Genomic DNA, 127,141 nt, shown 5'->3' on the forward strand with positions numbered 1-127,141 from the left:
ATAAAATGTCTAGGGCGCCTGAGTGGCTCAGTGGGTTAAGCCTCTGCCTTTGACTCAGGTCCGGATCTTAGGGTTCTCAAGGCCTGCATCAGGCTCTCTGCTCAGTGGGGAGCCTGCTTCCACCCCCGCCCTTTGCCTGTCTCTATGCCTACTTGTGATTTCTCTCTGTCAAATAAATAAATAAAATCTTCTTAAAAATTTTAATGCAATCCCTAACAAAATTCCATCAGCAGTTTTCATAGAATTGGCAGAAACAATCCTAAAATTTCTATGGAACACAAAGACCCCAACGGACGACGGCGGGACCACAGCAGTAGCCCGTCCTCCCTACGCTGCTGGAAGTGCGGGAGTGTCCACACCCGCTGGGGGCATCAGAGGGCCACGGCCGGAAGTGCCTTAAGTATCCCAGGCCGGCCGGCAGCATGGGATGGGCGCAGCCGGAAGTGCGGGCAGTACGCCGGAAGTGCGGGAATGACGCCGGCAACGTCCGTAGGCGTTCACAGGGAGCGTGGCAAGCTGCGGAGCAGGATGTCCATGAGGCGCCCGGCCTGCGCCCAGCCACCTGCTCCCCCAGGCCGGCTGCCAAGGCACTGAGAGAGCTCGGCTAAGAACACCCGACGCCTTACAGCTCAGCCCGTTGAATCACCCCGTGACTCTTTTTCGAGCCCCGCGTTGGTGGGTGCCACGGGCGGCTGCGCACTTCGCCTGCATTGGCGTGGCTTAGGCGGCAGAGCTGGGCTTAGATCCTGCGGCGTGGGGGACGGACGTGCTCCAGAGTCTCCAGAGCCCACGCCCCCGAGGCCGCGAGAGACGGGAAATGCGTGCGCCCGGTATGCTGACGGCTCTGCGCGGTGCTCCCTGATTCTGAGGAACTGCCGTCCAAGGTGGGTGTGCGGCGGACCTTCCACTGCTCTCACTGGTATCCAGCTGCATCTCCAGCCCCCATTCAGCCAGGTATCCCGTGGGGTGCGACAGCTGCGTGGGCAACAGGGGCCAAGGACGCCCCCTCTCCACCACTGGGGGAGCTGAGGGAGGGCAGCCCCCGGGGGCTGGGGCTCGGGGTGGGCTGCGTCCAAGCTGGTCCTCTCTCTCTCGGACGCTTCGGGGATTCTCGGGGACTCTGGTGGCAGCACCCTGGCATGGGTGGGTGGTCCTTCCTTCCCAGGTGCCCCTCAGCCCTGGGTTCTTGCTGAGCACTCTGCAGACTCTGATGGGATCCACCGCCACCCATCCCAGAGCTGGCCTCTGTCCAGCAGACGTTCCTGCTTACCCTTTGGTGGTCCCGGGAGACTTGTGTGCTGTCAGTGGGGTGCACGTGCTGCAGCTCACGTGGTCAAGGCCCGCTCAGTCCATGTCGGTCTGGAAGGCTGCCTTGGGCTTATGACCAGGGAGGAAACCTCTTTCCCTGGGGGGAGGAGAGGGAAGGCACCACAGAGCTCCGGACAGCCCCATGGGACCTCGTCTCACCGTCCCAAGTCTCCCTGGGCAGACCTCCGGAGTGTGTGACTTTGGGGTCAACCCTGTGTAGAGCCTCCTGAGATGAGCCAAGGCATCTCTGTAGTGTGTGGATACTGAGCACCCTGTTCTCAGCCTGTGATGGGATGCAGCATCCCAGCATGGATCCCAGGGAGTCCTGCTCCACAAAGGCACACGCTGTTCCTCCTGCCCGACCGAGGACAGATCTCATCCCCTCCTGTAGCACTTGACTGCCCTGCGGTCTTTTTGGATGTGAAGAATGTGCCAGAAGTGACACTGTGTTGTTCAGGTCTGACCCCTGAGGGTCCATCTCATGCTCCCACTTCCCTGCAATCCTGCCCCCATGCTGCTGGGGGGAGGGGCCACCTGCAAAGAGAGCCCTCGGGGAGGACAGACAGCAGGCGGTGACTGCTGGATGTCTGCCCAGCGTGTAGGAGAGCTCCCGACCCCCGCCGGCCAGCAGAGGGCCACTGTGCATGTGTCCCCGCCCCGTCAACCCACACTCACGGGAGATGACCTGAGCCTGTGGTTCCTAGCCCCCAGATGCTGGAGCCGCATTGGGCGACTGGAACTGGGAGCCACAGCAGGTTTTACAGGGAAGGTGTGCTGCCATTGACATGGGTTTGTGATAAGTCTCTGTACGTGACCTGGCAGGTTGACTGTGTGTCCTGAGGTGAGAGGCAGGGGAAGGGGTGCTGTGAGGGGAGACTGAAGGGGTCGTTGGGGAGCCCCCCTCTGCTGGGGACACGGGCATCACCTAGATCCCGGTCTTCCACTCCCAGGCTGCAGTCTACTGGGGGGTGAGCGGTATTTCCCAGCCTCGCCGCAGGCCTGCTGTCCCGCCTCTCTGCACACATTTCTGTGCCCGTTGCTGGTGTAGGGTTCAGGCAATGCCCTGCACCCCATTCTCCTGTGGTGGAAGTCCAGGTCACCCAGACGGTGGAGACAGAGCCCTGTGGACACAGGTGGAGGCCAGCACGCTGCCTGGGGACCCTGCAGTCACAGCCTAGGGATCCCAGGAAACCCGGGCGGACATTTGCTGGCTGCAGCGGGCCAGCAGTCCCACCCACCTTCAGCGGGGCCGTTAACCCCCTCTTGTGGAGGGAGGGGCATCAGACACTTGGGGACCAGCTATGGAACCATCCCGGAGGCACTGAGTTTTTCCACCCCTGGCTTGGCTTCTGTTTCTGCCGTGAAAACGCTGTGTCCCAGACGGGACTTCCCCTCCCTGAATGCTGGGCCCTGTGGTGGGAGAGTGGCCGTGCTGTGGTTGCCTCGGGTGACAGTGATGGTACCACAGGCTCTGGAATGGGGTTTGCTTGTTAGTGCAGCAGAGGCGGGTGGGGCCCCCTGGCCGGAGGGCCAGGACGCAGGGCAGGATGCAGGGCCGGCGGAGACGGAGGGAGCTAGCTGTAAGGTAGAAGGAGGATGGAAGGTGGAATGAGGAGGGCTTGGTGGCCAAAAGGCTGCGGGGCTGGGAGGGAGCCGTCCGGGGAACCCCGGGAGCCCCTGCATTGGGTTGGGTCCCACCTCGTGGCCAGCCGGCCATCAGTCAGGGCTGAGTAAAGGAGTCCCAGAGAAGCCAGAGGAGTCTGCATAGAGGGCAGCTGGTTGGGGGAGGTCCTCGAGGCTGCCTGGCTTGGGTGATCCCCCAGCAGAGTGCACTGGAGTCCCGAGGGCTCAGCTCTGAGCTGGTTCAGCGCCCTGTGCTTAGGAACTCACTCATTCATCGTTCCTTCAGCCAGCTATCATGTTGTGAGGACCTGCTCTCTGCTGGGCACGTTCCTCTGCATGGGGCACAGAGGCATGGACAAGACAGATTGTAGCCAGCCCTCAGGAGTTGGAAGTCCAATAAACAGGTGACCCTGGCCTCCTGCCCACACCCTGCGTCCCCAGGGGAGGTGGTCTCTCCAATCCTCTCTGCCATAACGTCTGCCGGCACCTTCCTGGCACCACTCGCCGGCTTACCTGGTGGCTGCATGCTACGTTTGGCCGGCGGCTTGAACCTCTGTCCCCACTCCCACGTGCTCCTCTCTGTGTCAGCCTTTCTCATCTGTCCTGTGTGGACATGGACCCTCATGTGAGGATGGAGGTGTTCTCAGAGGAAATCCTCCATGTGAGGGATGGGGAGGTCCTGGCCCTTGGAAGCTCTGCTTCTGACACTGGGGCCCATGGTGTCCTAGCGCAGGTGTGACCTTTACAGCCCCAGCAGTGACGGTTCTATCTGCTGCCCCAAATCCAGTTCCAAAAATAACATCTGTTAGACTCTCACGGACTCCGTCTCTAACTTCTGTCCCCACAGCTCCTTCACGCTCACATTGACAGCATCTCCGTTCCCCAGCGTGGTTGGAAAAATGAGTCAGAGTCCACCATGTCTCCTTCTCAGGGCTGGTAAGTGCTGCAAAGCAGACATCCTGTTTTCCTTTTTGTTGTTGAAGAATGTGTGCCAAATTTCCACAACAGGGGATTCTTGTTATTAGTGAGGAGCTTTTATTAGGAGGGCTTTTTCCTCACTAGCAGAGTGGGAACCAGTAAGAGTGTTTCTGGGGTTGGGTGAAGGCTGGTCAGACGGAGGTCAGGAGGTCTAGTGGACACTTGTCGTTGGAGGTTGTTGCTGGCCGAGCAGCATGAGGGGTTTGCCTTCAGAGCCATGCTGAGGGGCACAGGCATCTTGGAGCCAAGAACACTGAGCCTCGGACCCGTGGCCGGCTTGGTCACCCTCCCTACACCGCGTCCTCTGCTTCGGGACGTCCAGGTGGGAGGGTGACATCTTCTGGCCTGTCGTAGATCCTTCCTCACACGCTTCCCGCCAGCCCTTCCCAGGCTCCGGCTAACAGCCCCAGCCAGGTGGCCCTTTCCTGAACCCCCCCCGAGGGCATCTTTCCTCCGGGAGGCCCCGTAGAGCAGCACTGGTGGATGTTTTTAGGGGTCATGTTCTTACGTCACGCCCGAGTTAAATCTGTATGATTCAGTTAGAACTCGCAAGCTGAGGGACTTCTTCACGTTCCATGACTGGGTCCTGGGTGAGCGGCTTCTCTCTGGACACAGGTGTCCTCACTGCCGGGCTGCGAGCGAACGGCCGGGCCCTCCCTGCTCAGCCTGTGTGCCGAGCGGTCTTGCGGCAGGATGGCAGAACTGGAACCCATGGCCCTGCACACACGGGAAACTGAGGGCCGGGCGGCGGGGGTGGCTCACTGCTCGGAGCCACACAGATAGGCTTCTGTCTGGGGTTTCGGGGGGGGGGGATCAGCCCAAGGCCCGAGGGGCTTTAGAAGCTGCACCTGAGGAGCTGGCCGGGGCTTGGGCCAGATGGGGTCCCGGCCTCCAGAAGATGCCACGTCCTGCTGCCCCCAAGCTGGGAATGTGTGACGTCCCCTTGCAGGAGGGGCTTCGCCGATGTGACTGATTCAAGGTTCTCACTGGGGGTGGGGTGATCCTGGATTGTTGGGCCACACACCAGCTCCGTGCGAGGAGCCTCCTACGTGGGGGCAGGTGGGTCTGCATCAGATGAGGTGAGACAAGGGAAGCAGAGACATGTGTGTGCACTCGTGTATATGTTGCTGTGTGTGGGCTTGTGTGTGGAAGAGACAGACCGGGAGCGAGGGAAGCAGGTGGAGGATCGCCGCCGCTGCTGGAGGTGGAGGAGGGCCCCGGGGGCAAGGGCACAGTTGTGTGTGGACTCCTCGGAGACAAGGGAACACACTTGCCTGGGGAGCACGGCCCTGAATTTAGACCTCGTGACTCCAGAGCTGCAAGAGAGCATGTGGTGACTTTTCCCGGTGGCCGCGGGAAACCCGTTAGAGGCATGACAGCCTGCCTCTAGTTCAAGAGGGAGACGGGCTGTGAGCAGTGCGTCTCGGTGCTGACCGTGACCTCAGGGTGACGGGGATGGCAGTGGCCTGGAAGCCACCATCCACCCTGAGTCAGAAATACCTTTCCACCGTGCGGTCCCAGTTTTCAGTCTCCTGGAATGAAGAACAGACAACAGACTTAAACTGATGCCTGCCTTCCTTCGCTGGTGGACCATCACGGGCTGGCCTCATGGGGTTCTCCACCGTGTGGACAGTTTCCATGAGCCCGGGGGAATGGTACTTGGGGGCTGCCCACTCCTGGACCCCCGCAGAGCCCTTCTGTGTTGGTCACCCACTGGCCTCCAGCGCTGGAGGCTCGCCCCAGCCCGTACATGTCCTACACTCCAGGGTGCCTGGTGGAGGTGGGGGTGCATCAGCCGTGCTCAGGGAGGGGTTGCTCCATGGTTTGACCAGGGGATGTGACTGGCCGCCAAGGACCTACTTCCCTGAGAAAGGATGGTCCTCCATTGGGGCAAAGACTGTCAGTGATCTCTGCTCATCCAGGTGCTGAGGTCCTGCATCTCAGAGAGCAGCATGGAAGGATCTAGGGCGGATGAGAACTCTGTCTTTTGCTCTTTCTTGCCCCTTGGTCCTGAGGGGATGACCAGCAGGCCGGCAGGACCAGCACCAAGAACGTAGTCTTCCTCTCCTTCCTGCTTCCCCAGGGCTGGGCCCAGGTCCTCATGTCCAGGGAAGGAGCTTGCCCTGGCCTGGGGCTCCCCGGATGGTCCTGGGGTTGGTGTGCATGGTGCTGGGGGAGAGGCCTGGCAGCATCTGATTCCTTCCTCCCTCCCTCCGTATTGAGGGCTGCATCCTGACCACAAGCCTGGGAAGCTGTTCAGATGGTTTGGATGTGGAGACCGAGGCTTCCTTGGAAGGAAGGGCCGCATGCTCGACCCAGTGAGGCCATGTTCTCTCTGACCTCTGCGCCATCTCGCCCGGACCTGAGCATGCTCCCAGGATCCAGGAGGTGTCCATGGCCCTGTCACTCTGTCTGTTCCTTGATGAGCTCCTGCTTTGAGGGCTGCAGGAGGATCCGGCCAAGAAGAGGACATCCCCGTTAGAAGGACCACTGCCCCCGGTCTCCCGCCTCCTGGGCCTTCCTGGTTGTCTGTCCTTTCTGCTGCCGGAGGAGCTCAGAGCCAGCAAGTCATCAGCTGCTGGGGCGCTGGCTCAGGTCCCAAGAAGGTGGTGTCTCTATGAAGCGCGGGACTGTCCTGGCCCCTGTCGCATGCAGGGCAAATTCTAGGTCCCTTGTCCTGGCGGTGAAGATGCCTTTCTTCCAGGGCTGGGCTCTTCTGGATATCCCTCATCCGTGCATCCTGGGTGCCGCATGGAGGGCTGGTCAGGCGCTCTAGTGCTGTGCAGTTTGGAACCAACCTCGTGTGCGCTGCTTGGAACAGCCTACCTGTTCTCGGCCAGAGCCAACCCCTTCTCCTCCAGGTAGGGCCAGCCCGTCTCAGCACCGCGTCGCACAGCGCTTTGCTCGACCCAAGTGTGAACACGTCGCGTTCCAGTGGTTTGCCTTGCGGCCCATTCCTCACTGGTCAGACCCTTCTCTGAGGATGGGGAGCGTGTCACGTCAGATTCTCGCATGCTCCGTCCTGGCACAGGAACGCTCACGGTATCCCTGGGAAGAATGGCTAGCACTCGGCGCCTGCTGGAGGGTTTGAGAGCACGTCTGTGAGGAGCTGCCCTGTCCCAGATAAGCTCAGGACCAGAAGGGCCAGAAGTGCGGGGGATGGGGAGCCTCGGACATTGCTGGCGATGGCCTGGTGAGGAGCTCCCGACTTAGCAGAGTCACAAGGACTTGTGAGTCCCTGGCTCTGGTCCACACCAAACCTTGAGACCACCCCACCCAAGAAGAAAGCTTTTCTCAGTTGGTCAAGTCCCTGCTGACAGAGTCCACAGCATGCAGAGGATCAAAGTCTGGTGGAGAATGTGAGCACCAAGAGTGGTACACGTCATGACAGAGGGGAGTGCAGGCCCCTGTGGGCACAGGCAACGGAGCTGAGGACTGTCATTTGACATAGAGAGGGTGAGAATCTTCAGGGCGACTCCTGAGTAATCAGGGAAGGCTTCCTGGTGGAGGTGTCCCTAGCACAGTCTCAAGGACTTCATCATCAGTGGCAGTCATGCAAAGGGAAGAGTGGGTCGTGCACAGTACTGACAGAGGCCGCTGGCATGAAGTCCCCGTCCCGTGTGGTACAGCATGGTGTGTGGAGAACTCGCACATTGTGCTGCAGCTGGAGCCCGACACGCTTGCTGGACGGCGGAACCGAGGGTTGCTGAAGCACCAGAGGAGCATGTTGGGCAGGAGTCAGGGAACATTTAGGGAAACATCCACCTACAGGAATCTCGGGGCCTGGTGAGAGCTGACGCCCCTCCCGTGCTCCTCACTGAGCAAACAGGTGGGACCCACCCGGACCCTGAAGGACAGGCCTCATGTGAGGCTCCCTTCTGTCTTCGGGCCGTCCTGAGATCCTGGGGCGCAGAAGGGCAGGTTGGAAAAGGCAGGAAACAGGTCAGGCCAGGGAGGCTAGCCCTGTGACGCCTGGGTCCAGCCAGCAAGGTTGCCTTGGGATGTCTACCCTCCAGACTGCTAGAGAGCAGCGTTTGTGGTCCTGGTCCTTGGGCAGGGTCCTGCTTGGTGCCCCACGTCCACCTGCTGTTCCCTTGGGCTCCCAGTCTCATGGACACCAGCGTGCACCTGCTCCATCCCCCAGCCAGGCAGCCAGAGCCGACTCAGGGTCTGCTCCGCAGCAGGTGTCAGGCCAAGAGGGAGCGTGAGCTCCTGTGCTCCTGCATGGGGATCCGGGCATGGGCGTCTGGTGGGTCATGAAGGAAATCGTTCTCGGACATGCCCAGTGGGGCGCTGGGAGCCCTGTGCCCACTTCATGCTGTCTTGGACGTCAGCATTCATCGGCAGTGTAACTGTCGCCCCAGGTGGAGCTCCTTTGTACAGTACACAACCGGAACAACCACACAGGGTGGCCCTGATGAGGTGCTTGGTCTTGGCAAACTGTCTGACCTCTCGAAGCCTCTCTCTCTTTTGTAAGATGGGAGTAGTGAGAACACGCCCTCAGAGTGCTATCGTGACTCCTGTGGGCTCTGGAATAAGCCACTAGTAAGCAGGCGTGGTATCATCGTGGCCGTCCTTGTCCTGTTCAGAAAGGTGGTCCAGGCACGCCTGGCCTGAAGTCACACAGCAGCAAAGGGCAGAGTCGCCTGGGCTCAGACCTCCAGAGTCTGAGGGACTTCGTGCTTCTTCCCCTCAGTTTCTAGGCAGAGGACAGGTGAGGGGGAAAGGGCCACCCTGGAGCTCCGCAGGGAGGGGCTGGCACTGCCGTGGATTGGACCGCAGTCACAGGAAAGGAAAATGAAGTGACAGTCCCCAAGCGTGGTCTCTCTTTTTCCGATTCAGCTTTGTCTGTCAACAGCCATTATCGTCATCACAGGCCGGGGGGACCCGGGTCTTTAGGAACCTCTATCACCACGACAGAAATCTCAGCCCTGGCAGAGACACTCCTCCAAATCACACTGCACACTCCCACCCCCATCTTGGGCGTGTGCCTCTTATTTGAAGAGTTGATTGGGAGGCTTTGCAGCCCCGTGAAGAGATGTTTTGTCCCGCATCCCATTAAGGGTTCACTCAGCTGGCTGGAGCAGCAGGAACAGCCACGGGGCAGCCAACCCCGTGACGGGCAGATGGCTCACGTCACATCGCGGCTTCACGAAGCACCTGCAGTCACCTTGCAGCTGGTGCCACTGTCCAGGGCGATCCGGGGCCCTGTCTGTGTACCGCCTGCATGGCCTGCCCACCCCTGGGCCTTTGCTAACCATCTGCCAGCTCCAGTGCTCCACCCAGCACCCCTGCGTGCATCCCAAGCCCGCTGCAAGTGGGAGCCCCAGGTTCTGAAGTCCTGGCCCCTCCACCTAGTAGGCTGTTCTCCACCAGGGCAGAGATCACAAGTAGGCAGAGAGGCAGGCAGGGAGAGGGGGAAGCAGGCTCCCTGCTGAGCAGAGAGCCTGATGCGGGGCTCGATCCCAGGACCCTGGGATCATGACCTGAGCTGAAGGCAGAGGCTTTAACCTATGCGCCCCAATAGGTGCATATCAAGGAAGGCTGGCCGTGGGTGGAGATGGAGAGAGACGAGCTGCCGGTGGTCAGGCTGGGTCATGTGCAGTGACGCAGGTGAGGCCCTGTTGATCAGGAGGAGGCTGCCGCTGCCTGTAGGACATCCTTTCAGTAGCCATCTGCCCAGCATGTGCGGGGGACAGAGACCCAAACTGCGTGGAGGGGCTGCCAGGGCAGCTGGCTGAGCGGAGAAGAGGATTGGAGGGTGGAGCCCGGGCAGCTCCCACACTCCCCAGCACGGAGGAAGAGGAAGAGGTGGAGGAGGAGTGTGGGAGAGGTGGGGGAGGAGCAGGGAGGAGGAGGGGGAGATTGGGGAAGAGGTGGAGCTGGGAGGAGGGGGAAGAGCAGGGAGGAGGAGGAGAGGGGGAGAAGGGAAGAGGAGGAGGCGGTGGCATTTGCTCATAGCCAGTGTAGGCAGTAATGGTACAACCACCACTGCGGAGCTCATCCCGGCTATTGGTGGCTCCTAACGTCTTGGGGCCGGGAGATTGATTCTTATGTCATTTTCTGGGTGATGTTTGAGCACCTTGGATTCTGGGTATGTGTGCCAATGGGCCGGAAGGGAGGGCAGGATGTGCAGGACAGGCAGCCCACCTGTGCACAGGTGCGGGGTCTCCACTGCAGCAGAGCCTTGGTGGGGAGGGCAGAGCTGGAGGTCGGCAGGCCCTCCCTCCTGGGGACATGGTGCAGGGATGCACATGAATGTGGTGGTTGGGGCGGGGGCGCTTTGTGCTTGGTGCAGGGGTGTGTGTACAGGAGTGTGGTGGTGGGGGCGGTGGTGCTGTTTGCTCAGTGTAGGGGTGCGTGAGCATGGTGGTCGGGGCGGGGGCACTATGTATGTGCTCAGTGCAGGGGGGCATGTGCATGAGTGTGGTGGTGGGGCCGGGGGTGGGCGCTGTGTGCTCCGTACAGGCATGTGTGTGTTCGTCAGCGTGGTGGCGGGGGCGCTGGGTGCTGGGTGCAGGGGCGCGTATGTGTGAGTGCGGTGGTGGGGGCGGGGCCTCCTCTCAGCTCCTAGGTGCTGGGTGCTGTACGCTCCACCCTTTGGCAGCCCTGGCTTTCAGTCCTTCAAAGACTCAGTCCTCATGGGCTTTCAGTAAGTCTTCATTGAGCGACCCCTCTGTCACCCACACCCCGTGACCAGTGCTGTCACCTCTGAATCAGCAAGTCACTTGACCTCTCCAGGCTTTGGTTTCTTCATGGGCAGTTGGGGTGGTGGGCTGTTCCTCTGCACTTCTTGGGGGCAGAGGGGGCACATGGAGGAGGCAGGTCAGGGGACAGAAGCTTTATAAACACAAGACACAGCGGGATGACTGTTGGCCCGGAAGGAGAGCTCTCTCCTCGGGGCCTGGGGTGTGTCAGGACACGGCATGGAAACACCCTCCGCGTGTGGGGCCTGACCCTGGGAGAGCTCAGGCGGGGTGGGGGGTGCTCCTGCTTGGGCCCTGCCATGGGTGGACTGGGGGAGGAGTCCTGTCTGCGGATGGAGAAGGTCCTCGAGCCCGCAGGAGGGACGCACCTGCAGTCGTCCCTGGGCTCAGGGCCATTTTCATGCTCGCACAAGCCTGGGGGAGGGGAATTTGCACACATGTGGGGGCAGTGATTTACTATAGTGCTCAGAGTCTGCAGCAGGGGAGGGCTTTCCTCCACATGCCCCCTCTGTCTCCCTTTATCCCAGGCACCACCTCAGCTGCTAGAGGCACTGGGCCAGTGGGACACCGTAGGCAGGGGGTTGTGTTTGGATCCAGGAGTCACCAAGGGCTTTGTCCATGTCCAGTGCCAGTCTGTGGTTGCTGCACATCACGTCTTCACTTACAACGCCGGGATCCCACTGACTCTTTACCCGACTGCACTCTGTGTGATCTAGAATCTTTGTAACGGTTTCTCCTGAGCACTGTTGTGCACAACGGTTTCTCCTGAGCAGTGTTGTGCACTGGGACCAAGGGCAGCCCTGGCATTGGGCCTCTGCAGGGAATGTTAGGTTCCTTTTCCAGGGTGGGCTCCGGGCTGGCTCTCCTGAGCTCTGGAAGCACAGAGGGACTGACTGAGTCTGTTCTGGCCTCCTGGCTGGTCGGCGGGTCAGTAGGCTCCTTAGTGGTTTGGCAGCCAAGATCTGCGACCATGGGATTAAGAGATACTGTTGAATTGAGAATTTTTTACTTCTGACTCTTCCTTCCCTTTGGCTTTGGATGCCTGTGTCACTGGCAAGAAGGACATTGGTTTGGTCTTCAACCCTGTCCTGCCCTCGGCCAATGCAGCCCTGAAGGGCCCGAGATTTTCCTCACTGTAGCCTGCCGGATTCAAGCAGGGCTTTGAGCTGCTGTGGGCGAGGAACTGAGGTGGTCTTGCCAAGCTCTGCCTGCCTCCCGTTGCATGGTTACTCCTAACCAAAGGAACTTAGTAAGTGCTTACTGTGTGTAAGTCCTGCTTTAGGAGCTCAGATGAGACATGGGGGTGAGGACTGGCGTCAGGTGTGGGCAGTCCACAGACCTGTGGCTTAAACGACAGCGCTTCATGTTCTTGCAGTTCTGGAGGCTGGACATCAGAGGTCAGGGGCCAGCGAGGTCCATGCAGATGGCCGCCTTCTTGCTGGGGCCCCAAGTGGCCATTCCTGCCGTGTGTGGTGGGTAGAGGGAGTGGGGAGAGGGAGCTCCCCGGAGTCCCTTCTCAGGAGGACACCAGCCATAGTGGCTCAGGGCTCCACCCTCAGGACCTCTGTTAAGCTCAGTCACCTCCTCCAGTCGCTCAGGGGGATTTGGGCTTCAACATATGAGTCTGGGGGTAAGGGGGGACAGAAGTCAGCCCTTGGCAGGTACCTGAGGCAGACCAGTGTGAATTTTGATGAAGGGGTACTGTGAGGCCTCAGAGCTCAGGGGAGAGCAGAGAAGGCTTCCAGGAGGAGGTGATCCCAGAGCTGAGCTCTGAAGGAAGAGTGGCATGTGTGCAAATGTGCGTGTGTGTGTGTGTGTATGTGAGAGAGAGAGAGAGAGAGAGAGAAGGGGGGTGTTAACAATCTGCTGTTTTCCAATTCGTGTGTTTTCTTAAGTCATTCCCTGAACGTTCCCCGCGGTTTGCTCTACACAGAACTTAGAGACACTGATGTGGGGCCCGGGGATGATCCGGAAGCTCACATGTGCAGTTTCCCAAATTACAGGTCGTAATGTTTGCTCTAACCTAATCAGCCAACTGCTAGACACTCCCAGTATTTGATTACAGCTGCTGGCCCCTAAAAAAATCAATTGCAAGTGGGTCCCCAGGCCACCAAGTGGGCCACGTCTGGCTTAGGTCAGGTAAACATTGAATTACTGCCGGAGTGGGCCTGCGGAGAAGTGATGGGTTAATACCTACAGTAATAGGAGGTTAGCTCTGATTGCATTTTAAGTCGCTTTGAATTTATCTTTCACGGGGCAGTTTCTCCTCTCCCAGGCAGACGCTTCCTTTGTTCCTCCCCCTCCTCCTTCCAACATTCTGAGTTGAAACGCACAGGGCTTCTGACCGACCTGTGGGTCCGTGTGTGGTGGCGGTGCCTGAGCTCTTCAGGGGCCTCCTCCAGGCCGATGGGGTGGGCGGTGGCCAGGCCAGCTGAGGTCGGGCTCCCCACAGTCACCCCGTCTACTCACTGCCTCCTGGGAGCCCTCTGTCTCCACCCGCATTCTAGCTTCCAGACGTGGGTGACCCCACTCCGCCGCATGGGTGTTGCAGACTGGCGTGAGGAGCCTCACATGCATTCGTTACCCGAAAAGAGTCCAGAACATCCCAGGCTCAGGGCCAACTGCTCAGGGCCCTTGCTCAGGCAAGGGAGGACACGGTGGCCAGGGGCTTGGGAAATTGTTTCTCATACTTAGGGTTTCCTTGTTTTTGAAGTTTTGGACTTAAACGCCTGGGCTGGGGACCAGAATGTGCTGGGGACCTTTGGGTGGAGAGGCCGGGCTCACCGGGATGGGCAGGTGCCTTTGGAGTCGCCCCGCGGTTAAACCCCTCGCTCCCCTGGCTGTGGCACGCGCCGCAATTTAGAAAGACTGCTGTCCAGCCGTTTCACTCTAAATAGTAAAACAATAAGTAAGCCTCGAAGAGGCAGCGATCATTTGCTGAGCAAGAATATTCTGAGTCGTTCTGATGTGCGAGGCTCTGGGCCAGCCAGGGTGGGAGTCAGAGATGAACAACAGGCAGGACCCAAGGCCTGCGTTGTCTGGAAAGTCACATGTGGGAAATAGTCATCTTTATTTCTCCCCCCGTGAAAATGGGGGTAGAGTGAGAAATATTCCAATAAATGGCAAAAATGATGCTTCTGTCTTAGTTATCTCTGTAATTCAGCACGTCGTTACGACATATTGAAGTATTATGGGCTTTCTAAGTGTGATTATCTGCTATTGTTATAAACGGATAGCTTCGTGGCATAGGAGAAACCGTGTTTTTGTTTTTGTTTTCCATGATGGCTATTAGAAACATAGTAAATGTCTTGGTCGTTCAGACCCGTGGCCTACCCGGCGTGGGCCTTGGACACGCACCCATGCTGCAGGGACCTCGGAGGGGGATTAATCACCGCTGAGCAGGTGGACTGGGGGTCTCCCAGCAGGCTGGCAGTGGAGCCAGGATGGGGACCCTGATTTCCTCTCCCTGAGGGCTTCCCTGTGATGTCACTTGCCTTCCTGCAGATAGGTGGGGGCTGTAACGGTGGCCACCTCCCAGGGGTTCTCTGGCTTAGACGAGGTCACATGTGGAAAAGCACTTACAGCGGTGTCTGGACCAGCATGCGAGCTCCACGGCTGCGAGCCATCCGTACCTCCTGTGTATCTCATTCTCCACAAATCCTCTTCAGCCTGCCTTGGGCAGGTGCTTTCCCTCACATCTTGGGTAATAGACTTTGTGCATTCACGAGCAACTCTGTCCTCCCTTAAACTTCCCTTGGACACATTCATGGTTGGGGGGTACTCGGATAAGCTGGTACTTTCTTGCAGACTTTACTATGCAGCTGTTCTTCACCCCGTGGAGGATCCGTCTGCCCCATGTGTCCTCATCTGTCCCTGTGCCAGGTCTGTCCCCTGGGGCCTGAGGGTCCAGCCCCCGGAGGCTGGGTTGTGGGGCACTGGCAGTCAGCTGCCCACAGCTGGCGTGGCAGGTCCCTTTCTGAGGGTGTGGGGAATGTGGTTGGTGGCGCTACCAGGGTTTCCCAACACACGGGGTGATGGGTCCCGAGGCCTGAGTGAAGAAATGACAGCTCCCAGTGAACACGGTTCCCGAGCCAGACCTGTTCACGCTGAGACCGGGGAGCAGGTGTCGTGGGGAACCCGTCATGTTGGGAAAGTCACGCTCCCGAGCACAGTCCATGGGGTTTCACTCTCCTGACCATGGATAAGTCATCAAAGCCAATACCAAGGCTGAACTGTGATGAAGCGATTCCTGATTTCTGGGAGAAAATGAATGAACTCTGCACACACTACACCAGCAGAGCCGTGGTCTTGCCATGCTTCTGACCGTGCACATAAGAACCGAGAGTTTGAAACCTGTCCTCACCCTGTACTTTTAGGAGAATACATTAGCACAAGTGTCCAGCTCTGCCTTGGGATACCCGTCTACGAAGAGTTATCACAGTATTGGGAAGAGCATTCCCATCAGAATCACCAAAGACTCACTGTGCACCAGGCACCGTCACCGGCTCTGCCTGGGACCTCGAGCTGGGATTCCATCCCCCGGGGGTTGGGACGCAGTTTGACGGGAGGTAATTCTGTCTCCTGCCACAGTGATGGGGAAGGTCTGTGTTGAGTGCAGGCAGCACCGTGGGGTCCAGGAGTAGAAACACAGGTGGAGGGCAGGGGACAAAGGCAGCGCTGTCCCTGGGCAAGTGTGAGGCTTGGTGCTGCTTGGGGGGCCTCACTCTGGCCTGAACTGCGAGTGTGTTTTGGAGACATGTAGGTAAGAGACACGAAGCATTGCCAGGATGGTGAGCGTGACGATGGTGACATGGTGGCCATAGGCCAGCGTTTAGTGGTTGGCTGCTTTATGCATGGTTTACGTGCTTTCCACATATTAATTCGTTTAACCCTGTGACTCAGGTACTGTGTTCATCTCCATTTTCAGACCCTCAAACTGCAGTACTGGGAGACAGGCGGGCTAGGGTGGTGGGGCTGGGGTCCCATCCTGGCCCGTGGCCCCACGGCCTCCCTGCTGGGGCACTCAGCCCCAGAGCCTTTGAGGGACTTGCCAGCCTGAGGGCGGTTAAGCCCAAAACCCCAGAGGAAGGAAATGACGAACCAGAAGCATAATACCCTGAACACTGTCTCCTTCCCAAGAACTCCTCGGGAAGCCCTCGGCGAGCCCTTGCGGGGCCCTGAAAGGAGCAGCATGTTTGAGCCATGCTTTACAGCATATCTGTCCTCAGGTGTTGGACGCTGTCTGAGACACAGCGGTTGTCGTGACTGGGATTGGCGTCCAGAGGGCAGACACTAGGGGTGCCGCTGACCCCGGCCCATGCACCGGGCGGAACCACACGGAGGCGCGCAGCCCAGCTCAGCCCTGGGCCCGAGGCTGGGAAGTGCTGCTCTGGAAAATGGTCTGGCTGTGTTGGACACAGTGGCTGGGGCGGAGGGGACAGGAAGCCAAAAAGATGCCATGAAGCAAGGGAGGAGCGGCAGTCGGAGTTCTCGTGAGGAGCGTCCGTATGTGGAATGGAAAGTCAGGGAGAAGAGTTCGTTTTAGGAAGATGGTGAATTTGGTCCCAAGACATCTGGGTTCTGACAGGTAGAACAGCCCAGCAGGTGTATGAGAATGAGGACGGAGGGACAGGTCGGGGGACACGTTGGCGCTGTGAAGGCAGATTTCTAGTCCTCTTCTGGGAAGCAGTAATTGTGATCAGTGTTTGTGGCCCAGAGAGAAGACTAAAGACCGGGAATTCACCAATGGCTCCCTGGGCCGAGGCTGGGACTCAGGGAGAGCCTGGAGCCCATCTCCGAGTCCCAGCTGCACAGCTCATGACCTATGAACTCATTGCTCAGGGGACCCTGGCATCCTTGGGGGGCTTGACGGGAGCCCCGCTCACTGCCCAGGGTTCCCTGGAGTTTGGGGGGGATTGATGGGAACCCCGCTCATTGCTCTGGGGGGCTGGGGAGGGTGGGCTTGGCTGGGGGCTGGCAGCCCCCCGCTGGTGGATGCAGCTGCGGCTCTGCTATTTTTAAGCGTCTGCTCCGCTCCGGTGGAGGCTGCCAGCGCCTGATGCTGAATCACGATCCAGCTTGCTAATTGCGGCGGAGCCCATGGCCTGCCAAGTACCCGACAGGCATCTGGCTCTGCGTGGCAGGTTCCGGAGGTAGCCGGGGATGGGGAGGGTGACACGACCCTGTGACGGGGGCCAGGCAGGCCCAGTGCGGCTGTGGTTCTTGTAGGTACCCCTGGGTGTATAGACTGACAGCAGCATCTCTGCGAGTTACTGGATTGTGGCTGGCTGTGAGATGAGGACTGTGTGCATCAAACCTGGGTATCTTTGCCATCAGTGCTGCTTTCATTCCTTCTCCTAGAGCAGAAGGCACCGACGCGCAGCCATCAGAAGGCTGCCTTGCGCACGGGAGTCAGATGGAGGAGGTTGCGCGTCTTTGTCTGGGGTCCTTCCGCATTTCTGAGACAGGAAATTTAAGCAAGTCTCCTGCAGGGGAGTCTCTCCCAAGGTAGGCCTGCCTCACTTGTGCTCTCCCTCCCCGAGCACCTGCAGGTCACAGCTGGCCTTGTGTACCTCCTGTGGGGAGGTCTTCCTGCTAGAGCCCCTGGAGGGCTCACCTCCTGGGAGAGCAGGGCCATCGTTAGGCCTGCGGGTGAGTGAGGGTTTGAAGGAGTAAGCTTCCCAGTCCCTCGCTCACCTCCAGAAGGCCTTCTCTGCACCCGTGTGCCTTCCTGCCTCTTCCCCAATGCAAGGGTGATGCAGATCATGGAGCCAGCCAGCACCCTGGCTGGCTCCACACCATGAGGGGTGGCTTTCCCCCGTCGGCTGAAGTGGCCCCTTGGAGGCTCCCAGAAGTTTCTAGAGCCTGAGCTGTCCATTGCAGAGGCAGGGTGGAGTTCCTAGAGCTGGGCTGTCATGGGAAGGGGAGCGATGGACAGCACAGGCTGCCTGGCTTCTTGTACCTTCTTCCTTGTGGGATGCATGATATTGTGGTGCAGACAAGCATGTCACAGCCCCGGTTGAGACCATGGAGTCCTCCTGAGGGAGCATGATTAGTGCAGGAGGCTTGTGGGCCATCGCCGGGGGCAGGTGTGCCCTGGGTGGGGGTCATGGCGGCGGGCCTTAGGGGCTGTGAGGTTTGGCCCACACATTTCTTGGCCCACGGATGTGCCGCTCTCAGGCTTATGAAGCTCCTGGCGTCCCAGAACGGCAAGAGTCACGGGGTGTGAGGACAGGTTCCTCCACAGCGGTCCTCCACGGCCAGCCCGGGACAGAACCGAGTCTCTTTCCTCACTTCCAGCTCCCTCTTTGACCCGCCGCAGTGTGGTTCCAGCCCCCACGGCTCCGAAATTCTCCTGGGAGGTGTTGCCGTGGGAGGATGTGGGAGTGCCAACCCACGGACACTGTGGAGTCATCTGTTCTCAGTGCCCTTGAGCTCTTTGTGGGCCTTGATGGCTCTTTCTAGAGACTCCCCTCCTGTGGGCACCAGGCATCACTCACCAGTTGTTCCTCCTTCTGGTCCGTCTGTCTGCCCGCACCAGCCAATGCAGCCAGGTGTCAGCTTCCACCCAGACCTGGGGGGTCCTCCTTCCCCGTGGAGTTCTCCCTGCACCTGCTCATGGTCTGTGCCGCCGCCTCCCCAACCTGCCTGAACTGAAGTATATTCTTCTCTCAAAGTGCTTCTGTCCCCAAGCTCCCCATGTCCGTCGGTGGCATCGTCGTCTGCCCAGCTCTCCTGGTCTGGGGCCTGGGTTCCCTGCATCCAGCATGCCCTTCCCACCCACCCTCCCCACCGTCAGTGGACTGCTCATTCCAAATGTTCAGTGTTTCTGAGTTGTCTGCTGGCTCCCACATTTCCTGATGCATCAACCCTACCTATGGGGTTTTTGGTGTTCCTTTTTTTTAACACGGATGGCACGATGGTTTCCCTGGTTCTTGTTCTTCCTTCTCTCGGGAAGCTGCCTCCTGTGTTTTGTTCAAACCGTAGTCACTTCGCAGACTTTGTAAGTGTGGTTCACTACCGAGCCCATGTATGTGGGTGACATTTCCTTTCCTTTCCTTTCCAACAATTTGTGTTTTTCCCAGGAGTTAACCATCACCTTGTTGTTGTTGTTTTTTTAAATTTTCTCTTTGGCAATATTTTCTGTGTTTCTATAATAATTCTTCCCTGAGTCTCTAGAAGAGCCCTCAGTCTGTCTTGATGCCCCACTCTCTGTGGCTGAATGTAGTCAGTTGGGTGAGCGATCACTCCCAGTTTCCCTGGGGACGTTACCCCTGGAGCCCACCAACCATTGCCCAGGCCTGGAAGGGCTGTTCTCCAGGTTTGCTGCGATCTCTCTGCCCCGCTGTGTTGGGCTCCCCATTTTCTGAGTCTGTCTTCCCATTTCTCAGATGAACCCTGAGTTTGGTGGGGACAGATGTTTTAGGAGCTCCCTGAATCAGGGGGTTTGAGGGGTAACTATTTTGGGATTTGACTGTTGAATGTCTTCCCTCCTCACCTCAAATGTGACTGATAGAGTTTTGGAGGAATCGCCCCGGAGGTTCTGCCTCCTGGAACTGTTGCTGAGGAATCTGGGGTCATTCTGGTTCTCAGTCTTCCTGTGTACCTGCCCTCCTGCCACCAGAAGCCTCATGTTTCTCTTTATATCTGGTTTCCTGAGATTTCCCAGTACCGTGCGTGGTCTGGGGGTCTGTTTGGTTACCTGTCTCTTGCTCAGCAGGCGTGGGGGCTGTGCCCCTCACTTCTGCCCCTCCCTTTCTGTGTTGCGGTTGTGACAACTCCCCTCTTCGTCCCCTCTTCTTCCTGAATTTCACGTCAGCAGGGCACTGAAACTCCCAGACTGACCCTGTAATGTTCTTATCTTTTCTCCCCAACGTTCCATCTCTTGGACTTTTTGTTCCCTTTTCTGAGAGATTGCCATAACTTTTTTCCATTTTTTTTTTTGTCGAGTTTTTTTCTATCTGCCGTAATTTAATTACTAGGAACGCTTCTTTTTTATCTAATCATTTTTTTTCTAGCATAGTGTTCTGCTCTTGTTGCATGGATATGTTCTCTTGTTGTGTGGATTTGCTATCTCCTCCTCTCTCTGGGGCTATGACTGGTCATAGTTCTCTTCCTGTGGTGTGTCCTAGTTCTTCACATGCTGCTTCTCAGCTTGGAGACTGCCTGACCATCTGTGATTATCGCTGAGACCCACAAGGGCTGTGTGTATGCAGGTGCAGCGGTCTGGGCCACGGCAGGACTCAGGAACCATTGTGCAGGCACGAGCACGGCACCCAAGCACCACCAGCCCCTGACACGCTTCCTTCTGCCCTTCGTGTGGACAAGAGTGTTTTCTCTTTAACACTTTCTCTAGGAGTTTGATTTTGTCCTTAAAACCTGTATGTGGAATTCCACAGGAGTCAAGTCCAGCTCCTTTCTCTGCCCCCGCCTTGTGGGGTCCCGTGGCACAGAGGAGAGTGGGGCCACTGGTCCCTTTCTTAGAGGCGGGAGGGGGACAGGGTGTGGCCTCCAGACCAATGAGCACCCTCACTCTGCCTCACCTCTCCAGACTCGAGTCAGCAGCTGCCCTCCCCACCAAAGAGCAGGGACCCTCCAGCTGCCTACCAGCCACGGGCACCCACTCAGGCCCCAGCCTGAGACTGCCCCCTGCATCTTGGGGGCAGAGCACGCACGGCCGAGAGAAGCCAAACACCAGAGCGTACAACCTGCCTTCAACCCTGAGATCAGCCCATTTTGGCTGTGCGAGTTGGGGCCAGTCAGTGAGCCCCTCAGGGCTGCAGTTTCCTACTCTGTCAGAGGAATGATAAGGTGCTTGCTTTCCAGGGCTGATAGGAGGGTTCAGAGATATGATACATGAGGTACTCAGAACCCTGCCTGGGTATATGGCTATACGCACTGACTTCGTCCTGTCACAGCTCCCTTGTCTCTTCTGGGAAGACCTCCGACTTCCCTGTGCAGGGCGGAGACTTGCACTCGGTGCCTCCGAACGCCACGCTCACGTCCCCTGCCTCGCCTGCTGAGCTGCTGTAATTATTTAGTGTGTGTCTGTCGATCCAACCAGACCAGGCATTCTAAATCCTTCTGTGCTGTGGGTCCTTCCCTGTGGCGTTCTGCTGAAGGTGGTGGACCCATTGATAGAAATTTTTTTTTTTTAAGATTTCTTTTATTTATTTGAGAGAGAGAGAGAGAGCATGAGAAGGGGGAGGGTCAAAGGGAGAAGCAGACTCCCTGCTGAACAGGGAGCCTGATGCAGGACTCAATTCTGGGACTGCAGGATCATGACCCGAGCTGAAGGCAGTCACCCAATGAGCTAGCCAGGTGCCCCCAGAACATTCTTATGTATAACATAAAACGCAGAGACATAGGGTTATTAAAATATTTTTAAGAACAGATCTGTGACGTGGCGTGTGTGCGTCTTTATTAACACATCAAGAAATGAGATTTACCACTGGGTCTAATGAGTGCCCTAATTTCAAAGGAAAGATGCGCATAGACGATATTTTGAGAACAACAAATGGTATGAAAACACCCATGACTTCTGCTGCCGACAAAGTCGCAGGGACTTCTAGCATCACTTCTGCCTTCCCGAGGAGAGGGAACGCTGCTCTTCACCAGGAGACGAGCGGAAATAAAAGATATTTCTTTCTAATCTAAGACCTCTTGGATTCTGCAGAGAACATTATCTGGACTGGGAGCTTCTAAGAATTCACTGTTCCATTTATCTTTATAACTTCGGTCTCCCGTACAGAGCTTGGGACACAGGAAGGACTTAGCATGTTTCTTTTAAATTAATAAACCTAGGACATGCCACAAAACAGGTGAGGCTCCTTCCTTATTAGAAGCTAAAATCTGTAGGCAAATAACTGATGCAAGATAGAAGCTGGGAGATGCTGTAAGGCAGGCAGTTAGGAAGGTAGATGGCCAGGGATGCGTGCGTGTATGTGTGGGTGCATGTGGTCAGGAGTGCCAGGACTGGGTGTGTGTGCATGTGCGGTCTGGAGTGCAGGACCTGGGTGTGTGTGCATGTGTGTGCGTGAGGTCAGGAGTGCGGGGCCTGAGTGTGTGTGTGTGTGTGTGTGTGTGCGCGCGCGGTCAGGAGCATGGGACCTGGACGTGTGTGTGTGTGTGTGTGTTCTGGAGTGCAGGGTCTAGGTGTGTGTGTGTGTGTGTCCGTGTGCTGTCCGGAGTGTAGGGCCTATGCGTGCATGTGCATGTGTTTGTGGTCAGGAATGTGGGACCTGTTGTGTGTGTGTGTGCGTGTGTGTGTGTGCGTGCCTCCGTGTGTGCGGTTACGAGTATGGGGCCTTGGTGTGTGTGCATGTGTGTGTGCAGTCAAGAGTGCATGGCCTGGGTATGTGTGTGCATGTTGTGTGCATGCATGGTCAGGAGTGTGGGGCTTGGGTGTGTGTGTGTGCACATGTGTGGTCATGAGTCCAGGGTGTCTGTGTGTGTTTGTGTATGTGCAGTCAAGAGTGCAGGCCCTGGGTATGTATGTGCGTGTGTGTGCACATGGTTGGGAGTGTGGGGCTTGGGTGTGTCTGTGCACGTGTGCAGTCAGGAGTGTGGGGCCTGGTTTGTGTGTGCACGTGTGTGGTCAGGAGTGTGAGGCCTGGATGTACATGTGCGTGTGTATGTGCACACGTGTGGGAGGAATGCAGGGCCATGATGGAGCTGTATGTGTCTCACATGTTGTGACTCTCTGGCTGTGAATCTCTCTCCTTGACTGGAGCAGGATTTCCATGGACACAGACCATGTTTTATTTATGTTTGTGCAATGGGACTGATATTTTGAAAATATTAAGAGGATGTATTTTCATTCCCTAATAATCATGCTCCCTGCAGTCTGGCCTGTCCCCAGGGCCAAGGAACGCAGCCCCAGGAAGGCCAAGAGAGGGACGAGATGAAGGCACCACCTGCCACGACAGCCAGGGGAGTGGACAGGTCTCCTTGCTGGGGAAGGGCCCTGAGGAGACACGGCTGAGGGCACTACCACCTTGCATCTGTCGGAGACCCTGGTCCCTTGGCATTGCCAGCTCACGTCTGCCACGGAAGGGAAATGCTGCAGTGATGGTAGGGCTCTCGGCTGCCATGCGGCGTAAAGGGAGCCAACGCGGCCACGTAAGGCAGCTGAGGACGGCGGGCCAGGGTGTCCAGGGTGTGCAGGGAGAGGAGACAGGCTGGAGATGGGCAGGAGCACAAGGCTGAGACTCCGGGTAGGGCAGTAGCAGGCAGCTTTGACGGGGGACCTCACACACACTCCGAAGCGTTCACCAGTGACAGACTCACGCCCTGGATGCCAGCAGGACGCCTGGTGGCCACGGGGCAGAGCCTCTGGGAAGAGGAGCTCCAACCCAGCTTACTGTGCCTGCCACCCTGAGGACATCTGGGTTTCCCTCCTCAGACGACTCACCAGCACTTGGAGTGCAGGGTTGGAACGCCACCTCCACGTGACGAAGCGAAGAGGCAGTGATGGGCCGCAGCAGAGCCCTGTGGCACAGTGGGACTGCACACGCTGTTCTCATCACGGCGCACCTGCCCCCAGGTCAGCACAGTCCCCGGCATCAGTCCTCCCTCTACCCAGTTGAGATGGGCCTGTGAAGTCCTCTGCCTTCATTCTATCGCGGGGGAAGGAGCCTGAGTGCCTGCTTCCGTTGGTTGTCCCCGACCAGGACGGGGCTGAAAGCTGCTGTTATAAGTTCCCTCTCTCCTATCTTCCCCACCCTCCCACATGCCAGATTTTATTAAAAAAAAAAAAATCAATAAACAAATTCCCAAAATAGGAGGATTCCTAAATAATACTATCAATGGATCAAATGGAGCCATGAAAGAAAATTCAGAGAAGACATGACTCTAATAGAAACATGTTCACAAGAAACATGTTCACAGTGACGATGAGATAAATTTTGCAGGTTACAAAGGTTCTACAGATTTCTAGAGAAAACAACTCCAAATGTACATGAAGCTTTGTCGACATGTGCATTTTCCTGTGAACTACAGGTTGAGCTTGTCCCAATTTCACCAGGGAAAGAAGAGCAAGCGTCCTTCCTCACTGTGTGACCCGGCCGCACTCTGGCCACTCTGTGGGGGGCACAGGGTCCTTGATGGCAGGGGGCAGCCCCCATGCATGCAGGAAGAGGCAGATGGGGGTTCCAGGCCAGCGTCAGGACACGAGGAGTGTGCCTTCTCCTGGCCTGGTACCCAGGCTGGGACCCCTGTGTGACTGTCCCAGGGAGCTGGCTATACACATAAAGACTCCGTGAGATCCTATGTTAACACGCCTGCTACTCATTTGGAATCTCCTGTTTGCCGGAACTGTGTCTTCTTGAGGGGTGAGTTGTGGTCTGGCTCTGAGGAAGCACCAGACAGAGGCTGGTTCCCAGCCGCTGCCACCCTCTCTTTGGCCACAGAGGCAACCTTTCCCCCCAAGATGGATTGGAGTTGGGGTGGGATTGGGATGGGGATAGGGTTGGGAAGGGTCGGGATGGGGTCAAAAATGGGTCAGGATGGGGTCAGGAAAGGTTCGGGATGGGGACAGGACGGGGTTGGGACGGGGTCAGGATGGGATGGGGTCACAATGGGGTCGGGACACAGTAGGTGTAGTGTCATCTGTCATAAGTAATGAGAGTTCTTCTAAAAATTTTAAGGAGCTCTGCCGTTTTCTTCTGCTCCTGGATGTGACAACGGCAGCCCAATGACTCTTACAAGACCTCCCCACCGCCGCGCCCCGGTTGTTGGACTTTGGATGTATGAGGGCTCTTGGGCCCAGCATTGCACTTGGTCCTTCGTTTGTGCCTGCATGTCCTGTGCTGTAGGAATGAGGCACGGCGATCTTGATGTCCCGTGACTTGTGTGTGGTCACAGGGATGTGGCACAGTCAGGACCACAACCACCACCAGCCCTCCTGAGCTAGCCTCTCAGTGCTCAGGGCGCAGCTGGGAGTCCTTCTGAGAGAATTCACCCATTCTGTTCCTAAATAGTCCGTGAGCCTCGGGGGGACACGCCAGGGACTCCTCTGCTTGGCGTGGACCTGTGTGTTTTCGCTTTGGCTACCCACCGCCGTCAGAGGCAGGGCGCGAGTCAGAGAAGGGCTCGGCGCTGCTGCTGCCCACCACTCGGCACCTGTGAGCCAAGTCCCCACCCTTTCCTCGTGCCCTGGTTCCTGGTGCGAGCCCGACTTAGTCTGTGCCACTGAGCTTGCGCCAGCAGCTACCCCTCTGGTGCCCGCCCCATTGCCCTGGCTTTGTCGACCCGCTGGCTCCTGCGACTGCACCACCATTCCGCCATTCGGTCAGAACGCGGCATGTCCTGGCCATAGAGGGGTCTGCTGTTGCAGTCCTCCGTGGATTTTGGCTTTGGTCTCATGAGCATGAGTACACGCTCCAAGCTCGGGGTCTCCAAATCCCTGTGTACCTGGGTTGTGCCAAGAAAGCAGGAGCTGGGTGCTGAGTTCAGCTGTGACCTCTGGCTCGTGCCCTGGCTCTCGGGTCTCCCTCTGTGGATGCCTCCTATGTATGTTCAGCCCACCATCTTGTCTGGGGCGAATTTCACTTCCATTTGGAGCCTTATCCATGGGTATGGGGGCAGAAGGGGGTTAGGCCCAGCTTTCTCTTTTGATCGGGGGCAGGCTGGAACACATGGAAACAGAATTTGGGGTTATCAGCAAACTCCACCCCCCTCTCCTAGTCTCATAGGAAAAACCATGGGTTATCTGTTCTGACTTGGTGATTTATAGTCTCATTCCAAGAAACCAGAAACACCTTTGCGAGAAATCACCTTTTCCTGGGGCAGCATCTCTCCCCTTTTTGCTTTCTGTGCCGTGCAGCCTTATGTTCCATACATGCCCCTGCCCCACGCCCCTCAGGCTCCCCTGGGTTCACTCCTCAGGCCTTTTATGCCAGAAGGGCCCAGCAGAAGCAGACTTAGTGATGGATGGATGGATGTCGTGGATGGACAGATGGATGGACAGACTGGTATGGATGGATGGATGGATGCACAGCTGATGGGACAGATGGATGGTCGGTGCATGGATTATGGACGGATGGTCAGTGGGTGAATGGATGGTGGATGGATGGTCGGGCATAGATGGATGATGGTCAGTGGATGGATTATGGATGGATGGTGGATGGACAGATGCATGGATGATCGGTGGACGGATGATTGATGGACAGGCAGAAAGATGGATGGCATAGACAGAGGGATGGTCAGTGAAGAGATGATGGACAGATGGTTGAAGGATGGTCGGTAGGCAGATGGACGGATGGATAGATGGATGGTCGATGGAATGATGGAAAGAAGGGCATAGATGGAAAGATGGGCATAGACAAATGGACAGACGGATGGATGGTCAGGGGTGGACTATGGATGGGTTGTCGATGGAAAATGGAAAGATGGGCATAGATGGATAGACAGATGGACAAAAGGCAGAGAAGAGGGACTCCTCCTCTCTGCAGCCACTACAACTCTCTTTCTGTCTTTCTTTGGAAAAGCTACCCACACCTGCCTTGTCGACTCAAGCACACTCCCAGCCGGGAGGTTGTGTGGATTCTCTATGACCACCAGATTAGAAGTGTACCCGCAGTGGGAAAGCCACGGGCATTCCAAAACTTGAGTGGCTAGATCTCCGCCTGAAGCACCGGCCACAGATCACTGTTCTCCCTTCATGTTTCGGAGCTGAAAGTTTTCCGACTGGAAACTCTGCAGGCCTGCCCTCTCACACCTGCTTACCGTGCCTTCCAAGTGCTCCCAGGTGTCTTCATTCTTTCCATAGGTGCTGCCAGTTCTCATCAAATTTTAATTTTAAACAAAGACAGTCAAAAAGCACAACCAGGGAGAAAATACGGTAGGTTCTCTGACAGCAAAGGGAGCATCACGGAGGACGCCATGTGTTGGAGTATCTGCCTTTCACTCCCTCCCAGACTAGGCACCATGAGAAACAAAGGCGCATGCATCCCATGCAGCAGGTCCCCTGAGACAGCCCCTCCCTCAGGCCACCTGTTCCAATACCAACACCGTGGTCATGCTTGTCTTGGATCCCAGCCACTCAGAGGAGCCTGTACTACCCACCCCTGACGGGAAACAGTAGCAAGCACTCAGATCTAGCTCTGGACCCTAGAGGGGGCTTCCCAGTGCCACGAGGAGACCTGCTCCTGCCTGTGTAATCGTCACCTGGGCCCCAAACACAAGTTTTCAGTTTTTTCTTTATTCTTTGCATTCCAAGGCAACCTTGTGTACCAGCCACGCTCTGTCCTTTGCTGTAAAACCACAGGTGAACCTGCGTACTCCATGGCTGGGGCCGAGCAAGAGCAACATGGCCTGGGGATGGCAGTCGTCCACACTGGCTGCCCCGAAGCCCTTGCTGACTTCCGAGGCCCTGTTGGTTGGCGCGAGGCAGAGATGAGGTTCTCAGGGCTGAGCTAACACAGCTTGCCTGGCTGGCTCAAGCTGCACGGGGCCACCACTCACAGGACTGTGTGCGCCTCCCCCAGCAGTGCTGGGAAGATGCCATCTGCTTCCGCAACAGGCTCTGGCAAGGATCCTGAGATGCCCTGTCCCAGCTGGGAGCGTGTGTGCCCTCCTCATCTTCCCAGAGAGATCACCGCCCACACACACTGAAGGACACCCGTCCAGGGTGTACTGAAGACAGTGGTAAAGTCTCGGATGAGGCAGCCAGAGCACGCTTCATGAGCCCCCAAGGGGCTGTCCACCTCCTGTACCCTACCGGCTGTTGCCCGCTTGCATCTTGCTTCATGAAATCCCAGCCTGGTCGCTGCAGAGGAATGAGTCTTGGTGTTGGAGGGACAGGTTCCCCTGTCTCTGAGCATGGCTCCTCCTGGTCAGGTGCCGGTTACGATGGGAGGCAGCTGTGGGGGGCAGGGGCTTGTTGGGGACGCTACAAGCAGCCATAAAATACATCGGATGTGGCTCGTGAAATCCTGGGCTCCCTCAGCACAGCCTGTTGTATTCCTGATGACAGACACATGTTCCTGCAGGAAATGGTACAGTATGTATGTAAATGACACATCTATATTCACACATACTACCTGGATTCCAGCAAGCGCCACCGGGATTAAATGACCTTGGTGAGGTCTTGCAAAAATCACATGTCACCTGCTGCTGGCCCCTATAACAACTTCCAGGCATCTGCGTTCTTGAACATCAGCCTTCCCGGCCCATTGAACCCACATGGTTTCTTAGCATCTGTCCATCAACCAGAGGTCCGGAGTTGTTTTTAAGGCTGTAGTTTGGATCCGAGACTTCAGCATTAGCTTCCTGGGCACTGGTGTGAGTTATTCTGCAATGCTCCGTGACGGGAAGTCGCTGTGGGAGGACCCAGACCTGCCGCTCATCACCAGCTGTGGCAGTTTGTGTCTGCAGAACTGTTGGCCACAGAGCCAGCACCTCCTGCCAGGGTGAGTGTGAGGATTCAGCGGGATTGCACACATAAACCACTCAGAACATGTCTTGTACTATCACCCATGCAAGAAAAAAATGACTCTGCAAGAAGATAAAATGAAATTAGGGCTTTTTGCTAAACCCGACAGATTTAACACATGTGGAGAGTTTTGTTTTTTTTTTTCCTTTCAGAAAACTCTACTAAAATGAGAATTAAGGAATAAGAAAACACACAAACCCCCAGCAACACTTGAAAACAAGAGAAGTGACAATGCAGAAACAGTCTCTAATTTTTTTAAAAGCAGAGGGTGGACTGAGGAGTTGGCAGAGCCACGAAGAGCAGCGTGAGGGCTTGCAGGAGCTGCGGCAGGCGAGGGGCAGGAACACCTGCAGGAGCAATCAGACCAAGGTGCTACAGGCCTGGGCCTTGCGGTGAGCCATCCCCCATGGCATGTGCTTTGCTCACACCTTCTTCACTCTACAGCCCAACGTAAATTCGAGGGTACCAGGTGCTGCAGAGAACAGGAAAGAGGAAGCAGGCCCAAAGTTGGGGTTTTGGGGAAAGCATAAATCCAGACCAACACCCCTCCCACAGCTTGCCCACCTCTGCAAAAACAGCCCCCTCCAGGCCACTGTCTTCATCCCTCCCCTCAGGGAGACAGTGGAGGCCCTCCTCCTCCTCCAGAAAGATGAACAGCTTCAGGGTGAAGAGGGAACCACCTGTCCTGACAAAGCGGCTGAATTGCCCTCTGAGCCCAGCCCTGTGCCAGGGTTCAAGGCCTGGGGGGGTTGTGTGGGGAGGGGCCCCAGGCTGCACAGCCCTGCATTCAGACCCAGAACTGACTTCTGGTGAGCAGCCTATCCCTCTCCAGGCTTGGACCTCCCACCCGAACTCTTGGGTCCATAGGAGCTGGGGAGCTGGCACACACATCTGTTTTCTAAGACACACCTACATACAGCATCAGACACTCACTTTTCCCAAATGAGTCTTACCTGTCACCCCCAACACAGAAGACATGAGATGAGTGGTGGTCCCATAGCCCCCTGCCTGGGCCTTGCTGTCCGTCTGAGGGGGATCTTGATAACCCCCTGGGGAAAGACTTGCTGTAAGGTTCTGTAGCACCTCCCCACGTGTAGATGTCTGCCCGCCAGTTTCTATCCAGCGTGGAGCGGCTGTCTGCTGAATACCCACCCAGGTTCCAGGGGGACACTCCGCTCCTCCCTCGTGGCTCCGTGTGGTCCTCCATGTGGAGACTGAGCTTTGGGCAGAGGAAGGTTAGTGACCTCATTGTCACAGGGTGCAGCGATGGAGCAACAGCTCGGCCCCAGGGTTTGCCGTCCAGTTCGCCTATCCGTCCTCCTACCCCAAACCTGGGCCACCCGCGATGGGGGGCCGCCGGGTCCGTGCCCTGACGGGCTGGCTGTGGGTTTGGGAGTCCCCCACTCCTCAGGTTCCGTAACGACCGCGGCTCCCGGGGCCCAGGGCAGTGAGGTACTGGGATTACAGCTGATGGTAAGTACAGGCCAGTTAGAAACCACACAGGCAGGGTGATGGCAGGGAGAGTCCCAAATGCGGAGCGCATGTCCTCGGGAGCCTCAGCCTCCCGGGTGTCCGCTTGCATCCCGGCAGGGAAGCGCCCTCGAGTGTGCGCACGCGCCTGTGAGGTCGGCGGGGGCTTCTCCTCCGCACGGCTGATTGCGTCACGGACCACATGGGTGAGCTGCAGCTGTAACACCCCCTCCTCCACCGAGGGCCGGCTTGGTTCACTGAAGCCCCGACCCCTGGTCACGTGACTGGTGTTTCTGACGTGGCCCATCTCCAACCTGGGTCATCCGGCTTGTGGGCGCTGTTTGAGGGCCACCATGGGTAAGAAAGAGACGTGCTACTCAGGGGATCCGGAGGAATAGTGGCGAGGGGAAGGTGCGGGGTGGGGCGGGGCAGGCAGATTCTTACTTGCCCCCACCCACTGTCACTGTCGCCTGGGCTTTCCTCCTTCCTGACCTCAGCTTGCCCCCCATCTCAGCTAGATCCTCCCGTCCCCCGCCGGCCAGCCCCGCGGTCCTCGACCTCGTCAGCATGCTACCACCGCCTGCCTCTGGGTAATATACCGTGCTTCTGAGTTGCAGTGATCCTGGAAACACTGTCATCCCGCCTCTCTCCAGCCCCCTGCGGACACGGGGACCGGGGACATGGGGAGCAGACCCGGGATGATGGAGGGGCCCAGGCTTCTAGCCGCACCTCTGTGCTTCCAGGCAAATCCACTGCTCTGGGGCCTCAGTTTACCAGTCCAGGTCCTTCTCAAATTACATTTGGATAGCCTTTCAGAGTTTTCAGAGAAGTTAGGGGTCTTTGCTTCCCTGGGCCCCCCCCCAGAGGTTCAAGACAGACAAGGTAATTCCAGATCTCTCTTTTTTACATATAGTAACAAGGCTCTGGAAGCTGATGCAATTTGCTGAAGGAGACGTGTCCCTGAGGTGCTAGAACAGGTAGCTGCCACTGGGTACACCAGCCCCTAAGCCCCATGAGTGATTCCATGTGCATTGGTTTTCCTCATGCAGACTTGAGGCCAGAGTTTCTCGTGCCCAGCCCGTCCTATTTGCCAGCTAATGAGACCAATTGTAGGCTCCATAAAAAAATTAAACAGCAGCTGCTTCATTTTCTTCCTCTCCAACTTTGAAATCATGATGACCTCGTTTGCAGGCAGCTCCAGCTAGGGCTTTTGGGGCCTGTAGCGCCCAGGAACCCTGAAATGTAAGCATAGTCCTGCTGTGTTTTCGGGTTGGCCAGAGTGAAATATTCTGAGCACTGGCATTCCCAACCCGAACCAGTCACCATGTTCATGAAGCACGGGATGCCTGCTCAGCCTGGTAGCTCTAATTAATAATGCCGTTCAGGTAGGGGAAGCACCTGCAGCTTTTCTTTGGAATACTAGTAAGGAGGTGGAAGGAGCAGGTGATGTGAGCCGGGGGAAGATTAGCCAGATGCCGAATCCCAGACCCCAGATGCTGCTGTTTTAGCAACGGTCCCAGAGGAACAGTGCAAGCCTTAGGTTCACCCCCGTCCTCAGTGCAGTTCCTCCCACTTTGTTCTGGGGTCTGGCCTATGACAACAGTATGGACTGCATCTTGGCACTAGGAAGGAAAGCCTAGTTCGCTTCTGTATCGTAGAGGTTTGGGTAGCTTATAAAATTTTGCAAGAAAAATAATAACAAACCCTGAGCTCTTTCTGAGTCAACAAACACCTGCTTGCATTTTTTCCCCCTTTGCGTTCATCTGAAATCACTGTGTTCCCACCCGGACTGTTCACAAACCCCCACCATCCCTGCGGTAATACAGTAAGGCAGCATTTCACGCTGTGGGTGAGGGTGGAAATCTGTGATGAACGGGGTGTCTTTCGATGCCCTTTAGTGAGTGTGATGTTTTTGAAAGCAAGGCTGCTCATTAGCAAGCCCAGGCTGAGCGGAACAGCCTGCATCATGTGCAGCACTTCCCTTCCTCCTCCCAGGTAGTGTTGTGCTGAGATCAGAGAGACTGATGTTTGTTTTGGGAAGGGGTGGTGTTCCATTAGCCCGGATTCTTCTCCGTCTCCTTTCTTCCCCAGCTAACTCCACTGACAGCATATTTATAACACAGTTTCAGAAATTTAGTAATTCGGATAGGATGTAACGGTTCATTCTCGATGTCGGCCAGACAGCACTTTTATCCCCGGCATCCATCTGTTTCGCTCTCGCGATCTCCCAGTGCCTGCCCCGCCTGCGGCTATCGATTTTCAGCGTGCAGGACCCCATCCCGGAATGAGACCTGTCAACCAGGCCCATGGCATCTCAGTGCCCGTGGCCAGGGGACGCTCCCTATAAACCTGCGGAGGCCCGGGGAGCTGAGTCAGCACCACTCCCCCAGTGGGGAGATGATTTAGGGATACCACTAGAGGGAGGTATGTGGTCTGCAGGCACCTGGGTAGATTTACTACCCGCCAACACAGAGCCTGTCCTCGTATGTGCTGCCTCGGGAGAGCCCATTTCACTCTGTCCATCTCTGAGACAGTGACTTTGCCAAGATCCCCTTGGGCCAGCTCTTACCCACCCCAGTCCGATACTCCCTTCCCACCAGGGTTCGTTAAAACATAACGTGGGCTTCTTGATTATAAGCGTTCATCATAGAGAATTTGGAAAACACAGAAATGCATAAAGAAGACTATAAAAGTTGCTCATCAGTCCTGAATCCCAAATAACACAGGTCCTATTGGGGCATCTGTCTTTCTCTTCTACACACACGTGTGCTTTTTGTATGTTAAAAACAAGGATCATGGTGTGTATGCTATTTTGTGGTTTTTTAAATTAACTATGCAGGGAATTGTCTCATAATCACCCACATTTAATGATCAGAAGATCTTGAGAGCCTTGCGTGGTGTGAACGGATCACTAGCGACGATGGAGGTTTGGGGGCCTGCTGTGTGGGGGCTCCTGGGGAAGTGCTGTGGGGCCGACAGGCATGTGAGGGTTCCTGGGAGGAGGGTGATAGGGAGCACACTGGCTTGCTGTAGCGAGGCGGGAGCATCACAGCTGGCCAGCCGTGCTGAAGGAACAGTTGCGGGGTGCCGCGGAGGTCGGATCTGAATTGCTGCCCTCCCCATTTGCAGAACGGCACCAACCCAGGGCCTGCCTGCCCCCGGAGATGGGGGAGCCTTGCAGGACCCCAGGACTCCCTGAAGTAGAACACAGCCTTTTCCTGCCTGTACCCGAGAATGTTCCCCTCCATCTCTCCACCACCGGGCCCCGAGGGAGGCCCTCCCCTCCCTTTCAGGCACTCCTGGTGCTGGAGCTCTTGTGTGGATGGGTTTAGAACTTGGCGGTCAGACGTTGGGGGTGTGATGAGAAAGATCACATGGGGAACCCCAATTTCCTGTGTTTCATGAAGGACAAATAAGATCAGAAAAGCCTGCCTGTCAAAGATCTGTTGGGCTCAGACGCAAACACCAGTTATTGGTTGGGTACCTCTTGTGCTCGGGGATGCCTTTCACCTGAGTCTGGTGTATCTTGGAGTAGCTGCCATGGGGGTCGACTCCTTCTCACTTGCGCCAGACGTCTGTACTGGGGATGAGGCTCTGCGGGGAGACAGAGGGCCCAGATGTGGCAGATTCCTGCATTTATCTAGATTAAATGTGACATCCTCAGAGCCAGTCACTGCCTGGCTGGGGTGCTCCTTCCACAGTCCTTCCATGGTCCTTGGGCCAGGCAGCCACCTGGGGTTCCCGTGGTGCTGGCAGGGAGAACCCTGGGTTGTCCATCCTTAGCGGCTGCCACGTTGCCTTCTGGGGTTGCCCAGGCCCGTGTCGTAGGCCTGGCTCCTCCTGGAGGGCTCAGGCTGCGTCCCCCAAAGCTGATCATGATGCCAGGCCTGCTTCCCTGGCCCCTACATGCCCCTGTTCCCCTGTCTGTCCCTGGGACAGAGGCAGCTGGTGAAGGGTAGGCAGAGGCAGCATAGGGCAAGGTGCAAAAGGAAGGAGTGGTCCACACGCGGGTGTGGGGACCTGTGGGACGGTGAGGGCGTGTGTACCCTGCCACCTCCTTGTTTTCGTTTTACCTCTCAGCCCTGTTGACCTGTGGCAGGAGGCTGTTTAAGGCCGGCCTTGCCCTCCATGCTTGGAGGTGGCTGATGGAGGGACAGAGCATCAGAAGGGTCATGTGCCTGCATCTTACAGTCAGAAAAGAATGACAGAGTGGCAGACTATGCGAGTTTGTTGGAATGAATCATGTTGTCACCCTAACCCAGAGGACAGCCTTCTATTCAACGCCCTGACCCCTGTGTGTGTTGTTGGAGGTCAGTTTTGGCAGTGGCCGGAGGTACAGATTCATTGGTCAGGGTGCCCATTGTTGGGGGTGCCGCACCGTGGCCTCCCCGATCAGATGCAGACCTGGGCCCCCTCATTCAGAGCTGCGTGAGTCTGCACACTCCGTTAAACTTTTTGGTCTCCGATTTCTCAGCTATAAAATGAGGGAAATTATTTTGGGTGAATTTTAAGATTCCTTCCAGCAAGAACATTCTGTAAATTGTGTGTAGTTAAAAAGCTTCAGCTGATACATACATACATATTATTTTGTAGTTTTCAAAATATTTTTTAAAGATTTTATTTATCAGAGAGAGAGCACGCACACGCAGGAGCACAGGGAAGGGCAGGCAGAGGGAGAGCCAGGCTCCCCGTGGAGCAGGGAGCCTGACGTGGGACTCAATCCCAGGACCCTAGGATCATGACCTGAGCCCAAGGCAGACATTTATCCGACTGACCCACCCAGGCGCCCCCCCCCACCCCCTGCCATTTTCAACTTACTAATCAGCTTTGTAATTTATCCACGTGTTTGTGGGATGCCGTCAGCTAATAACCCCGAGGTTTATGTCAATGATGAGGTGTGAGTGCCCCATCTCCGGTAGATAGACGAGGCCCTCGGGTTATTCTGATGGGTGGTTTTCTATAGGAAGGCTTGTTCTGTTTCTCCATGTTGGGATGCAGTCTGGAGTAATTCTGTCGTGTTGGTCGCACATTTATGGAGCAGTATTGAAACTGGAGTGGAAAGCGTGTTAGGCATTAGCACTGTTATCGGTTTTATAGGAGCTGAAACCGAGTGAGAGGGTTTTGGAATAATTGGGTAATCCACGCGAATTAAATCAAGAGGGGGAAAATATCAGTTTTGGCATCAGATGGAGAGAGCGACGACTTCCACATCTGTGGTCTTTATGCATTTTAATCAAGTCTAAATTATGCTATTAAGATTTACTTTTGCTGCATTTACTTAGATGCTGTGACACAGCTGACTTTGTATTCATCTCTGGATACTTCTCGAAACGGGGAAGCATTCTCACGGTTTCCAGGGGAAGAGTTGCTTCCCTGCGGAGTGCCGGGTGTGGGCTGGGGCCTGGCAGGCGCCATGTCCCCAGGCCACAGGGGCTTCGGGCGGTGGGTGTGCACACCATGTGGCGGGTGTGACTCTTCTGTGATCAGCAGCGCACCATGCTGGGACACAGAAGCAGCTCCATGGTCACGCGCCTGGTCTGGCTTTTTGGCCTTGTGGCTGTGTTCCCCAGGGGGATCCTGCTTTTTCAGTGAAGTCTCTTTAGCTTAATAAATAGTAGCAGTGATCAGTGTTCCTTTATTCCATATGTTTGTTAAATATGTAAAGGGAGGCCGTGTTGAACTGTGGCACGATGATATGCCATATTCACAGACAAAATTAACTTAGACGGCTTTGATTGCCTTTGTTGCATTTTTTATCTTGTATCAGAAAATCTGTCCCAAACCCATTCTTGACTCAAGTGCTTTCTGTTTGTTCTGTTTGGTTTCCATCTGACTCGCTGGTCCCCAGGAGCATGCCCATCGTTGTGCCCAGGCCGGGGAGCCTGACTGCCATCTCGTGCTGCCCACCGCCCTCTGCTCCAAGTCTGGCTCATGAGATACAGAAGGCCAACTGCAGGGCTTTGTGTGACTCTCTTGACTTTCCTGAGGATGGCATTCTGGGAGTATTTGTTGTCCTTCTGACGCTCGACAGCCAAAATTTGCAGACATCTCTAGGGCATGTTCAGAAAAGAGCCCGAATATTTTTGGAAATGAAGGTGGTTCTAGGAAATCTGGCGATTGCCCTTTGTGAAGTGAGATGTTTTTGTTCTTGAGGGAACTGGTTGAATATTAATGACGTTAACATATTAGTGACGTTATCTATGCTTGTTGTGAACTTACCGTGTGCTGGTTGTCATGCTACTTATATCTGTCAGTAGCTCTAGAAGCAGAGCTGTGACGCAGAGAGGTGAAGTAACTTACCCGAGAGCACACAGCTAGAAGAATGGCTGGGTCAGGCTACAGAGCGCACAGCCTCCCTCCACAACCTGGAGTGTCTATGTTATTTAAGGAAATTTATGTGTGCATATAGAATGACAGGGTAGGGTATGTTTAAAGCAGGGTCTTTCAAACCTTTTTTGCCTGTGAACTGTGGAAACAAATCTAGTTTCCACTGCAGATTAACAACTAATAAAACCATACGAAAGAGTTCTCCCCCTTACTGTGTGGAATGTACTCTGATTTTTTTCTCTTTACTTTGTTTCCCAGAAGTGCCTGTTGTGACCCTTAAAATCTATTTTGTGACTTTCTGTGAGTCTATGACCTGCAGATCAGAAACTCTAGTCAGTCCTTGATGTAAGTTCACTTTCCAGGGTCGGTGGGGGGTGGCGGGCTCACATGGTTTGTTGAGTGAATGCCTGTCGGCAGCTTTCCCCCAGTGCCTGGCACTGGATGTTGACCCAGTGAGTGTGTATATAGGTTATAATAACCCCTCCTCTCCTCCTTCCCTTTTCCTTTTAAAAACAAAGAGCTGAAATTTCGGCCAAACATGGGTATCATCTGGACTGGAAGACAGAAGGTCAAGAACCACTTAATAATGATTTTGTTGCGGAAATATGGGTTATAAGTGAATTTTTATAAAGCAAATTCCATTTTCACATTGATTTTAATTATAATTTTAACAGTGTTAAATTATTAATTTGCTGTTTTTCCTGCATTCCAACTCCTGTGAGGGTCTTCTGTGGCCCACCTGACTTCTCCTGGCAAGGTGGTAGGCCCAGGGTGGGCTCAGCTCCCCAGACCACAGTAGCCCGGGGCCACCTAGCTCGGTCCTTCCAACACTCCGTGGAAGATGTCTGTCATCAGCGGCCGGGGGGGGGGGGGGATCCCTCCAAGTGTCCGAGGCTGACCCTGCCGAGGATGGGCCTCCCAAATGTGTAGATGGTGTTTGGTTGGCTCTGTACAGCTTGTGTGCACAACAAGTAGGTGGCTGGAAACTTCTGGCAAGTGCGTGGTTCCGGGTTCCCTGACCACCATCTGTGTAGGGCATTGCGCTTGAGAAGTTTGGTGTTGAGGGTTGATTTATTTGCTGGTTAGGTTTTGCCTGACGTCATTTCCTCAGCATTGTCTCTGTGGCTCTTGTCATTGGTAATGCCTTGTTTTAGACACACCCCCAGCTCTGGTGGCTTCTGGAGTAAGGCAGGCTCTCCATACCCACCTGCATTGGAATAATCAGTAAAGGCCACGTGGAGATGGGATTTCTGTGGCAGAGGGAAGCCCAAGGGGGCGTCTGTGGTGGTACGGAGGTGGTTGGAGGCATCCCTTGCCCGCAGGCCCTGAGGACCTGCCTAGTGGCTTCATGTTGGTGCTTATAGCTCCACAAGCCAGGTGCCTAAGTTTCCAGGGTCTTTAAACTTAAAAAGGGCGTTCCTAGGGTCTTCCCCTGACATGACGGGAGGAAGGGCTCCTCCCTGGCTGAGACACAGCCATGTCGCACTCATTAGCATCTCAGAGACTTTGTCCCCCTCCCTGGTGAGGAGAAGAAGCAGAAACTGTGCAGGAGGAGCCAGGTGTGTTCGGATCCGCCAGACGGAAGCCGTCGTGTTGCTTGGAGGGACTCTCTGGTTTACGCATGGTCACTGGGCTGCCCTGCCTTTACTCCGGGCCACCGAGGGCGGGAGTCCGGCGCTTTGCCTGGCTGCTTCTGGGTCAGGAGCTGCTCCCTGGGCCCCAAGCCACGACCTCTCCTGAGGCTCTCACTGCCCAGGTCGTCCATACTGTACTGTTGTCAGTGGGGGCTCCATGGCCGGCTTCCCCAAGTTGGCATGTGTCAGGTCACGCAAAAGGTTCCCCAGCCCCATCTCCCTGAGACGGTGCACCAGGAGGTGTCAGGGTGGGGGAACCACGAGGATTCTTTTCTGTGTGGTGATGAACCCTTCCCCACAGCTGTTTGTTCAGTCCTTTCTGAACAGGTATGGAGACACCAAAGCGTTGACAAATTGTCCTTTCCCTTGAAGCGCTTGCAAAGTCGTGACGATGTGAGCCCCCGCTGCATGAAAGGCCTGCTGGGGCAGCAGTGGGAGTGGCTGTGAGCCCCAGGCCAGATGGCCCCAGTGACCGGACTGGCCCCCCCACCCCAGCGTCCTCTCCAGGGTGCGGCAGGGCTCAGACCCCGGCCTGTCGGTGGTCCCATGCCCACCAGGGGGGCAGACTGTGAGTGTGGGGGCCTCCGGAATCTGGCTCAGATGTGCCGACATGTGAGCTTCACCTTGGCAGGAATGCCCTTTTCTTACCCGCCCCAGGACCCTCTCCCCAAGTCAGTGCATACAAAATCAATTTCTCTGTCTCTATTCTGTTCCTTCCTCCAAAGACTCACCCAGCAGTTTACAGAGAAATGGAAACCACCCCGACTTCTAAATTGATTTGGCTGCATTTGATACAGTCTTCCTTCCTCGAATATGACTTTTCAGTTATAATAAGCCCAAAGATTTCTTTTCACACCGCTTTTATTTTTATGGTTCTTTCCAGCGACTCTTATGTTGCTCACAGTAAAACGGTCTGGTGGGTTTCAACAGACTCCGAAGTCCCCAGACCTGAGGGCTCAAACCCTCATAATGAGCCTCAGGTTGGGACGCCATTCTCTGGGGTGAAGAACCCACATTCCTGTCACTGCCCCTGCTTTTAGTCGGAAGGAAAGGGAAAGAGGAGATCTCGCCTTCTGCCCCGAAGCCAAACCCAAATTACATTCCTAACTCTGACCTCTCGGACGGTCACAGATGCCAGGGTCTAGGAGGGTGTCCCAGGCTCGGATTCTGGGATGGGCTTGCAGACCCAGGCACCCAGCGCTGCCCCACCCTGCAGGCTGCTTCCCGGGACTTGGGTCCAGAGAGAAATAGTGTCTCCTGGGGTGTGGGGACGGCTGGCATTCATGTCTTTGCCTCTTTAAAGTGCCTGTGTATCTTTAGGAAGACTGCATGTGTCTGGGCTCTCCAGAGAACACAGGGCCAAGGAGGAGCACTAGCTCCTTCTCTCGCACACATGCACACATGCACACACGCACACGCACACACCCAGGGACCGGCTGACCCAGGGATGCAGGATGGGAAGTCCAAGTTCCGCTTGGTGAGCCGGAGGCCCAGGAGGGCTGCTGATGTGCGCTCCAGCCTGTGTCTGAGTCTGAAGGCAGGAGGACTGATGTGTCAGCCCGAGTATGCAGACAGAGAGAAAGAAGTCTTTCTTACTCAATCTTCTATTCAGGTCACAAGATTAGATGAGGCCCACCCGCGTCAGGGAGGGCAGTCTGCTTTACTCAGTCTACTGACTCCAGTGGTGATCTCATCCGGAAGCACCCCGCAGACACACCGAGAATACTGTGGGACCAAATGTCTGGGTACCCCAGGCCCAGTTAAGTTGACATATGTGAAATGTCTCTTGTACATACGTGTTGTGTTCTGGATTGAATTTAGGAGGAACTGTTAGGGGATACTCTCTCCGGGACTTACTAAAATGGGATCTTCCCTTTTCCTTCCATGTCCCCCAAAAGAAACATTAGAAATCATCCTGTGAACTCTGTTTCCTTCCTAAGATGTGGCTGCTGGATTGTAAAGCAGAATTTGGAGCCCAGGTGGGCAGGTTCCCAGAGCCAGACCCTCTGAGCAGGCCAACTACCCCCGCATGGGTGTGCGTCTGGTGGATGGATCCCCATGTTACAGGAAATGCCAGAGAAGCCTGTGGAGACGTGGCTGAGGTTGGGGACTGACACTGACCCTCCAGGGTACTTTGAAGAGTGGCATATGGAGCTCTGGCAAGACATGGAAGATGGTGGTCTTGCTAGATGGGATGAGGTGTCCAGAGTGAACTGAGGGCTCTTCTTACACCATCCCTCTTTCTTTCTTTCTTTCTTTGACAGACAGAGATCACAAGTAGGCAGAGAGGCAGGCAGAGAGAGAGGGGGAAGCAGGCTCTCTGCGGAGCAGAGAGCCCGATTTGGGGCTCAGTCCCAGGACTCTGGGATCATGACCCGAGCTGAAGGCAGAGGCTTTAATCCACTGAGCCACAAAGGTGCCGCACCACCCTACTTTCTGACAGCTGTCTCTTCACTCCTGTCTGTGGCTGGGCCTGGCCAGTGGCATCTTGAGTCTCGGACTGTCTGGATGCAGAGATACAGAAGCTAACTGTGGTCCCTCGTAGGCAGGGGAGGGGGGCAGGGAAGGAATAAGTAAGGAGAGCACAGAGCTGGGTCCCTGAGGAAATTCTTCTGTCCTCACAGCATAGTTGTTCCTATTTATAGTGAGAACAGGAGTCATTCTGATGGATCCAGGGCTAGCACCCACAGAGGCTCAGCACTCACCTGAGAGGGTTATCTCTCCTCTCTTGGAGAATGGCTCTCTGCCTGGGGCAGGGGGTGTGACAAGCTGAGGGTTTGTGCCTGTGATTGATGATCACTGTGGCTCATTTGTTAGTGGGTGTGACTGCCCAAAGAGTGTGTGTTTGAGAGAGAAACACATGACTCAGTCCAGTCCCAACCCAGACCCACCTCTGGCCCTATGTTGCAGAGGGCGGAGGAGGGGGCGTTCTGTGCAGGTATGGATGGGAAGAAGGTTGTAAAAAAATTAAGGAATTCAGTCCACTCAGGGTGGAAGAAGGGAGGGGGTAAGAAGGTGTAGGAGAAAGCCTGTCTGTGCTAGGGGAGAGCACTTAGTGCCTCCCTCATCTGTGAAATCCATCCGTCCACCATCCATCCATCCATCCATCCACCCACCATCCATCTATCCCCCAGCCGTCCATCTACCCACCTACCCATCCATTCACCCTCCATCATCCCCCATCCACCCATCCGTCATTGATCCGTCCATCCATCCATTCACCCACCCACCAACCCGCCCGTCCATCATCCCCCCATCCACCATCTGTCTGTCTTCTCACCCACCCTACTCATCCGTCTACCATCCTCCATCCATCCATCCATCCCCTCATCCCCCCCACCCATCCATCCACCTACCCGTCCATCCATCCTCCACCGTCCCCTCATCCAACATCCTCCATCCATTCATCCACCCATCCATCTATCCATGCATCCACCCTCCTCCCACCCGCCCACCCACCCATCCATCCTCCAGCCATGCTCCACCCATCCATCCACCCATCCATCCTCCCTCCCTCCCGCTATCCTTCCCTCCTTCCCTCTCACCCTCCCTCTCTCTGTCCTGCATTAGCAGCGCCTGTGGCACGCTGGAAGTGAAGGATAAGACATGGTTCTCCAACCCCAGGAGTTCACAGCCCAGTGGCAGAGGCTGTGAGGCAGAGCACAACACTGCCAGTGTGAAGGGTGCTCTAGGAGAGCTGGGCACAGGTGCCTTGATGGGAAGAGAGGCTCCTGGTCATACTTTGCAGAGGGAGGGATGGCTCCCGGGGAGGTACCCATGAGCTAGTCCCAGAGGGTGCATACACCATGGGGACCACCCTTTCCTCAGTGGGGGTTCTGAAAAACCCTTTCTTGTCTTAGTGGAAGTCAAGGCCCTCCTATAGGGCTGGGTCCTCTCTCCACCACACACCTGCTTCCCCATCTGCTACTCATTTGCAGTCTTTCTTTCTCCCTGCTGTGTGGACATGGGTTCAGATCTCTTTCACTCTCAATTTTTAATATGGTAACAGGAAAGTCCCTCCCTTGGCCCTAATGTAGGGATGGCTTGTGCCCTGTGATCTTCTGTCCCCATGCATCACTATGAATGGGCAGTGCACATTTGCTGCAGCCTCCCCCTGACACATGGGGAGGCAGGCTCCCCCAGGCCAGTCCAGCCCTGTAGCTGTCCCGGATCCTTCCTCTGCAGCCAGCGGCTGCATATTGCACCTTTGCCCAGCCGCCTGCCCTGGTGGCTGAGACGCCTCCCCTTGCCTCTGGAGCCTTGCTCAGGCCATCTTGTGTTCTCATGCCCCTAGTGCCCGCTTCTGTCTGAGGCATGTGTCATCCTCTCTGTGTTTGTTCCCAGGAGGCTGTCCAGCTGTGCCTTCAGCTGCCACCTTTGTGCATTCATGCAGCTCAGGACATCATGGCTTCAACTTGGCTCTCCAGCTGGTCTCCCCCACCTGGCCTCGGTGTCCTGAGGTCTTAGACTCATCGTATCCACCTGCTACACTGGGACTGGTCCCCAGGCCGGTCTTCACCACGTCCCCTCTCTCTGTGTGCAGGCTCAGCGCCCACACCTGGCAGCTTTCCTCGACGCCTCTCTTAACCCCTTCCCCTCCCCTCAGCCGCTGTCCCTTTGGTATCTGAATTCATGCATCTGGGTCCTTAGTATCTCCTGCAGCCTTGAGACTCCACATACCTCAACTACTGGCCCTCTCAGGAGCCAGACTGGCTGCTCAGAGCTGTTTGGAGAGCTTTCCAGGAGGACAGCCCTTCCCGCACCCACCCAGAGAGTGCCTAGTCTGTGGGTCTGCCTTTCACAAACCATCTTGCAGATCCTGGTGCAGCTGGGGTCCGGGAGGCATTTCTGATGGTCTTTCTGCCTCCTGAGGGCTCAGTGCAAGTCCGTCCACTGCCTGGGTGTGAAGGGGCTGAGATACCGATCTGCTCTCAGTCATGCCTTTGTTCAAGTCTCAGTCTCTGGGGTTAATATCCAAAGTATACGAAGAACTCACACAACACCCAAAGAATAAATAATACAGTCAAGATATGGGCAGAAAACATGAACAGACATTTCTCCAAGGAAGACGTCCAAATGGTCAACACACACATGAAAAAATTTTCAACATCGCTCAGCATCAGGGAAGTACAAATCAAAACCACAGAGAGAGAGTACCTCACACCAGACAGAATGCCTAAAATTAACAAGTCAGGAAACGACAGATGTTGGCAAGGATGCAGAGAAAGGGGATCCCTCCTGCATTGTTGGTGGGAATGCAAGCTGGTGTAGGCATTCTGGAAAACAGTATGGAGGTTCCTTAAGATGTTAAAAATAGAGCTATCTGATGATCCAGCAATTGTGCTACTAGGTATTTACCTAAAGCAAATGACAACGCTAATTCAAAAAGATAACTTGCACCCCGATGTTCATGGCAGCATTATCTACAGTAGCCAGGGTATGGAAGCAAGGCAAGTGTCCACTGATGGGTGAATGGATAATGAAGGTGTGGTATATACAGAGCAGAATATTACTCAGCCATCAATTCTGGAATGAAATCTTGTCATTTGCAAGGACATGGATGGAGCTAAGGGGGTATTATGTTAAGTGACATAGTCAATCCGAGAAGAAATACTTTATGATTTTGTGGTATCTCAAACGCAAAACAAGAGGAGAAGCAGAGCCCTGAGTACAGAGAACAGACTGGTGGTCGTGGAGGGGAGGGAAGAGCGGGATGGACAATGGGGAGAGGGACGTCCGGTTTCCAGGAATGGGATGAATAAGTCCCAGGAGGGAACGGCACAGCACGGGAACACAGTCAGTGCTGTTGCCACAGTGAAGTGAGGTGGTGATAAGATGGCAGCCATGCTCATGTGACCGCAGTGTAACGCACACACTTGTTGCACCACTGTGTTGTGTGCCTGACACTAACATCACAGCTTGTGTCCCCTGCACCTAAAACAACCAAAACAGCACAATAGTCTCCACTCCTTCAAATCTCTGCTGCCTGCATCAAGTCCCAGCCCTGGGCCCACATGCGGCGGTCAGGGTCCGTCTCCAGCTCCCCCTTCGTTGTCCCTGGGGCTCCTGCTAGAAGGGTTCTGCCCGGCCTGGCAGAGCCGTCCCTTATCCTGGGATTGAGCTCCACCGTCCGCACTCCACTGGTCCCCGCAGGACCGTCCTCCCTCTGGCTGGCTCCCTGGGGGCCTCAGCCCTCCCCTGCTCCCTGCATGTATCCCAGCCCCCTGGGGCTACCCTAAGGGTGTCAGACTCTGGGGGCTGACGTTGACCAGGCCCCGCGGAGGGGGCACCTACACTCTGCTGCAAACTGAAGACATGAAGCCAGCCATATTCCTGCTCTCCACCCCCAGCAGTGCTGATCCCGGCCCCTCCTTGGGTCATCTGTGGACCTCAGGACGCCCAGCCTGCTCTGTGGATCCACGTTGCTTCCACATAGCCCAGCTTTCGAGGGTCACCCCTTCCCATGTGGGGTGACTGTGGAGTCTGTGGGAGTCTGTGGGCCTTTGCTCCTCCCTGGGACATGCGTGGGGGTGACGTGGGGCAGTGGCGGATTCTGAGGGTCACAAAGATGAACAGGTGACTCGTCCTTGGAGGGCTCCCAGCTCAGCACCCGTGGCGGTTGAGCTCTAGTTGGAGCACAGAATGGGTGGCTGGGAGGTTAGGAAGGTACCCAGATCCTCGGGAAGTCCGGATGAGGCCTGGCGGGTGGGGCCAGGGTGAGGGCCGGGGAGGAGACGAGTGTTGGTGGCTCAGGCCTGTCCTGTGAGAATGCCAGCCCTGCCAGTCCTACATCCTTGGTTCTGTCCCTGAAATGTCGTCTGGCCTGCTGGGTGGCTCAGAGTCCATGCCTCCTCCCCGACCCTCCCGCCTCACCCCCCTGCAGCGTCTTGCACAGCGTCGTTCCCTGTGTGGCTTCCTTCTCCCCTGCTCCTCCCCGAGCCTCCATGAAGGGCTGTGGTCGGCCGGGGGCTGGAGGACGCTCCGGGCGCTGTTCTAAGCAAGAAGCCAGTGTGGCACACAGCAGAATGCGGACATTCTGGGCTGACTGGACTGGCTAAGTGTTCACGGTGTGTGACAGTGTCCGTCACGGATGCAGGAAGGCTCCCAGCCTCGGAAGCACATATTTAGAGGCTCCTTTTCTTCTCTCTGTCAATGTAGGGTTCGATGACCTTCCGGTGTGTGCTGACCCAGGAGTTCCTGAGAACGGCTTCAGGACACCCGGTGGAGGGCTTTTCCTTGAAAGGTCTGTCACCCAGTTTCACTGCCAAGATGGGTTCACGCTCCAGGGCCCTACAAAGAGGCTGTGTGTGAGACATCTCAATGGAACCCTCGGCTGGATCCCCAGTGATAAGCCCTTCTGTGCACAAGAAGGTAAAGTGCCCCCCTCGTCCGTGGAGGCTGCTCGTGGTGCTGTGGGGACCAGCCGCGCCAGCCCAGGGGCCCACCCCACATGCTGGCGGGAGAGCATTGTGGCCAGGCCGGGGGCAAAGGAGGCTCGGTGTCACAAGTCACCGTGTCCCTCCTCTACCGCAATGACGACCCAGGTCCTGGTTTCTGTCGAGGCAGGAGAGCAGCTCAGGTCACACCAGGGGTGCTCACTGCTGCGTCCCTAGCCAGCTGCGCACTCCCAGCCCCGGTGCCTGAGAAAGCAGAGTACGTGCTGCTCAGACTTGCCCGTGGAGGCAGGGACGTGTGGTACTCGGGAGATCCACTCAGTCACTGTCGCGTCTGTTCCAGGCGGGGTTTGATAGGGAGACAGGGCGGCACAGTGGGCATTTGTTTCCAGCAGTTACCCTATGGTCTCTCGTCATGGCGAGGTATCTGCCTACCTCTGGCAAGCGTGGCGGTGTCTGCTCTGTGTGGTTCATGCTGCGTGGGTGTGTGTGAGTCTAGAACACTGCTCAGAGGTTACCTGGCGGCGGGCAGGGGGCTGACTGTCTCCTCGGCAGGTTGGGCTGACGCAGGAGAGGCAGTGCCGGTGCGGGCAAGGGCTCCGTCTCTCTGCCCACCACCCCTGACCGTGGGTGTGGACGGAGCTTTCCTGACCTTGACAGCTCACTGTTTCTCGGACTTAGCAAAGACCATGTTTATGGAAGTCTTCGAAGCACCGAACTCGACTGTCACAGCATAGGCAAAGGCTTCCCCAAGCTGAGAGCATGCGTGGTCTCTGCTTTTATTTTCAAGGTCTTTTTTAAAAGAGTCAAAATGAAAACAAAGAACTAAAGTGAACTAAATCACACAGAGAAGGACAGGTGTGTGTGTGACAGGTGGAATCTCAACAACAAAACAAATGAACAAGTCAGAGAAGCGTTGGAACGAACATGGGAGTGGTGGCTGAGCAGGGCTGAGAGAGCTCCAGCTGTGAGGTGGGTCGCAGGAAGGAACATGAGCCCGGGAGTACTGTCTGAGGTACTGTGACCACGGTGTGTGGGGACAGACGGGGACACCCCTGGCGGCACTGTCGGAAGTTCTGAAATATGGAATCACCGTGGTTATGCCTAAAAGCAAGAGGACATGGTTGGTCAAGTATACTTTAATTAACAGTGGTCAGCGTCACCATTCAGAACGGGTGCTGTGGGCCTCGGATGGATGCTGTGTAGGGAAGGTGGCTCTCTGTGTTGCAGGTAGGAGTCTGTGTCACGTGATACAGACGCTTCTCTATATTTATTGAGACAGGCGTGTGGTTTTTCCTCTTTAACTTTGCAGCCTTGCAGGTTACACAAGCTTTCTCTTGAAAATCAAAACAAATTTGGAAAAGGATTTTAGAAATAAATGAATATTTTCTGCTATGCGCAGCCCATGCAGGCTGTGGTTTCCATAAGGTTTCAGTAATGGAAAGTTTATTTGGTTTTGTAGATCGACTTCCCTGATAAATCCTTTGGCCCAAGATACTCAGCATTTAAAACCCAGACAGGCTCAGGAACATATCAGGAATAGTAGAACACGCAGGCTCCCGAGAATATTGCCTAGAGACAAAGGCCTTCTATTGTTTTATCATCCTGGGAAACAGAGAGCTTATCTAAAAGACAACCTCTTGCCAGTCCTGTCCTAACTACCTAATGAAGTATGCCCCAACTTATAAGGCCTTCATCTCCCCTTGCTCACTGTGTCTCAGACACATGGACCCTCCTGTGTCTGTGTGTTTAAAAGATTTTATTTATTATTTATATGTCAGAGAGAGAGCGTGCAGGAGCAGAGGGAGAATTAGACACTGTACTGAGCCAGGAGCCCGATGCGGGACTTGATCCCAGGACCCTGGGACTGAGCCAGCCAGGTGTCCCCCTCCTGTGTGTTTTTCAGGACACTCGTGTTCTCCTGGCTTTTGCACTTACTCTCCCTCTGCCTGAAGCTGCCTTCTCCCAGACCTGCTCGATAAGGCCACCTTGCCATGTGGCCCTGCATCATAAACATTATCTCCTCAGGGTGCCTATCCCATGCACCCAGATGCCAGGGGCCCCTGGTAGGTCCCTGTGACCTCAGCACCTGTTCCTCCTCATGCGAGCGGCAATCACTGCATGTTAGTCTCTACCTCGCAGATTTACTAACTTGTTAGCGGCCTTCTCCATGCAGCGAGGGTATGATTCCTAACTCTCCGTGCCCAGCGCTTGCGGCTGGGTGCTCAGCGAGTCACCAGTGGACGGATGGATGGTTGGATGGATGAATACCGGGCGTTATAAATGCAGGGGTAAACAAAATCCAACAGCATCCTTTACAGCGAGGCTTCCAGCACCTTTCCTGTGTGGATATGAATGCTGTGTCTCCAGGGTGGATTACGTGGTTACGTTCCTGGAAACACTTTTTAGGGAGAATGGGTGTCAGAGTTGGCACTAGAAGGAATCAGATTCATGTTCACATATAACTGGCATTTAAAAAGGCCAGTAAATATTGGTCGTGGTATGTATTCTTAGAACTTTGCCTTTTCTGCTCCTTAGGACTCTGCTCTGTGCTAACTAATGTCATTGAATAATTTGTTCTTAGGTATAACTGTGTAATATCACCTTAATATCCCCTCTTTGACTTGTTTCTATTAAATCCCCTATTACACGAGCAGGACTCAGATGCAGCGATGCAGTGGTCTGGGGAGAAAGGATGTCTCAAAGTGGAAGCTTTGCACCCTCTCAGTTGTATCCCCAAAGTGCCCGTTTGTGTCTGCCTGTGTCGGGTTTGATCACATCCCCACTCCTGCCAGAGTCAGTTACCGATGGAGCTTTATCTGTCATCCTTGGTAACGGCATTTTTGGAGTGGCTTTTAAACATTCTTGCGGCTGACGGGATGCACTCATACTGTAGGAAATTTCTCTTATTTCTGTTTGAAACGTCAGAACTGATGAAGATTATATGTATTCGTTTTTGGGCACTAAAGATCCTGGCTTATCTGTTTCCATAGACATGAAGTGCATAGTCACGTCCGGCTAAGGATGGCCTGGCTGGGCCAGGCTCGTCTTCCAATCTCCCCTCCTCTGGTTGGGGGGTCAGGCGCCAGACGCCAAGGGTAGGATCGTAGCTCAGCTTTGGGGGGCCGACTTCTGTGAAGCTACAGCTGGTCTGTTTTGTTCTGTCCTTTATCTGGGCCACAGCCCTCCTGGCCTCCTGGCCATAGCTCCGGTGCCTGCTCCCAGCTCCCTGGTCAGTGCGAGTCTCTGTTCCATAGCAGCCAGTCCCCATGGTGACTCCATCATGAGCAGAACTTGGGAGGCCGTAGTGCCCTGGGATCCTTGGGCCATGTGCCCCGTGGCGGCCCCCAGCTCCTGGCTGTGGACAGAGGCATCTGGTCAGGAGTTCAGGGCACTCTGTGTGAGTGACTGCTGCTTCTGCTCAGCCAGCGACCACACACTCACGGGCCGCAGTGTCCCTTCTGTCCACTGGCTTACTCACTGATGCTGGCTGCCTGCTAAGGACCTGGGTCAGCTCCCGGAGAAGTCGGAAGCCAGTCAGGGGAACGGTGGCTTTGTCGCGTAAATCAGCACCATGGGGTCAGTTGGCAGCTGGGGTTTTACAGAGGGACGCCTGGATAAAGGTGTTTTTATTTGCTCTGAGTAATGCCTGCGTTAGCACTACTGAGAAACGTGATTCCCCGTTTCCATTAAGAAGGCAGCAGTGGTGCCAAGTTGTCACTTGCCTTGTGACTCCAGTCAGGATCCTTCTGGCATTGACTTTGGGGGAATTTGTCTATTCTGGTAGAAGAATTATTGGTTAAACGTGAGAGGTTGGAAACCCCTTTCCACAGTTTGAAGCTCAAAAATGAGAGGTCGAACTAGAACCACAACAGTTTTCCATCAAGGACGCTTCCTGCTGAAATTTGCAGACAGAGGGTTGATGGGGTTGTCCCGGGGCTCCATGGCCGCACTTCCTCGACATTTCTTTGCCAGCCACGTGCGGAGTCCCGGAGTGCCAAGGGCATGTGGGAGAATGCAGGGGTGCAGTCCCTGTTCTCCAGCTAATCTGGAGATGAAGGCAGATGCCACACCCAAGCTTTGACTTTGAATGACCCCGGGAAGAGGTCATTCTGTTTTCTAGAGTCTGTTGTCAGATTCTTCATTGGTCCCTGTAAACCCAGCCCCAACCCTACATCAGAACTCCTGGGATGTGCTTTTTAAACCCACCTGTATTCCCGGCCATGGGCTGCTTGGGTCCCTTCCCTCCGCAGCCTCAGGACTCCTGGGCTCAGGCCTCAGAGCCAACAGTTCATGGTCAAGTCTCCCACCATTCCAACCGTATGGTTGATTCAGAAGGCTTTCGGGAGTGGCTGAGAAACCCAGTCTTACAGCATTGAGATACTCTTGGAGAAAGTTTCTGTGATTGTCGAAATGCTGTTCTTGGATTTTGCTTCATTTTTAAAACTTGCGAAGCTTGGAGCGCAACCCCTCTGTACGCCTCCGGGGATGGCTGCACGAGGATATGCGGGGACACACGCGGAATTGGGAGGAGACCGTGTTCGAAGTGGAGGGTTATAATTTATCCACTGTATTTTATCTCTTAATCACCTTCTGTGTGGACTTCCTGTTCCTGCGCCCCTGATGCTGGGCTACAGACCCTTTCCGAGTCTGTATTCTGCTCCCACCTGCTTCCAGGAAGCAGGTCACCTACCTGTGGGGGCCTGTGTGGTGTTGGCGGTTGCATGTTCTTCCATGTATTACCCGCGTGGAGCAGATCCGGTAGAAGGGAGGTGCCGGCAGGTGTGGCCCCAGCTTGTCCCCCACTGTTCTGCAAGGCCTTTTTTTCCTTCTGCCAAGGCTTTTCTTCTGCCCCAAGGCAGAGGCGGTGGGCTGGGTGGGACCACCTAGCGGGTCATTGTGAGCCCCCAGCTCTGTCCTTCCTCTCTTATTTCCAAAATCGCCTGAGGCTCCACTGCGAGGTGTGAAGGGTTCCAGGCTGGAGGTGAAGCTCCTTTCATGGCTGGATTGGGACATCTTGTCCTCAGTCCCCTCCAGACCAGGGGCTAGCAGTCCGTGTGCGAGGGCCTTTTATCACAGGGAAGCCTGAGGCCAGGTCCGAAAAGAAGAGCTTTGTGCCAAGCTGGGAAGCACAACAGGCTGAAATTTAAAAAAATAACGTGTCCTTTTTACACCTTTGCAGATTGCCGTATCCCTCAAATCGACGATGCTGAGATTCATAACAGGACATACAGACACGGAGACAAGCTGATCGTCACCTGTCACGAGGGATTCAAGATCCGCTACCCTGATCTGTACAACATGGTTTCTCTGTGCCGTGATGACGGGACGTGGGACAACCTGCCGCTCTGTCAAGGTAGGGGCGCGGGCTGGGAGCACGTGCGCGTCTCTCCACTGGGACGTGGAGGGAAGCAGGGCCCACCGGCTCTGGCCTTGGCATCCGCACACCCTCCCTGCGGTCCCCACCAGCCCCTCGTGCCCACCGTGAGAGCCCAGACCAGAAGAGCCCTTGTTCTTGAGCATGTTGACTTCTCCTTCACACCGAGAACCAAAAGTCTTTTAAGAAATAGGCATTTTGTAACCAGGCTGTGAGCACGATGATGAACTATGGCATTTTTAATGAAAACAGCAGAACGTTTATACTTATTTCAGTGGTGGTGAGGGTAGATTAAAGGCGCATCTTTACAGAGGCTATTTTTTCTTAACGTTATCCATTTTTATAATGCATGAGGAGCAGAAAAATAATCAAATTCAGATTTTATCCAAACTACACAGTAAATAAGAATCCTCTTGCCTTTTTAACATTTGCCTGGGCCAACATGGAGGACCCTGTTTGTGAAAATAAGTCCTCGCGTGCACATTAATTCTGATTTTATTTTCTTGACATGTGACTTGAAAGCCAGTGCATAATTCATTCTTCGGGGAGGAGGCTTGTTTGCGCCAGAGCCTTGGCTTGTTCCGGTCGAGACGAATGCTAGCGCTGGGCTCTAGGTCATGGCTGGCAGGCTCTGATATTACTCTGCGTGCCCCGGGGTCGGAAATGAATTATTTCCTTCTGTGAGGGCTTAAGAGTCATACATGGCCCTTTGCAGAAACAAAGGCTCTGGATCGGAAGGACCAAGGGCGGCCAGGCCACCCCTTTGTGAGCTTCTCTGCTCAAACTCCCTGTGCCACGTGGCCTGCACAGATGACATTTCCAGGGATACATGTGCTCTGGGGGCACTTCTCGGGAGGCTGTGGAGAGTTGTCGCGTGATCTGAGGTTGGGCTGAATATTCACGTGAACATTACCAACCACTGGTCCCTTTCCTTCCCGGGGCCAAGAACGCTCCCTCGGATGCCAGCCCCCTCTGCCTTCATGAATCCCGCATCCCCCACTGTCCCCTGTTCTCCTGCCCTTTCTAGAGGTTTCTTCCTCTTAGGTCTTGCAAATTCCGTGCACCTATTTACGAGTTCTTTTGGTCCCTATTATTTCTTAAGAAATGCCCGAGGGTGGCATCCTCATCAGGGGCTCAGGTGTGGCCTCCTGCTCTGCTCTGTCCACCACCCTGCGCTTGCATCTCAGAGCGTCGCCCAGAGCCGGCTGGCTGCTCTTGGAAGGTGCCCTTCCCCGGATAGCACCGTCACCCACACCACCCTCCCTCAGGGCATGTCCCCTGGTCTGTGCCCTGACCTCATCTCCATGCAGAGGCAGGTAGGGGCCTGGCTGCCCAAGCAGTGACTGCCCAACATGGCATGGGCGTGAGGGGTCTGGCGGCATTAGATGGCCTGACACCTCGGAGCGCCAGGGGGAGCCTGACTGGCCCTTAGCATGACGTCTCGTCCTGTGGCTTTTCTTTGCACTTCCAGATCCGGGGGAGAGAGCCTGACAAGCCGGCTCGCCATTGCCTGGAAGTGTAAATAGAGGTTGCACCAAGCTATTGTGTCAAAGCCTGGTGTCTGCTGCCATGCTTGGGATGGGCTGTCCCCAGCCAAGGAGCATGTCTCTCTTTCCCTGGTTTACTACTGCAGTTACAACCCCTTCTGGCTTCTTTTGGGGCAGGCAAGCAGGCGAGCATGTTCCAAGGCCATGTTTTCCTTGGGAACTTTGTGTTTTGGAGAGCAGTGTCCAGACGCACCTGCTGTTCACTGTGGGTCTGTCCGTTTTATATTCAGGGGACTCCAGCTTCTCTGTGGGAGTGGCCAGGAATGACACTCCTTCTTGGGAGGAGCCGCAGGCACTGTCCCTTGTGCCAGCTCATTTGAACAGCACTTAGGGACTCTGATACGGTCAGTTGTTCATGTTGACGTGCTTGTCTTACTTTTCTCAGTCACGGATTCTGTTTATTCCTGAGTCCCAATCTCCCCCTCCTCCCCGACACTTCACTTTTCCTGTGAACACAGTTCATGTTCAGCTCAACGGGTAAATCCTTCCAGGCCGTGGAGAAAGGATGTGGCCACGTGTCTCAGATGTGGCCTGGGTGGTAGTAGGCCCGTGGATCTCTGTGGCACGGGACACTGTCGGCCCAAAGGGAGCATTTCCCTAAGTTCTGCATGCCAGGGCTGCCCTGGCCTCTCTGGTCTCACGCCGAAACATAGATCCCACGTACCAGCTCACTGACCAGGGCAGTCGGCGGAGCATGAAGCCGTTCGAGGCTCAGAATGTCAAAGCAAGCCAGCTCGGGAGCAGAGCTCAGACATCCGCTGCCATGGGCATGCTGTGATCCGTGCTCGGCGACTGGAAGGGAGAGTCGGGATTTCCATTATACGTTATTTACTTCACACACAATTAGTTCTCCGCGGGAAGAGCCCCAGCTCTGCAGAGTCATTATTTCCTCTAGTGAGACCACTGACACCGACAGGAAATGCCAGGATCGCAGTGGGGGCCACACAGAACGGGATTCTGTGCCACTGGGAATGTTCCCCAGGCACAGGTTTCAACACGGAAAAGCAGCTTCCGTTTGGCAGAAGCAGAAGTGTGGGAACACAGACAGCATGGAGAATTCTGGGTGTGCTGTGGGGGCTTGCGACACCCAGCCCCATGCCTGCCGTGCATGTCCTTGGGCTCTGCGCAGACCCAGACCAGGAGCTCCTTGGGAGGGGGCCCAGTGGGGTGTGTTCTGAGATACCCTTTTTCTGGGCAGTTCTCAAGGCTGAGAACCATGTCATGTGCACCTAAAATGCAAATTGATCTTCACGTGGCATCACACGGGGTCCGCAGGCCCCTGCCTCACAGTCCAAGCAGGGGAAGGGGGTTTTTGCTGCCACCTCCTCAGACCCCCCCAGGTGTCCCCATTGTTGAAACAGTTGGGGTGTATGTTTGCTGCACAGCACCTCAGTGCTTCTCACCCCCAAGAGCATGTTAGCATCACCTGGGGAGATTTTAAAAATTCGGGGTGCCCTGGCTGTGCATAGACCTAGGGCTCGCAGCCAGGATTGTGTTGCTTAAAGGTTCCCGGATGATTCTGAGGTGTGTCTGGGGCTCCCTGATCCCAGCTGTACCCCCCTCACTTCCTCCCTCTTCCCCTGGGCCTCTCTGTGTGGTTTGCAAGCATGACGCCAAATTCTGCGACATGAATCGAACAGGAAAGTGGTTACGGGCGTCTGGCTGAAGAGCCCTTGGAGGCGGGCAGGGGGCCAGGGTTTTGCGGGTCTCGTTGGTGCAGAGGGGACCAAGTGCGACCGTCCCTCCTCTTTTCCTCGCCACAGGCTGCCTGAGACCTCTTGCCTCTTCCAATGGCTACGCGAACATCTCCGAGTTGCAGACCTCCTTCCCCGTGGGGACGGTCATCTCCTACCACTGCTTCCCTGGGTACAAGTTGGAGGGGGCCGAGCACCTCGAGTGCCTACACAGCCTCATCTGGTCGACCAGCCCACCCCGGTGCCTTGCTCTGGAAGGTAATGTGTCCACTCTTCGGGAGGGCGACTCACAGTTATAGCGGGTGCTCCTGCGGGAGGTGACGAGCTGGGAACCCTGGTCAGCGCAACTCCCGTTCCTTGAGTGCACACGGCCCTGAGCTGGGCCGTGAGGCTGGTCATCCCCCAAGAGGCAGGACCTACAGCTAGTCGTAAAACGGGCTTCCCCCGTCTGAGGCTTAAGGGCATGAAAGAGAGGCGCTTCAGGCATCAGAGGTTAAACCGTAAAATATTGCCAAGTTAAGTGAAATGTCCTAAAAAATTAATTTTCTTTGCACGAAATGAAAACAGACTGTATTATGGCGTCGTTCATTTTTCCCTTGCTTTATTGTGTGTCCCTGCTTCTCCCTGTTCCCGTGCATTTTATGGCTTGGCTTGAGCCGTGGCTGGCACACGCTGGGAAGCCTGGAGCTGAGGGCTCCTTTCTTCCTGTTCTCCTCGAATGTGTGTCATTACCCTGAGCAGTGGTTCGCAGTAGTGAGGGGACAGGGCATCCAGGGACAGCAGCAGGTCGGGGTCTGAGGGGTTTCCTGCTAGCGAAGGTGGGCATACTGGTTCAGCTCTCAGTTTCATGTGGGTCTTGAAATTATGACTAAAGTACACACACTGATTTGCGTGTGGGCCTCTGAGCACAGCGTGCAGGACGGGTCTACGAGGGGGAAGAGGAAAACAAAAGCAGGCTCCAGTTAGGAGGCCCCTGGAGCTTTTCCTGGAAACAAGACACGATCACATGACGTTGTTTCAAGGGTGCGCATGCAGCAGGGAACACGCCGCTGGACCATGGGTTGTGTGGAGTGCTGACAGCCAAAAGAGGCCAGGGGGGCGTCCTAAAGCAGTGCTGGGGGAAGGGCAAGTGGGGGCCCCTGGGACAGCAGCAGGCATGCCCTCGTGAGTCCGGCCCCCACCCGTCCCAGGTCCCTGGGGTTGGGCCTCCAGTGCATGTGGCAGGTAAGACACGGTATGCCTGGTAAAAGCTGAATTTCAGATAAATGACAAATCATTTCTTAATTTGAGCGTGCTCTCAATATTGCATGGGACTTAACTCATTTGTTAAATTCTCAATTCAAACATAACTGAGCACCCAGTACTTTCACCTGTTAACTCTGGGGACCCTCACCTGCAGGGATGGGGTGTCCCCCGTGTCCAGAAGTGCAGGCAGGTAGAGGTGAGCCTGGGCCATAAGGAAAGGGGCTCCTGTGGGCCTGGGGGTGTCTCGCTGCTCAGAAAGCCAGAACTAGATTGGGTGGATGGAGTCATGGTTATGATTCTATCAGGCCGAGATGCCTGTTTCAAGATCTTGACAAGTTTGGTTTAAATGTTTTTCAATCGGTTACCTTCCGATAAGCTTCATTTTGAAACTTTGAGAGCTGTTTCTGTGGAGTCTGGAGGATCTGAAGGGAGCAAATGAAACAGACCCTAGTGTTAGTAGCTGGTAGCTAAGGTTGGAACACAGAACTGGAGCGCAGCCCCATCCTCCGCCAGCAAGGGCTATGGCCAGGGTGACCACTGCCACAAAGGCCACAGTGGCCTTTCCTCTGAGGTTTCGGTGTGTGTGCGCGTGCATGTATGGCTGCGTGCATCTGTGTGTGTGTACACGTGCACATGTACATGTGTATGTATGCCATGTGTGTGTGTTGAATAATCTTCGCATGTCTGCTCTCCCTGTAAAGTATCTGGTGGAAGCACTCGTGGGACCTTGAACTGCTCACTGGGCAAAGATGCCAAAACTGGGGTTCAGAACCAAGAGGCACAGCGCCGACTGAAGGCTTTTTGTGTTTCGAGACTTGATAGAAATGGAGCCAAGTTGAACGATGGTTCGGGGTACCAGGCAAGGATTCATGGAAGATTATCCAGATGCATCAGATGTTGCTGTTTCCTCAGCCTTACTGGAATCATATGAGGTCTTTGAAAGGAGGAGTCATGCTGTCACGGGGCACCCGTTGTCATCCCCAGGGACTCTGCCCCTTGCCCTCTGTCACCTGGTTCCCCCTTCAGTTTCCCATCTTTCTTAGCACACAGTCTGATTTTTCTTGATGTCCCAGGGAAATCCACTGCATGGTGCTGGGAAGCATGGAGCCTTCAGGGGCTTTTAAACGTAGGGGTGATTTGACCCCTGAGCGCCTGGGTCTGGTTGGCTGTGCCAGGGAAGTGATTCCCTTCCGTTTTGGGGCTCCCCGGGACCCACCAGTGCGTCGGCTGTGGTCCCCACCCCAAGCCTTCTCCACACCCATAAACGTATGGCCAAAGAAAATGGAGATGTGCTGTGGTGAAATCCATAGGACATGGCAAACGGGAATTTCATGACGATAGAGGCCTACCTCCAGGAGCATCTCAACAGTTTAGCATCACAGCACAAAGAACTAGAAAAGAAACAAATATCCAGTGTTAGTAGAAGGAAGGAAATAATAAAGATCAGAGAGGAGGGGATGCCTGGGTGGCTCAGTGGGTTAAGTGTCCGTCTTAGATCGAGTCCCCGCATCAGGCTCCCGGCTCAGCAGGGAAGCTGCTTTTCCTCCTGCCTGCTGCTCCCCCTGCTTGTGCGCACATGCGCGCGTGCTCTCTCTCTCTCTCAAATAAATCTTAAAAGATCAGAGAGGAAAAACGGCTGAAAGGACAACAGAAAGATCAATGAAACCAAGAGTAGGTTCTGTGATAAACAAAACTGACAGACCCTTAGGTCGACAACCCAAGAGGAAAAAGAGAAAGAGCTCAATTAAATAAACTCGGATATGAAAGAAAAGTTATAACTGATACTACAAGAAATACAAAGGCGTGTAAGAGACACTATGAACAATTATACGTAAGCCGGTTAGACAACCCGGGAGAAAGGAATAAATCCATGGAAACTTAAAATCTTCCCAAACCGAATCATGAAGAAATGGAAAGTCTAAATAGGCTGATGACTAGGAAGGAGAGAGAGCCAGAAATCCGAAACCTCCCAGCAAACCGAAGTCCGGGACGAGACAGCTTCCCCAGGGAATTCTACCAAACATTCAGAGAAGATTTAATACCTGTTCCTCTCAAAGTCTTCCCAAAAGCTGAAGAGGAGGAAATGCTTCCAAACTCATTTTGTGAGGCTAGCATTACTCTGATCCCCAAACCAGACAAGGACACCACAAGCAGAAAAAGTTAGAGGCCAGTATCCCTGAGGAACATAGACGTAAAAACTCAATAGAATATTAGTAAACAGAGGCAAAGGGCCAACAGACACACGAGAAGATGCTCAGCATCACTCACCATCAGGGAAATAAAACCAAAATGACAGTGAGATCCCACCTCACACCTGCCTAAGTGGCTAAAATGAACAACACAGAGATAATAGGTGTCGGCAAGCTTGCAGAGAAAGGGGAGCCCTTGTGCACAGTTGGTGGGCGTGCAAGCTGGTGCAGCTGCTCTGGAAAACAGGATGGAGGGTCCTCAAAAAAACTGGAAATAGAACTACCCTATGATCCAGGAATCACACTTCTGGGTATTTACCCAAAGCAAATGAAAATCTATGCGAAGGGAAACATGCACCCCATGTTTGCAGCAGCGTTATCCAGAACAGCCAAGATACGGATGAGCCTGAGTGTCCATCAAGTGATGAGTGGATGAAGAAGTCGTGGTATGTGTGTATGCAGTGGAACACTGGTGAGCTGTCAAATTAGGAATGAGATCTTGGCACTTGGAACGGTTTGGATGGACCAGAGGGTACTAAGTATCAGGCAAAGACAAATACCACATGATTTCACTTAAATGTGGACACTAAGAAACTCTGGTTGCCAGGCTCACTGTGGTGGCCATTGTGCGGTGTGTGTAGACATCCAGTCCCTGTGTTGCACAACTGGTGTAATGTTGTGTCATAGACTCCACAGAAGGAAGGAGGAGGCGGGAGCACAGCCATCCGTCCATGAAGGTGGGGGGCCTGGGGGTTCTTGTGCTTGTTTTTCCCAAATAGGGACGCAGTCACTCCACTTGCCATGACTGGGGCAGGGGCTCCCCATGCAGACCTCCTCCACAGGCATTTTCCCAGGAACAGGCAAGCTGGACCTCGTTAGAAGCTGGACATCGGAGTTTTTACATCCGACCAGTCCACAGCTGAGGATGCCGGCGCTGGTTTCTGCCCTTCACCGGCCGGTTTCAGACCTGATTACAGGGAATGTGCATTTCGATTTCCTGAGAACCCGCCAGCGCCTAGAAGGCCTGTGTAGGCCCACAGCCTTCTCCAGAGAAAGAACAAAAACAAGAGTCCGAAAATCGCTGTTTAGCCGAATGTGAAATCCCTGGAAATGTTCTGATTTAGGATCAACACTGAAAGCTAGTGTGGACATGGAGGCATTGTCCAACCCCCTCAGGTCCCAGGGGACCCCATATACTTTCCCTGGCAGGAAGCACCTTGCAGCCGTGAAGTGAACCCGTGAAGGAGGCAGGAGACAGGCAGCAGGAAGTCGGGGCCTTGTCACATGGGACCTGCCCTGCTCAGGGCAGCCTGAGGCCTCCTTGAGGTCCAGGATACACTCAGGCCATTCCAGCCCCGCTGGGCCTGTATCCTTCCGATCTTACACGAGGAAAAGTCCGAGCACATGAAGGGTTCATCTGGGATGCGATCGTGTGTCATTGTGTTACCTGCCAACCAGTTGGGACGGTCTCCGTGTGGGGCTGGTGCCCCTCCTGCCGCCCCCACCAGACCAGCAAGCTGGGGAGTATAGGCTTTCTCTGCCCTCCTACACACGAGCCCCAGAAAGTGCAGAACTGTGTCCCTTCATTACCTGGACACTCTCCTGCCCTGGGTTTTAAGTAGCTCAACAGGACTGGTGGGACCGAGTCACCGCGGGATTGACTGTTGCTGAGTCTGGACCATCAGTCATGGAATTCGGAGTTGGGGATGCCTCAGACGTCTCCAGAGAGACTTCGTCCCCGACCCCACATGCCCCAGTGCCTCCTTTGCAGAAATAAAGCAGCATGGACAGAACTGAGTGGCCGTGTCCCAGGCCCGGCCGGGTGTGCAAGTCCCTCACGTGGGGCCCTCGTGGCTCTCTGTCCCGTTCTTCCTCCCTTGCACTTTGCACCAGGAAGGGCAACCTCCAGAACTCCCTTTCCTTTGGGCAGCATGGCTCCGGGGGCACCCTGCATTCCTCCCTGGCACCAGCGGGAGCTCAGGCAACCGAACGTCCTTGGTTCCCTCCGCCGGCTGCAGAGGGGCTGTTAATACATGGTCACTCATCCTGACAAGCACAGTGAGAGGCATGGAGCCGCCCGGCAGAGTGCAAACAGGCTCCAGCGGCCTCCAAGCTTGCCCAAGGTTACCGACTCACAGGGGGTCCTGCCCATGCACGCTCTGAGACCGCAGCCCCTCAGGTACCCTAGGACCCAGTGTGTCTGCTAGAGGTCAGGCTCTGGGTTCTAAGCCTCACTCCCTGAGTCCCTTCCTCCCATGCAAAGGGACCTGACTTGGCGGGGAGGTGGTCCCCAGGCTCCTTCCCGGCTCCACACTGTGTGACTCTGCTCTTACCCAGAGTGAACTGCCCCAGACTTCCTGCGCCCACACCGTCAGCCTTGGGTCTGCATCCCTGGGAAGGGAGCCGTGTCTGCTGAGGGTCATCTTGGCACCAGCCATGTCACTCCACATCTTTATTCAGCCTCGGAACCACTCCAGGCATTCTTACTCGCTCTCTGCCCAGAGAAACAGGTCTGGGAGCCCATACGAACAGCCAGGACTCACTCCGCAGGGGTACTCCCTCCACGGCTCTGTGCTGGCTTCTCTGCTGCACTGCTGTTCCCGGCACCCTGGTTCTCCATTCTGGAGGAGGTTTCAGAGGAGGGAAGATACACGCTGTGATTTAACCCAAGCCGCAGGAGAGGTGATGGTGCTGGAGTGTCCTTCCGCCTTCCCTCCCTCCTTCCTGGGAGGGCTGTGGTGCAGCGGCTGGGGTGCTCTGAAGCCCGTGGGACCTGCACTCCCCTCAGCTGGCGTGGCACCAGCAGGGACCTGCAAAGACCTCCCACCACCCAGAACACACGCGTTGGCCAACCGTGTGGTCCTCTGGGCCCTGTGAGCCTCCCCTGGGCTCTCCAGCTCCCTCTAGACTCACCCCTGACCCAGCCGCCCCTGCATTCGGTGTGAAATGGAATCAGAAGAGGAAGAAGAGCAGTGAGTGCTTTTCTTCTCTCTTTTCTCCCCAGTGCAAGCAATGGGGCTTTGGCTCAAGGGAAGACAGAGGGTTTCTGCTTTATCTGCTCGCCTACCTGCACCCTTCTCTCGTGTTCTCTCCTGCGTGTAAAAGGTTTCCACGGGGCCAGGTAGCACGGGCTCAGGCTCCGGCCTCTCGCCTAGACACCCCGAGGTCTGGGGGCTCCCCAGAAAGCAGTGGCCAGACTGGGCTGTGTCCCTGCACCCCGACGCCAACGCTCTGTGCTTCTCGTCCACACGCTGTGGACAGGTTTGCTCGCAGGAAGAGCTTTTGCTGCAGTAAAGCGTGTGTCGCTCCTCTGGTTCCGCGTCCCAAGGACCTTGAGGCCAGAGAGCGAAGTCACCGGCTGTCTCAGCCCGTGTCCTTGGCTGCTAGCCTGCCAGAGTGTGAGCAGGTTAACTTAGAGTCCTCGTTAGGAACCCGCCCTAGATTAATGTCTGACAACATTTTTAGGTCTTACTCTCAAACACGAGAGACTCATCCGTGTTCTGCGAAGACAAACTTGCGTCCTGGCCTGGAAAAGAGGCTGGCTGGGGCTCTCGCTGCCCCGTGAGCAGATGACCTCGGCTCGCGGAGCCCGCGGGAGCGGCGTGGGCACTGAGAATGTGCGAGGCTCCCTGGCGCTTACCTTAGCCCCTTGTGCCATCCCGTTTGCTGGTATCAGAAGTGCCTGTGCCAGGTACGGCGTGATCCCAGCACAGCCTCCCTCTCAGGAGGAAATGCAGAACACAAGCAGTCTTGCTCACTGTTCGCAAGCAGCTGTCGGTCATCGTGGTACGTGTCCACGCTTGGCTCTCACGTCCCCGCCGGGCGATCGCAGGGGTGCTCCAGCGTTTCCCGGGGTCACTGTGCTCATGTTTTCCTCTCTCTTGCAGCAAGTACTTTGGCTGCAGCAGCCCCTTACCTTCCTGGTCACACTCTTCCCTGCTCAGGAGCCAGCCGTGCTGTGGCATCAAGAGCCCTCATTAGCTGTTTCCCCTTCTACACTGAATCCAGAAACAGTGGTCTTTCTGGACTCAGAGCCAGAAGGCCTGGTCCTGGTTCCTCCAGGAGGACGGGGTCCCTGGGCTCCCTTGTCTCCTCCTTGGGCTCCTTTCCCTGGAGCTGCATGGCCCCTGGCCTGGCAGCCCCGCGCTTCCGCCCACCTCGCAGCCTGAGCTGCTGGAGGCCCCTCGCAGCACCTTGCCTGCCTTCCAGCCTCGGTAGGAACGAGTGGCCGTGGGTGCCGCAGCGTTCCTGGACTCTGAGAGCTGGTTTCCCACCTCATTCGAGTAAAGAGATTTACGTGGAAGTCAGAGGTACCAGGAAAGGCCAGCAAAGCCAGCCGAACCCTGGAGTGGCTTTTCCGCCTAATAGGAACCAAAGGACACAAAGGAGGACTCGAACCACTCCAGGGATGGGGTCCCATCCAGCTGCAGCCCTGTCTCCCTTGGCTCCCACCCGCAGGTAGCCCGGCCCGTGGGGGTGGGTTCTGAAGCCAGGCCCCTCGTTCACGTCTTCGTGGGGAAAGTCTTGGATGCAGGGCTCGGGGCTGAGGGTGCATCCCTGGCCAGTGAGCAAATCAGACACTGGACACCCTCCTTGCTGGCGCTGTGGGTCTGATGAGGCCCCCAGTGTGGAGTGCCGTGAGGGACCAGTGGCCAGCATTCTGCTGCAAAGCCATGCATCCATGGCGGGAGCCTGGCACCAGTGTCTCCCGGGGCTCATGCTTCTCAACGGGTCTGATTCCCACACCTTCCAGGGAACTCAGGCCAGGGCGGGCTTGTGGCTGTCACCAAGAGGGTTCTTGCTCTGCCTTATAACCGCCTCTGAATTTGGAGAAGCTTGCAGACGTGGGAGCTGAGGTCTTTCCGTTGTGCTGTTCATATGTCCAGTCACTGAAAGGAGTGTGGGACTCACAGCCACAAAGCTGCACCCCGGGTCTGAGCCACCGGTCACGCTGAGGGAGCGACCATGTCGTGCTCAGAAATTTCATCCTGGGACAAATGGGAAAATCTCGCTGTTTGTCCCCAAACTCCAGAATATCTCCCCATTCGCTGCTGCTCCAGGCAGCGTTTCTTTCTTTCTCTGCTGTCTGCGAAGCTCCGTGCCTTGTATTTCATGCAAGTGGGAAAACCTACTTGCAGAGTAGGAAAACCTCTGGCAGTCAGGTCAGCACAGAAGGCCATAAACCCCCCAGCAGGTGGCAGTGGCAGCCCTGGGAACATCCGGGTATCCTGGGGGGTGGTTTGGGAGCCACTCCCTCCCTACTTTTCTTCACTGATGGTTGCCAGAGGGTCCTGCTTTTCCCCCAGTAATTAGACATTTGGAGGACAGGCTGGTCAACCCGTCCTACCGTTCTGCATGTATCTCAGGGTTTCGAATCATTCATTGTTTCTGTAGAACCTGTCACTGTCTTGCCTGCGTTCATAGTCTTTTTCTCTTTTTGTGCAGGAAAAGCAATTCTCACTGTTCTTGGTTTTGTTCTTGCAAAAAGATGGTGCCTGACTCTAAATTGCACCCAGTTTTCTGTGGCAGGGACAGCTCATTCTTCTCCTGGGGGCCTGGCTTACGTTCTGGCCAGTGCATCCTGATGGATGAGATTCTAATGCGGTTTCCAGCACTTGTCTTCCTCGCGCGGGGAGAGGCGTCGAGAAGGGGGCAGTCACTGGAGTTTGAACAAAGGCAATCACAAGTGAACCTCCATCCGTGTTTTCCTACCACAAATACCTTATCCTGGGGGATATTGTTTTGGCTCAGGAAGAAAAGTGATTTTCTAGGAAGCACAGCAGCCCAGAATTCTATAGCCCGCCCCAGCTGAGGAGCGTCGGGGGACCTGGCTATGCTGTGCCTGACATTATCAGGACACGGTCCCTTTGTGTTGACTCTGGGTGACTCTGTCTTGTCCCTAGAGGCAGTGCTTCCCAGCCTGGTTTCTGCTGACACAGCCCAGGGAGGGTTGGAGGCCTGTGAATCCACTCCCCAGTTGCCCTGCTCCTATCCCCTGTGCCTGGCCACTGTGGGGCATGCAGCTGGCTTAGTGCCCTTTGAGGAAATCTCAGTGTCTTGTTGTTTTGCAAGGATGCTGATGTGAGCCGGGAAACCCTCCTGGTCTGGAGGGCTGCTTTCCTGGGGACCTGGGGACTCAACCTCGGTTGCAGGCCCAGCGCGGCTTGTGTTCCTCGCCTGAGGTTCACAAAGCATGGTGTACGAGTGACTTACACAGCAGGGTCAGATGTCCTCGCCTTTCTGGAAATCTGGGAAGAGTTCACAGTGCCATGTTCCCTCTGAGACCCAGGGTAGGACCGCTCCCTGCCTCGTCCGGCTCCCAGCATGGCCTCGGCGTCCCTCGCTCGTCCTCCCAGAGCTGCAGTGCGCCCTTCCCGCAGGGACTCCAGTCACGCTGGAATGAGGGCTGCCCCTCCTGCAGGAGGACCTCCCCGTAATCTGATTTCATCGCAGCACGCAAGTTGAGTTTCCAGAGATCTTGCTCACGGGTGCCTGGACTTAGGACTCCAGCATGGTTTTTTTAGGGACAGTTTAACCTGCAGCTCATGTTCTCCCTTGGCTTAGGGGGAAACAGACACCCTCTGTCTCCCCTCCACCTGCTTCCAGTTTGGAAAGATTTTCTTCAAGGTGTCCCCAGCCCATTGACCAGCCTCCCTGGGACCCTGTCCTCAACACTGCCCCAGATTTGTGTCCCCTTGGGCCCAGCGCACAGCACCCGCTGTGCCCCTGGAGGCAAGGGGTCTCCCCCACCTCCTCTTCCTCTGCCTCTTTCAACCTCTGATCTGCCCCCGCACAGCCCAGCAGATAAAGAAATTGCTGCTCAGACATCTGCCCTTGGGTGGCCTACACATCCTTCCCTGAGGCACATGTGAGACCCCATGCAGGACTCAGGAGGGAGTGAGGCTCCAGAGTAACCTCATTTAAGGTCAGATCCTAGCTTGGCAGTTTATTTGTTGAGTGACCTTGGGTAAATGACCTCACCCTGCTGAGCCCTGCTTCCCTTACCTGTGCAAGTGAGGCCACAAGGAACCCGCCATGCATGGGGGTCATTGGGATTAGGTGGGGCGGTGTGCATGCAGCTCTCAGGGTCTATGAGGTCAGCGTCCCTCAGGGTGGGTACCTGTGGAGTTGTGGTTGTGCTTTCTGCTTATGTTTGACTTCACTGCCCGTCACGTGATGAACGGTCACAGTAGCCATCCAAAGCCCAGGTCTCCTTTCTCATTTGTACAGATCCTACTGCACGGATGGTACCGTTTCTGTGTCATGGGTGGTGGGCACGCTGGCTCAGGACAAGGGGAGGCAGACGCCGTGGGGTGGCTTGTGTCTGGTCAGGATTTGAACCTGGGCATGGAGCGGCTGTGGGGGGTCCTGGATCCCCGGCAGTCCCGCCCTCTCCACCCTGACCCCTGCTCTGCCGACTGGCTGCTGGCCGGCTGCTCCTTCGTGTCCTCTCCTGCCCACAGCGTCGCGGCCAGCACTTCCCAGATTGGTTCTGGTGCTAGGAGCACAGGGCACTTCTTGCAGAATGGCCCAGTGGCTGGGACACACCGTGGAAACCTTCGAAGCATCTTTGTGAGCGGAAAATGTGGCGGTTTATTTTCCGCATGTAACGTAGAGCCGTGCCCACGCTCGCAAGCGCACCATGCAAGCCCTTACTTCTCATCCATGAGGATTTCTGAGTAGCAAGAATGAGAAGGCACCGATGGGATGGAAGTTGGAGGGTCAGAATACTCAGTAGGCTAGTTTTGTCGTGGAAGGAGAATCTGAACACGGCCCGACACCCTGACTGCATTGACCTGGGGCGGGGTCTGATGGTGGGAGGGTTGGCTGACCGCCCGCAGGGGCAGAGCAGACCCACGCCGGCGGGACGCGCTCCTCTTCATCCTGTACCTCTGCCGGCTTCCCCTTTCAGAGAAGATGCCCCAGTTCCAGCAGGGTCTCCGGCCCGAGGGAACCCTCTTTCGGAGAAGGTTTGCAGACGCGAGAAGGCTGACACATGGATCTCTTTGTGCTTTGTGTCTCCCCTGCGGCGGTGAAGGCCCTCGGAGCTCAGTCGCTGCAGAGATGGAAGAGCTGCCTCATCAGAGCCCCAGAGTCGCCATCAGCTATCCTTGCGGCCAAGGAGGGCAGAGAAGCCGTGTGTGCCCTACGCCCTCCCTGTGCTCCCCGCGGCGGCCCTGTGTCTCAGCCCCTGCCCGCCTCACACTCCAGCCACCACAAAGCCGCACACCTGTCCTCGCTCTGCCTGGGTGCTGTGTATCTTTGTCCCCCTCCCTCAGTGTGGCGGCCCCACGATGACATGGAGCTGATGCCCCCTCCCAGCCCAGGGCAGCTGCGCAGTCCTGATCCTCACCCATCTGTCAGCTCGGACCGGAGCAGCAGACGCCAGGCTCCCTGCAGCCTGTGGAAAAGCAGAGCCCCAGCCTCGTCCCCGCCATTTGCTTCCTCGGTGGACACATGTGTTGGCCTGCCTTGTTGCCACAGCAAAACAGAAGTGGAAAATACGCCATGCTCCAGGACATTCACTGACTTTCCCTGAGCGAAAGACAAAGTTTCAGGATTCCCCTTGGAAACAGCTGGAACTTAGGCCTGGAGGTCTTCTGTCTAGCTTCCTGGAATCGTGACCCAAATGCAGAGGAGACAGGGAGCTTTCTTTATTGGAAGCCTGCCGGCCACTGATGGCCAAGACGGTGACGTTGTGTGTGTCTGAGCACGGCCTGCGCCCCTGCTCCTGAGGCCGCCGCTCAGACAGCATGCTTGGTGCCTCGAGATGATTGGCACTGGCCCCTCGGAGCTGCCGGCTTTCCCACCGCGTCCCCAGGCTCCCCAGCCCTGCGCAGAGCAAGCTTGCCACAGTTTCCTCCAGGTCTGGGGCAGCACTTCCCGGGTGTCAGGATGGTCTGACTTGCGTGGGACCCCCACCAGGTGGCGCTGAGCTGTGTGTTCCCACGGGCTCCCGGCTGAACCCCCAGCTGGTGGTCCGGGTACTGTAGCTGGAAGCACGGGTCTGGCGGAAGGCGAAGACCCACCACAGCCACCACGGCCACCTCATTCTCACACTGGCTCTTCTGGCTGCTGCCAGCCAGCCATGGGGCATGGGGCCTTCTTCCAGCATCTGAGGCCACACCCTCACATTGGATCCCGCCCTGAGACTCACCTGGAGCCCCAAAGACCTTGCTGAGCCCAGGACCTAGTTGGGACTCACCAAGCCACGCTCCCTGGTGACACCACATGCCGGGATGGAGGAACCGCTATCGTGCAGCTCAAGACATGGAGTCAAGGACCATGTGCAGTGCAGATGGCAGGTGGGCGAGTGCTGGTGGGCCGTGGATGGGAGTGTGCCCCCAGAGATGTTCCGTGGCCCCAGCAGAGGGGAAGTGGATTTTCACGTGGTGGCATTTGTGCATGTGGCCTGGTCACTCGGGCTGCAGGGGCCCATTTCTTGGGACCCCTGGGGGTCGTCTCTGCTGTGGTCAGCCCGAGGCTTGGCCCATTTCGTGGCTCAGCCTGGATGTAGTATTTGTCACATCAGCTCATGTTCCACTGACAGGGACCCAGCCACTGGGTGGCTTTGACCCTGGCGACAACCTGGCAGTGTGGGGCAAGCAGCTCCCCGGCACCCACACTGCGGGTGGACAGCCCTGCTGCGCAGCTCTTGGCTCCCGCAGGACGAGCACTAACGCACGGGGCAATGTACCTGTCCCGGCTCCAGGGCGACTCCCAGGATAGTTAGTGGCCTCGGGCTGTAGGACCCCGCGTGCTTCCATCCCCACGGCACGCTCTGTGTTCGTGAGGCGCAGACTCCACGGGCTTGTCCTCCTCTGTCACCCAGAGAGAGATAGGTCCGTGGCTGGGGACTAAGGCGGGCGACCAGAGGGTCAGGCCAGGCCTCCCCCGCAGGCCTCCCTCTCAGTCCTCTGTAGGGACTCGCCCGCCACTGCCAGCCCACCCAAAGCTCTGCTGTGTTCCCCCCTGGATACCTATGAGGGCCAGTCTGTTCCCTCAGGAGCAGTCTGTTCCCTGGGAGCTTTTCTGCTCCCAGCTTTCTTACTTGCAGGGAGCCACCCTCCTCCCCAAAGTGCTCTCCTTCCTTGGCTCCAGTGATGCGGCCTTTCACTCAACCACTCGTGCCCCTGACTGATTCCAGCGTTTGGACTGGGACCCTCCCTCCTCAGGGGAGTTTGCCCCATGCTGTGGTTTTATTTCTGTGCTCTGAGTCCAGAGCTTCAGGTGAGCTGTGGACGCTCTCCACAGCTGCCCCATCCCACATGGACACTCTCCCCTTAGCTGAGACAAGCCCGGGCAAAGCCGGACCTTGGTGCCCACTTTCTAGCAATGAGCAAACCCACCAGGACAGCCCTTCCTGGCACGTAGCTCCACTATCAGGCACGGAATGTCAGAAGTCTGGGAGGCACCCTCGGTACCAGACTCCAACCCTCAGCAGTCCTGTTGTGTGAACGGACTGATGTCTGTCTCATCCTGTGTTCCTCACGGTCACTGCCCCAGTCCTGGGCCAGGCCCCCTCCTTCCTCACCTGGGTGTGGCCTGAGCCACACAACCTCAATGCTGCTGTCCCTGCTCCCAGTGGGCCATCTCTCTCAGGGGTACCCATTCCTGCCCCCGACGGGCTGTCTCATGCAGCAGTGCCCGTCCCTGCTCCCGTGGGCCATCTCACGTGGTGGTGCCTGTCCCTGTTCCCCGAGTGCACAGCACACACAGGCCAGACCCTGGGCTTCCTGCCCAGCCACCCCTCCACCCCCTCTCTGGACCTGGGGCCACCATTCCTGCCACACCTCCTGGCCCCGCTGGCCCTGTCCTGTGCCTGGCCCTCTGCCAGGACGTTCCTCCCAGCAGTACCTGTAAGCAGCTCCTCCCTGCTCTGTGGGCATTGTGTGTTCGTTGTGCAGTGATGGAGGTGCCCGAGCTGCTCCTTTGCCCACACTGAGGGAACCAGCGGCTTGGTTTCTGTTTTCTAACACAGTATATACGGATCGCTGTACAGTACTTGATAAACATGGGTTATAGAGAAAACAGAAAAACAAAGACCTGTTAGACGTTCCCCTTTAGATGATTACATATGATGGTATTAAAATTGTATTTTAATAGAAATGGAAAACAGGGGCGCCTGGGTGGCTCAGTGGGTTAAAGCCTCTGCCTTCAGCTCAGGTCATGATCCCAGAGTCCTGGGATCGAGCCCCACATTAGGCTCTCTGCTCAGCGGGGAGCCTGCTTCCTCCTCTCTCTCTCTGCCTGCCTCTCTGCCAACTTGTGATCTCTGTCTGTCAAATAAATAAATAAAATCTTTAAAAAAAGAAAAGAAAGAAAGAAATGGAAAACACTTGGATGTTACAACAAGGTCAACTTGAAGGTCAGATTGCTACAGCCATTTCTCATTGGTTCCTCGTGTTGTGGACTAGAAGCACATGGTCAGGGTGCCTGCATTGGGCTGCGGTCCCATGGGCCATGGTGGCGACTAGCTGCTCCCCTGTAGCCTGCTCTCTCCCAGGCATCCTGCACCAAGAGCCCCTCTCGCCTGGGCTACGTTGCAGCCAAGGTGGTGGTCAGGCTTCGCTGACGGCAGCTTCTCCTGGCTGTTCGACTGTCCCAGGGGAAGGAGCTCCAGACGGGCCTGCAATTCTGGGGCACAATGGGGAGACAACAGCTGAGTCTTCAGGGGGGCCCTGGCAGTTTCCTATCTCCATTTGCTGGAGCGAATCTGACCTTTGGAGTTGGGGTGTGGCTGGAGACCAAACCCTGTGGCCAAACCATGGTGTCAGGGCTCTGGAGAGAAGCAGGCCCAGCAGGGTGCGTGCAAATGTGCACTACTGTGTATATCTGTGATTGTGTTTGTGTATGTGATGCGTGGAATCCTAGTGTGTGTCCCTACTGTGTACATACACGTAATCACTACACATACACACACGGTATGTGGATACTGTCTGTGCATGTGTGCCTCGTGTACACATGTTGAATCCTATCACGCATGTGTGTACGTGCATGTGCTTGTGTGTATACAGTATATATGTAACCCCTGTGTATATGTTCGTATTGTGCCCGTGACCCTGGAACAGATGTGCATATGCATGTACTGTGTACACATCTGTGATCACAAGTGCGTATAATCTACCGTGTGTGTGTGTGTGTGCGTGAGCATGCACGTGCAAGAGATCATAGCAGCCAGGACATCCCAGGAGGCACCAATGTGCCATCTGTGAGCCTGAGGTCCTGGTGTGCCCCTGCTGTGATTCAGTCCAAGTCTGGAGGTGGAGCACCAGCGTCCCCAGTGTCCAAGGATGCAGGAGAGGCTGTGCAGAAAAAGCAATTTCCTCCCCCTTTGCCCTTCTGCTCCATTCTGTTTGGGCCTTCTGCACGATGATGATGCCCCCGCACCGGGAGGGCCACCTCAATCTGTGACTCAGACACGAGTCTCCCCCACGGACCCACCTAACAGACCCAGAAGTGATGCTTTACCTGCTGTCGGGGCATCCTGGGCCCAGGGTCCCCACATCATGCAAGGGACTGGGACACATGGACCTCCCGGCAGGCTCAGTCCACCCACAGCCTGTCTCTCCTGCTCCTCTTCCTCGTGCCTGGCCCCATTCACCCCCTCGCGCATGACACAGGGATGCTGTTACAGCTCTCTCAGCAGAGCCTGTAACCACCTGATGTCCCGACCCCAAGGCTCACAAAGTCCTTGCCTGTAACTCATGATTTCTGGAGCTGTACGAGACATGGAGGGAAGCTGCCTTCCAGAAGAGTCTCTGTTCCCACCACCGTGGGTTCTGAGTCCCGGTGGGTAGACCAGCAGGAGCTCTGGGCCTGTGGTTGCTCTTTGACTAGCAGTTTCCAGGAACCTGTGGGTGGTTTGCAAAGCTTGCCATGTGCATGAGGCCCCTGTGGTGGGTGCTGCCTGTCCATGTGGACCCATCTGCCTCTCAGGGGGATGGAGAGGAAGGGCCCGCAGCTGGCTGGATTATAATTAATGCTTCCGTTGTCCATCTTGGCTCCTGATAGCGCGCAGGCGGGGGGCTTCCTTGCCCCAAAGCTCATGGTTACTCAGGCACGATTGTCAGAGATGCTGCAAGCTGTGAAGGGAAACACTTCCTTTTCAGGGCGCGTGCGTCTGCACCTGCCGCTGGTGTCGGGACTGAGGCTTCTGCCAGGGGGTGGCTCACACGTGGCCTCAGAGCAGATGCGGCTATGACACGTCAGTACATGCATGCCGGTGGGGCAGGGGGAGGGTGTCCCAGCTACATCAGGACCTGGTGGTGCCCAGCTGGGCCACTCTGGGCATTTGTGTCTTGCTGCTTCCATGCTCCTGCCAGTCCTCATGGGCACTCGAGGGGTGAGGAATCACTTGTTCTCCTCATTACATGGGTGATGTAGCTAAAACCCCAAAAACCCAGACGAGCTGCCCAGCATGCCAGAGCTTGTCAGCTCGGAGCTGTGATTTGCACACAACTCTGGGAATGTCCACAGCCCATGCTTTTTTGTGCCACACTGCCTTGGTTTCCCTGCTGGATGGTTCATCTGTTCAACTTCGTCATTCTGTAACACGTTGTGGGACCCTATGCGTCCAGGTTGATGCAGTGATGGGGTAGTCCTTTGTCCTTGAGACCAAGGCCAGGAAGTCCTGCCGTGACCATGGCTCGCTGGGCCTAGGGAACATTCTGGTAGTTTCCGATCCTAGTGGCTCTGGAACTTGCTTGGAGTGCCGGCTGGGAAAGAATCCCATGGGCCCATGTGTCCCTGACCATGGAAAGGGCCTCCCCTAGGCACAGTGCTTTGGGGTTCTGGGCTGTGGGGGGCGGGGGGCGACGCAGGTGGAGGTCCCAGTTAGGCTGGTCTCACCGCAGATGTGGATGTTCCCCTGGGCAGCTCTGGGAAGGCGGCCTTCACTCCTCTGCCTCCAAGTCGGGGCAGTATTCCTGACCCTGCCTGCTGGCTTCTGCAACCTCAGGCCCCAACCGCGACCTGCACTGCCCTGCAGGCTGTCTCTCCGAGGTCCCTGCTCAAAGACTGCAGGCTGGGCCAGTGGGGAGGTTGGCCCTGAGGACCCAACCCATGTGCTCTGGGATATCCCGGGTGGTGTCTGAGTCTCCCTGGGCTCCGGCCTTTGCAGGCCAGTTCCAGCCTCTGCTGGGGACCCAGCAGCAGGACCACCACATATGTCTGCACTGCGGTGGGGGCGGGGGCCTGCCACTCTCTGTCAGCGTGTAAGCAGTCCCAGCGGGCGTTCCTCTCTCTAGCTTCTTGGGTCCTGGCTGGCCCTGGCTGCCCACTAACATGATGTCAGAACATCCCCCAGATTCTCCTGTCCTATAGGTGAGGAAACAAAGGCTCAGCGGTGAGAGGCCACTCAGCAGCCAGGCAGGGTCCCGTGAGCTTCTGCTTCCCCATCTCCGCCAAGAGCCTGGCAGATCTCACTGCCTGTTGTTTGCAGGCCTGGAAGAGGGTGTGAAGGGGCCTCTCACCCCCCCGCCTGTGAGCGGCTCTGTGCCCGGGGACCCATCTTTCTGGTGGGCCCTGGGGCTCCCTGCACACATGGCCTGCATGTGGGGGCTCCCATGCGCTGGGTGGTGAGCTTCCACGGATGTAGATTTGACGCAGGCCCCCATAGAATCTGTGCTGTGTCTCCTGGGGATGTTTAAGCAGATTGGCAGCTCTGAGTCCTGAGAAGAAACTGGAAATGATGATTTCTTTCCCCTAAAATGGAAAATAGAAGAGTTAGAGAAACCGTAAATCGCGGAGGATAGGATAAGCTTTCACTGTACTGGGAAGAGCGTCAAGGCCGGGAGAGGCTGTGTGACCTCCGTGAGGTCACACAGTGTGTGTTGGCCGAGCCAAGCCCAGGACCCAGGCTCCTTCCACACCACCTGCTGTGCCGCAGGGGCCAGCCCGGGGTCTGCATGCAGCCGGCAGGGTTGAGCCTCACCCCCTGCAGGGCCCGTGGGGACCGGGATGGGGACACCCAGGGAGGTGGACAGCCCCCATGGTGGCTGCAGCAGAGGAGTAGACTGGGGCTCGCTGCTCCTGTCATACGGGCTTCCTCTGTAAATACGCTAATCTCACCAACCTGGCTTTTGGGCGGGTGACACGTGTCATTAACACAGTCTCTCCATGCCGTCCCCGAGACACGCATGCTCTCCGCTGTGGGAGATGACGCTCTGCTTTACCAGGGGCTGCTGGCGCCGGCCGCCTGTGCTCAGTGTGTTTAGCAGGTTCCCGGTGACCCCACGGGGGAGAGGTCTGGTGGTGCACTTCCAGACGCCCCTTCCTGCTGGATGTGCGTCCTGACCGGCCAGCGGGCGGGCCATGGTGCTGACGCTGCTCTTCTCCCTGTCACCCCAGTGTGCCCGCTGCCTCCAACAGTGACTCATGGTGATTTCGTCTGCCACCCGCGGCCCTGTGAGCGCTACAGCCACGGGACTGTGGTGGAGTTCTCTTGCGACGCCGGCTACAGCCTCACCAGCGACTACAAGTACATCACTTGCCAGTACGGGCAGTGGTTCCCCTCCTACCAGGTCTACTGCATCCAGTCAGGTAAGCACGGACCACCTGGCCCATGCCGCGCTCGGTGGCTTCCGGCCATGTGCTCCCTCCAGTGCCAGGGTCAGGGACACGGCGCAGAGACTCCTCTCCGTGTGTGCCCGTCCCTGGGGAGGAGGGTCAGCAGCTTCTGTCTGCCCCCAGCCTGTCCCTCCCGGGGGCAGGCACCTCAGCCGTTCTCTCCTGTATAACCCAAACCCAGCCGTCCTCTCCTGTGTGAGGACGTGTGTCACAACCCAGAGGATGGCATCTCAGGGAACACCTGGTCTCTCAGATGAACGCCCAGGACCCTTGCAAACATTGGTGCTTCTTGGCGCATAGTGAATCCCTGGCCTCAGGAGTCCAGGGTAGTGAGTGGGAGACAGAGACCAGGCACTCAGCCTCCCACCGTGTCCCGCACGCCCACCCCTGCCCACTCGCCCCAGCGTTTCCTGCCACAGCAGTAGTGATGGCCATTGTCTGTGGGGGCAGCGCCTCATGACACGGGGCCCTTGGAGGCCCTTGGATGGCAGTGGGAGTCCGAGCATGATGTGTTCGGAGGTGGCGGCAGCAAGGGAGGATGGTAAGGGGCAGATAGGGCAGCCTGGGCTGCGGGGGTGGGAAGTGCCTTGGAAGGTAGTCAGCTGCCCCTTTTGCAGGTGTGCTGATGGCCAGAGGCGGTGGAGGGCGAGGGCCATGGCGCGCTCACCCTGCATCCCTCTGTCCCTTTCTTCAACCTATCTGGGGTGCATTGCAAGCTCACGTCCCCGGGGAGACGGACTCACCCTCCCCCGCCAGAGAGGCAGGAGTGTTTCCGGCTGGGCGCCCACTCTCAGCCCCATGGGGAACACGCCCCTGAGGGTCCGTGAGCACCAGCAGAGGCCACAGTGCCAAAGGAGCGTGGGCCATGGATTCTGGATGTGGGGAGCCCCCAGACGCATGTGATAAGCATGTTGTTTCCCAGATCATCGAGCACGGGGACACATGGCCACCCCAGTCCCGAGGGCTCACACGCCACTCTGTTCTTTCTCTGGCAGAGCAAACATGGCCCAGCGCCCATGAGACCCTCCTGACTACGTGGAAGATCGTGGCATTCACGGCAACCAGCGTGCTGCTGGTGCTGCTGCTCGTCATCCTGGCCAGGATGTTCCAGACCAAATTCAAGGCCCACTTCCCCACTAGGTGAGGGCTGGGCTCTGGCGCCTTGGGGCGGGGGAGGCGGGGGTGGTGGTGGTGAGAGCAGAGGGTCCCAGATCAAGCCAGGCAGATGGGGGAGAGCTGGGAGCAGGTGTCTGGGGCCACGTGGGCTGGATGGGACTCGCCTCCCTCTCTCCCACCTCCCTGTGAACCTGTGGGGTATGGTGAAGGGGTGCACAGAGTCAGGACTGCCATCATGCAGGGCCCCCCGCGACCCCATTCCCATCCCTGCAATGTACATGGGGACCACAGGACGGATAAAGTCATGGACCTAATTAGGAGATGCTGTGAAGATGCATGACACAGTAGAGATGCAAGAACAGCCTGTCTGGAAGTCTCTGGAGGGCGACCTGGTTCTGGGTGAGGCATGGGGGAGGGGCAGGACCTGCTAGTCCTTGCCCCACCCATGCACGGAGATGCTTGGGGCTCATGCCTCTGTTGTCCCCATGGCCATCACAGAAGAGCAGTTCGCCAGGAAGCAAGTACACCAGCTCCTCCGCGACAACAGGGCCGTCACCATAGCTGCTTGCCGGCCTCGTTCCTGGGAGAAGACGTTGCCGGGAGAGCCAGCAATGAGTGTGTGGCCATCCGGAGGCGGATGGCAGTGCCCTGGCCACCCTCCCTGACACCAGCTGCCTCCAGCCACCTCCCTCCAACGGAGTCCAGAGCGTCTTGGGGCTCCTGTGCCCTTGCTGGCCTCCCCTCGGGGAATTCTCACTTCCAGAAAACATGTGTCTTCGCACACGGGACACTGTCACCCCCAGAGCTGTGCGTGCCACCCATCAAAGGGGGCGCTGGTAGTGGAGAAGGAGTCTCTGATGAATCACCTCCCTCCCTTGCCTCCAGGGGAGTCCGGGACAGTCACTCCTGCTCTTCGTCCCCAAGAGGGGCTTCAGGGCACCCGTTCCACAAGGGGTCTGTAAAGTGACCCCAGACTCTTCCGCGTGAGCATCTCTGTCTTAGAGAACTCCCTGGTTTGGGAAAAACCGTGCTCCGCTGTCCGGGTAGAAGAGCACGTTCCTCGGAGCAAGCCCAGGACAGACTCCTCCTTGGGCGCACGGATGTGGGCCCTGGAGAGCTGCTCAACCAGCGCATGGAGGGGCTTTTCACAGAGCTGCTAGAAACAATCCTAAAATTTCTATGGAACACAAAGACATTTTGTGTTTCTATGGAACACAAAATTTCTATGGACACAAAGAGGCGGGACCACAGCACCAGCCCGTCCTCCCTACGCTGCTGGAAGTGCGGGAGTGTCCACACCCGCTGGGGGCATCAGAGGGCCGCGGCCGGAAGTGCCTTAAGTATCCCGGGCGGCCTGCAGCATGGGATGGGCGCAGCCGGAAGTGCGGGCAGTACGCCGGAAGTGCCGGAATGACGCCGGCAGCGTCCGCAGGCGTTCACAGGGAGCGTGGCAAGCTGCGGAGCAGGATGTCCCTGAGGCGCCCGGCCGGCCTGCGCCCAGCCGCCTGCTCCCCCAGGCCGGCTGCCAAGGCGCTGAGAGAGCTCGGCTAAGAACACCCCACGCCTTACAGCTCAGCCCGTTGAATCACCCCGTGACTCTTTTTCGAGCCCCGCGTTGGTGGGTGCCACGGGCGGCTGCGCACTTCGCCTCCATTGGCGTGGCTTAGGCGGCAGAGCTGGGCTTAGATCCTGCGGCCTGCGGGACGGACTTGCTCCAGAGTCTCCAGAGCCCACGCCCCCGAGGCCGCGAGAGACGGGAAATGCGTGCGCCCGGTATGCTGACGGCTCTGCGCGGTGCTCCCTGATTCTGAGGAACTGCCGTCCAAGGTGGGTGTGCGGCGGACCTTCCACTGCTCTCACTGGTATCCAGCGGCATCTCCAGCCCCCATTCAGCCAGGTATCCCGTGGGGTGCGACAGCTGCGTGGGCAACAGGGGTCAAGGACACCCCCTCTCCACCACTGGGGGAGGTGAGGGAGGGCAGCCCCTCGGGGATGGGGCTCGGGGTGGGCTGCGTCCAAGCTGGTCCTTTCTCTCTGGGACGCTTCGGGGATTCTCGGGGACTGTGGCAGCACCCTGGCATGGGTGGGTGGTCCTTCCTTCCCAGGTGCCCCTCAGCCCTGGGTTCTTGCTGAGCACTCTGCAGACTCTGATGGGATCCACCGCCACCCATCCCAGAGCTGGCCTCTGTCCAGCAGACGTTCCTGCTTACCCTTTGGTGGTCCCGGGAGACTTGTGTGCTGTCAGTGGGGTGCACGTGCTGCAGCCCACGTGGTCAAGGCCCGCTCAGTCCATGTCGGTCTGGAAGGCTGCCTTGGGCTTATGACCAGGGAGGAAACCTCTTTCCCTGGGGGGAGGAGAGGGAAGGCACCACAGAGCTCCGGACAGCCCCATGGGACCTCGTCTCACCATCCCAAGTCTCCCTGGGCAGACCTCCGGAGTGTGTGACTTTGGGGTCAACCCTGTGTAGAGCCTCCTGAGATGAGCCAAGGCATCTCTGTAGTGTGTGGATACTGAGCACCCTGTTCTCAGCCTGTGATGGGATGCAGCATCCCAGCATGGATCCCAGGGAGTCCCCCTCCACAAAGGCACACGCTGTTCCTCCTGCCCGACCGAGGACAGATCTCATCCCCTCCTGTAGCACTTGACTGCCCTGCGGTCTTTTTGGATGTGAAGAATGTGCCAGAAGTGACACTGTGTTGTTCAGGGCTGACCCCTGAGGGTCCATCCCATGCTCCCACTTCCCTGCAATCCTGCCCCCATGCTGCTGAGGGAGGGGCCACCTGCAAAGAGAGCCCTCGGGGAGGACAGACAGCAGGCGGTGACTGCTGGATGTCTGCCCAGCATGTAGGAGAGCTCCCGATCCCCGCCGGCCAGCAGAGGGCCGCTGTGCATGTGTCCCCGCCCCGTCAACCCACACTCACGGGAGATGACCTGAGCTTGTGGTTCCTAGCCCCCAGATGCTGGAGCCGCATTGGGCGACTGGAACTGGGAGCCACAGCAGGTTTTACAGGGAAGGTGTGCTGCCATTGACATGGGTTTGTGATAAGTCTCTGTACGTGACCTGGCAGGTAGACTGTGTGTCCTGAGGTGAGAGGCAGGGGAAGGGGTGCTGTGAGGGGAGACTGAAGGGGTCGTTGGGGAGCCCCCCTCTGCTGGGGACACGGGCATCACCTAGATCCCGGTCTTCCACTCCCAGGCTGCAGTCTACTGGGGGGTGAGCGGTATTTCCCAGCCTCACCCCAGGCCTGCTGTCCCGCCTCTCTCCACACATTTCTGCGCCCGTTGCTGGTGTAGGGTTCAGGCAATGCCCTGCACCCCATTCTCCCGTGGTGGAAGTCCAGGTCACCCAGACGGTGGAGACAGAGCCCTGTGGGCACAGGTGGAGGCCAGCATGCTGCCTGGGGTCCCTGCAGCCACAGCCTAGGGATCCCAGGAAACCCGGGCGGACATTTGCTGGCTGCAGCGGGCCAGCAGTCCCACTCACCTTCAGCGGGGCCGTTAACCCCCTCTTGTGGAGGGAGGGGCATCAGACACTTGGGGACCAGCTATGAAACCATCCCGGAGGCACTGAGTTTTTCCACCCCTGGCTTGGCTTCTGTTTCTGCCGTGAAAACGCTGTGTCCCAGACGGGACTTCCCCTCCCTGAATGCTGGGCCCTGTGGTGGGAGAGTGGCCGTGCTGTGGTTGCCTCGGGTGGCAGTGATGGTACCACAGGCTCTGGAATGGGGTTTGCTTGTTAGTGCAGCAGAGGCGGGTGGGGCCCCCTGGCCGGAGGCCCAGGACGCAGGGCCGGATGCAGGGCCGGCCGAGACGGAGGGAGCTAGCTGTAAGGTAGAAGGAGGATGGAAGGTGGAATGAGGAGGGCTTGGTGGCCAAAAGGCTGCGGGGCTGGGAGGGAGCCGTCCGGGGAACCCTGGGAGCCCCTGCATTGGGTTGGGTCCCACCTCGTGGCCAGCCGGCCATCAGGCAGGGCTGAGTAAAGGAGTCCCAGAGAAGCCAGAGGAATCTGCTTAGAGGGCAGCTGGTTGAGGGGGTCCTCCAGGCGGCCTGGCTTGGGTGATCCCCCAGCAGAGTGCGCTGGAGTCCCGAGGGCTCAGCTCTGAGCTGGTTCAGCGCCCTGTGCTTAGGAACTCACTCATTCATCGTTCCTTCAGCCAGCTACCATGTTGTGAGGACCTGCTCTCTGCTGGGCACGTTCCTCTGCATGGGGCACAGAGGCATGGACAAGACAGATTGTAGCCAGCCCTGAGGAGTTGGAATTCCAGTAAACAGGTGACCCTGGCCACCTGCCCACACCCTGTGTCCGCAGGGGAGGTGGTCTCTCCAATCTTCTCTGCCAGGACGTCTGCCGGCACCTTCCTGGCACCACTCGCCGGCTTACCTGGTGGCTGCGTGCCACGTTTGGCTTGCGGCTTGAACCTCTGTCCCCACTCCCACGTGCTCCTCTCTGTGTCAGCCTTTCTCATCCGTCCTGTGTGGACATGGACCCTCATGTGAGGATGGAGGTGTTCTCAGAGGAAATCCTCCATGTGAGGGATGGGGAGGTCCTGGCCCTTGGAAGCTGCTGCTTCTGACACTGGGGCCCCTGGTGTCCTAGCGCAGGTGTGACCTTCACAGCCCCAGCAGTGATGGTTCTATCTGCTGCCCCAAATCCAGTTCCAAAAATAACATCTGTTAGACTCTCACGGACTCCGTCTCTAACTTCTGTCCCCACAGCTCCTTCACGCTCACATTGACAGCATCTCCGTTCCCCAGGGTGGTTGGAAAAATGAGTCAGAGTCCACCACGTCTCCTTCTCAGGGCTGGTAAGTGCTGCAAAGCAGACATCCTGTTTTCCTTTTTGTTGTTGAAGAATGTGTGCCAAATTTCCACAACAGGGGATTCTTGTTATTAGTGAGGAGCTTTTATTAGGAGGGCTTTTTCCTCACTAGCAGAGTGGGAACCCGTAAGAGTGTTTCTGGGGTTGGGTGAAGGCTGGTCAGACGGAGGTCAGGAGGCCTAGTGGACACTTGTCGTGGGAGGTTGTTGCTGGCCGAGCAGCACGAGGGGTTTGCCTTCCACCCGTCTCAGAGCCATGCTGAGGGGCACAGGCATCTTGGAGCCAAGAACACTGAGCCTCGGACCCGTGGCCGGCTTGGTCACCCTCCCTACACCGCGTCCTCTGCTTCGGGACGTCCAGGTGGGAGGGTGACATCTTCTGGCCTGTCGTAGATCCTTCCTCACACGCTTCCCGCCAGCCCTTCCCAGCCTCCGGCTAACAGCCCCAGCCAGGTGGCCCTTTCCTGAACCCCCCGAGGGCATCTTTCCTCCGGGAGGCCCGTAGAGCAGCACTGGTGGATGTTTTTAGGGGTCATGTTCTTACGTCACGCCCGAGTTAAATCTGTGCTGATTCAGTTAGAACTCGCAAGCTGAGGGACTTCTTCACGTTCCATGACTGGGTCCTGGGTGAGCGGCTTCTCTCTGGACACAGGTGTCCTCACTGCCGGGCTGCGAGCGAACGGCCGGGCCCTCCCTGCTCAGCCTGTGTGCCGAGCGGTCTTGCGGCAGGATGGCAGAACTGGAAGCCCATGGCCCTGCACACACGGGAAACTGAGGGCCGGGCGGCGGGGGTGGCACACTGCTCGGAGCCACACAGATAGGCTTCTGTCTGGGGTTTCGGGCAGGGGGGGGATCAGCCCAAGGCCCGAGGGGCTTTAGAAGCTGCACCTGAGGAGCTGTCCGGGGCTTGGGCCAGATGGGGTCCCGGCCTCCAGAAGATGCCACGTCCTGCTGCCCCCAAGCTGGGAATGTGTGACGTCCCCTTGCAGGAGGGGCTTCGCCGATGTGACTGATTCAAGGTTCTCACTGGGGGTGGGGTGATCCTGGATTGTTGGGCCACACACCAGCTCCGTGCGAGGAGCCTCCTACGTGGGGGCAGGTGGGTCTGCATCAGATGAGGTGAGACAAGGGAAGCAGAGGCATGTGTGTGCACACGTGTATATGTTGCTGTGTGTGGGCTTGTGTGTGGAAGAGACAGACCGGGAGCGAGGGAAGCAGGTGGAGGATCGCCGCCACTGCTAGAGGTGGAGGAGGGCCCCGGGGGCAAGGGCACAGTTGTGTGTGGACTCCTCGGAGACAAGGGAACACACTTGCCTGGGGAGCACGGCCCCGAATTTAGACCTCGTGATTCCAGAGCTGCAAGAGAGCGTGTGGTGACTTTTCCCGGTGGCCGCGGGAAACCCGTTAGAGGCATGACAGCCTGCCTCTAGTTCAAGAGGGAGATGGGCTGTGAGCAGTGCGTCTCGGTGCTGACCGTGACCTCAGGGTGACGGGGATGGCAGTGGCCTGGAAGCCACCATCCACTCTGAGTGTTCAGAAATAGCTTTCCACCGTGCGGTCCCAGTTTCAGTCTCCTGGAATGAAGAACAGACAACAGACTTAAACTGATGCCTGCCTTCCTTCGCTGGCGGACCATCACGGGCTGGCCTCATGGGGTTCTCCACCGCGTGGACAGTTTCCATGAGCCCGGGGGAATGGTTCTTGGGGGATGCCCACTCCTGGACCCCCGCAGAGCCCTTCTGTGCTGGTCACCCACTTGCCTCCAGCGCTGGAGGCTCGCCCCAGCCCGTACATGTCCTACACTCCAGGGTGCCTGGTGGAGGTGGGGGTGCATCAGCCGTGCTCAGGGAGGGGTTGCCCCATGGTTTGACCAAGGGGTGTGACTGGCCACCAAGGACCTACTTCCTTGAGAAGGGAGGGTCCTCCACTGGGGCAAAGACTGTCAGTGATCTTCTCTGCTCATCCAGGTGCTGAGGTACTGCATCTCAGATAGCAGCATGGAAGGATCTAGGGCGGTCGCGCACCCACCGCGTGAGCTCCTGCGGGGGCCTAATGGCACGTGTTTCTGCAGTTCAGGACTCGGGACCGTGCACCTGCTGCAGGCCATGCCTGGGGCTTGACAAAGCCACCGGCCTCAGGGAACTCCTTGTCTTGAGAAAAAAGCTGATCTTTGCACGCTTGGGGCTGCAGGCCCAGCTAAGACGGGTGTGGAGGATCACAGGCAAGGGAGCATCGCTATGGATGCGGGAAGGGAGCATCGCCATGGACGCCGGGGTCTCTCAGAGGAGCTGTGTCTCCCACTCGTACAGGAGAACCAGGGAGGGGCTGGACACTGTGACATTCCAGTGGCTTTGGGGCCATGAGCTGGGGCGCTCCTTTGGGCCTTTCTTGCTGTGTGGACTAAAAATCCCTGGGGACGAGAACTCTGTCTTTTGCTCTTTCTTGCCCCTTGGTCCTGAGGGGATGACCAGCAGGCCAGCAGGACCAGCACCAAGAACGTAGTCTCCCTCTCCGTCCGGCTTCCCCAGGGCTGGGCCCAGGTCCTCATGTCCAGGGAAGGAGCTTGCCCTGGCCTAGGGCTCCCCGGTCGGTCCTGGGGATGGCGTGCATGGTGCTGGGGGAGAGGCCTGGCAGCATCTGATTCCTTCCTCCCTCCCTCCATGCTCGAGGGCTGCATCCCGACCACAAGCCTGGGAAGCTGTTCAGATGGTTTGGATGTGGAGACCGAGGCTTCCTTGGAAGGAAGGGCCGCATGCTCGACCCAGTGAGGCCATGTTCTCTCTGACCTCTGCGCCATCTCGCCCGGACCTGAGCATGCTCCCAGGATCCAGGAGGTGTCCATGGCCCCGTCACTCTGTCTGTTTCTTGATGAGCTCCTGCTTTGAGGGCTGCAGAAGGATCCGGCCAAGAAGAGGACATCCCCGTCAGAAGGACTGCTGCTCCCGGTCTCCCGCCTCCTGGGCCTTCCTGGTTGTCTGTCCTTTCTGCTGCCGGAGGAGCTCAGAGCCAGCAAGTCTTCAGCTGCTGGGGCGCTGGCTCAGGTCCCAAGAAGGTGGTGTCTCTATGAAGCGCGGGACTGTTCTGGCCCCTGTCGCATGCAGGGCAAATTCTAGGTCCCTTGTCCTGGCGCTGAAGATGCCTTTCTTCCAGGGCTGGGCTCTTCTGGATATCCCTCATCCCTGCGTCCTGGGTGCCGCATGGAGGGCTGGTCAGGCGCTCTAGTGCTGTGCAGTTTGGAACCAACCTCGTGTGCGCTGCTTGGAACAGCCGACCTGTTCTCGGCCAGAGCCAACCCCTTCTCCTCCAGGTAGGGCCAGCCCGTCTCAGCACCGCGTCGCACAGCGCTTTGCTCGAACCAAGTGAGAACACGTCGCGTTCCAGTGGTTTGCCTTGCGGCCCATTCCTCACTGGTCAGACCCTTCTCTGAGGATGGGGAGCATGTCACGTCAGATTCTCGCATGCTCCGTCCTGGCACAGGAACGCTCACGGTATCCCTGGGAAGAATGGCTAGCACTCGGCGCCTGCTGGAGGGTTTGAGAGCACGTCTGTGAGGAGCTGCCCTGTCCCAGATAAGCTCAGGACCAGAAGGGGGGCCAGAGGTGCGGGGGATGGGGAGCCTTGGACATTGCTGGCGGTGGCCTGGTGAGGAGCTCCCGACTTAGCAGAGCCTTGGACATTGCTGGTGGTGGCCTGGTGAGGAGCTCCCGACTTAGCAGAGTCACAAGGACTTGTGAGTCCCTGGCTCTGGTCCACACCAGACTTTGAGACCACCCCACCCAAGAGGAAAGCTTTTCTCAGTTGGTCAAGTCCCTGCTGACAGAGTCCACAGCGTGCAGAGGATCAAAATCTGGTGGAGAATGTGAGCACCAAGAGTGGTACACGTCATGACAGAGGGGAGTGCAGGCCCCTGTGGGCACAGGCAACGGAGCTGAGGACTGTCATTTGACATAGAGAGGGTGAGAATCTTCAGGGTGACTCCTGAGTAATCAGGGAGGGCTTCCTGGTGGAGGTGACCCTAGCACAGTCTCAAGGACTTCATCATCAGTGGCAGTCGTGCAAAGGGAAGAGTGGGTCGTGCACAGTACTGACAGAGGCCGCTGGCATGAAGTCCCCGTCCCGTGTGGTGCAGCATGGTGTGTGGAGAACTCGCACATTGTGCTGCAGCTGGAGCCCGACATGCTTGCTGGAGGGCGGAACCGAGGGTTTGCTGAAGCACCAGAGGAGCATGTTGGGCAGGAGTCAGGGAACATTTAGGGAAACATCCACCTACAGGAATCTCGGGGCCTGGTGAGAGCTGACGCCCCTCCCGTGCTCCTCACTGAGCAAACAGGTGGGACCCACCCGGACCCTGAAGGACAGGCCTCATGTGAGGCTCCCTTCTGTCTTCGGGCCGTCCTGAGATCCTGGCGCGCAGAAGGGCAGGTTGGAAAAGGCAGGAAACAGGTCAGGCCAGGGAGGCTAGCCCTGTGATGCCTGGGTCCAGCCAGCAAGGTTGCCTTGGGATGTCTACCCTCCAGACTGCTAGAGAGCAGCGTTTGTGGTCCTGGTCCTTGGGCAGGGTCCTGCTTGGTGCCCCACGTCCACCTGCTGTTCCCTTGGGCTCCGAGTCTCATGGACACCAGCGTGCACCTGCTCCATCCCCCAGCCAGGCAGCCAGAGCCGACTCAGGGTCTGCTCCGCAGCAGGTGTCAGGCCAAGAGGGAGCGTGAGCGCCTGTGCTCCTGCATGGGGATCTGGGCATGGGCGTCTGGGTGGGTCATGAAGGAAATCGTTCTCGGACATGCCCAGTGAGGCGCTGGGAGCCCTGTGCCCACTTCATGCTGTCTTGGACGTCAGCATTCATCGGCAGTGTAACTGTCGCCCTAGGTGGAGCTCCTTTGTGCAGTACACAACTGGAACAACCACACAGGGTGGCCCCGATGAGGTGCTTGGCCTTGGCAAACTGTCTGACCTCTCGAAGCCTCTCTCTCTTTTGTGAGATGGGAGTAGTGAGAACACGCCCTCAGAGTGCTATCGTGACTCCTGTGGGCTCTGGAATAAGCCACTAGTAAGCAGGCGTGGTATCATCGTGGCCGTCCTTGTCCTGTTCAGAAAGGTGGTCCAGGCTTGCCTGGCCTGAAGTCACACAGCAGCAAAGGGCAGAGTCGCATGGGCTCAGACCTCCAGAGTCTGAGGGACTTCGTGCTTCTTCCCCTCAGTTTCTAGGCAGAGGACAGGTGAGGGGGAAAGGGCCACCCTGGAGCTTCGCGGGGAGGGGTTGGCACCGCCGTGGATTGGACCGCAATCACAGGAAAGGAAAATGAAGTGACAATCCCCAAGCGTGGTCTCTGTTTTTCGGATTCAGCTTTGTCTGTCAACAGCCATCATCGTCATCACAGGCCGGGGGGCCTGGGTCTTTAGGATCCTCTATCACCACGACAGAAATCTCAGCCCTGGCAGAGACACTCCTCCAAATCACACTGCACACTCCCACCCCCATCTTCGGCGTGTGCCTATTATTTGAAGAGTTGATTGGGAGGCTTTGCAGCCCCGTGAAGAGATGTTTTGTCCCGCATCCAATTAAGGGTTCACTCAGCTGGCTGGAACAGCAGGAACAGCCACGGGGCAGCCAACCCCGTGACGGGCAGATGGCTCACGTCACATCGCGGCTTCACGAAGCACCTGCGGTCACCGTGCAGCTGGTGCCACTGTCCAGGGCGATCCAGGGCCCTGTCTGTGTACCGCCTGCATGGCCTGCCCACCCCTGGGCCTTTGCTAACCATCTGCCGGCTCCAGTGCTCCACCCAGCACCCCTGCGTGCATCCCAAGCCCGCTGCAAGCGGGAGCCCCAGGTTCTGAAGTCCTGGCCCCTCCACCTAGTAGGCTGTTCTCCACCAGGGCAGCGGTGTCTCCCAACCTGGGCCAGAGTGAGCCAGGGTCGTTCCGCATGACAGGGAGCCAAGCCGGGGCAAATGCAGTAGAAGGACACCACTCAAATCCTACAGAGCCCAGGACAGCCTCTCAGCAGGGAGTGTCAGCAGTGTGGTGGCTGGGAAACACGTGCTGTGTGGCGGGGTGGACACAGAGTGCATGAGGGGCAGACCCCGCAGACCAGAATGAGTGAGCTGGGGAGACCCTTCCGACTAGAGCTTATGAGCTGGGGAGACCCCATAGACAAGAGTGCAGAGCTGGGGAGACTCTCCCAGACTAGAGCACAAGAGCTGGGGAGACCCCACAGACGAGAATTCGTTAGCAGGAGACCCCCACAGACCAGGGTTTGTGAGCAGGGGACCCCACGGTCCAGAGCGCCCAAGCCAGGGAGGTGCCGCAGACCAGGGTGCGTGAGGGGGAGACCCTACAGACCAGAGCGCATGAGCCAGGGAAACTCCGCAGACCAGAGTGCAGAGTCGGGGAGACCTTGCGGACCTGAGCTTACGAGCAGGAAACCCCACAGACTAGAGCACGTCAGCGGCGGACCCCCGCAGACCAGGGCACATGAGCAGAGGACTCTGCAGATCAGTACGGGTGAGCCAGGGACCCTACAGACCAGAGACCGGGAGCCCAGGATACCCCGCACACCAGAGTGCATGAGCGGGAGACCTCACAGACAAGAGCACGAGAGCGGGTGACCCTGCAGACCACAGTGCATGAGAAGGGGAATCCCTCAGACCAGAGCGTGTGAGCCCGGAGACCCCGGAGACCAGAGCGCGTGAGCTGGGGACCCCGCAGACGGGCTGTTACAGCAGGTGCCTTCCAAGCACACGCTGTGTCCCACGTGGGCCCTCCCTGCTGTCCATGGGTCCATTCTTCTACACCCTTAAGTCCACAGAAAACCAGGGGGCAAAGGGTTGTTTTTACCAACTCCCCGCCCCCCATTTCACGGGGAGGCTGGGACTCCGCCCCTCAGCACCCACGAGACTCTAACAAGCTGCCCGCTGCCCCTTAAGTGTCCCTGGGGGATCTGGAATCAGTGTCCCGGGGGGGCCGGACGTCCATGCGCGAGGCGAGGCCACAGCAGCCACTCAGGCCAGGCTCTGAGGCAGGGTCTGTCTGGCCCTGCACAGCCGCTGTGGCCCCAGTGTCTGTGGTTATGGCTGCGTCCCTCCATCTGTCTCTGTGTCCATGTGTCCTGTCCTCTGTGTGTGTGTCTGGTAAGGATGCTTGTGTCTGGGTTGTGGGATGATCCAGGACTGTCTCATGTTGAGATCCTTTGTTTATTTACATCAGGCAAGACCCGTTAAAGGTATCCGCCACAGGTTGCAGAGTCGCGAACGCAGACGTGCCTCTCTAGCGGCCACTGTTCAGCCCCCTCTGGACCGCAATGTCTGACGCAGTGAGCGCGGTCCTAAGAGTAAAAGCGCCACCACTCACGGGGGACGAGAGATCTTAGAGGAGGCACTTGTGCGTGTGAGAGGGGCTGGATGAACCATGGGAGACTCTGCGGGCTTGGCTGGCCGCGGCCCGTGGGAGTGCCCTGCACTCCAGGCACTGGGGGCTATAGGCTGTCCGTGGCTGGGGGCTAAGTGTGCAAGGTTACAGGCCCGGCACGAGGGGAGCTGACCTTCCCACCCCTTCGGCAGGGCGCAGCCTTGGGACTGGCTCAGCGGGCGGGTAGAGTGCACCTGACATTCAGTTAGGGCCGGGGTGAGTCTGGCAAGAGCATGTTCACATACAGTGCTGGTCACCACAGCACATGGCAGAGAGAGAGGAGGAGGAGGACCCGGCTGCCCGAGGCAGGGTCCTGAAGGCACATGCCCCGCAGAAGGGATCTACAGGCTGAGGGACATGGAGGCTATGGGGAGCCATATGTTCAGGGGGAGAGACCGCCTGGGAGGAGGCAGGGTGGGGGCAGGGAAGGGCTCAGAAAGGGGAGGAGGAGGAGCAGGTAGGCGGAAGTGGTACCTGGGGCGCTGGGAGCAGAAAGCATGGCAGGAGTGAGCTGAGCGCATGGCCGGGGCTGGGTACGCAGGTGGGGGCGCGAGGTCTGGTCAGCGGGCAGGTTGGTGGGTTTGCGGATAGTCTCCGGCTGTGCTCGCCATCGGGCGTGGCCCAAGAAGGGACCTTCATGGATGGAACGTGATTTAGGGGGTGTCTGCTCCCTTGGGGAGTGGCAGGGTCCAGGATACCCTGGGCTCTCCACTCTCCAGCAGGTGCAGGCATGAACACAGAGCAGAGGGAACTGGGCGGCCAGAGGGATGGTGTGCGCAGCGCCCCACGGGAACAGAAAAGAGGAGCCTGACTCGCAGGGGGCAGAGCTGGGCATCGAACCCAGGGAGACCTGAACCCAAAGCGCGCGTCTGCACCCCACACTGCGCCGCCTCCTGGTCATGGAAGGCTGCAGGTGGGAGAGTGGGTCGGCGGGGCCGGCCACCTGTGCGGATGCGCAGTTCCGCTGGACGTGGGGTGTCGGTGCCCTGACGGGCCTGCACCCTTCAGACCCACAGAAGCATAAATGAGCTCGGCTCGCTTTGACGCTGGTCTCGGCTCCCAAAGACCCGTCAGCTCAGGGGAAACTGAGGCAGCGTGACCCTTTGTCCTGCGTCACAAGGCCGGCTTCCCCAGAACATGCTCAGGCTGGCGGGGCAGGCAGCGGTCCCCACCTCCTTGGTCAAGCGCCAGAGACCCAAGGAGGCCAGGGCAAGGCCAACTTAGAGTCCACAGATGCTCTGAGGGCCCCAGGCAGGGTGTGCCCTCCCCGCCCCCCATCCTGTTACTTCCCCCCAGGGGGTGTTTCCCGGCCCATTATCACATGAGTGCTTGGCTGGGTCTCCCTTTGTCAGGGCAAACATCAGGCATGTGCTAATGGTCCCCTTAACCATGGCCAGTTGGGTCTTAATGTCTGTTCAATGACACCTGCTATGAAGGCTCCCATAATGGAGCTCTTAATGGCAGACGAGGGGGACGCTTAGCCCACAGCCACTGACAGCTCCCGGAGGGCAGCCTGCCCCTCCAGAGCGCCGAGGGGAGGGGCTCGGGGGAGACGCCTAGAGGCCCCCTTGTTCTGCTGGGCCCCTGAGAGTGGGGGACACAGAAGTGGCTCTGGGGGGATGTGGCCAACACCAGAGCCCATCCCGGTTTCCTGTACAGACCACTGACCCACGCTCAGAATGAACACCAAGCACTCAGTTTCCCGTGTGGGGTTGGGGGTAAGAAATACCAGGGACGGGGAGCCGGAGACAGGTCCCTCCGTGCCGGGTCCCTCCCAGCAGCAAGCAGGTCCCTCCCTGCCCTCCTGCCCCAGCCTCAACCTCCACACTCGGGTGCGGGGCAGAGACGGCTTGCGAGGGTGCGTGGGGACGTCACCGGCCGGCACATCCGTTCTCAGACGCTCTCTTTGTCCTCACGCCTCCCCGCTTGTGGTACCGAGGCGCGTCCAGGCAGCTGGTGCCTGCTTGCTCCTGGGGCACCTGTCCCCCTCGGGAGGAGGGCTCTCTAGGTGTGGGGATCATTGGTCACACACGAGTAACTGGAAGCCTTCCACGATGAACAGAATGTCCCCTGTGCTTGACAGGTGTGTGGTGGGACCAGAGGCCGAAGCGGTTAGCACAGCCGGCCTGCTGGGCACTCTCAGATGGGAGCACACCTGGGAGTTTGCCAGTGGCCAGGGAGATAAGACGCTCCATGAGGACGGGACGGTGTGTGGAACAAGGGGTCACAGGAGGGCACCCACATCCCATGGACGACAGGACAGGGAGCTCCCGACCGCCCTCTGAGGGGGCGCTCAGAACTGCGGCTGAACACCCAGCATCTTCCTCGAATACAATTAATTCTTCCCATCAGCAGGGAAGTTAAAACATTTTTATATTGAAGTTAACAAGAATATATCACAGTAAAAAAGCAAACATTGCATGGTTCTTTTTTTTTTTTAGGATTGAATTTTTGAAAGTGAGGTATGTTTTGTGTCTCCCCAGGCCTTGCTGAAATGTCCGTGGCAGTGTCGGCACTCGGGCCCGAAGGACGGGAGCGTCAAGGGGCTACTGATGGTGAGGGGTCACTCCGGGAGGTTCTCATCTGGGAGTGAGCTGGGAGCAGACCCCCACTGGAAATAAGCGAGGTGGACGGTTCGCGCAGGACTGAAGCGAGGGCTCCGGCTTGGATCCTCCTGGAACGGCCAATGTAGAGGCCCCGTGGAGGGCAGGACAGCTGGGAGGAGCAGAGGGGTCCGCCTGGAAAGACCTCTGAGGCTCAGAGCCTGTGGCACTGGCTGGGACTGCAGGCCCCGTGAAGCATCTGGCGTCCGCACCCACTCACCACGCCACCGTGCTGGGTGCTCACGGCATCAGTAACCACACAGTGCGGCCCCACGGAGTACTTCCCGCACGCCTGGCAGTCTGTGGGCTCACACTGTCCAGAGCACATTCGCCCGTGAGACAGCTGCTGAAGCAAGAGCTGTCTGGAACTAAGTAGAACACGGCTGACAGGTGCCCAGGAGCACATCCGGAGCCCAAGGCCCCTCCAGCCCGTCACTGTCCCCTTGGTCCCACGTGGTCAGAGGTTCCATTCAGGTGTTTCAGGAGAGAAGGCAAATGAGCAGCGTCTCTCGCGAAACTTTGTCCTTTTACTCAGAAAGGAATGCGCTCACCAAAATTTCTATCTGTGCTCACGGACAGGAACCGGGGCGCGTGGCCCACGTGGCCGCAGGGAGCCTGGGAAGGTGAGCCGTCATCAGGAAGCATGGCCGCACCAAATAGCTCAGGGTCCTCTCAGGGAACAAGGGGGTATGGTGGACATGTGTTGGCTGACGTGGCTGTCCCCACCGTCCTGGGACGTGATTACCATTTTCATTTTCATAATTTGACGGAGGAGGAGATTAAGGGACAGGCAAGCCAGGTCATTTCTTTCCTGAAGACTACCTAATAGACGGGGAACCGTATCTCTGTGAGACCATAGGCAACCTGAGAGCAGGACTGTGTGTTTGTCCTTTGCCCTGTGTACCTGTGACCCCATCACCAGACAGAATGTCACTTGGATCGATGCCTGATCAAATGCCTCGTTGATGGCCCAGTAAAGTCCCGTGCATGTCTCAGGCTTCCCCGTCCTCCCTCTCAGAGGAAAGAGTTCCAGAAGCCTCCCCATGCCGGCATGCAGTTTCTCTGGGCCCAGGCAGTGTGGGTGTGCCGGGAGGACCAGTTTCGGCCAACTGCCATCCCAGCCACGTTCAGCTGAGCTCACCAGGACCGAACAAGGCCTGAAGTGTCTCAAGGAGTGTTTTTAACAAGCTGTAAATAATATCTCACCAAGTCCCATCGCTGCCTAGAATTGATGCAGCTGGTGAGAAGTAGTCATGATCCCGTGAATCATTTGTCCATTTACAAGAACATTTCATTCACCTCCTTCCAGAAGGATGCACAGAACACGCTTTAAAAGAAGGCGTAACTGGTACTGACATATGGGAAGGCTGTGTTGCATTCCAGTTCCTCACTGGCTCATGCGGTGTGCGCAGAAGAAGGGATACTCGTAATTACTGGGGATTTTTAAAAAAATAGAGATAATTTGTCTTAAGAAGAAACATGGGCATCTGCAGAATGATGACTTTGTCTCCCCGTGGTCTGCTCTTGGGTCAGAAACGTGGCGGGTACCCTGCCACGTGATTGCTGGCTTCTGGCGCTGCTCTCTCACTCTCGAAGAAAGGGTGTATGTCTCAGCCTCCTGCAGAACCACCCCGCTCTTGCCTCTTGTCGCCCCTAAGGCTGAGCATGGATCTCCGTATGTTGGCACATGAACTAAGGAATAAGCCTCTGGAAGAAAGTCAGAATATCTCTAATGGGGAAGTCTTTCCTGCTATAGCGACCATCCCTATGACAGTTGGGCTTAAGGAGGAAGGGGGGGGAGCTTGGATGACCAGGGTTGCATCAGCCTGCAAACCGAGCAGCCACGCCACGTAACAAAGCATCCGACCCTCAGTGACTTGAGACAAAGGCTATTTCTTCTCATGACCGGGGCTCTGTGGGTTCACCTCGCTACAGCTGATCTGGGCTACCCTCATTCTGGGGCGGGCCTGCAGGGCATGGCTTTAGGCTCCTGAATAGACTTGGGTCTTTTCCTCAGGTTTCTGCAGAGGCCATATCTGAAGTGGCGCCTCTGCCTGGTGCATAACCTTCTCGGGGGATCCCAGGAATGAAAGCGTGCCCAACTCTAGGGCACAAGGACGTGGCAAGCCTCTGGAGGCATTGCATCAGGAATATCTCATTAGCCCAGACAGGTCACATGGTCCACCCATGTGGACCATCATGGTGCACCTCCCTCGCAAGGGCAGGGAGGGAGCAGGGCCTGGCCTTGGGGCTCTGGGGATGGGGGAGGGTCTGTGGTGCCTGGGAAAGGGCTGTGGGGTGGGGTGGAGGGGCTGTGGTGCCTGGGCAAGGGCTGGGGGGAGGGGCTGTGGGGTGGGGGGAGGGGCTGAGGGCCTGGGAAGGGCATGGGGCCGGGGTGGGGCTGTGGTGCCTGGGCAAGGGCTCTGGGGATGGGGGAGGGGCTGTGGTGCCTGGGCAAGGGCTGTGGGGTGGGGGGAGGGGCTGTAGGGCCTGGGGAAGGGCTGTGGGGCAGGGGGAGGAACTGTGGGCCGGGGGAGGGGCTGTGGGGCCTTGGGAGGGGCATGGGGCTGGGGGAAGGCTGAGAAGTAAGATCTAGAATGAGGCAGTGAATCCTCCAAACGGGAGATTCAGTCTGTCCCAGAGGAAACCATGGGGTAGTTGGGTGGGGTAGGGGGAGCAGAGAAACACAGGAGAAGCAGAGGGGATACACGGAGTGGGCAACAGGTGGAATGTGCATGGGGAGGGAAAGGGCAAATGTCTCCCAGATCCCCCAAGTCCGGGTCTCTGCCCCAGAAAGGTGAGAGCCACAGGTGTAGGTGGGGCGTTCCTGAGGGACACATTCCACATGTTGCCAAGATCCTCCGGGACGGAAAGGTCCCAGCAGCACCTGCCTTCCCCTGCAGAGAATCTGTTAGCAAATACCCCGTGGAGGTCTGGATGGCCGGCGGGCGAGCAGACCTGCACCAGCGTGGGTCTCCTTCCCACCACTCTTGGCTGCCACCCGGCCTCTGTTCCCCGGGCCCCGCTTTTCTGACAGTCTCTTGCCCAGTCACCAAATCGACTTCCCTGTTAGGGAGCGACCCCGGTTGCCACTCCTTCAGGAGACCTCCCCTTCCCTGGGATTCTGCTTTGTGGCTCTCCTTAGCATTTCCCTCCTGTCCCCCTGAACATTTCTCTTCAGTGTCTCTTCCTGGCGCATTCGAACATTCAAGGAGGGGAATGTCGGCAGCAGAGGCGGAGAGAAGCACTGAACAGTAAATGGTCCAAAATCTTTTGCCTTGGAAGCGCCGGGAGCCTCCTGCTGTGGGGTTGCCTGTGAGGCCTGTGCCCCATGTGAACAGTGACCCCAGTGACAGCCCCCCCGCCCCCCCCCCCGCCTCCTCTCATTAGCAGCATTGGCGGAGTCCTTTGCACTGCCCTTCTGGGCTCCTGGGGGCAGGCCTGCAGCCAAGGGAGCTGGACCACCCTGGGCCTGGCAGGGGGCAGGTTGCTCTCCTACCACACCGCAGGAGGGGAAGGGGGCTCAGGTTTCACCTACAAATTTCAACACCTGCTTCTTCCACAATCAGGGACCTTCCACCTGCCTTTCCGCACGCTCCCGCACTACCCCCTGCACTCCGCTAAAACTGCCCCCGTGCTAGTCTAAGCTCCTGCCCACCCTCTTCCTGCCTCACGTGTAAATGCCACCTCCTCCATAAAGCCCTCCCTGATTCCCTGGCAGGAGTCACCCACACTGCCTCTCTTCTGGGGCATTCATAACACTGTAACTGTAAGCACCTGACTGTGCTTCCTGGCCATGAGGAATTTGCCTCAAACTTTGCTTTCCTCCAGTACCTAACTAATGATTCCAGTGGAGTAGGTCCTCAATAAATAGGCAAGAATTCATCAAATTGGGGTGGGAGTGGCAATCGGAGAAGTGACCTGATGTGTACTTAAGAGCTCCCGTCCCCAGCTTGTTGCTTTGGAAAAGAGAGTGAAATCGGTTTTTTATTGAATCTGCTCTTTGCAGAGTGATTTTGTGCTCTTTGTTGGGCCAATTACAGTTATGAAGATGAATTATGACAGGCGGGCACCCGCGTGCCTGCATTACCATGTGCTGGCTGTGTCATTGGTGGCCGGCATCTAGGAGGGGAGTTTGTTGATGTTTCCATCAGAAAAAAAAAAAGAAAGAAACATTAGGATCCATAAAAAACGAGCAATGATATTTTCCTTTTTATTGGTCATTTTAAAACATTCGCTGATAATTTCCCCCATGCTTAATAGGCACATGCTTGTGTCTTTAGGTAAATCCAAAATTTGCAGAAACGCATTCTTAAGATTGTTCAGCTTCCTCCCATCGTGAAGCCCAAATGAACAACTTCCCAAGGCAGCAGGCGTGGGGTTCCTGGAGGGCATTGACCTGGCCATATGGGTCACCCTGGGCAGAAGGACTCACCTGAGAGTGAGCACTGACTGTCCAGCTGTCCTCCAGCCAAGGGGGTTTAAACCTGAGAGCATTAAAGGCAGCACAGATGGGGGCCCCCTGTAGGGCGCCCAACCATGTGAACTGACTCAGCGTGACCTGGGTGTACACTGAACCGATCTTTCTACTCATCTGCAGGTCTGGTTGAGGTCCCCTGTAAGCCACAAGGCTATCAAAGCAGCTGGCTCTTCCCTGGGGAAGGAAGGGAGGTCTCTGCAGACCTGCTGCAGGAAATGGACCATCTACCAGGGGGTCCGGCTGATGCTGTCCTGATTCCAGGTTGGGCAGGAGGGTGGGAGGCCCAAGGGTCAGTGGGCCTGGCCCTCCAGCCATTCCAGTGCCCTTCCCAGCCTCCCCAGCGTCTGGGTCTTCTCCTTAAAGTCACACGGGGGGTGGGGGCCGGGAAGAGTGAGGACCAGATTTGGGAGCTAGGCACAGGAGGCAGCCAGGATCTGGCTGTCCATCCCGTCGAGACTCTAGGCTTGCTTCGGGGGGTGCGGGGACCCTTGGGTGCACGGCAGGTACGGCCTCCTGGCAGGCCTCACGTCTTCCTACGAGCGTTGCCAGCGTTAAGCAGAGAGCGGCTGTGGGACGGCCCAGGACAGGCTCAGCACCACGGTGAGTTTGGCGGGGACAGGTGTGGAGGCCTCCCTCCGAGGAAGGGCAGCCCGCCGGGCCCTCCACCCCACCTGCTTTCACCACAGTGGCTCTCGGCTTCCCCGGGGCCGGGGGGAGTGCAGGGTCAGGACGTTCCAATGCTGGTTTCCCCAAATCTCTCACCCCGTTTTCTTCCCCTGGCACAGTTTGGCTCAGCCTGCAGGAGGGCAGACCAAGGCGCCCTGCCGCCATCACTCCAAGCCTGGAGAAGCTGTCGAGGGGCCCACACACCATCATCCACCTGGCCGGGGTCCAAACCCCCAACACACTGGAGACCTGGTAGCACGGCCTCATTCTGAACCCGAGGTACCCCTGAAGGGAGCTCTGTCCCTCCAGGCTGAGCAGCAGGTGGCTGAGGACGGTCCCTCTCTGTGTCCCCATCTCTGTCCTCACCCACCCACTCCGCCCCCAGCTGCAGAAACTCAGACACACGCGCCCCACAGCCCATCCCCCTGTTCTCCAAGCCCCTGAGCCTTTGCGCACAGTTTTCTCTGCCTCAAGGTCCTTCTCTCCTCTCTGCTGGGGTAATTCCTGAGATCCTTAATGTGTCTTAAAATCCACTATTAAAAAATATCCATCCTTTGATCAAACCTCCAAAGCCCCGTTTCCATATTTTTCCTATGAAGGATCTGCACGAAACACTTGGCAGACCCCAGGACACTCCCTGGAGTGTCACTTACTAGAAACTACATGAAGTCCCCACAACCAAAGACTGGCAGGTGCAGCAGGAAGACAAATGAGCTTTGATGATGATTTCAGTGAAGGGTAATTTCTCGTTTCCACGGATACTCCATAAACACAGCTGTCAGAAGCACATTGTGTAAATCAGATGCTAATTAAATTAAATCCCCACCAGAATTAAGGCAGCAGAGTATCTTGTTTTCCTGCATGCTGGGCTCTCGATGGTGACAGCTGGAATACTGTCATCTCAGGTACATGGGGCAACAGCTGCAGGGACTCCATTTTCCTATGTATATCTTTTGTGCACTTAGAGTCTTTTCCTAGGTTTACATTTTTCTTTATTTTACAATCTGATTCTTACCTGTAGTAAAAACAAATATCATAGACAGGTATACAGCAAAAAGTAATTCCCTTCTATCCATCTCTTTCTCAGATATTGGTAAAATCCTTCCACACTTTCAAGCACACAAATATATTTTTGTTTTTTACATTCATGGTTTCAAATTATACATGTTGTTCTGTCGCTTAATTTTTTCACTGAATACTGTAATGGAAATCTTTCATGATAGTACAGATAGAGCTACTTTAAAAAAAATAGTTGTATTGCAGTCCTTTATATATCAATAACTATTTAGCTAGGCAATGTTCTCCCAGGCCCATCCCCGAAACGGAAAACCTACTCTCTTCAAGGGTCTGTCCTTCCAGCCCTACCCGCTCCGCTGGGCCACGGGAACCTGGAAACGGTGGCGTCTGGCTTCCCATGCCAGCATCCATTCGGCCCCCAACTTTTGCCCACGTGACCCACAGAAGAGTCTCAGGAGAGCTAGGCAGAGAAACTAGAACAGGCTTTAATTAATGAAATGAACACTACCTAAAGGTTCTGAGAGGAACGTGGGGAGAGGGGAGGGAAATCTGTGGGCAGCGGCAGGAGTCCCAGGAGCTGTGGGACTGGAGGCCAAAGGGACACGATCTCCGTGTACTGTCCCAAGGCCCATGGCCCCTGGGATCACAGACGAGGCCTCAGGCCCCCAACCTTCCTTAAAAATGGTGGGTCAGGCATTGGGCAGTTTTCCCAATGTTGGATGGCAGGTTGGGAGTCTTGTTTTGCTCCAGTACCAGGCTTGATTTGTGTCTCCCATTCCACACTAGTCTTGCACCGGTGTCACATGGAAGTACACCACTAGATACTTCTCCAGGTAGCTATTGGCTCAGCTGAGCCTCTGCCTCTTGGGCCCAAGGAAGTGGGCTGTGAGGGGGGAGAAGATGGTTTCTTGCACGGTGCAGCTCTTTTACGTCCTCTTAGGTGCTGGGCATGGGATGACGGGTTCTTGGTGGCAAGGCTGGTGTGGGCCGTGCTGACCACAAAGGCGGTGGTGCTAGGAGGAGAGGCCAGTACGCCCCCGTCCCCTTGGGCAGCCTTGCTGGAAGTGCCGCCGTCCGATCTGGACCTCTCCTTGGTCTGGTGCCTGGGGATGTGACTAGAGGGAGGAGCACTCGGGGCTCCCGACACAGGCTGGTTCGTTGTGCTGGCTCCCGTGGTCCCCGACAGGGTGCTCTGGCGTGGGCGGCCCCCTGTGTTCGGGCCCAGGCTTGCCCTGGAGCCCTGCGGGCCACTTGGGGCCCTGCTCGTTGCTGCTGCGATGCAGAGTGCCCCAAATCTGGAGCACAGATCGGCAACATCATCTCCTCTCCCCAAAACTGGGGGTGCTGCCGAAAGCCCCATGCTGATGGGGGCCGGCATTGTGGTGCCAGTTGGGGGACCGGGGTGCTGGCTGTTGGGCCCAGCATGGGACACAGCGCCGGGTATTTGGGGGGCCGCTGTCAAGGCAGGGGTAGCGGCAGTGGGTTGGGATGTGCTGGAAGATGGCTTGTTGCCCGGTGAAGCTCTTTTGCACCTAATCAATCTCTGGGCAGGGGATGAGGGGGTCTTGGTGGCAAGACTGGTGTGGGCCGTGCTGACCACTAAGGCGGTGATGCTAGGAGGAGAGGCCAGGACGCTCCCGTCCCCGCGGGCAGCCTTGCTGGAAGTGCCGCCGTCCGATCTGGACCTCTCCGTGGTCTGGTGCCTGGGGATGTGACTAGAGGGAGGAGCACTCGGGGCTCCCAACACAGGCTGGTACCTTATGCTCGCTCCCGTGGTCCCCGACAGGGTGCTATGGCGTGGGCGGCCCCCTGTGTTCAGGCCCAGGCTTGCCCTGGAGCCCTGCGGGCCCCTTGGGGCCCTGCTCATTGCTGCTGTGATGCAGAGTGCCCCAAATCTGGAGCACAGATCGGCAACATCATCTCCTCTCCCCAACACTGGGGGTGCTGCCGAAAGCCCCATGCTGATGGGGGCCGGCATTTTGGTGCCAGTTGGGGGGCCGGGGTGCTGGCTGTTGGACCCAGCATGGGACACGGTGCCAAGTACCTGGGCGGCAACTGCCAAGCCAGGGGCAGCTGCAGTGGGCTGTGATGTGGTGGAAGATGCTTTATTACACGTTGCAGCTCTTTTGCACTTAATCAGTCGCAGTGCAGGGGATGAGGGGGTCTTGGTGGCAAGGCTGCTCTGGGCCTTGATTACCAGGGACGTGGCGCCACTAGGAGGAAAGGCCAGGATGCTCCCGTCCCTGCAGGCGGCCTTGCTGGAAGTGCTGTAGCTGTCTGATCTGGACCTCTTCCGGCTCAGGTTCCTGGGGATGTGACTGAAGGGAGGGAAACTCGGGGCTCCAGACACAGGCTGGTTCGTTGTGCTGGCTCCAGCGGTCCCCGACAAGGTGCTCTGGCGTGGGCAGCCCCCTGTGTTCGGGCCCAGGCTTGCCCTGGAGCCCTGCGGGCCATTTGGGGCCCTGCTTGTTGCTGCTGTGATGCAGAGAGCCCCTAATCTGGAGCACAGACCGGCAACATTATCTCCTCTCCCCAAAACTGTGGGTGCTGCCGAAAGCCCCATGCTGATGGGGGCCAGCATTGTGGTGCCAGTTGGGGGGCCAGGGTGCTGGCTGTTGGGCCCAGCATGGGACACAGCGCTGTGCAACTGGGGGGCAGCTGTCAAGCCAGTGGCAGCAGCTGGGCCAGGGGCGAGGACAGCAAAGGAGGTAACCGAGCCTGGCTGGGCACTGGCACGGGTCCCCCGGGAGGCAGATGCGGGTAAGGGAACCACATAACCTACCTGGGTGCCACTGCCCAAGGACAGCTGGACTACCGCCGTGCTCAGGACCTGGAATGGGTCTGGAGCCTGAGCTGCCAGCTGTCCATGCGCGGGAGAGATTTGAAGGGTGCTGGCGCCGGGCCACTGCCCACCAACAGCCCCGAGTGGGGCCTGGGCAGTGGATCCCGGGTTGCCCCTACCTCCAGGCAGTGCAGGCAGCCCTGGGGGGACTGTGACTGAGGCTGTGATGTCCCCGGACGGCATCGAGAGGGCCTGGGTAGATGCAACGTTGCTCCCACTGCAGCCAAGGTGAGACCCCAAGGGGAGAGGCTGGGAAGAACTGGAGCAGTCCCTGGAGGTGACCTGGGAGTCAGAGGCTGGCAGGGGAGCAGCCACTGCAGCAGGCAGGGCCAAGGCACTGGATGGGCTAGCTGGGCCACAGCTGCAGGTGGCCTCTGTGTCCCCTCGGAGAGCATCTTGGATGCGCTGGAGAGCAGCTTTTTTTTCCCGGTCCAGGTCCTCCACAGTCACTCGAAACCCCGGCTCAGGGGGTGATGGCAGCCTCAGAGGCTCCCCTCGCCTGTGTGGCAGCAGAGGAAACTTGCGTTTTCGGGGCCTGGAACAGTCAGCTGGGGATGAATAGTTCCTCTGCGCTGCCTTCTGCCCCGTGGTGGTATTGGCAGCTTTTTCCGGCTGGTTCTTTTGGCAAAGTGCAGGCACTCCGGCAGGACACAAGGGGCTCTCTTGGCTGACTTTTTTGGGGGACCTCGGGGGCTGCGAGGCCTGACTTGTGTCCAGACGCCTCTTCTTCTGGACCGGGTGGCAGCCCCTGGTGGAACTGTAAGAACTGGTGATGGCATTTCGAGTGGGGCAGGAGCTCCTGTGGGAGCTGGGGGACTTCTTATTGTATGGGTCTTCTGAGCTCTCTTTCCGGGGGACGGCTCTCAGCAGAGGCCCAGGCCTGGGCACAAAGGAGGAGAGGCCTCCGTGGACCCCCAGGCGCCTAAATGCCCCCTGTGGGGCCTCAGTGCCTTTAGGGTCCTTTCTGTGAGTCTCTATCTGGGCTGTCCCTTTGCCGCTCTGTCTGGGATTTCTGCACACCTGCTCCGCTGTGGAGTCACCATGGTCATTTCTGGGTGTTGAGGGCCGCAGCCCAGTGATGACCCGCTTCTGCAGCAGACAGGGGGTGACTGTGTCCACGATGGACTCGGAGCAGCAGCGGCAGCGACAGGACATCTGTGATCTGGCATCTGACAGCAGTGATTTCAGCCGGCAGCCCCACCTACAGGAGGAGGTAAGAAGCCCCAGAAGAAAGTGTGGGGTCGCCAGGGTCCCGGAGTACCTTCTCCAAGCTGCTAGGACTGAGCGCGGATGCCAACTTGCGGGGTACTTGGAGGACCGCCTGTGAGTGGACCCTGGGGCGTGGACCGCTGGGCGAGCCCTGGCCTCCAAGAGTTGTCTGCGGCCACAGTGAGCCCGGTGGGGGCGGACCAGCCCTCCTGGCAGGTGCGGACCCCGCAGAGCCCGGGGATGGGGGGAGGGGCATGGCCTGCTCAAGGAGGTGCCCATAGAGCAGTCCGGTAAGGTCAGACGCTGAGGATAGCGAACTAGGCTCGCAGCGCTCTCCTTCAGCTGCCAAGTCACGGCTGAAGGCCTAGAGCACAATGCGGGGCCTGTTGCCAGGACACAGCTTTAGAACCTGGAACCTGAGGAGTGAGCGCGCGTGCAGGAACCCCTGTGCACGCGCACAGCTTCTGTTGGGTCACCGCCCAGTGCAAGAATCAGGCCTGCAGAGGTGCCATGGGGGGGTCAACTCCCTCGTTCCCAACCCTTGGGGGATTCACAGATCTCTTGGGCTTGAAGGCTGAACTGAGGAAGGGGAACGGGAGTGCAGTGGGTGCCAGCCATCTCCCCTGGCTGGGCCTGAAGCACTAAGGGACAAGAGTTGGTCCCATAGCCGCGCCCCTGCAGACCCATCAGCCGGGCATGGCAGGGCTACATGCATTTTCTCTTCCCTGGGCAAGTGCCTGCATTGCCTCCTTCCCTGGGTGTCAGGCCCTTTGGTTCTGGGTGACATCTTGGACGGTGGGCTCACATGTTGTGCGACTCTGGCCTCTAGGAGACGCTCTAAACACCTTTAGGGTTCTTTACCCATTTTGATTAATCCAGCAACAGGGTGAAGGTCCAAGTGGGCATTCCTGGTGCTCTCTGGGCTTTTCTCTCTCGCTGCTGCTGCCACTCGGAACCGAATTCTCACCACTGACTGCGGCAACTGCCATGCCAAGTTCTTCATGTCTGTCCATTCCTATCCAGTCCTCAGAGGCACTTTAAGAAGGAGGGAGTCTTCTCCCCCCTGTTCCGTAGTTGGGGACGCTGAGACACGCAGATGATTCACCGCAGATGATTCACAGGTCACCCAGCTGGCAGGCTGATGCCACCCTGAGTCCATGCTGAGAGCTGGGTCCTAGAGGCTTGCAGGCCTGGCTAGAGCTCAGGCCCTGACCTTCCCTCATCCGTATAGGTCTTAGAGCTTGTTGGACACAGGTGGGAAGGGGGAGAAGGTGTGAGCAGCCCCCACACTGGGACTGGGGCTTGAGTGGGGCCTGTTCCCTGTAGCCTGGCCCTGACCCCGACAGCTACATTTGCAGTGTGGCCCATAGGCGGGGTGGACCCCTGTCCCCCACAGGACCCTTTGCCACTCTCCCAGGAAGTACAGCTTGGGCTTTAAGGGTGCTGGCCTGAGCATGCAAGAAAGGTGGCCTGGGGGCTGAGAGATGACGCTGACTGCCGTGGGCACGGTGGCAGGTAGTTGGGAAAGATGGGGCAGCAAGCAGACAGAGAAGCACAGAAGGGACAGCACTGCAGAAGGAGGTGGTAGGGGAGAGGAACAGAGGGGACTGACAACACACACACACACACACCCACAAGCACATGCACACGCACACACAGAGAAACAGGGCAGATAGGAAAGAGGGGAGGAGCAGCGACCCAGGGATACAGTGAGGCCATCTAGATCCTGCTCTTCCTCCTGGCTGCTCGTCAGGTCCCCAGTGGGCAGGTCACCCCCACTGTGTCCTAGTCAGTCTCTTCCTCATCTGCATAGCAGTTTGGTGGGACCCTGTACCTGCTTGCACAAGTGGGTGGCATCTACCGTTCCCTGTGTCCAGGGCTGGCCTAGTACCAGAGCTTTCATCTGCTCATGGCCCAACCCACACCAGGGGCACACAGAGACTTCAAGCAATGAGAGCTCCTGAGGCCACAGACATGCTTCCGGGGGCTCAGGAGGCTGAAAACTTGGCCTGGGAAGAGACTTTCCTTCCCTGGCAGTTAGCAGCTGAAAACGGTTCCCCCCAGGCCAGGAGCCAGCTGTGTTCTTGGATAGTCTGTGACCATGGAGTTGAACATGCTTTCCAATTGTTCAGTAACGGGAGTCCCAACATAACCTGACTCACATATTTTTATATGTGGATATAGATTTTTATCTATCCGTAGAAAAAATGACAAAATTCTTTGTTTTTAGAGGTTATTTCTCATACCTGAATTCATCTCTACACCTTGCGGGGGGGGGGCGGACTCAAACTCACAACCCTGAGACCAAGCATCACACACTCCACCGAATGAGCCACCCGGGCAGCTCGTCTTTTTAGAGGTTATTTCTAAAATTCTGCCTTAAAATTTTTTAAAGATTTTATTTACATATTTGTCAGAGAGAGATGGAGAGCACAGGGGGAGGGGTTGTAGCAGAGGGGGAAGCAGACTCCCCTTTGAGCAGGGAAACCAATGCAGGCCTCCATTCCAGGTCCCTGGCACCATGACCTGAGGAAAGGCAGATGCTTAACACACATAGACAGTCAGGGGTCCCAAAAATTCTGCCTTGAATTATCAATTTATTTGTTTCTTATTAATTGCATTGATTATTAATTATTAATTTTTATTTTATTATTTTTCCTTTATTAATTTTATTTTAAAATTAATTTATTTTATTATTTTATTTATTATTATCATCATTATTATTTAGCATTTATTTTATTTTATTCTTTATTTATTATTTAAGGACAAGCTTAGGGAGTCTGTGACACTCACCCAGGCTCCCTGTGAGCCTGCTGTCTGGGACTATAAATAGGAACATTTGCTGATAGAACTGTAGGCCAAGGCAAAAATGGCCCTCTGGACATGTATCTAGGGACATAAAGAATCAGAAATAAAGATTGGTCACTGACTAACTAAACCTACATTCCCAGAGCTAAAAGCAGATCCCTCTGAAAATAGAGAATTCCAACAATAAAGTGAAAACGAACAGCAAGAAAGTCAAATGACTCAAACATCAATATCAAAAAGCAAAGGCATGTCATGACTGAAACAAAGCAGAAGGCCCTTGAAAGTAGTCAGTCTAAGATGGAAAAACTGATGTGACCAAAATAATTCAGAGAGGAAATAGGGTTTAAATACCGAATAAAAATAGGTCTCAATGATTCTAAAGACCCACGTCCATTTTAAAAACTGCAGGGCCCCCCTTTCCAGCTGTCCAACCAGAACCTGGGAAGCACACACAGGTGCTGCAGTGATGGGGGAGGCACAGAGACGGATGGAGGAGGCCCCCTCGCTTGGGTGTCTGGGACCCAGGAAGCCCCATAGCTTCTAGAACGGGATCTTGGCCCTGACATCCCCAGGGCACAGAGCCACAGGGCACCAGGGCCCTTGCTGGTCTGAGCTCACTGTGTTTTCTGTAGCTGAGAGTGTCTACACATGTCCCCCAGGAGAGACTTCACCTAGGCATTTGGTAGGGCAGACTTCAAGGGACTGGTCCCCTGGACAGTGATGTGATGTGCAGGAAAGGGGGAGACTCTAGGCTTCGGGATGAACAGGCTCAGTTCCACCCCTGAGCCCCGTGAGCAGCAGTGGCCCTGATGACACAGGGTGGAAACGGTCACCCTGTCCCCGCCTCCCTCCCCCGCCACACACGAAGACTCATCATGAGACCAACACAGCCAAAATGCACAGTTCATGGAGCTCCCCCTTCCTTATGGGAATCCTCTCCTTTCTGATACCTGAGCCAAACCTGAAGGTGCTTAAAATAAAAGGGAGTATGCTATGGTAATGAAAACGTGTCATTTCTCTCTAGTGTATTCCAACATGAAAGCTTGCCAAAACATGAGCTTTTATTTATTTTTTTTGAAGGATTTATTTATTTATCTATTTATCTATTTATTTATTTGGAGAGAGAGCCTCTGTGTAAGAGAGGAAGGGCGGGGAAGAGGGAGAGATGCAGACTTCCTGGTGAGCAGAGAGCCCAAACTGGGCTCCATCCCAGGACCCTGAGATCATGACAGTGGCTACAATGCTGAGAGCAGAAGTCCCAGGGTTGAGGATGGGCAAGGGAGGTCAACAATGAAGTTTTCCTGAAACTCAGGCAAGAGATGGGCTCCAGCGTGGACCAGACTGTTGGTCTTGGAAGGAGTGGTTAGCCCTGTTCTGGGAACCTGTTGAAGATGGAACTCACAGATTTGCCAATGGGTTAGATGTTGGGAATGGGAGAAAGGAGAAATTGAGGTAACTCCCAGCTCCTTCCCCGAGCAAGGGGAAGGAGAGGGTAGGAGGTAGTCTTTGTTACTCCTGCTGAGGCAGGTGCCTTTCACAGTGGATCTGCTGATGTTTGTGTCCAGGAGAACTTATAACATCCCCTTAGCAACTTTCAAGTAAAAGTCTCCCTAACTTTTCTCAAAGTTCATGGTAAGACACTTGGCTTTTTGAAACGATCTATGTTATTACTCAGCTTCAGTAATAGGAAAAAACCTGAAGAAGATTTCCCTCTTATGAAAAGAGTTGAAAAGTGAGCATCACATTCAGTATCTGTTCTGTGGGGAACCACCACCGAGGTGGCATGCACCCCATTCAGCTCCTTTCTGGGCACTACTCTCTGCATCCAGCTGCCAGCACTTTGAATTGTGTCTGTGAGCATCTGCTGTTTTATTTCCATTTTCTTTGGGCATCTGTTAGGATGTTATGCCCTGAGGCCTAAGAAAGGTCAAAGAGAAGGATTTTTTGGAGTTTGAGCATGCTCACTAGTTTTTCTTTTTTTTTTTCTTTGCTTTGCTTTGCTTTTTTCTTTTCTTTTCTTTTCTTTTCTTCTTCTTCTTCTTCTTCCTCTTCTTCTTCTTCTAATATGTACTGTCAGAGCAGAGAGAGTCAATTATCATATGGTTTCACTTATTTGTGGAGCATAACAAATAGCATGGAGGACAAGGGGAGATGGAGAGGAGAAGGGAGTTGAGGGAAATTGGAAGGGGAGGTGAACCATGAGAGACTATGGACTCTGAAAAACAATCTGAGGGTTTTGAAGGGGCGGGGGGTAGGAGGTTGGGGGAGCAAGGTGGTAGGTATTATAGAGGGCACGGATTGCATGGAGCACTGGGTGTGGTGCAAAAACAATGAATACTGTTACACTGAAAAAAATAATTTAAAAAAATGTCTAAGGAATCCCCCCCCAATATATGTACTGCCATTATTTATTTATTTTTTAAATTTTTAATTATTTTATTTTATTTTTTCAGTGTTGCAAGATTCATTATTTATGTAGCCACTTTGGAAAACAGTGTGAAGATTCCAGAAATTAAAAATAGAGCTACCCTATGGCCCTGAAATTGCACTACTGGCTATTTACCCCAAAGATACAGATGTAGTGAAAAGAAGGGCCATATGTACCCCAATGTTCATAGCAGTAATGGCCACAGCCGCCAAACTGTGGAAAGAGCCAAGATGCCCTTCAACAGATGAATGGATAAAGAAGATACGGTCCATAAATACAATGGAATATTACGCAGCCATCAGACAGGATGAAACCCAACTTTTGTATCAACTAGTTTTCTGTATAATTTAATGGTAACTCCTTCTTTACACCAATTCTGCTGTGAACAGTTTCTTAGGAAAAACGTACTTTCAAATAGCGGGGAACATGTACCCCATCCTGCAGGGTTAGGTTTAGTCTCTATGCTGCACAGAATATTCCATGACTTAGGCATTTTTATCAATCAAGCATGGCACCTTTGACCACGTTCACCTATTCCCCCCATCCTTGAATCTGGCAACCACCAATGTGTTCTCAGTATCTATGTGTTCAGTATTTTTTTGTTTCCATGTGGAATGTCCATGAGAGGATCTGGTATTTGTCTTTTTGTGTCTGAGTTACTTAGCATAATGATCCCAAGGTCTATGTTTCCATGTTTGGCTATTGTGAATAATACTGCAGTGAATATGGGAGTGCATTTCTCTTTTTGAGGTAGTGTTTTGTGTTCTCCAAATAAATACTCTTTAGAGCAATTAGTGAGTCATGTGGTAGTTGTGTTTATTTTTTTCATGAGCCTCCATGTTTGTCACCGTGGCTAGACCAATTTACATTCCCACCAACAGTGCACAGGGTCCCCTTGTGTCTACACCCTTGACCACACCTGGTCTGTCTCTGGGACACTGGGTTCCAACAGTTGTGAAATGACAAATGATTTTGATTTTCTAACCCATACTACCTCCGCGTGAGCTCATAACATGCAACGTGAGTCCGGGACCAGCAGGCAGGTGGCCCGCGGCACCGACAGGGTCCTGAGGATGTGGGCCCCCTCGTCACATGCCACAGAGCTGGTGGAGCATGAGGACCAGCGAAGTGGGGGGTACGATGCTATGGGAAAGGCACAGCCCCCACGTCATTAGCACAGTGAACCCCAGAGGGGGCCCGCCATGGAACCGTGGTTCCCAACCTCAGCTGCAGGCCGGAATCACCCCCGAGATTCTGCAGTGAAACATCTGGGATGCAGCCTCCATACCCAGAGGGGTCCAGGGTGCAGCCATGGAGGGGCTCCCGGGGAGACTGGCTCCCACGGGCCAGGCCTCCTCCCCTGCCCAGAGGCGCTGCCTGTGGGGGCTCTCCCTTCTACCAGCCAGGGATAGGGGAGCCAGGGGAGCATCAGCAGGAAACCCTGGATATTAAGTGTGACACGATGCTGTGTCACTGAGGAAACATGGAAGGGCCCAAAGCCAATCAGATAAAGTTGGTGCTTCCTTTTCTTATCAGAGATCAGGACATTTGTTCCTTTGGCTAGAGGACCCCGGGGCATGCCCTCTACCAGGCACATGGGGGCAAACGTCACCACTATCCCCCCCAGGGGGGGGGGTCCCACTGGGGTGGGACCCAGCATCATCTCTGCCACCTGCCAGGGTCACTGGCTCACCAGAGTGTGTAGGAGAACCCACTTCCCTCTGAGGCCGCCAAGCCACATCTTCCCAAAGGAAGGCACCCCAGTCAGTGCTCACATACCTCTTTGGGGACCTGCGGAGCAGAAGGAAAGAGCAGTCATCCACGACAGCGAGGCTCGCCCTCCATGCCCTGCGACCCTCCCCACATCCTGCAGACAGACTGTCCTGGGTGAACTCGAGGCCGACTGAGATCACTTCACTCTGGAAGTCTGAAGGGGGAGGGGCTGGATTTTTTATTTTCCAGGCATGTGATTGGTCAGGACCCCACATGTTCAGGAGGGATGAGCTGGATCTTGATGAGAGCTAACAGCTCTCAGACCTGCACACCGGCACCTAGACCCAGAATGGCGAGGTCTGTGGAAAGAAATGCAGGATCCCAAGCCCCAGTGAAAAGCCTGCCTGGCCTGAGCCTGTGGTCACAGCAGGAAAATGACAGGGGACAGGGACCAGGCAGACAGGCGGGGCTCTTCAGCCTTGGGGCATCAGGGTTGCTCCCCAACTGGTGACCTACACAGGTATCCAGATTGCGGACACGGAGCCTTAGTAGTAAGTTATAGGGGTCACAGAACGGTGCCCCTGCAACCCCAGGTGCCCCTTACAGCCCCAGGTGCCCCCCTATGACTAGGTGCTTCCTACAACCCCAGGTGCCCCCTATGGCCCCAAAAGCTCCCTGTGACCCCACATGTCCGTCCCCTATGACCCCAGGGCCCCTATGATCCCAGGTTTTCCCTATGACCCCACATGCCTCCTACAACCCCAGGTGCTTCCTACAACCCATGTGCCCCCTATGACCCCGGATGCCCCCTATGGCCCCAGATGTCCCCTATGACTCCAGGTGCCCCCTTATGACCATGTGTTTCCTGCAACCCCAGGTGACTCCTACAACCCCAGGTGCCCCCTACGGCCCCAGGTGACCTCCCTTATGACCAGGAGCTTCCTACAACCTAGGTGGTCCCTACAACCCCAATTGCCCCCTATGACCCCAGGTTCTCCCTACAACCCCAGGTACTCCGTATGACCCCAGGTGCCCCCTATGACCCCAGGTGCCCCCTTACGAACAGGTGTTTCCTAAAACCCCAGGTGCTCCCTATGACCCCAGGTGCCCCCTACAGCCCCAGGTGCCCCCCATGATTCCAGGTGGACACTCTTGAATGCACACAGGGCGCCTTCCGGGGGTTCGTCCCCGTGAGCAGGATCTGGTCTGGGGACATCAGGCTCTAGGTGGGGTGGAAGGGCCAAGCTGGGAGAGAAGTGGGTGTATTTATTTGAAATTCTTTCTCCCGCCATCAAGCCAGGATTAGGTTTCAACCTTTTTCCACCATGAGAGATGCACATACCACATCCTGAACTCTAAAACTGTAAGTTCCAAGGTGGAGGGAAGAAAGGGGCCGCAGGGGCTATGAGCTTGGCAACTGGCTTCTTATCACAACACTTCTTCATCATGCATTAATGTATACTGAGATGTTGGGCCTCCAGCTGGTTCTTGCTCTTCCTGATTAAAATTGTATCTTTCTCAAGAAATTCATTCTTCACAAAATTACCTAACGACAGCCACCATGAATCCCTCCGGAATTTGTTACAAGGAGTCTTTGGCAGTATAAAAAGTAGATTGTGATTTGTTCCTGGCTGGGCTTATCGAGCACCAAAGGCCTTGCTTCAACACATCTGTGAGGTGCACTGCAGCCTGGACAGGGCTGTGGTCCCCAAGCCAGAGGCACCCAGACCAAAGGTGGCTGTGTGGCTCCCTCGCCCCAGCCATGCCTGCCTGTCTCAAGGTCGCCCAGCTCGGGAGGAAAGGAGAGTCTACAGCCTCCCATACCCAGCCTCCCTTCCACTTTCAAATGCCTTGTGCCCCCCTTTCTTGGCTCCTGTCCCCTGAGAAGCCTAGACTTGGGAAGTCTAAAGCAGTAACCTGCGCCCTTGATGACAGGCAGAGTTCAAGGAATTTCACATCTGAATATTAACAGCAGAAATGTGAGCCATAGGAATGAATCTCTAATAGTGGAATTCAGGCCTCCGGAAGGCCAATGGGAGAGGCATTCAGGGGGGCAAGAAGAGTGCTTGATGAGGACCACTCAAGTGGCAGGAAAGATGCACCCCGATTCCCAGCCAACAGCGTCCAACCAAAGACATCCAATGTGTGGTAAAAAGTGACCCAGCTCCAAGTACCTTGTAGACAGTGTAGCAGATGCTGAGCGTACCCTGTCCTATCCTCTTCCGGCACCGACAGTTCTTCTGCATCAGACCCAGCAGCACCATGCAGTGGGGTTCGCCGACGCCCCCCTCCTGGCTGTCATCCACTTGGGCCAGATGGATTCCTAACTGGGGATTGGTCCAGTAAGTGGCTGGAGGTCTCCAGGAGGTTGCCGGGCGTGGTTTCCCCCTTGGGGGGTGAGGAGGCAGGAAAGAACACAAGGGAAGAGCCTTGGTCGCCCCAGAGAGGGCGCGGCTGGCAGTCAGTGGGCCTGGGCAAGTTTTCCTCACAGCGTGGCGAGCACGCCCTCCTTCCCTGCCCCCCTCCCCTCCCACACACTGGCAGACGCATCCCGTGGCATCCGGAAACTTTGCACAGCGCCGTCTGACTGGGAATACTCGAGGTCTGATGGGCCAGGGCTGCCCTGGAATGCTCACGAGTGACCCCCAAGTCTTCCAGTTCTAAGCTCCTGGCCCGTGAAGATGAGCCCCTCTCAGGGAGGAATATCTCGGGGTGTGAGGGGAGTCACGTCTCAGGAGGCCTCTGCTCACAGGCTCTGGAGACAACGGGTCTGGTGGGCATCTGTCCCCTCCAGCCGTGGGGGCTGACCCTCTGCCCTCAGCCAGATGGCTGGAGCATTGAGATACCATCTCTCCCTGGTAAGTCACTGAATATGCATGAGAGATAATTAAAAAGAACACAAGCCACACCACCTATGGGTACTCTAAAAGATGGCTTCCCTTCAAAGAGAACTTTTTAAAACTCTTTCAAAACAGCGACTACACATTCCGAGGCACAGAGAGGTCCAGCGGGTCAAGGGAGTGCACACAGTTGGGCAGCAGTGCGTAAATGAAGAAGACGGGCCTCAGCGGTTTTGAAATACTGATGTCGCCCAGGGGAGGACAGCCTGTGGGGGTGGTCCTCACATGCCCTAAATGAGGGTCCAACTCGATGAGATAACAAGGCATGCACAGGAGACCAAGAGCCACGGACTTAACCAGAACGTTTCCTACTCAATCCCTCCTCTCCACCAGAACCTTCACATCCAGACTGTCTGGGGCACAAGCGCGGACTGCAAGGTCAAGTCCCTGCAGCTTCCCATGTGGACGTACAGAACATCATTACAAAAGGGCCAGGCACAGTCGGTCCCTTCCAGACAGCTAGGTGACTAGGTGACTGTGCCGATGGGGTGGAGACGGTGATTGGGGGCGGATACCTCAGGGGCGCCCCCAACGGTTCCGCGCTGCCAAAGCAATCCGGGCCCATCTCCTACCCGTTTTCTAAGCGCTCGCTAATGGCGGACGTATTTTAATTTCTTCCAAATGCAACGTCATGGCAATCCATACATTTTTTTGTTTACTCCTTAACAGAACTGGAGGAAGAGAATGAGCTACAAACATAATGCCCTACACTTACAGAACACCATGGGTTTACATTGCGCCTTGCCTGGTGGGCGTTAACCCTGCGTTGTGCGGACCAAGCAACACCGCGCCACAGAGGAAAACGAGCCTCCCAGGGCCCTGCAGCTGGTGAGCCAAGCTGCCGCCAGGCGCGGAGCTCTGGGCTGGACGGTGGGCGGTGGGTGGGGAGTGAAGAAGAGACACACGGTGGTCGGAACCCAGCCTGCACGGACATGGGATTTTATTAGGACTCGGAGCGCAGCCCTGCAATGATCAGCGTCAGAGCCCGGAGCGGGAGGCTGGGTGGGCTGGGGGGCTGGGCGGGCAGAGGGGCTTGGGGGGCAGACGGGCTGGGGGGACAGGGGAGCTGGGGGGCTGGGGGGCTGGGGGGCTGGGGGGACAGAAGGAGCAGGCTTTGCTTTCCTTTATTTCTCCTTCGGGAGGTGGGTCGTTTTTTCTGCATCTTCTTCCTGCTGCCTCGGCTGTCTCGGCCGAGAGGAGCCTATGTCGGATGCGTCAGTGATGTCCAGGGAACCGGGGAGGACTCCCCACCCACAGTGAGACGAGAGCCCCCCAGTTAGGGCAGAGGCAGGGGTTGCCCAGATATCCTCCCGGGGTGGAGCTCCAGTGGCTCCCATAGGAGGAAGGAGTGGCCATCACGGATCCCCAGGCTCAGGCCGCTCTACCCCACCCTCCGGGTTCAGCTAGGGCACACAGACTTAGCATGGCGTGATCTACTGGAGCAACACAGGGTCCACGCATCTCAGGGGGATGCGTGTCCAGCAGGAGCCAGGAGAAGAGTGAGAAAGGAGCACAGTGAGCACGAGGCATCCTTGGGGGGCAGGGGCAGGTAGGGGAAGCGTGGAGGCTACAGAACCCTATTGGCTGAGCTCCAGCCTCAGCCGGGGGCTGCAGAACCATTGTCCACCCTGCCGCTCTGGCCTCCAAGCCCAGGGAGAAGCTGGGCCCCTGCGGGGCACCAGGAGCCAGTGAACAGGCCGAGGCATTGCGCAGCCCAGGGGGGACAGGCCAAAAGGACTTGAGGCCCCGCAGCCCTCCGTCCAGCTCACCTGGGAAGTTGGTGTGGCCCCCAGGGGTGGAGCCCCGCATCAGCGGCCATTGAACAGGACCAGGTCCCATTTGTGTAGCTCCTCGCTACTCAGGGAGGCTGGGGAGAAGTTGCAGATCTCCAGCCGGGAGAACTGCTCCAGGAAATCCAAAAATGACATCCTGGGGGCAGAAGGATCAGAGGGCTCTGGGTTCACGGGGCAGGTTCCAGGACAGAGCAAGGGACCAGCTCTGACCCTGTCATGTCTACGGGGCCACTGTCCAAGTCCCTGGCTACCGTTGGCATCTCTGTTTCATTAGAGAGCGCCCCTCGCACGTCTAACAACCAGGCAGAGGGACAGAACAGTAAATGGGCCCCTGCCACCAGGGCCAGGCACTTCGGAATCTGCAGAGACTTAAGTCCTCCAATTTAAGTCTGCCCAGCAGAGATGTCCCTAAACCATGTCATGTTCAAGGGACGTCCCTGTCATCTGTCCTAGCCCACCCACAAAGGAAGTCGCCCTGTCACATGGCTAAGCCCAACTTGCTGAGATGGGATTGGTGCTCTGCCTCATGAGGGGGAGGGGCAGCAGAGACAGGGACACATGCAGTCCCTGAGGTCGGACAGCCTAAGGGTGAAGGGGGAGAAGAAGGACGCCCCCAGCAGGAGCCACATGGGCTTCCTGAAACCCTGGTTGCCGGGGGAGTGAAGCTGCTGGGAAGGACAACTTCCTGCAGATCGTGCTCACCAGAACTCGCCATCCTCCGCTTTCTTATCCAGCTCCGCCTTCTGCCTGGGGTCTATGTCATTCCACTCTGGGGCACTGGAGGAAATCGTAAAAATTAAAATCTTTAAAAAGAGAAGCAAAGGCGGTCATTTGTGAAAGGTTCGCTGCAGCACACAGTTTCCTGAAGCTAGACGGCCCCCGGAGGGCGGAGACGGTCATGAGCCAGACCCTAGCAGGCCGGCAGTGGTGGGGGAGGGGGACACACATCCCGGGAGGGATGCGGACCGACGACATGGACCGCAGTCATGCAGCTGGGACATTGCCTTAATTTCACTGCCAGGGAACCTTCATTTCTAGCTGAAACTGCCACACTCCGTGACAGGGCTGCAGGTCCAAGAGAAGAGGGATGAGGCTGCCTGTCAGGCGTGCACCCCTGGTCCATGGGCTGGTTGTCATTCTGGCTCATCCCTCAGGTGAGGACCCTGGGGGAGTCAGACACTCTCTGGGCATAGGTGCACCATCCGTTTCCCGAGCCGCCAGTGACAGCCATCAGGCCCAGTCGGGCAGCAATTTTCCTGAAGTCGTGTCACCCGTGAGGCCTCCTGTTATGGCCTTTCCGTGGCAATGGCCATATATGTCATAGACGTATATTCAAATGACGTCTCCAGCCTCCTGCCTGACCTTTACCAAGCTCGGTCTCCTGAAATAAGTGTGCAGCGTCTAGGAACCGAATGGTATAAAAATGTCCCTTCCCTGGATGCCTTCAGCAAACCACGCACTCTACCCTCCCCCAGGAAAGTCCAGCCACACAGGACCACAGGGGTCATGCAGGAGGGAACCCAGGACGCCTTCAGCTCAGGGAAACTTTCACCCATCAGACCCAAATCTCAGAATGTTCTTGTTGTAAACAAAGATTAGACAAGTTAGAGAATTCTGGATCTGAATCAAATCTCCCAATTGGGTTTTGAGCCTAAGACAAATTTAGATTGTTTAAGTTAACTGGACATTGGGGTGACTTAGAGCTGTGGCTCAGAGACCCAGTGTCCTCCTGCCCCACCAGCTGCTACAAAAATGGTCCCAGCTGTGTCTCCAGCTGCTGGAGTTCGGCCCTCACCCCCCACCCCCCACCGACACCACCCCTTTTGCACCTGCCTCAGCCTCTCAGAGACTGGGCGGGGGTGGGGGGGTTTCAGGGAAGGAGATGGGGTCACAGAAGCCCTCTGGGGCAGCTTGCTAAAGAGCTGTCACCTGAAATGGCCAAAAGTCAGAGCGTTGATTTCGTTCTGCGGGGGTGCCCTTCCTGGGCAGTTGGTGGAAAGGAGGTTTCGGGTTTTGCTCCAATGCGGGTAGCGGAATCAGCGTCTGTTGCCCTCGGGACCTACCTCTCTCTGTGGCACACACCTGAAGGGAAGTGTGCGGTGACTGGCCATGTCCTGCCATTTTGGCGGGCAAGGGCGGGCAGAACAGGGCGTTTCCCGAGCGCTTAGGGACACCCCATTTCCCAGGTGCTTCCTCAGTGGCAGGAGGCCTGGGTGAGGGAAGCCTGCCTGACCCCCCCACCCGTGACCTTGTCAGGAAAGAGCAAGCAGCCCTCCCAGATGCCCGCCGCTGTCTGCCACCAGCTGGCCCCTAGGGCCGGATCCTGCTTCCTCCACTGGGCACTGGGGGCTTGGCCTTTGTCTGAGAGACGGTCTGCAGTGGGAGGCGCGGGATCTCACGGATCTGGCCTCCCCTGGCAATCACCACTGTGTGGCAGGTGGGAAACAGGAAAACATTCTGGAGACAGAGCTGCCAAGCCTGCAAAGGCCAAGCAGAGACCCAGAGGCCAGACTCCAGCTGCCTGCGGCGTGCTTTGCTCAGCAGGAGCCCAGCAGTTCTCCTTCCTGACCCGGCTGCTGGGCTCCGAAAACGCGGCCGTGCTCACGGGGCCCCAGGTCTCATGAGCGCTGTGTTTTGTGAGCCGCCTTTCCACAGCACGGGGTGAGGATGGAGACCAAGAACCTACTCGTCACTCCAAGCCCCTGTCCACTCCACTTCGCCCCACAGGTTCCGGAGTCTGATCAGCTTCTCGGGACGACCCCGGAAATTTACCTGCAAGGTCCACATGCGGAAGCACCTGAGCCTCTGGGCTCCCCTGCCCGGCGCCCCCGCGTCCGCAAGCCCCCACCACGCCCTCGTGACCGCCTCCCTCCCCGACCCCTCGCATCTGCCCCACACCCCGTGCCTGACCCCCACTGCATCCCCGCGTCCACCCGCTACTCCCCGCGTCCACCCCCTGCCCCAGGCCCCAGCTCCTCCCTCACGCCCCCACGTCTGCCCCCATCCTTGCGTCCTCCCCACAGCCTGCGACCCCATGTCCACCACCCCCCCCCGTCTGCTCCCTGAGGACTTACACTTTCCAAATGTCCCCAAAGAGCCACGCCCTTGTTTTAACACGTTTTCCAGATATGGCCAACTGCTCTGTTTTCCACAATTTGGTTTGTTTTCCACAAACCATGTGTCTGGCTCACAAACAAGTTCGTGTCGGCTTTCACATGCACTCAAATTTTGTAATTGACTAAGACTCCCTGAGCTCTTAACCCACCAGATGAAATGACAATAAGCCACAGAGCACGGTGGCCAGCGTTCGGGGAGCACCCTCTGGAGGAAGCACACATGGCTCCAAACACTGCAAACACACCATCACCGCCCTGAAGCCCTGTGGCTGTCCCAGGAGCTGGGTGCCGTGGCTACCTCTCTGGGACAGCTCAGGAATCCTAGACGCAGAGGGCGCAGGTCACTGAGGTCAGGATGTGGTGGAGGGGGCATGGGCACCCAGACAGCGTGTCTGCAAACACACCTGGAAGCTCACACTTACTGCCTTCCCCGCTAGAGCCCCCGTGTTCACATTCCACGCACACACACTCACACAAAGGATGTCAGGTGTTGGGTGTCCCACTCCCCTCCGTGTTCTCCGTCATGCCCTCGCCCACGCTTACACACGTGTGTTCAGTCTCTGCTTGGGAAATGACTTTACAGAAGAGCGTGTTGGTGAATTACAACACTCGTGGGTTTTCATACACAACAAAAACTGAGATCCCGTCTCATTTCCCTTTTTGCTTGGCCGTCGGGAAGCCCAGAGCAAAGCTCATTTTTCGAGGGCAGCCCTGTCTCTCGCCTGCATTGTCTGGTGGATTTCAGTTTCGTGTTTTGATTGTGTCTGCACACGTCACTGTAAGTCACTGCAAACACTTTTTCCAACTGGGCAGAATATAGTAAATAAACGTCGTGAAAACTACAGCGCATGCTTTCTGCTTGGGTTGGAGAGGAAGGAGCAGCACAGCTCCTTCTCCATTGGGCCTCATCCTGGGGGAGCCGACATCACTGCCTTTATCCCCTTTGGGGTCCTACGGGTTTCCACCTGTGCACACGCACCTCTTAACCCACATAGAAAATCTAACAGACAATCTCTACAACCTCCTCCAAAACCGCCCTACCACCCCAAGCCCATCTCATCTGCATGTCGCTGGAGCCCAGGGAGCTGAGGCACAGACGGGCAGCGGGATCCATCTCCAAGGGGGAAGAGTCCAAAGGGCCCATGAGCAAGAGGGACCCATGCACGGGTGGCGTCCTGGGCAGCCAGGGAGGGACCTCAGCAGATGGGAGTCTCTCTGTGGTGACCTGGACGCATGCAGTATCACAACCTGCTACCCTCCCCTCTCCTCCAGCTTTTACCTCTTGGACCCCAGTGATGGAGTAGGCATGACTCTTCACCAGCTTCTGGCAGGTGGTGGCCTCCGCTCCTGCTTCAGCTGCACTGGAGACCTGGTTGGGGATGAAGTCCACAGAGGATGGCCCTGACCCTGACCCTGACTCTGACCCTGTCGGGGCTGGCCGCTGGGGGACACTGGGGTGCAGGTGCAATGGTGACCTCGGTGACCTCTGAACAGGCCTGCAGCTCCAGGCAGGTGCCATGTGGCTCAGGGGCTGGAGCATGACTTATAGGATTTAAATGCCACCAGACACCAGGGCGTCACCTCAGGTCCCCGAATGACTCCCTGCCGCTTGAAGAAGGCCAATTATCTGGGAAGGTCGCTCTGGGCCAGACTGCTTCTCCCGTGTCTCCCCCTTCCTCATCCGCAGGCCCCCCTCTAGGCCCCCCATCGTCTCCCCACCAGGCAAACCCTCGAACTGAGATTTGGCAGAGACGTACAGTTTGCGTGCCCAAGGCCACCAGGTCAGGGACAGACAGGGGCAGGAACAACACGCCAGCTCCAGTGTCCATGCCACCCCTGGGCCCAGACCACCAGCCCCCCCACCCAGGCAGCACATGCACCCTGGCTCCAGATCTGCTCCCCTTCTTCTCAGGGATCTCCAACTCCATCGGGTACCCCCCCACACCCACCATATATCTGTTTCCTAAAGCTTCATGATCACTGAGCAGGGAAGGGGCAGCAAAGGTGGGATGCTGGATCCAGGGGTCAGGTCTCCGTTCTTGGGCCATTCCCTGGCACTGCAGACTGCGACTCCCACGATGTACCCACTTGCTACCCACTAATAAGGTCTGGGACCCCTCCGTCCCCAGACTTGCCCACAGTTCAGCCCAAGATGCTGCTCTGGCCCCTTCCCTGCCATGCAGTGGGGAGCAGGGAGACTCACGTCAATGGAGCAGGCCAGCAGGGACCCCGCACGGAGGGCCTTCCGGATGATCTGAAACAAGCGGGCTGGGGGCTTCTTCAGGTCATAAAACTCAGAAATGCCTCCAGTGAGATCCTCAAACCCCTCCACCGTGGACCCTCCAGTGAGAGCCTCATACGAACCGTTGAGCCTGCAGGGAAAGAAAAAATGTGTGTCATCTGCAGAGGAGGGCCCATGTGGGCTTGTGCTAGGATGCAGAGTGGGCTGGAAGATAAGAGAGGGCCCTTTGCCAGTTTTGCTTTGGGCTGACAGGGAGCTCTGGCTACCTCCCACCAAGCCACACACCCCCACCTCCAAGTCCTGTAGGAAGCCAAGTGCAGACTTCCCAGCACGGACCCTGGCTTCCTGGGTTCCTGGGGGTTGGAACCCTGGGCAGCTGTGGGTAGAGAGAGTGCCCCGGGGGCTCACTCCGGGTAGAAGGCTGGAAAGGTATGGGGTTGCAGGACAGGGTAGGCGACACGCATCAGGAGAACCCACAAAGAAGGCTTCCTGCATGGAACTCCAGCAGACAGGGGGCGGTGAGAGCTGGGCGGGGCCTCAGCACCGTAGTGCATCTGTTCCTTCCTCGTCATGGTTGTTTGAAAAACTCACCTTAACCTAGGAACTGACTTTGGGATTTGAAGGAGGAGAATGGGGAGGCCCCAAGAACCTGTAGGGCTGACCCCCACACCTTGATCCACACCTCATGGGGGCAGGGCTGAGCCGAGAGCTACTGGCCCCGGTGTCCAGGTGCTGGGGGGACTTGGCCAGGCACCCCGGGTTCAGGGTGGGGCAGGTGCCATCCTCGGGGACACAGGGGTCTCCCGGCCCTGTACCGCTTACTCACTTGGCGTAGGCCTTCTCCAGCAGTGCTCCCCAGAACTCGGTGCCCGTCTCTGAGTGCAGGAAGAGCAGCTCCCCATCCTTGGTGGGCAGCCTGTCGTCCACGACCACTTCCACCCACTCGCCGTACTGCCAGAACTAGGGGGCAAGGGACATGGGGCGGAGGCCCCTCAGACATCACCCCATATGGAGGGCCGAGCTCCAAGCCCCCCCAAGAGCAGGATCTGCGTCTTCCATCCACACCCACCAGAGAGGCCAGAGAACACAGGACACGTGGCATCCAGCGTGTGAGTGATAAGCAAAGGCGCCCGCGTTGGGGGTCTCTGGTTTGGGGATGTGGGAGGGACCCAAGCCCATGGGAAGGATTCCCAAATGGCACGGTCAGAGCAGCGAGGGCTGGCTGACACACGGGGGACCTTCCTGAACCGTGGGTGTGCTCTTCCTTACGGTTTTCCTAACAACGTTTTCTTTTCTCTGACTTGCTCTATGCTAAGAACACAGTGTATAACACGCTTGAGCTATGAAACATGCTTGACTCCACTGTTTATACCCTCGGGAAGACTTCAGGTCAGCAGCTGGCCACCAGGGGTGAAAATTTGAGGGAGTCCAAAGAGACGCCAGATTTCTGGCTCTATCCAGACCCCCACGTAGCTGCAGGGTCACCATGGGCCCCAAGCACCGTACCTGAAAATGGAAGATCCCCGCGTAGTTCTGCTGGAAATCCTGGCCCCCGGGGACCACACGGCGAAGCAGCCCTTCATTCAGGGTTAGGGAGGCAAGGGCGGCCAGCAGCCAGCAGTCACCTGCACCCAGTCACAGGGACACACCGGTCAGGCCTGCCGCATGTCCCTGCCCAGTCTGATGTTTAGCGCCCTGCTCCGTCCAGCCCATGTCACCTCGCCCCCTTCCAGGTCAGATGCCCCATCATCCTCCCGTGTCTGAAGGTCCCGGGTGGCTCCTGCTGCATCACTCAAAGTCCCGTCCTCAGGACAGAATGTTCTCTGCCCGCCCCTACATCACAGGACCCTGACCACTCCACCCCTAAGCACCAATGGTTGGGGTGGAGAGCGCAAAGAAAGAAGACAGGGCGGATCCCACTCATGTCTCCAGCTTTCATCCCTTTGCTCCCACCAAGAACCTGCCCTCCAGGCAAACTCTGATGCCCTGGCCTTTCCCCCTGGGCAGTGGCTGCTTTGTTCTCTCCCCCAGCAAGACCTCACGGCTCGACCACTTCTCTCCAGCCACGAGTCACTCTGTCTCTTTGTGTTTCCTTAAGACCGGACAGTACCTAAGCTCTGTGCACCGGGTCACAGCACCCACCCGAGCAGCCGCTACTGAGTAGCGCTTTGGCGGCCTCCCGGGGTGACCTCCCGGGGCCCTCCAGCCAGCAGGGATGTGGACTCCTGGTCTGGCACCCCCAGCAGGAGGCTGACACATAGGGGGACCCGGAGGACATGCACTAGGCATGACAGCTCCCATGTCCGCCAACATCTGCTGCAGGAGAGATGGCGAGTGACGGTTCCCAGCACAGGCCCCGGAGGGATCCGACAGAGTGACCACTCTGCAGCCCCTCCGACATCCACCCCGCAGGACACACGCATCCTCGCAGCCCCTCTGATGTTCTCGAGCCCGGCTGAGCTGTCTCCATCCACCCACCCAGAAACTCCTCACGCATTACAATTCAAGGCACGGAAACTCCACGTCCCTCAGTTGCTGACATCAAACAGGGCTGCCCAGCTGGAGGAGCTTAATTTTCTTTTCATCTGCCTCACTCAGGACACTGCACAGGTCCTCCTGGCACTCGGGCAAGCGCGGGGCTCCAAGGGGGGGGTGTTTGGATTCCTGCCAGGGACTGTCAGGCGTGAGTGGACTGTTGGTTCAGGAACACATCCAAATCAGCACATGCCCCTTCAAAGTCCTCTTGGGGGGATGGGCTTCTATTCTGCTGCTCAGAACATGTTTGGGGATCTGCCTTGAAGCCTGTGGCACAATCGTTGGGTTCTTCTCCATAGGGACATGGCTTTGACCTTGGACCATAGTTTTAATTGCCAGAAGCAGCCAAGAGGCGTTTGGATACAAGAGGCTTTTGGTGGCGAGTAAGGTGGGTGGAAAACATGGGAAATACCTTGATGGACGAGTCCCTCCTCGCCAGCCACCTTCCAGTCACACCTGGCTGTGGGTTAGAGTTTGGACTAACTGTAGAGCTAGAATGGGGGGGTCCTGGGTCACTGAACTCTGGGAAAGTCAGGGAACTACCTAAGCTTTGTTCTTCCTATGTTTTATTTGGGTAATACAAGTAATGGGTTTAATAGTTATTAAAACAATAAAGAGATTTTTTAAAATTACACTTAAATAATGACCCCCTAGAACCTTCCACCCCCTCCACCCTAAGGCCTCAGGACTTCCAGTAAATAGCAAACAGACCCGAGCCCTAACAATGAGGGGCTATGGTTTTAAGTCCACCAAGAGACAGTCATCCTGAGTTAGGCTTTGTTACAACAGAAAGTGCTAAATCAGAAATTCCCTTTAGGTCTGAACACCTAGTGTTATTATAAATCATAGGTAGCAAGAACTCAGGGTCCAGCTTATTGGGCACTTCCTAATTGCCAAGGGGAGTAGTAGAGCTGCCCCGGGGCCACTGGCTGAAGGACAGGTGAGGGAAGCAGGGACAGAGATGAGGTCAAGTGCTGGGATCTCTGCAGTAACCCCTTTATGAGGCTGATCAGTGACAGGAGCAGGAATAACAGTTAAGCCACTACTTGGTTGAAGATGAAGCCTAAGCGGAGGGCATTCATGGGGGCTGTGAGGGTGGCACAGAGCCTGGAGGCAGAAACGAGGAGAGACGGCAGCCTCAGCGACTTCTGCATCCACTGATGGCAAGGAGATCCAGGCAGGTTGGTCCCTCCCCAGAGTGGTGGTGGCTGCAGGGTTGGGCCTGGGAGCCCCCTAGGGAGAACAGGCCTGACCCTGCACAGTTGTACCCCCCTAGGGCCACCCAGGACCCCAAGGACAACTCTGGCATAAGTACCAGCCAGCCCTGGAGGCTGTGATCTATAAAAAGAAACGCAGGCTGGGTCTTAGATCTGCTTCTGGGCTCAGAGCTCCAGAGAGGCTAGGCAGTCCTCTTCTGCACAGTTCTTTTGTTATGTTAACGAGGTGGCTTAGGAAAGCCCCTAGGTGACCCAAATGGTTGCCAGGAGAACCAACCCCAGTGAGTGGGTTGGACATTTAAGAGCCATCTCATCCCCTGACCCTGGGACCCATCAGCAGTGGTGATTCCTGATTCCATCAGGCCTCTGTCATGAAGCCTTCAGAAATACCCAGAGGCCGGGGCTCACAGTGCTCCTTGGCGCACACGTGCAGGTTTGGGCAATCAGCGTCCCTTCCCCAGACCTCATCCCATGCCTCTCCTCCATCTGGCTGTGCCTGAGCTGGATCTCTGGTAGGAACCCGTGCTCTGGGGAGTGAGATGTTTCCCAGGGACGGGTCGTGAGGCCCTCCATCTGCAGCTGATGGGTCAGAAGCACAGGGGGGTACGGGGGAGGACAATGGGAACAGGAGCCTGCGGTCTGAGATATGGGGGGACAGTCTCGTGGGACTGAGCCCTTAGCCTGTGGGTCTCACACTCTCTCCGGGCAGACAGCACCTCATAACTGAATGGGATCACAAGACAACCCCGGGAATCATCCAGGGGATCTCTGGCCTACCTCATGTCTGAGCGCCATCATGGGGAGGCTGGAGACGGGCCGGCCTTTAAGAAGTAAGGAACCACCCAAAAAGGTGAATCAATGAGAAACACTGATCCAAAAGAAAGGGGAACCTTTCGGAGACAGGTTGCGGTCAGCAAGAGACAGGCTGCAGGCAGGGAACTGTCCAGGGGAGCAAGCAACACTGTGCCACCACACATCCAGCCCTGACATGGATGCTGACCTGCTCATATGGGCTTGTTTGTCAAAATCCAGCTTCGGTGTGCCCTGGGGTTCACAGGCCAGAGTGATTCGGCTCTGACGCCTGCACCAAGCCATCTCAGGGTGACCACCAGGCCTCCTCCAGGCCCTCCGAGCCCCATAGCTATACCACTCTTCCTTCCCTCTAAACCGTGCCACCGCCAGGCCTCATCCCTGCCTGCACCCCTGCAGAGGCAAAGCTGGACAGTTTTGACCTGGGAGACAGCAGCTGGATTGGGTTCTCGGGGCCCCAGGCTACAGTCCTGGCCTCCTCTGTGGCCAGCCTCCATCCCACGGATACCCCTCAGCCCTCTGCCCAGGTTCTTCGCAGGGAACAATGCACCTAGCCCTACCCCATCGCAGAGACCTGAGCTTTCCTCGCATATATGGAGGCCATGCTGATGGGGTGAGCTGTGGATCCCCCAAGGAGACGGAGCAAGGAGAGGCTGGGACCAGCACGGTGCCCCTCCTCAGCCCCAGCCCTGCGGACCCAGGGGGCTTCTGTTTGGCCCATGTTTCCCAAAACACATCCACTTAGCTCCTGGTATGGAGCCAAAGCCATGCTCTCCTCTGGCAGAGGCCGAGCCCCACAATAAGAGGGCATAGACCCCATTCTCCACGCAGCTGTTGGGAGCAATCGAATCTTCAGCATCACAGATTTCCCAGGCTTCATGCACCTAAAATCACGTCTCCAAAGAAAGCCAGGCCCTGGGCGCTGGCCAAACACTACCTCTGATGGTTGCTAAGGGGCTCCTGCCTCTGGGAGGATGGCCTGGCTGAGCAGGAGGGAGCCAAATGCCCACCAGGAACACTGCTGCCACGCAATGACCAGCACCCCCACGCAACAGGACAGCATTTGCCACGACACTTGTTGACAGCGGAAGAGACAGAGCTCTGTGGCCGCCTCAGCTGACGGGACAAGGAGCAGTTCAGACACACGGGGCAGCGGGCATCCAAGGATGGGAAGCAGGAAGCGGACTTGTCCCAGCACAGCTTCCCAGTGTCTAAGGTCATGAATTCAAAACACTAGTAAAATAACAGCAAGCAAGAGTAATGAACATGTTCTAACCCCTGAAGAGAACCCACTGTGTGGTGTCAGACGCAAGCACTCTGAACGCACGTTGTTGGCGGCGCATCCTGTCTCCCCGAGGGGCACCCGGCACTGCTCTCTGATGGGGAACCCTCACCCACCACACAAGGCAGCCTGGCTGACTAACGGCACTGTGACTCGGCACCTCCAGCACCCCCGGCACCCCCACACCCAGGAGCAACCACATTTCCACTGCCGGAGCCTCGCTCCCGGCTACAGGCCCTCAGCCCCCTTCTGCTCTAGGTGTGTGTGTGTGTGTCTGTGTGCTGTCCGGAGTGTAGGGCTTATGCGTGCATGTGCATGTGTTTGTGGTTAGGAGTGCGGGACCTGTTGTGTGTGTGTGCGTGTGTGTGTGTGCGTGCCTCCGTGTGTGCGGTTACGAGTATGGGGCCTTGGTGTGTATGCATATATGTGTGCAGTCAAGAGTGCATGGCCTGGGTGTGTGTGTGCATGTGTGTGTGCAGTCAGGACTACAGGGCCTGAGTGTGTGTGTGTGCATGTTGTGTACATGCATGGTCAGGAGTGTGGGGCTTGGGGGTTTGTGTGTGCACATGTGTGGTCATGAGTCCAGGGCGTCTGTGTGTGTTTGTGTATGTGGAGTCAAGAGTGCAGGCCCTGGGTATGTATGTGCGTGTGTGTGCACATGGTTGGGAGTGTGGGGCTTGGGTGTGTCTGTGCACGTGTGCAGTCAGGAGTGTGGGGCCTGGTTTGTGTGTGCACATGTGTGGTCAGGAGTGTGAGGCCTGGATGTACATGTGCGTGTGTATGTGCACACGTGTGGGAGGAATGCAGGGCCATGATGGAGCTGTGTGTGTCTCACATGTTGTGACTCTCTGGCTGTGAATCTCTCTCCTTGACTGGAGCAGGATTTCCATGGACACAGACCATGTTTCATTTATGTTTGTGCAATGGGACTGATATTTTGAAAATATTAAGAGGATGTGTTTTCATTCCCTAATAATCATGCTCCCTGCAGTCTGGCCTGTCCCCAGGGCCAAGGAACGCAGCCCCAGGAAGGCCAAGAGAGGGAAGGAGGTCTCGAGATGAAGGCACCACCTGCCACGACAGCCAGGGGAGTGGACAGGTCTCCTTGCTGGGGAAGGGCCCTGAGGAGACACGGCTGAGGGCACTACAACCTTGCATCTGGCGGAGACCCTGGTCCCTTGGCATTGCCAGCTCACATCTGCCACGGAAGGGAAATGCTGCAGTGATGGTAGGGCTCTCGGCTGCCATGCGGTGTAAAGGGAGCCAACGCGGCCACGTAAGGCAGCTGAGGGCGGCGGGCCAGGGTGTCCAGGGTGTGCAGGGAGAGGAGACAGGCTGGAGATGGGCAGGAGCACAAGGCTGAGACTCCGGGTAGGGCAGTAGCAGGCAGCTTTGACGGGGGACCTCACACACACTCCGAAGCGTTCACCAGTGACAGACTCACGCCCTGGATGCCAGCAGGACGCCTGGTGGCCACGGGGCAGAGCCTCTGGGAAGAGGAGCTCCAACCCAGCTTACTGTGCCTGCCACCCTGAGGACATCTGGGTTTCCCTCCTCAGACGACTCACCAGCACTTGGAGTGCAGGGTTGGAACGCCACCTCCACGTGACAAAGCAAAGAGGCAGCGATGGGCCGCAGCAGAGCCCTGTGGCACAGTGGGACTGCACACGCTGTTCTCATCACGGCGCACCTGCCCCCAGGTCACCACAGTCCCCGGCATCAGTCCTCCCTCTACCCAGTTGAGATGGGCCTGTGAAGTCCTCTGCCTTCATTCTATCGTGGGGGAAGGAGCCTGAGTGCCTGCTTCCGTAGGTTGTCCCCGACCAGGACAGGGCTGAAAGCTGCTGTTATAAGTTCCCTCTCTCCTATCTTCCCCACCCTCCCACATGCCAGATTTTATTTAAAAAAAAAAAAAAATCAATAAACAAATTCCCAAAATAGGAGGATTCCTAAATAATACTATCAATGGATCAAATGGAGCCATGAAAGAAAATTCAGAGAAGACATGACTCTAATAGAAACATGTTCACAGTGACGATGAGATGAATTTTGCAGGTTACAAAGGTTCTACAGATTTCTAGAGAAAACAACTCCAAATGTACATGAAGCTTTGTCGACGTGTGCATTTTCCTGTGAACTACAGGTTGAGCTTGTCCCAATTTCACCAAGGAAAGAAGAGCAAGCGTCCTTCCTCACTGTGTGACCCGGCTGCACTCTGGCCACTCTGTGGGGGGCACAGGCTCCTTGATGGCAGGGGGCAGCCCCCACGCATGCAGGAAGAGGCAGATGGGGGTTCCAGGCCAGCGTCAGGACACGAGGAGTGTGCCTTCTCTTGGCCTGGTACCCAGGCTGGGACCCCTGTGTGACTGTCCCAGGGAGCTGGCTATACACATAAAGACTCCGTGAGATCCTATGTTAACACGCCTGCTACTCATTTGGAAGCTCCTGTTTGCCGGAACTGTGTCTTCTTGAGGGGTGAGTTGTGGTCTGGCTCTGAGGAAGCACCAGACAGAGGCTGGTTCCCAGCCGCTGCCACCCTTCTCTTTGGCCACAGAGTCAACCTTTCCCCCCAAGATGAATTGGAGTCGGGGTGGGATTGGGATGGGGACAGGGTTGGGAAGGGTCAGGATGGGGTCAAAAATGGGTCAGGATGGGGTCAGGAAAGGTTCGGGATGGGGTCAGGACGGGGTTGGGACGGGGTCAGGATGGGATGGGGTCACAATGGGGTCGGGACACAGTAGGTGTAGTGTCATCTGTCATCAGTAATGAGAGTTATTCTAAAAATTTTAAGGAGCTCTGCCATTTTCTTCTGCTCCTGGATGTGACAACGGCAGCCCAATGACTCTTACAAGACCTCCCCACCGCCGCGCCACGGTTGTTGGACTTTGGATTTATGAGGGCTCTTGGGCCCAGCATTGGACTTGGTCCTTCCTTCGTGCCCGCATGTCCTGTGCGTAGGGATGAGGCATGGCGATCTTGATGTCCCATGACTTGTGTGTGGTCACAGGGACGTGGCAGAGTCAGGACCACAACCACCACCAGCCCTCCTGAGCTAGCCTCTCAGTGCTCAGGGCACAGCTGGGAGTCCTTCTGAGAGAATTCACCCATTCTGTTCCTAAATAGTCCGTGACCTCGGGGGGACACGCAGGGGACTCCTCTGCCTGGTGTGGACCTGTGTGTTTTCGCTTTGGCTACCCACCGCCGTCAGAGGCAGGGCGCGAGTCAGAGAAGGGCTCGGTACTGCTGCTGCCCACCACTCGGCACCCGTGGGCCAAGTCCCCACCCTTTCCTCGTGCCCTGGTTCCTGGTGCGAGCCCGACTTAGTCTGTCCCACTGAGCTTGCGCCAGCAGCTAACCCTCTGGTGCCCGCCCCATTGCCCTGGCTGGTCGACCCGCTGGCTCCTGCGACTACACCACCATTCCGCCATTCGGTCAGAACGCGGCATGTCCTGGCCATAGAGGGGTCTGCTGTTGCAGTCCTCCGTGGATTTTGGCTTTGGTCTCATGAGCATGAGTACACGCTCCAAGCTCAGGGTCTCCAAATCCCTGTGTACCTGGGTTGTGCCAAGAAAGCAGGAGCTGGGTGCTGAGTTCAGCTGTGACCTCTGGCTCGTGCCCTGGCTCTCGGGTCTCCCTCTGTGGATGCCTGCTATGTACGTTCAGCCCACCATCCTGTCTGGGGCGAATTTCACTTCCATTTGGAGCCTTATCCATGGGTATGGGGGCAGAAGGGGGTTAGGCCCAGCTTTCTGTTTTGATCAGGGGCAGGCTGGAATGCATGGAAACAGAATTTGGGGTTATCAGCAAACTCCACCCCCAGCTCTCCTAGTCTCATAGGAAAAACCATGGGTTATCTGTTCTGACTTGGTGATTTATAGTCTCATTCCAAGACCAGAAACACCTTTGCGAGCAATCACCTTTTCCTGGGGCAGCATCTCTCCCCTTTTTGCTTTCTGTGCCCTGCAGCCTTATGTTCCATGCATGCCCCTGCCCCACGCCCCTCAGGCTCCCCTGGGTTCACTACTCAGGCCTTTTATGCCAGAAAGGGCCCAGCAGAAGCAGACTTAGTGATGGATGGATGGATGTCGTGGATGGACAGATGGATGGACAGATGGATGGACAGACTGGTATGGATGGATGGATGGATGCACAGCTGATGGGACAGATGGATGGTTGGTGCATGGATTATGGACAGATGGTCAGTGGGTGAATGGATGGTGGATGGATGGTCGGGCATAGATGGATGATGGTCAGTGGATGGATTATGGATGGATGGTGGATGGACAGATGCATGGATGATCGGTGGACGGATGATTGATGGACAGGCAGAAAGATGGATGGCATAGACAGAGGGATGGTCAGTGAAGAGATGATGGACGGATGGTTGAAGGATGGTCGGTAGGCAGATGGACGGATGGATAGATGGATGGTCGATGGAATGATGGAAAGAAGGGCATAGATGGAAAGATGGGCATAGACAAATGGACAGACGGATGGATGGTCAGGGGTGGACTATGGATGGGTTGTCAATGGAAAAATGGAAAGATGGGCATAGATGGATAGACAGATGGACAAAAGGCAGAGAAGAGGGACTCCTCCACTCTGCAGCCACTACAACTCTCTTTCCGTCTTTCTTTGGAAAAGCTACCCACACCTGCCTTGTCGATTCAAGCACACTCCCAGCCAGGAGGTTGTGTGGATTCTCTATGACCACCAGATTAGAAGTGAACCCGCAGTGGGAAAGCCACGGGCATTCCAAAACTTGAGTGGCTAGATCTCCGCCTGAAGCACCGGCCACAGATCACTGTTCTCCTTCATGTTTAGGAGCTGAAAGTTTTCCGACTGGAAACTCTGCAGGCCTGCCCTCTCACACCTGCTTACCGTGCCTTCCAAGTGCTCCCAGGTGTCTTCATTCTTTCCATAGGTGCTGCCAGTTCTCATCAAATTTTAATTTTAAACAAAGACAGTCAAAAAGCACAACCAGGGAGAAAATACGGTAGGTTCTCTGACAGCAAAGGGAGCATCACGGAGGACGCCATGTGTTGGAGTATCTGCCTTTCACTCCCTCCCAGACTAGGCACCATGAGAAACAAAGGCGCATGCATCCCATGCAGCAGGTCCCCTGAGACAGCCCCTCCCTCAGGCCACCTGTTCCAATACCAACACCGTGGTCATGCTTGTCTTGGATCCCAGCCACTCAGAGGAGCCTGTACTACCCACCCCTGACGGGAAACAGTAGCAAGCACTCAGATCTAGCTCTGGACCCTACAGGGGGCTTCCCAGTGCCACGAGGAGACCTGCTCCTGCCTGTGTAATCGTCACCTGGGCCCCAAACACAAGTTTTCAGTTTTTTCTTTATTCTTTGCATTCCAAGGCAACCTTGTGTACCAGCCACGCTCTGTCCTTTGCTGTAAAACCACAGGTGAACCTGCGTACTCCATGGCTGGGGCCGAGCAAGAGCAACATGGCCTGGGGATGGCAGTCGTCCACACTGGCTGCCCCCAAGCCCTTGCTGACTTCCGAGGCCCTGTTGGTTGGCGTGAGGCAGAGATGAGGTTCTCAGGGCTGAGCTAACACAGCTTGCCTGGCTGGCTCAAGCTGCACGGGGCCACCACTCACAGGATTGTGTGCGCCTCCCCCA

The 127,141-nt window shown here is 56.6% G+C and overlaps 1 protein-coding gene and 1 long non-coding RNA gene across 2 annotated transcripts; both read left to right on the forward strand.

Moving 5' to 3' along the window:
* The first annotated feature begins 9,491 nt into the window (after nt 1-9,491).
* LOC116575916 (sushi domain-containing protein 4-like) lies at nt 9,492-74,580 on the forward strand. Its single transcript, XM_032317547.1, has 7 exons — nt 9,492-9,522; nt 44,640-44,852; nt 50,058-50,231; nt 53,563-53,751; nt 72,279-72,470; nt 73,493-73,637; nt 74,112-74,580. Exons 1-7 carry the CDS (start codon nt 9,507-9,509, stop codon nt 74,578-74,580), a joined length of 1,398 nt encoding a protein of 465 aa, XP_032173438.1. The 5' UTR covers nt 9,492-9,506.
* Nucleotides 74,581-74,989: 409 nt separating this feature from the next.
* On the forward strand, nt 74,990-87,939 carry LOC116576374. The gene is made up of 3 exons (XR_004280128.1): nt 74,990-75,440; nt 78,331-78,419; nt 87,923-87,939. It is a non-coding gene; the product is annotated as an uncharacterized LOC116576374 (long non-coding RNA).
* Nucleotides 87,940-127,141: the final 39,202 nt, after the last annotated feature.

Source organism: Mustela erminea, chromosome 17, assembly GCF_009829155.1.
Source record: "Mustela erminea isolate mMusErm1 chromosome 17, mMusErm1.Pri, whole genome shotgun sequence".
NCBI lineage: Eukaryota > Metazoa > Chordata > Mammalia > Carnivora > Mustelidae > Mustela > Mustela erminea.

What these genes read in the sequence shown, in the direction of transcription:
- LOC116575916 (XM_032317547.1), top strand. An exon ending in CCGGTGCCTTGCTCTGGAAG is followed by an intron (nt 53,752 to 72,278) that starts GTAATGTGTCCA and finishes CTGTCACCCCAG; the next exon opens with TGTGCCCGCTGCCTCCAACA. An exon ending in GGTCTACTGCATCCAGTCAG is followed by an intron (nt 72,471 to 73,492) that starts GTAAGCACGGAC and finishes TTTCTCTGGCAG; the next exon opens with AGCAAACATGGCCCAGCGCC.